Below are 144,179 nucleotides of genomic sequence, written 5' to 3'. Positions count from 1 at the left end.
TGTATTGTTGTGCCCTTGCTAATTCTATGACCAACTGTGCATCTGCGTGTGAACAAGATTAATGAGGTTTTGAAACAAACCTGTTTCATGTTTCATCTAGCCACTAAGTGGATTCATCAATCAAAACTTTTTTAGATGAAGATTTATGGTTAAGTCTATTAAAACTGAAAGATTATAAATTTATGGGATTTTCTTTCACTGGCTGGGAATAATTCCTCAATTTGACATATATTCAAAAATATCCATCCAATTCTTTAAGAAGAGATAACAGCAAACACAGTACTGTCAATGCACTTAAAGTATCATTTCCAATATTTGAAGTAAAATTTAAATTCCACAGACTGGAAGGACTGGATATTTGTCTTTTGGAAGTCAGTTTTCAGGCAATTCACTGTCTGTTTAATATGAAATCAACTCATACCTTAAAGACTAACTTTGAAGCATGTAATTTTTAATCCACCTGCAAAATTTTACAGGTAGTACTTTTACGTGGATTTTCATTTTCATTGTCAAACTTGTGAAAAATTGTGTGAGAGATAAATCTTTTATTTCAATATTTAGTGTCCAATTTCAGGACTTCCCTCCAACATCATACTTCTTTCTTATCTACCACATGCACATGACTTAGTGTAGCTTTATTTGAATACTTTAATCCCCTGTTCATATTTTGTTTTGTTATATATAACTCCATACATGAAGTTTATTCCTTTAGGTAGGTAGGATATCAAAATGGCCCTATAACTTTTTTCCCCAGTCTTAAATCCTAATGATAGCTTGTGAGTCCAGCTCCTGATAGTACTACCAGCATTCAAGTCAGAAACTATAACACAGTGAAAAGGACGTAAAAATTTCTAGTCTGAGTAATTGTGGAAGAACTCATGCATGTGTTGTTCAAGTCCTGTTCTTTATTCTGCCTATTTTTGTCCTCCAATTTTTGTCTATGTTCTAGTTCTTTCTTTTTCTCCCTTGCTTCAGTCATCTATTTTTCTATGTTCATCTAGATTAAAAAACATTTGTTAACAGTCAGTTTAAGACAATAAAAATGTTACAGGAAGCCGGGCGGTGGTGGCGCACGCCTTTAATCCCAGCACTCGGGAGGCAGAGGCAGGCGGATCTCTGTGAGTTCGAGGCCAGCCTGGTCTACAAGAGCTAGTTCCAGGACAGGCTTTAAAAAAGCTACAGAGAAACCCTGTCTCGAAAAACCAAAAAAAGAAAAAAAAAAGAAAAAAAAATGTTACAGGAGTCACATCTCTTTGGTCATAAGACATTCCTTGGGGAAGTGACAAAGACCAAGCCATTTACCATGGTCACACAAAGTTCCCATGTTTTTGTTGTAAGATTGTGATCAAAGGCAAGTGGCACTGAGCCCAGATGAGACAAGCTGCAAGACATAGTTCTTTATTATAGAAACTTGGCAAGCTAGAAATTGGCATGGTTTTTTGACTGCTTTGGGACCATGCTTAGACGCCTGCAACTCGGACCTTGTGCATAACTAAAGCTTTTGATTTAAGATCCATTTACAGACATTTTGTCTAATTTGAATTTATTTTGAGGTTAAAAATTAGATAATTATGTATAGTTTGTTTTAGACTGAGGAGAAATTGTAGTTTTCTGTTATAGTCTGAATAAAAGGAACAATGCAGTCTTTTAAGTGTCTTACAATCTGCAAGAGAAAATAGTGACACAAGCAGAATTATACAGTAATTGCTCAGCCATCTTTTCATGGGTGACTTATCAGAACCAAGCAAAATTCAAGGCATTTTAGTGTTATTGCTTTGTAAATACAGTAGCTGTTTTTTGCTATAGATTTTTATTATAACTGACTCCCTTTCTGCTCCATATTTGGGAATTAGTTTCCACCATTCAGATCTGTTTCCTATGCATTTGGATCTTACTGATCGCATTCCCCTAGCTATGTGTGAAAACTCTCTCCCACTGCCAGGCCTCTGTGCTTCTCTCCTAGGTCAACGCAGAGATCTGCCTTCCTGCAATTATCTTTATTGGCAGGCATTTGGTCAGTGCTTAGATTCCAGGAAAAAGCATCCCATTTAACATATTCCCAATATCCAAGGACACAGAATTACTACTTGCCCAAAGCAGTTGATTCGTAGGTTCTCAGATAGAAGAATATGTACGCTATGGTTTCACCTCACTTATAGATAATGAATACAATGATGCAAATCTAGTCTTCAGTAAAAGATTCCTAACTCCTTACACTCGCCTTCAGCTCAGCTTACTAATGACTTTAGTTCAGTAAACTTACTACTTGTGTTTTACTGTGAAGGACAGCGGAAGAGAAAATTAACTGCAACCTAGAAAAACATTTCCTGCTGGCACCACAGACCCACAATCCCACAATCAGAACAGCTAAGAGCATTCCGCAGAACTGACAATTTAGAGGCCTGGGCCTCCTCGTTATTCCTACTGCTTAGAGCAAGTAAGTGTAAACTCCAGACCTAAGCCAGTAGAAACTGAAGCATCCAGTGAATGTGCTAATCAGATCAGGAGTCATTAGCTTCCCCTTGACTGTTTACATAGTTGCCTGGTTATCTAATATTATCTATGCATGCTGGGAGAAAAAAGGGTCGCACTGATTACAAAGAAAACAATCCGTGCCCTATTCATAATTTTACTGAAAATAAATCTTTTAATTTCTTTGTCTAACCACCTAAAAATGTAGCATAGTGTGTTACTCTTCTCTAGAATTCCCTGATGATTTAATTCCTTTCTTATCTATCTTCCTTCATTGAGGAGTTCAGCAAGTGTGCACTAACCACTCCCACCTTTGAGCTGACAGCCACAGATTTCTCTCTCTCTCTCTCTCTCTCTCTCTCTCTCTCTCTCTCTCTCTCTGTGTGTGTGTGTGTGTGTGTGTGTGTGTGTGTGTGTGTGTGTGTATGAAACCGCTTATCTGATTTTTATGGTGCAAAAGAATTCCAGCCCTAGAATCTGCTAGGGTTGGGGAATTGATGGTTATAAGGGCATATATTATTGGAAACATTTGGAACAAAAAGAATAACTAATAAGAAAGAGAGAAGAAAATAAAGAAATGTGGATAGACATATCCTGTTATGAGTAATCTTAACCATCAGCTTTTAGGTCCCTTCACTTGTTGTGGTGTCTTTAATTGAACCCTGAGAGGGATTCTTTTTTTTAGATTATTATTATTATTTTTATTACAAATTTTCACCTCCTCCCCTCCTACTATTTCTCTCCCCCTTCCCCAATTCCCCCTCCCCTCCCCCTCCCTCTCCAGTCCAAAGAGCAGTCAGGGTTCCCTGTCCTGTGAGAAGTCCAAGGTCCTCCCCCATCCATCCAGGTCTAGGAAGGTGAGGATGAAAACAGACTAGGTTCCCACAAAGCCAGTACATGCAGTAGAATCAAAACCCAGTGCCATTGTCCTTGGCTTCTCAGTCAGCCCTCCTTGTCAGCCACGTTCAGAGAGTCCGGTTTGATCACATGCTCCATCAGTCCCAGTCCAGCTGGCCTCGGTGAGTTCCCATCAGTCCCATCGTCTCCTTGAATGGGCGCACCCCTCACGGTCCTGACTTTCTTGCTCATGTTCTTTCTCCTTCTGCTCCTCATTTGGACCTTGGGAGCTCAGTCCAGTGCTCCAATGTAGGTTTCTGTCTCTATCTCTATCCAGCACCAGATGAAGGTTCTATGGTGATATGCAAGATAATCATCAGTGTGGTTATAGTAAAGGGCCAGTTCAGGTCCCTTCTCCTCAGCTGCTCAAGGAGCAAACTGGGGACATCTCCTTGGACACCTGGGAACCCCTCTAGAGTCCAATGTCTTGCCTATGTTCAAATGGCTCCCATAACTAAGATACATACTTCCCTGATTCCATATCCACTCTTCCTCCATCCCAACTGTCCCACACCCCAAGTTCTCCCATCCTCCCTTTCTTACTTTTCCCTCCCCATCTCCCTTTACTCCCATCCTACCCCTACCCCCAAGCTCTCAATTTTTGCCTGGCAATCTTGTCTACTTCCAATATCCAGGAGGATAACTAGATGTTTTTCTTTGGGTTCACCTTCCTATCTAACTTCTCTAGGATCCTGAAATATAGACTCAATTCTATGGCTATAATCCACTTATGAGTGAGTACATACCATATTCATCTTTTTGGGTCTGGGTTACCTCACTCAGAATGGTGTTTTCTATTTCTATCCATTTGCATGCAAAATTCAAGATGTCATTGTTTTTTACCGCTGAGTAGTACTCTAATGCCTATATATTCCACACTTTATCCATTCTTCCATTGAGGGGCATCAAGGTTGTTTCCAGGTTCTGGCTATTACAAATAATGCTGCTATGAACATAGTTGAAAAAATGCTTTTGTAGTATGATAGGGCATCTCTTGGGTATATTCCCAGTAGTGGTATTACTGGGTCCTGGGGTAGGTTGATCCCGAATTTCCTGAGAAACCACCACACTGATTTCCAAAGTGGTTTCACAAGTTTGCATTCCCACCAGCAATGGATGAGAGTATCCCTTACTCCACATCCTCTCCAGCATAGGCTATCATTGGTGTTTTTCATTTTAGCCATTCTGACAGGTGTAAGATGGTATCTCAAAGTTGTTTTGATTTGCATTTCCCTGATAGCTAAGGAGGCTGAGCATGACCTCAAGTGTCTTTTGGCCATTTGAACTTCTTCAGTTGAGAATTCTCTGTTCAGATCAATACCCCATTTTTAATTGGGTTAATAAGCATTTTAAAGTCTAGTTTCTTGAGTTCTTTATATATTTTAGAGATCAGGCCTTTGTCTGTTGCGGGGTTGGTGAAGATCTTCTCCCAATCAGTAGGTTGCCTTTTTGTCTTATTGACAGTGTCCCTTGCTTTACAGAAGCTTCTCAGTTTTAGGAGGTCCCATTTATTCAATGTTGCCCTTAATGTCTGTGCTACTGGGGTTCTACATAGGAAATGGTCTCCTGTTCCTATATGTTGTAGACTCTTTCCCACTTTCTCTTCTATCAGGTTCAGAATGTTCAGATTGATATTGAGATATTTAATCCATCTGGACTTGAGTTTTTTGCATGGTGATAGACAAGGATCTATTTTCATTCTTCTACAGGTTGACATCAAGTTCTGCCAGCACCATTTATTGAAGATGCTTTCTTTCTTCCATTGTATACTTTTAGCTCCTTTGTCAAAAATGAGGTGTTCATAGGTTTGTGGGTTAATATCCGGGTCTTCTATTCAATTCCACTGGTCAACTTCTCTGTTTTCATGCCAGTACCAGGCTGTTTTCATTACTGTAGCTCTGTAATAGAGTTTGAAGTCAGGGATGGTAATGCCTCCAGAAGTACCTTTATTGTATAAGATTGTTTTGGCTATTCTGGGTTTTTTGTTTTTCCATATTAAGTTGATTATTGTCCTCTCAAGATCTGTGAAGAATTTTGTGGGGATTTTAATGGGGATTGCATTGAATTTATAGATTGCCTTTGGTAGAATTTCCATTTTTACTATGTTGATCCTACCCATCCAAGAGCATAGGAGGTCTTTCCATTTTCTGGTGTCCTCTTCAGTTTCTTTCTTCAAAGACTTAAAGTTCTTGTCAAATAGGTCTTTCACTTCCTTGGTTAGAGTAACCCTAAGATATTTTATGCTATTTGTGGCTATCATAAAAGGTGAAGTTTCTCTGCATTTACTCTCTGCTTTTCTGTCCTTTGTATATAGGAGGGCTCCTGATTTTTTTGAGTTGATCTTGTAACCTGCCACTTCACTGAAGGTATTTATCAGCTCTAGGAGTTCTTTGGCAGAGGTTTGGGGGTCACTAATGTACACTATCATATCATCTGCAAATAACGAAAGTTTGACTTCTTCCTTTCCGATTCAAATCCCCTTGATCTCCTGGTGTTGTCTTATTGCTATTGCTAGAACTTCAAGAACTATGTTGAAGAGATATGGTGAGAGTGGACACTGATTTTAGTGGAATGGCTTTGAGTTTCTCTCCATTTAATTTGATATTAGCTGTTGGCTTGCTATATATTGCTTTTATTATATTTAGGTATGATCCTTGTATTCCTAATCTCTCCAAAACCTTTACCATAAAGAGGTGTTGAACTTTGTCAAATGCTTTTTCCGCATATAATGAAATGATCATATGGTATTTTTTCTTTCAGTTTATTTATATGATGGATTACATTGATTGATTTTTTTATGTTGAACCAGTCCTGCATCTCTGGGAAGAAGCCTACTTGATCGTAATGGATAATTTTTTTAATGTATTCTTGGATTCTGTTTCCCAGTATTTTATTGAGAATTTTTGCATCGATGTTCATGAGTGAGATTGGTCTGTAATTCTCTTTCTTGGTTGGGTCTTTGTGTGGTTTTGGAATCAGGGTGACTGTAGCTTCGTGAAAGGAATTTGGCAATGACTCTTCTGTTTCTATTATGTGAAACACATTAAGGAGAATAGGTATCAGCTCTTCTTGGAAGTTCTGATAAAATTTTGCATTAAAACCATCAGGTCCTGGGCTTTTCTAGGTTGGGAGGTTTTTTATGACAGCTTCTATTTCCTCATGACTTATAGGTCTGTTTAAATTGTTCACCAGGTCTTGATTTAATTTTGGTAAGTGGTACTTATCTAGAAACAAGTCCATTTCTTTTACATTTTCCAACTTTGTGGCATACAGGCTTTTGTAGTAAGATCTAATGATTCTCTGAATTTCCTCAGTGTCTGTTGTTATGTCCTCCTTTTCATTACTGATCTTGTTAATTTGCATGTTTTCTCTTGGCCTTTTGATTAATTTGGATAAAGATTTGTCAATCTTGTTGACTTTCTCAAAGAACCAGATCTTTGTTTCATTGATTCTTTGGATTGTTTTCTGTGTTTCTATTTTGTTGATTTCAGCCCTCAGTTTGATTATTTCCAGTCTTCTACTCCTCTTAGGTGATTCTGCTTCTTTTTTTTCTAGAACTTTCAGCTGTGCTGTTGATTCTCTAATGTGAGCTTTATCCATTTTTTTAATGTGGGCACTTAGAGCAATGAACTTTCCTCTTAGCACTGCTTTCATAGTGTCCCATAGGTTTGGGTATGTTGTGTCTTTATTTTCGTTGAATTCAAGGAAGACTTTAATTTCTTTTTTATTTCTTCTCTGACCCAGGTGTGGTTCAGTAGTTCTCTGTTCAATTTCCAAGAGTTTGTAGGCTTTCTGGGGGTAGAATTATTGTTAAATTCTAACTTTATCCCATGGTGATCCGATAGTACACAGGTGGTTACTAATATTTTTTGTATTTGTGGAAGTTTGCTTTATTACCGAGTATGTGGTCAATTTTTGAGAAAGTTCCATGAGATGCTGAGAAGAAGGTATATTCTTTCCTATGTGGGTGGAATATATTATAGATGTCTGTTAAGTCCACTTGATTCATAACCTCCATTAAGTCTCTTATTTCTGTGTTAGCTTTTTGTCTGGTTGACCTGTCCATTGGTGAGAGAGGAGTGTTGAAGTCTCCTACTATTAGTGTGTGTGGTTTGATGGCTGCCTTGAGTTCTAGTAATGTTTCTTTTACATAAGTGGGTGCTTTTATATAAGGGGCATAAATATTCCGGATTGAGACTTTATTCTGATGAATTTTTTCCTGTTGTGAGTATAAAATGTCCCTTTCCATCTCTTCTGATTGAATTTAGTTTGAAGTCAACTTTATTAGATATTAGTATGGCCACACCCGCTTGCCATTTGATTGATAAACCTTTTCCCAACTCTTTACTCTGAGTAGATGTCTGTCTTTGTGGTTGAGGTGTGTTTCTTGTAAACAGCAGAATTTTGGATTGTGTTTTCGTATCCAATCTCTTAGCTTGTGTCTTTTTATAGGTGAATTGAGTCCATTGATATTCAGTGATATTAATGACCAGTGGTTGTTAACTCTGGTCATCATCTTTTTTTGGTAGTAGAGATTGTGTGTTTCCCTTCTTTGAGTTTTGCTGGTGAAGGGTCACTAGATGACTGAGTTGTTGTGGGTATTGTTGGCTTCCTTGGTTTGTGATTTTCCTTCTTTTACTTTCTGTAAGGCTGGATTTGTGGCTACATATTGTTTAAATTTGTTTTTATCCTGGAATATTTTGTTCTCTCCATTTATAGTGAATGAAAGCTTGGCTGGGTATAGTAGTCTGGGCTTGCATCCATGGTCTCTTAGTTTCTGTAATACATCTCTCCAGGACCTTCTGGCTTTCATGGTTTCCATAGAGAAGTGTGGTGTAAGTCTGATAGGTTTACCTTCATAAGTTACTTGACCTTTTTCTTTGCACCTCTTAATATTCTTTCTTTATTCTGTATGTTTTGTGTTTTGATTATAATATGGTAAGGGGATGTTTATTTTTGATCCAGTCTATTTGGTGTTCTGTAAGCTTCTTGAACCTTCATAGGAATATCTTTCTTTAGGTTTGGGAAGTTTTCTTCTATAATTTTATTAAATATATTTTCTGGACCATTGAGCTGTAATTCTTCTCCTTCTTCTACCCCTATTATTCTTAGGTTTGGTCTTTTAATGTGTCCCAGATTTCCTGAATGTTTTGTGATGAGAATTTGTTGGATTTGCTGTTTTCTTTGATCAGTGCGTTTATTTTCTCTATGGTATCTTCAGAATCTGTGATTCTTTCTTCTATCTCTTGTATTCTATTGGTTATGCTTGTTTCTGTAGTCTCTATTTGTTTACGTAGATTTTCCATATCCAGCTGGCCCTCGGTTTGTGTTTTCTTCCTTGCCTCCATTTCAGTTTTCAAGTCTTGCACTGTTTCCATTATCTGTTTGATTGTTTTTCCTTGGTTTCCTAGGATATCATTATGGATTTACTAAATTCTTCAAACTTTTTGTTATTCTTCTCATCCATTTCTTTAAGGGAGTTTTTTACCTCCTTTTAAGGGACTCTATCACTTTCATAAATTTAATTTTTTTCTACTTCTTCTTGATTAAGGTGTTCAAGTCCTCCTGTTGTAAGTTTGCTGGGTTCTGGTGCTTTCATGTTGTTTTTCAAATTGTTGGAGGAATTCTTGCATTGGTGCCTGCCCATCTCTTCCTCTGACTAATCCCTTATGGATCTTCTTTTACAGATTCAATTCTCCTTGCTGGCCAGGGAGCTCACAGGCAAAAGGCCTAACTTGCTGCAGGCAGATTATTGAAACAAAGGAACTCTGGGCCTGCCTGGTTGCACTCACTACTCAGTCCCAGCACCCAAACAGGCTGAGCTGGGGGATTTTATGGCCCTGAAGAGGGAAGAAGGGAGGGGTTTTCTGGGTGCAATCTGTGATGGGATAGGAAGAGAGAGGCAGTAGCCAGTGAGAGTAGCCCCTGCACAGAATGACCAGGAAGTATAGGGGGTTGAGGAATGTCTGTGCTCTGTCTCCTGGTGGCTGCCATGGGTCAGGCACTCACTCACCCCAATGATGGATCTTCTGGTAGAGAATCAGGTCTCCTTGCTGGGCAGGCAGCTTACAGACAAAGGGCCTACCTTGCTGCAGGCAGGCTATTGAAACAAAGGAACTCCCATCCGCCTGGTTGTACTCATTACCGGGTCCCAGCGCCCAAACAGGCTGAGCTGGGAGATTTTATGGCCCCGAAGAGGGGAGGATGAAGGGGGGGTTCTGGGTACAATCTGGGATGGGACAAGAAGAGAGAGGCAGTATCCAGGGAGAATAGCCCCTACAGGAAGACCAGGAAGTGTAGGGGGTTGAGAAATGTCTGTGCTCAGTCTCCGGGTGTCTGCCGTGGGTCAGGCACTCACTCACCCCAATGATAACACCATTCTTGATAGTCACAAATGTTAACTCTAGAACTCTACCCAAGCAAATAAAAGACTTTTATGGCAAAATCCTTAAAGATTTGAAGAAAGCCATTAAAGGCAAATTCCAATAGAAAAACCTCTAATGCTCATAGATAAGTAGGATTTACATAGTAAAAATGGCCATCCTATGAAAAATATTCCACAGATTCAACAAAATATCCATGAAAATTCCAAAACAACACTTTACAGACTTTCAAAGGACCATACTCAACTTCATACAGAAAACCAAAACAAACATAAAGACAAAATAACCAAGGATACTTATCAAAATCCTGAACAATAATAGAATATCTTGAAAAATCACCATCTCTCATATCATGCTGTACTACAGAGTGACAATAACAAAAACCACATGGCCTTGACATAAACACAGATATGTTTATCAATGAAATTAAATTGATGACCTGTGATTAATCTTTTTTTTGTACTGATAGCTTCCCAATAATGACACAGATAATTGTATTAACATTATCAATTTGTTAATATAATTTATTAGGAAATAAGTAGATTATCGCACTATTATTCTTTAATGCTTGGTCCTTCATTTAGGCTTGTTCCAAACTAGTAGTTATAAGTTAAATCGACCTGTTTCTATTAATCTACCTTTTTCCATGAGGCTTTTTATATCTCCTGCGTTCTGTGCATCCAACTTCTTCAGTTGTCTTTTTTTCTGCTGTGTTCTGCAGGCATATACTCTAACTCTGAGTTACTTTATCTCTTTATTCTCTATTGGTGAACTATTGGCCATTCAGCTCTTTCTCAAACTAATCAGAAAGTGCCATAGGCAGAGTCACATCCTTACAGTGTATGTAAAGATTATCCCACAACAATGACCCAGACATAAATTCACACACCTTTACATACCTAATATTTGATAAAGAAATGATAAATACTCAACAAAAAATAAAGCATTTTCAACAAATATTTTTGGTCTAACTGGATGTCAGCATGTAAGAATGCAAAGAGATCCATATTTATCATCTTAAACAAAACTCAAGTTGAAGTGGATCAAGGAATCTCATCATGAAAACAGACACACTGAACCTGACAGGAGATGAAGGGAGATTAAGTGGGGAATAGGTTTGAATTCCATCCTACAGGAGACAACTTAATTAATGAATTTCTTTTCAGTTACTAGGATCAAAAATTTATACATAGGACCTCACAAACCTTAGAAACTTCTAAATGTAAAGGACACCCTACATCATCAGACCAAATAATCCAAAGCATTGTCTAGCCATCATCAGATAGCCTGTCTCCAGCTGTTGATGGTTGGAGATGCAGAGACCCACAGAAAAACATGAGACAGAAAGAGAGAGAGAGAGAGAGTAGAGAAAGAGAGAGAGAGAGAGAGAGAGAGAGAGAGAGAGAGAGAGTCCATTTTGAAGGTTGTAATTAGGTCCCTCCTCTCATAGTTCAGAGAATCCCCTGGAAGAGAGGAAGTAGAAATTTTGGGAGAAAGGTCAACAAAAGTAAAAAAAAAAAGTAATAATTCGTCTTTCATTCAATATATCCTGCCTTTAGCTTCTCCTCTCTCCAGTCTTTACTGTTCCCAATCTGACTGGAGTCTCACCCAGATACACTCCCTACCATGCCTTCCCCCAGAAAGTAACAGGCCTTCCAGGGACACCAACTAACCTGGCAGAAGATGATCTGAAACCAAGTATAAACGTTCATATGTGGGCTCAGTGTTAAGAGAATATGGCTATCCTAGCAATCCTGGGAATGCTGTGTAGTAATATTGAGATCTATGTGTCACATTTTGTACACAATGGGGGAAAATGTAGATGAATGATGATGTTCTTCTCATTACCTCCTTCACACTCAACCCTAATACACAGAATGATAATCTCTACCATCAAGGTGGCACTTCAAAAATTATTTGGATTTCTGTGAAAATACCCTTATTGACCCACATAGTGGGGAGGGAGAACTCAGCGATTCTCATCAAGTATACCATCAGGATTGGCCAACACGCATTTACCCTGAGCACCTGACTGTTATGAAAAGTGCTCTCTTGACAGAGACTGCTTGTTGATTCCTGGATGCCCAGATAATGAAATAAACACTCAGAAACTATATTATTTAAATCACTGCTGGTCAATCACTTAAGGTAGGTAGCTTTTATATTTTTGGCTAATCCATTTCTATTAATCTGTGTATCACCACATGGCTGTGGCTTACCAGCCAGGTTCCATCCGGTGTCTGTCTCCAGTGGGGTTACATGGCTTCTCACTGACTCCACCTTCTTTCTCTCCACATTCAGTTTAGTTTTCCTGCCTAGCTCTAATCTACTAAGCCACTGACCAAAACAGCATTATTCATTAACCAATAAAAGCAAAACATAGACAAAAAGATTTTCCACACCATTTCACTTTTCTGTTTAAATAAAAAGGAAGATTTCAACTTTAACATAGTAAAATTACATATAACAAAACAGGATCAAACAAGATTCAGCTACAATATTTATTTATATCTACTTTGTCTTTTATCATAACTAAGGAAAACTATAAATATAACTATCTATTCTTCAATTCCATCAAAGACCTAAGTTAACAGGAAGTACATTGTAAAGCAAGTTCCAAAACTCTAGAATTGACAGAAACATCTCACTGCCTGGACAGTCACCCAAAGTTCTTCTGTAACATTGGAGCATCCATCTTCATCCTACAAGCCCATAGTATCTGGCAGACTTTCCATGAAGCAGGAAATTTCAAAGACAGTTCTGCCTATATTGGTAGTGTGTCAGCCACTTTCTTCTGTGTCCAACAGAAGGTCTGGCAGACTTTTTCATGAAGCAGGAACCCTGAAGTATTGTCACACCTTTTTAGGCAAGTTCAGCTGTCATTTTTCTGTGGGTCCTGCAAGTCCAGTCAAACAGTTCAGGCAAGAGCAGTTTCTCTCCCAAATGGCTAACAAACTCCATAAGAAGCCTCTTCAATGCCCATCTTCTCTTGAAGTAATTGGTGTTGTCAGGAGCAGATGTATCTCATTGTCATTAAAAGTCCTAAGTTTTTAAAACATTTTAAATGCCATATTCTACAGGTCTTTGAAAGGTTTAAAGAATCCCCATCCATCTGAAACATATCTCTGTATATCTAGAAAATCTCACTAACCTGACTACAAGCTTGACTATTATAGATATTTATCTATTAACCTATAATTCTTAATTATACATTATATTTTAATAAACTGTACAAACACAATACCTCAGTCAAGAGGAGAAATATACATATAACAAAATTGACCTTAAAATTGTATCAATAGACCAAGATCCGTATCCCCCTTTAAATGTAAACAAACATTTATAAACAATATTTAGGGAATTTGGGTGTAATTCTCTCCAAACTGTTTTCTGAAGTCATTTCAAGGCTTTGTTTAAGCTACAATACACACCAAAACCTGTAATGAGTTCCAACACAGATGTGTACATATTAAGAGCTGAAAAGGTCTGACACATAGACAGATATACTACTAGATGTCAATCTGTTGTTCATTCACTCGTAATTGTGTACTAGAAGTTTGGAAATCTGAATAAAACAATTTCTTTGTACTGTAAAAAAGATCACTTTTAACAGAGCATAGGCTCTCATTAAGTACTTCCCTTTCCAGAGTCTTATCATTTATCAGATCATGTGTAGGCAGAGGCTGTTCATTCATTCCCTGGGCACCCAGACCTGAAATAATCACACAGAAGCTATAGTAGTTGCAACACTGCTTAGCCAATGAATCTAGTGTATTCCTAGCTAGCTCTTACATCTTGAATTAACCCATTCCGATTATTTTGTATTCCAACTATTTTGTATTTTATCATGAGGCTTGTGGTTTATTGGTAAGGTTCTGGTCAGCATCTGCCTCTTTTGGCAGCTACATAGCATCTCTCTGACCCTGTCTTCTTTCCCCCAGCATTCAGTTTAATTTTTCCACTTAGCTCTCTTCTGCCCTGTCACAGGCCAAAGCAGTTTCTTTATTAACCAATGATAATAACACATATTCACAGCATATGGGGGAATCCCACAACAATCATGGGGAAACACACATGTTTTATCCAAATGTATATTTGACACAATCAAAAGATGGTTAAATGAAAATGGTCAATAATAACATTTATTTCCATATTTTCCTTATATTATATTATAATATTATATTATATTATAATATATTATATTATATTATATTATCCTTATAAGTATCAGACATGGTAGATTTAATTCTAGTACTCAAAAGTCATAAACATATAGAGTTGTGTGAGTTTGATGCCAGTCTGATTTACTCAGAGAAATCTAGCACTGGAGAGTTACAAAGTGAGACCTTGTAACTTCAAAACAAAATATGAAAACAAAATATACAAATCAGGAAATATCAGACCAAGGGTATGGGTATTTCTGTAGACATGTAAGGCTGGCATAGGTTTTTGTTATTTCAGCTGTACTTGTGGTAGGCATGGGCCAAAGTAGGGGTGTTTTGTCCCTTTTCCTTATGAAAATTTTAGTGCCTTGTGGGGCTCTATGTTCTCTGCCAGAGGCATACTACAGACAAAAAAGTAGGAGGGGCTGGAGAGATAGCTCAGTGGTTAAGAGCATTGCCTGCTCTTCTAAAGGTCCTGAGTTCAATTCCCAGCAACCACATGATGGCTCACAGCCATCTGTAATGAGATCTGGTGCCCTCTTCTGGCCTGCAGGCATACACACAGACAGAATATTGTATACATAATATATACAGTAGGAGAGGTTTGTAGAACTAAACCTTTGGTATAGACAGATGATTCTGTCCCAAAACCTGCTCCAAATAAACACACAAACTTAGATTAATTTCAAATTCTTAGCCAATAACTCAGGCTCATTACTTACTAGCTCTTATAACTTAAAATAACCCATCACTATTAATCTATGCATTGCCATATGACTCATGGATTTACCTGTCCTCCAGCGTATCTTACTTCCTCTGTATATCCTGGAAAGTTTACTAACTCTGTTCTTCTTCCTCCAGTCATTCTCAGTTTGGTACCTTGCCCTATGCTATTTTGGCAGAAGGCATGTGAATGATGCTGGAGTCTCCTGTTTGACAGATATTTACTAACCAACTTGTTCCTGTGTATGTGTTCTGTCCCTCAAGTATTCTAGGAAATCATACAATACTCTAGGCTAGAGAATTGGAAGATGTGACAATTCCTAATGTAGAACTGGCAGGAATGGAGCTGGCCTTTTGCTTCTGAGCCTCCTTCAGCCTCTAGCCATGGTGTATATGACCAATGGTATACCATTGACCACTGATGTTTCACCTCTTCTCTAGAGACAGAGACAAGTCTTAGAACTAGACATTCACTTGAAAATACCTGACAGCACCGTAAACAAAAATTTCCACAAGTGCCTACATTTTAATATAGAAGCTGTGCAGAAAACTTGAGTGTGTGTTAGTGTGTGTGCAATACTTGTCCACAGGCCATGATAATTTTCTGTGTATCATTCCAAATTTAATATATATGCTTCTGAAGTAAACACCGAAGAAACTATTTAAAATGAGTGAATAAATGAAACAGGACACAGAACTAGGAAAATGACTTGAGGGATTCATGGAACTGATAAAGGAAACAAAAAGAAAGGGATTTGTGAATGAATGGAAGACTTGGAAAAGCAATCAATGCAATAATGAGTTAAGACTCACCAGTATCCAAGGTGATTCCAAAGGGTTAGGGCTCTACACTGAAGTGAAATTGACAAGGACATGACTGTGGGCAGGGCTAAGGGCAGGCTCCCACTTCACAGGCCTGTGGGTGAGGGGAGATGAATGATTAGACTAGGGATAGGTAGTTCAGGTGCCTGAAAACCTGCCACGGGATTTCTCTCACTTGTTGGCCCCCTCTTCTTCTTCATAGCCTGGTAAGAATAATGCTCAGAGAGAGATACCTGTTCAGCTATGATGATTCACAAATGCAGAAAAGCATATATTATATCTCAGAGTGTGTACCTGATCTACCCCATGCCCACAGGGTGCCTGCATACATTTCAGAGGAGTGGAATGGGCACAGGGATTGGCAACAGCCAGTATGAGTCCAACATAAAGTCACTGAGTTATTTGCCTATGCATACAGGGATCCCCACCTACAATCCTGGATCCGTTTCTTTGCTGACCTTTAAGGAACCTAAGGATAAGGAAGATGCAGAAGGGAGGTGAGTGGTTTGCCTGCTCCTCTGTTGCTGAGTCTTTGCTGTTTCTCGGGAGACATTAGTTGATTTTGTTTCCTCAGCCTAGCACCTTCTCAGTGAAGGTGGCAAGCTCCCAGCAGCTCTATAAACATCTGTAAAATGTGTAAGACTTGTCTGATGGTGATAAGATCCTCAGTTCAAGCCTCCCGAGGAGCTACAGCAGGTTGGGTACACACCACCATCATCATCCTAATGAACAGACTCTCGATGCACCTGTCTTGGAATCTCCAGTGCCCTTCTCCAAATTCCAGCCTTAACACACAGGCAACATTTAAACTGTAGGCAGGTCCACACTAAAAGACCAGATATCACCTCTCTTTTGCACGTGGGTCAATCTAGTAGGACCCTTAAGTCAGCACTTGGATCTCTAGCTATAATTTTAAAAATTCACCAATGACATACCCACGGGAAGAGAAATTACACAATCAATACAGTTTTAATTTTCCTATGGCTGCCATGAGGACCAGCCTCCAGGAGTGCAGGGCTCAAAGAGGATCCATAGAGTTGACATACTGTTTTTTTTTTTTAATCTGAGGGGGTAAGGGGAAAAAACACACTCTCTTGATGGTTTCCTTCTTCTATATTCTCTTCATTCTTCTTCTGGCTTTATTTTTCCTCTACATATTGTATATCCCAAGAAAAGTTTTCAGGCAAAATAAAAATACAATGTAGTTACATTCCATTTTCCAAGTGGTTGATTATAATAAATGCAGGTTAAAGAACACATTTTCATTATCCTTACAAAGTCAACCCAAGAGCCCACATACATTTCTGTCTAAGTAACTTGTTACGAATTAAAAGAGTGTGAGCAAGAAGGGTATTTTTCTCAGCCATTTCTGGCAGGTTGCATATCATGATTACAAAGAGTCAATCACTTTGTAACATACCTTGAAAAGTAATCTTATAAGGAATCTTTCTTTGATTAAAGATTTCCATCTCCTCCCCTCCTCTTCCTCCTTCCCTCCCCTCCCTTCCACCCATATCCCCACACCACCCCTCTCCAAAGAAAAAGAGCCATCAGGGTTCCCTTCACTATGTTAAGACCAAGGTCCTCCCAGCTCCCCTAAGTCCAGGAAGGTGAGCAACCAAACTGACAAGGCTCACAATGAGCCCATCCAAGCTGTAGAGTTCATGTTCATTGCCGTTGTCCTTGGTTTCTCAGTCCTCCTCCATCATCAGCCACATTCAGAGAGTCCGGTTTGGTTCTCTGTTCCATCAGTCCCATTCCAACTGGACTTGGTGGACACCCGTTAAATCTGTCCCACTGTCTCAATGGGTGAACGCACTTCTCACAGTCCTAACTTCCTTGCTCATGATCTCCCTCCTTTTGCTCCTCATCAGGACCTTGAGAGCTCAGTCCGGTTCTCCTATGTGGGGCTCTGTCATTTTCTCCATCCAATGCCAGGTGAAGGTTCTATGGTGATATGCAAGATATTCATGAGTATGGCAATAGGATCTGGACATTTCTGGCCCCCTCTCCTCAGCTGCCTAAGGAACTAGCTGGGGGCATCTTCCTGGACACCTGGTAACCCCTCCAGAGTCAAGTCTCTGCCAACCCTAGAATGGCTCCCTTAACTTTGATATATAATTCCTTGTTCCCATATCCACCCTTCCTATATCCCAACCATCCTATTCCCCCAAGCTCTTCCCATCCTCCACTTCACACTTTTCTCTCCCCATCCTCCCAACCCCCCATCCCACCCCAATCCCATGTTCCCATTTTTTGTCCGGCAAACTTGGCTACTTCCAATATCCAGGAGGATAACTATATGTTTTTCTTTGGGTTCACCTTCTTATATAGCTTCTCTAGGATTTTTGACGAACTGTAGGCTTGATGACCTTTATTTATGGCTAGAAACCAATTATGAGTGAGTACATCCCATGTTCATCTTTGTGGGCCTGGGTTACCTCACTCAGGATGGTGTTTCCTATTTCCATCAATTTGCATGCAAAATTCAAGATGTCATTGTTTTTTAACACCGAGTAGTACTCTAATATGTATATATTCCACACTTTCTTCATCCATTCTTCCACTGAAGGGCATCTAGGTTGTTTCCAGGATCTGGCTATTACAAATAATGCTGCTATGAACATAGATGAGCATATGCTTTTGTTGTATGATTGGGCATCTCTTGGGTAGATTCCCAATAGTGGAATTGCTGAGTCCTGGGGTAGGTTGATCCCGTTCCTGAGATACCGCCACACTGCTTTCCAAAGTGGTTGCACAAGTATGCATGTCCACCAGCAATGGATGAGTGTGCCCCTTACCCCACAACCTCTCCAGCAAAAGTTATTATTGGTGTTTTGGATTTTAGCCAATCTGACAGGTGTAAGATGATATCTGAATAATGTCTGTGTTGCTGGGGCTATACGTAGGAAGCGGTCTCCTGTGCCCAAATGTTGTAGAGTACTTCCCACTTTCTCCTCTAACAGGTTCAGTGTGTTCAGATTGATATTGAGGTCTTTAATCCATTTGGACTTGAGTTTTGTGCATGGTGATAAACACGGATCTACTTTCATTCTTCTACAGGTTGACATCCAGTTATGCCAGCACCATTTGTTGAAGATGCTTTCTTTCTTCCATTGTGTGCTTTTAGCTCCTTTATCAAAAACCAGGTGTTCATAGATTTGTGGGTTAAGATCTGGGTCTTCTATTCGATTCCAGTGGTCAACTTCTCTATTTTTATGCCAATACCAAGCTGTTTTCAATACTGTAGCTCTGTAATAGAGTTTGAAGTCAGGGATGGTAATGCCTCCAGAAGTTCCTTTATTGTATAAGATTGTTTTGGCTATCCTGGGTTTCTTGTTCTTCCATATACAGTTGATTATTGTCCTCTCAAGATCTGTGAAGAATTTTGATGGGATCTTTAAGGGGATTGCATTAAATCTATAGATTGCCTTTGGTAGAATTGCCATTTTTACTATGTTGATCCTCCCAATCCATGAGCAAGGGAGATCCTTCCATTTTCTGGTATCCTCTTCAATTTCTTTCTTCAAAGACTTAAAGTTGTTGTCAAATAGGTCTTTCACTTCCTTGGTTAGAGTTACCCCAAGATATTTTATGCTACTTGTGGCTATCATGAAAGGTGATGCTTCTCTGATTTCTTTCTCTGATTCTTTATCCTTTGTATATAGGAGGGCGACTAATTTTTTGGAGTTGATCTTGTATCCTGCCACGATACTAAAGGAGTTTATCAGCTGTAGGAGTTCTTTGGTGGAGTTTTTCGGGTCGCTTATGTACACTATCATATCATCAGCAAATAACGAAAGTTTAACTTCCTTTCCAATTCGAATCCCCTTGATCCCTTTGTGCTGTCTTATTGCTACTGCTAAAACTTCAAGCACTATATTGAAGAGAGAGTGGACAGCCTTGTCGCATTCCTGAATTTAGTGGGATGGTCTTGAGTTTCTCTCCATTTAATTTGATGTTAGCTGTCGGCTTGCTGTAAATAGCCTTTATTATATTTAGGAATCACCCTTGTATCCCTAATCTCTCCAAGACCTTTATTATAAAGGGGTGCTGAATTTTGTCAAATGCTTTTTCTGCATCTAATGAGATGACCATATGGTTTTTATCCTTCAGTTTGTTTATATGATGGATTACATTGATAGATTTTTTTCTTTTTATTTTTTTTCTCATGGTTTATTTTTTTTATATTTAAAAATTTCCATCTCCTTCTCTCCTCCTCCCTCCTCCCTCCCCTCCTCCTCCCGCTTCCCTCCTCTCCTTTTTCCCCTTCCCTCCCCTTCCCTCCACCCATACCTCCCCTCCCTCCCTCTCACGGCCAAGGAGCCATCAGGGTTCCCCACTCTATGCTAAGACCAAGGTCCTCCCAACTCCCCCCAGGTCCAGGAAGGTGATCGACCAAGCTGAGAAGGCTCCCACAGAGCCCGTCCATGCAGAAGAATCAGAGCCCAGAGCCATTGTCCTTTGCTTCTCAGTCAGCCCCCGCTGTTGGGCCACATTCAGAGAGACGGGTTTGGTCGCATGCTCCATCAGTCCCATTCCATCTGGAATTGGTGATCTCCCTTTAGTTCTGTCCCACCGTCTCCATGAGTGAACGCACCCCTCTCATTCCTGACTTTCTCCATCATGTTCGCTCCTTCTGCTCCTCATCAGGACCTTGGGAGCTCAGTCCAGTGCTCCAATGTGGGGCTCAGTCACCTTCCCCATCTGTCGCCAGCTGGAGGTTCCCTCACGGTCCTGACTTTCTTTCTCATGTTCTCTCTCCTTCTGCTCCTCATCAGTACCTTGGGAGCTCAGTCCTGTGCTCCAATGTGGGGCTCTGTCATTTTCTTCATCTGTCGTCAGGTGGAGGTTCTATGGTGATATGCAAGAAATTCATCAGTATGGATATAGGAACTGGCCTTTTCAGGCTCCCTCTCCTCAGCTGCCCAAGGAACTAACTGGGGGTGTCTCCCTGGAAACCTGGGAACCCCTCTAGGGTCAAGTCTCTTGACAACCCTCAGGTAGCTCCTTAAATTAAGATATATGCTTCCCTGCTCCTATATCCACCCTTCCTATATCCCAAGCACCCCATTCCTCCGAGCTCCCCCCATTCCCCTTCACACTTTTCTCTCCGCATCTTCCCTTGGCCCAGTCTCGCCCATCCCTCAAGTTCCCAATTTTGCCTGGCAATCGTGTCTACTTCAATATCCAGGAGGATTACTATATCTTTTTTTGGGAGTTCACCTTCTTATTATTTTCTCAAGGATCCCGAATTTATAGGCTCGATGTCCTTTAATTATGGCTAGAAACCGAATATGAGTGAGTACATCCCATGTTCATCTTTTTGGGTCTGGGTTACCTCACTCAGAATAGTGTTTTCTATTTCCATCCATTTGCCTGCAAAATTCAAGATGTCATTGTTTTTTACCACTGAGTAGTATTCTAGCATGTATATATTCCACAGTTTCACACAGTTTCTTCATCCATTCTTCCACTGAAGGGCATCTAGGTTGTTTCCAGGATCTGGCTATTACAAATAATTCTGCTATGAACATAGATGAGCATATGCTTTTGTTGTATGATTGGGCATCTCTTGGGTAGATTCCCAATAGTGGAATTGCTGGGTCCTGGGGTAGGTTGATCCCGAATTTCTTGAGATACCGCCACACTGCTTTCCAAAGTGGTTGCACAAGTGTGCATTCCCACCAGCAATGGATGAGTGTACCCCTTACCCCACAACCTCTCCAGCAAAGGTTATTATTGGTGTTTTGGATTTTAGCCAATCTGACAGGTGTAAGATGATATCTCAAAGTTGTTTTGATTTGCATTTCCCTGATAGTTAGGGAGGTTGAGCATGACCTTAAGTGTCTTTTGGCCATTCGAACTTCTTCTGTTGAGAATTCTCTGTTCAGTTCAGTGCCCCATTATTTAATTGGGTTAATTGGCATTTTACCGTCTAGTCTCTTGAGTTCCTTATATATTTTAGAGATCAGACCTTTGTCAGTTGCAGGGTTGGTGAAGATGGTTTCCCAGTCAGTTGGCTGCCTTTGTGTCTTAGTACCAATGTCCTTTGCTTTACAGAAGCTGCTAAACTTCAGGAGGTCCCATTTATTCAATGTTGCCCTTAATGTCTGTGCAGCTGGGGTTATGCGCAGAAAACGGTTCCCTGTGCCCATTTGTTGTAGAGTACTTCCCACTTTCTCCTCTATCAAGCTCAATGTGTTCAGATTAATATTGAGGTCTTTAATCCATTTGGACTTGAGTTTTGTGCATGGTGATAGATATGGATCTACTTTCATTCTTCTACAGGTTGACATCCAGTTATGCCAGCACCATTTGTTGAAGATGCCCTCTTTCTTCCATGTGTACTTTTGGCTCCTTTATCAAAAATCAGGTGTTCGAAGGTTTGTGGTTTAAGATCCAGGTCTTCTATACGATTCCATTGGTCAACTTCTCTGTTTTTTTTTTTCCTCATGGTTTATTATTTTTTTTTAATAATTAAAATTTCCATCTCCTTCCCTCCTCCTCCCCCCTCCCTCCCCTCCTCCTCCCTCTTCCCTCCCCTCCTTTTCCCCCTTCCCTACCCTCCCCTCCACCCATACCTCCATCCCTCCCTCTCACGGCCAAGGAGCCATCAGGGTTCCCCACTCTATGCTAAGACCAAGGTCCTCCCAACTCCCCCCTGGTCCAGGAAGGTGATCGACCAAGCTGAGAAGGCTCCCACAGAGCCCGTCCATGAAGAAGAATCAGAGCCCAGAGCCACTGTCCTTTGCTTCTCAGTCAGCCCCCGCTGTTGGCCACATTCAGAGAGACGGGTTTGGTCGTGATCCATCAGTCCCATTCCATCTGGAGGTGGTGATCTCCCATTAGTTCTGTCCCACCGTCTCCATGAGTGAACGCACCCCTCTCGTTCCTGACTTTCTCCCTCATGTTCTCGCTCCTTCTGCTCCTCATCAGGACCTTGGGAGCTCAGTCCAGTGCTCCAATGTGGGGCTCAGTCACCTTCCCCATCTGTCGCCAGCTGGAGGTTCCCTCACGGTCCTGACTTTCTTTCTCATGTTCTCTCTCCTTCTGCTCCTTATCAGGACCTTGGGAGCTCAGTCCGGTGCTCCAATGTGGGGCTCTGTCATTTTCTTCATCTATCGTCAGGTGGAGGTTCTCACTCAGAATAGTGTTTTCTATTTCCATCCATTTGCCTGCAAAATTCAAGATGTCATTGTTTTTTACCACTGAGTAGTATTCTAGCATGTATATATTCCACAGTTTCACACAGTTTCTTCATCCATTCTTCCACTGAAGGGCATCTAGGTTGTTTCCAGGATCTGGCTATTACAAATAATGCTGCTATGAACATAGATGAGCATATGCTTTTGTTGTATGATTGGGCATTTCTTGGGTAGATTCCCAATAGTGGAATTGCTGGGTCCTGGGGTAGGTTGATCCCGAATTTCCTGAGAAACCGCCACACTGCTTTCCAAAGTGGTTGCACAAGTGTGCATTCCCACCAGCAATGGATGAGTGTACCCCTTACCCCACAACCTCTCCAGCAAAGGTTATTATTGGTGTTTTGGATTTTAGCCAATCTGACAGGTGTAAGATGATATCTCAAAGTTGTTTTGATTTGCATTTCCCTGATAGTTAGGGAGGTTGAGCATGACCTTAAGTGTCTTTTGGCCATTCGAACTTCTTCTGTTGAGAATTCTCTGTTCAGTTCAGTGCCCCATTTTTTAATTGGGTTAATTGGCATTTTACCGTCTAGTCTCTTGAGTTCCTTATATATTTTAGAGATCAGACCTTTGTCTGTTGCAGGGTTGGTGAAGATCTTTTCCCAGTCAGTAGGCTGCCTTTGTGTCTTAGTGACAATGTCCTTTGCTTTACAGAAGCTGCTCAACTTCAGGAGGTCCCATTTATTCAATGTTGCCCTTAAAGTCTGTGCAGCTGGGGTTATGCGTAGGAAACGGTTCCCTGTGCCCATTTGTTGTAGAGTACTTCCCACTTTCTCCTCTATCAAGCTCAATGTGTTCAAATTAATATTGAGGTCTTTAATCCATTTGGACTTGAGTTTTGTGCATGGTGATAGATATGGATCTACTTTCATTCTTCTACAGGTTGACATCCAGTTAAGCCAGCACCATTTGTTGAAGATGCCCTCTTTCTTCCATTGTGTACTTTTGGCTCCTTTATCAAAAATCAGGTGTTCATAGGTTTGTGGGTTAAGATCCGGGTCTTCTATACGATTCCATTGGTCAACTTCTCTGTTTTTATGCCAATACCAAGCTGTTTTCAATACTGTAGCTTTGTAATAGAGTTTGAAGTCAGGGATGGTAATGCCTCCTGAAGTTCCTTTATTGTATAAGATTTTTTTGGCTATCCTGGGTTTCTTGTTTTTCCATATAAAGTTGATTATTGTCCTCTCAATCTCTGTGAAGAATTTTAATGGGACCTTGATTGGGATTGCATTGAATCTATAGATTGCTTTTGGTAGAATTGCCATTTTTACTATGTTGATCCTCCCAATCCACGAGCAGGGGAGATGCTTCCATTTTCTGGTATCCTCTTCAATTTCTTTCTTCAAAGACTTAAAGTTCTTGTCAAATAAATCCTTCACTTCCTTGGTTAGAGATACTCCCAGATATCTTATGCTATTTGCGGCTATTGTGAAAGGTGATACTTCTCTGATTTCCCTCTCTGCTTCCTTATCCTTTGTGTATAGGAGGGCGACTGATTTTTTGGAGTTGATCTTGTAACCTGTCACGTTACTGAAGGAGTTTATCAGCTGTAGGAGTTCTTTGGTGGAGTTTTTGGGGTCGCTTATGTATACTATCATATCATCTGCAAATAATGAAAGTTTAACTTCTTCCTTTCCAAATTGAATCCCCTTGATTCCCTTATGTTGTCTTATTGCTATTGCTAGAACTTCAAGCACTATATTGAAGAGATAAGGCGAGAGTGGACAGCCTTGTCATGTTCCTGAATTTAGTGGGATAGCCTTGAGTTTCTCTCCGTTTAATTTTATGTTAGCTGTTGGCTTGCTGTAAATAACTTTTATTATATTTAGGAATGACCCTTGTATCCCTAATCTCTCCAAAACCTTTATCATAAAAGGGTGCTGAATTTTGTCAAATGCTTTTTCAGCATCTAATGAGATGACCATATGGTTTTTTCTTCAGTTTATTTATATGATGGATTACATTGATAGATTTTGATATGTTGAACCAGCCCTGCATCTCTGGGATGAAGCCTACTTGATCGTAATGGATAATTTTTCTAATGTGTTCTTGGATTCGGTTTGCCAGTATTTTATTGAGAATTTTTGCGTCAATGTTCATGAGTGAGATTGGCCTGTAATTCTCTTTCTTGGTTGAGTCTTTGTGTGGTTTAGGTATCAGGGTAATTGTAGCTTCATAGAAGGAATTTGGCAGTGACTCTTGTGTTTCTATATTATGAAATACCTTAAGGAGTATAGGTATTAGGTCTTCTTGGAAGTTCTTGTAGAATTCCGCATTGAAACCATCTGGTCCTGGCCTCTTTTTGGTAGGGAGGTTTCTGATAACAGTTTCTAATTCTTTGCAACTAACAGGACAATTTAGAGCATTTATCTGGTCCTGGTTTAACTTTGGTATATGGTATTTATCTAAAAAACTGTCCATTTCTTTTACATTTTCCAATTTTGTGGCATACAGGCTTTTGTAGTAAGATCTAATGATTTTCTGAATTTCCTCTGTGTCTGTGGTTATGTCCCCCTTTTCATTTCTGATCTTATTAATTTCTGTGTTCTCCCTCTGCCGTTTGATTAGTTTGGCTAAGGGTTTGTCAATCTTGTTGATTTTCTCCAAGAACCAGCTTCTTTTTTCATTGATTCTTTGGATTGTTTTCTGTGTTTCTATTTTGTTGATTTCTGCCCTCAGTTTGATTATTTCCAGTCTTCTACTTCTCCTAGGTGAGTCTGCTTCTTTTTTTTCCAGAGCTTTCAGGTGTGCTGTTAAGTCACCAATGAGTGCTTTCTCCATTTTCTTTAAGTGGGCACTTAGTGCTATGAACTTTCCTCTTAGCACTGCTTTCATTGTGTCCCATAGGTTTGAGTATGTTGTGTCTTTGTTTTCATTAAATTCAAGAAAGACTTTAATTTCTTTCTTTATTTCTTCCTTGACCCAGGTGTGGGTCAGTAGTTGACTGTTCAGTTTCCATGAGTTTGTGGGCTTTCTGGGGGTAGCATTGTTGTTGAATTCTAATTTTAATCCATGGTGATCCGATAAGACACAGGTGGTTACTAATATTTTTTTGTAACTCTGGAAGTTTGCTTTGTTACCAAGTATATGGTCAATTTTCGAAAAGGTTCCATGAGCCGCAGAGAAGAAGGTATATTCTTTCCTATTTGGGTGGAATGTTCTATAGATGTCTGTTAAGTCCATTTGGTTCATTACCTCCATTAAGTCTTTCAATTCTCTGTTAGGTTTCTGTCTGATTGACCTGTCCATTGGTGAGAGAGGAGTGTTGAAGTCTCCAACTATTAGTGTGTGTGGTTTGATGGCTGCCTTGAGTTCTAGAAGTGTTTCTTTTACATAAGTGGGAGCTTTTATATTAGGGGCATAGATATTCAGGATTGAGACTTCATTCTGATGGATTTTTCCTGTTATGAGTATAAAGTGTCCTTTTCCATCTCTTCTGATTGATTTTAGTTTGAAGTCAACTTTGTTCAAAATTAGTATGGCCACACCCACTTGTTTCTTAGGGCCATTTGCTTGATAAACCTTTTCCCAACCCTTTACTCTGAGTAGGTGTCTGTCTTTGTGGTTGAGGTGTGTTTCTTGTAAACAGCAAAATGTTGGATTCTGTTTTCATATCCAGTCTCTTAGCCTGTGCCTTTTTATAGGTGAATTGAGTCCATTGATATTAAGTGATATTAATGACCAGTGGTTGTTAACTTCAGTCATTTTTAGTAGTAGAGTTTGTGTGTTTCCCTTCTTCTAGTTGTGCTGGTGAAGGGTCGCTATATGCCTGAGTTATTTTTTTTTCTCATGGTTTATTTTTTTTTATATTTAAAAATTTCCATCTCCTTCCCTCCTCCTCCCCCCTCCCTCCCCTCCTCCTCTCCCTTTCCTCCCCTCCTTCTCCCCCTTCCCTCCCCTCCCCTCCACCCATACCTCCCCTCCCTCCCTCTCAAGGCCAAGGAGCCATCAGTGTTCCCCACTCTATGCTAAGACCAAGGTCCTCCCAACTCCCCCAGGTCCAGGAAGGTGATCGACCAAGCTGAGAAGGCTCCCACAGAGCCCGTCCATGAAGAACAATCAGAGCCCAGCGCCATTGTCATTTGCTTCTCAGTCAGCCTCCGCTGTTGGCCACAGTCAGAGAGCCGGGTTTGGTCGCATGATCCATCAGTCCCATTCCAACTGGAGTTGGTGATCTCCCAGGAGGGCGACTGATTTTTTGGAGTTGATCTTGTATCCTGCCACGTTACTGAAGGTGTTTATCAGCTCTAGGAGTTCTTTGGTGGAGTTTTTGGGGTCGCTTATGTATACTATCATATCATCTGCAAATAATGAAAGTTTAACTTCTTCCTTTCCAAATTGAATCCCCTTGATTCCCTTATGTTGTCTTATTGCTATTGCTAGAACTTCAAGCACTATATTGAAGAGATAAGGAGAGAGTGGACAGCCTTGTCGTGTTCCTGAATTTAGTGGGATAGCCTTGAGTTTCTCTCCGTTTAATTTGATGTTAGCTGTCGGCTTGCTGTAAATAGCTTTTATTATATTTAGGAATGACCCTTGTATCCCTAATCTCTCCAAGACCTTTATCATAAAAGGGTGCTGAATTTTGTCAAATGCTTTTTCAGCATCTAATGAGATGACCATATGGTTTTTTTCCTTCAGTTTGTTTATATGATGGATTACATTAATAGATTTTCGTATGTTGAACCAGCCCTGCATCTCTGGGATGAAGCCTACCTGATCGTAATGGATAATTTTTCTAATGTGTTCTTGGATTCGGTTTGCCAGTATTTTATTGAGAATTTTTGCGTCAATGTTCATGAGTGAGATTGGCCTGTAATTCTCTTTCTTGGTTGAGTCTTTGTGTGGTTTAGGTATCAGGGTAACTGTAGCTTCATAGAAGGAATTTGGCAGTGACTCTTGTGTTTCTATATTATGAAATACCTTAAGGAGTATAGGTATTAGGTCTTCTTGGAAGTTCTGGTAGAATTCCGCATTGAAACCATCTGGTCCTGGGCTCTTTTTGGTAGGGAGGTTTCTGATAACAGTATCTAATTCTTCGCGACTAACAGGACGATTTAGAGCATTTACCTGGTCCTGGTTTAACTTTGGTATATGGTATTTATCTAAAAAACTGTCCATTTCTTTTACATTTTCCAATTTTGTGGCATACAGGCTTTTGTAGTAAAATCTAATGATTTTCTGAATTTCCTCTGTGTCTGTGGTTATGTCCCCCTTTTCATTTCTGATCTTGTTAATTTGCGTGTTCTCCCTCTGCCGTTTGATTAGTTTGGCTAAGGGTTTGTCAATCTTGTTGATTTTCTCCAAGAACCAGCTTCTTGTTTCATTGATTCTTTGGATTGTTTTCTGTGTTTCTATTTTGTTGATTTCTGCCCTCAATTTGATTATTTCCAGTCTTCTACTTCTCCTAGGTGAGTCTGCTTCTTTTTTTTCCAGGGCTTTCAGGTGTGCTGTTAAGTCACCAATGAGCGCTTTCTCCGTTTTCTTTAAGTGGGCACCTAGTGCTATGAACTTTCCTCTTAGCACTGCTTTCATTGTGTCCCATAGGTTTGAGTATGTTGTGTCTTTGTTTTCATTAAATTCAAGAAAGACTTTAATTTCTTTCTTTATTTCTTCCTTGACCCACGTGTGGGTCAGTAGTTGACTGTTCAGTTTCCATGAGTTTGTGGGTTTTCTGGGGGTAGCATTGTTGTTGAATTCTAATTTTAATCCATGGTGATCCGATAAGACACAGGTGGTTACTAATATTTTTTTGTAACTCTGGAAGTTTGCTTTGTTACCAAGTATATGGTCAATTTTCGAAAAGGTTCCATGAGCCGCAGAGAAGAAGGTATATTCTTTCCTATTTGGGTGGAATGTTCTATAGATGTCTGTTAAGTCCATTTGGTTCATTACCTCCATTAAGTCTTTCAATTCTCTGTTAGGTTTCTGTCTGATTGACCTGTCCATTGGTGAGAGAGGAGTGTTGAAGTCTCCAACTATTAGTGTGTGTGGTTTGATGGCTGCCATGAGTTCTAGAAGTGTTTCTTTTACATAAGTGGGAGCTTTTATATTAGGGGCATAGATATTCAGGATTGAGACTTCATTCTGATGGATTTTTCCTGTTATGAGTATAAAGTGTCCCTTTCCATCTCTTCTGATTGATTTTAGTTTGAAGTCAACTTTGTTGGAAATTAGTATGGCCACACCCGCATGTTTCTTAGGGCCATTTGCTTGATAAACCTTTTCCCAACCCTTTACTCTGAGTAGGTGTCTGTCTTTGTGGTTGAGGTGTGTTTCTTGTAAACAGCAAAATGTTGGATTCTGTTTTCGTATCCAGTCTTTTAGCCTGTGCCATTTTATACGTGAATTGAGTCCATTGATATTAAGTGATATTAATGACCAGTGGTTGTTAACTTCAGTCATTTTTAGTAGTAGAGTTTGTGGATTTTCCTTCTTCTAGTTGTGCTGGTGAAGGGTCGCTAGATGCCTGAGTTATTGTGGGCATTGTTGGACTCCTTGGTTTGTGCTTTTCCTTCTATTACTTTCTGTAAGGCTGGATTTGTGGCTGCGTATTGTTTAAATCTGTTTTTGTCCTGGAATATATTGTTTTCTCCATCGATGGTGAATGCAAGCTTTGCTGGGTATAGTAGTCTAGGCTTGCATCCATGTTCCCTTAGTGTCTGTAGCACATCTCTCCAAGACCTTCTGGCTTTCATGGTTTCCAGTGAGAAGTCAGGTGTAATTCTGATAGGTTTCCCTTTATATGTTACTTGACCTTTTTCCTTTGCAGCTCTTAATATCTGTTCTTTATTCTGTATGTTTTGTGTTTTGATTAATATATGGCGTGGGGATGCTTTCTTTTGATCCAGTCTATTTGGTATTCTGTAGGCTTCTTGTACCTTCATAGGAACATCCTTCTTTAGGTTGGGGAAGTTTTCTTCTATAATTTTGTTGAAAATGTTTTCTGGGCCTTTGAGTTGTAATTCTTCTCCTTCTTCTACCCCAATTATTCTTAGGTTTGGTCTTTTCATGGTGTCCCAGACTTCCTGAATGTTTTGTGTTAAGAATTTGTTAGATTTGTTTAGTTCTTTAATCTGTGAATTTATTTCCTCTATAGTATCTTCAGAGTCTGAGATTCTTTCTTCCATCTCTTGTATTCGGTTGGAAATACTTGTCTCTGAAGTTTCTGTTCGTTTACTCAGAGTTTCCATTTCCACTCTTCCCTCAGATTGTGTTTTCTTCAATACCTCCATTTCATTTATCAGGTCTTGTACTGTTTCCCTTACCTGTTTGATTGCTTTTTCTTGTTTTTCTTGTTTTTCTTGGGTATCTTTGAGAGATTTATTTATTTCGTCTACCTTTTTGTTTGTCATCTCCATTTCTTTATGGCAGTTTTTTACCTCCTGTTTAAGGTCCTCTATTATTTTCATAAAGTACTGTTTAAGGTCGGTTTCTTCTATATCTTCTGGGGTAGGGTGTTCAATTCTTGTTGTTTCGGGATGTCTGGCTTGTGGTGATGTCATGTTGCCTTTCATGTTGTTGGAGGAGCTCCTGCATTGGCGCCTGCCCATCTCTTCCTTCAAAAGGAGCCCGGAGGCGTTTGGTGTCCTAGACCAATCTTTGCTGTGACTGAAACTGGTTGGATCTCCCCAGTGCCAGAGGAGGACATATTCCTTGCGTCACAATCTGAAGAAGCCTGCACTCCCTTGCAGGAATCCTCAGACCTGCCTGGAGGCCAGAGTCTGACTCCTCTGGGTGGATGGCCTTAGAACAGGAGCAGGACACCTGAGAACACTAGGGAATGCTTGGGAGACACAGGGACGGGAGAAACAGACACAAGCCTGCAGAGGGAAGTGGGGGTAGGGGGTCTGTGCTCTCTTCCAGGGCAGGTTGCCCCAGGGTCCGCATTCACTCACCAGTTCAGATGGAATGTCAGTGCACAGGATCAGGGATTCCAGGCAGCCCAGGGTCGCAGCCCAGACAAAAGGGCCAAGGTGGGGGCAGGGCGGGATGGAATACCACACAGCGAACCTGCCAGCACCATCTGAAGGAGCCCGCACCCAACCGCAGGAATCCTCAGACCTGCCTGGAGGCCAGAGTCTGACCCCTTTGGGTGGATGGCCTTAGAACAGGAGCAGGACACCTAGAACACTAGGGAAAGCTTGGGAGACACAGGGACGAGAGAAACAGACACAAGCCTGCAGAGGGAAGTGGGGGCAGGGGGACATTGATAGATTTTTGTATGTTGAACCAGCCCTGCATCTCTGCGATGAAGCCTACTTGATCATAGTGGATAATTTTGCTAATGTGGTCTTGGATTCTGTTTGCCAGTATTTTATTGAGAATTTTTGCATCAATGTTCATGAGTGAGATTGGCCTGTAATTCTCTTTCTTGGTTGAGTGTTTGTGTGGTTTAGGTATCAGGGTAATTATAGCTTCATAAAAGGAATTTGGCAATGACTGTTCTGTTTCTATATTATGAAATACCTTAAGGAGTATAGGTATTAGGTCTTCTTAGAAGTTCTGGTAGAATTCTGCATTGAACCCATCAGGTCCTGGGCTCTTTTTGGTAGGGAGGTTTCTGATAACAGTTTCTAATTCTTCGCGACTAACAGGACTTTTTAGAGCATTTACCTTGTCCTGGTTTAACTTTGGTATATGGTACTTATCTAAAAAACTGTCCATTTCTTTTACATTTTCCAATTTTGTGGCATACAGGCTTTTGTAGTAAGATCTAATGATTCTCTGAATTTCCTCTGTGTCTGTGGTTTTGTCCCCTTTTTCATTTCTGATCTTATTAATTTGTGTGTTATCTCTCTGCCGTTTGATTAGTTTGGCTAAGGGTTTGTCAATCTTGTTGATTTTCTCCAAGAACCAGCTTCTTGTTTCATTGATTCTTTGGATTGTTTTCTGTGTTTCTATTTTGTTGATTTCTGCCCTCAGTTTGATAATTTCCAGTCTTCTACTCCTCCTAGGTGAGTCTGCTTCTTTCTTTTCTAAAGCTTTCAGGTGTGCTGTTAAGTCTCCAATGTGTGCTTTCTCCGTTTTTTTTAAAGTGGGCACTTAGTGCTATGAATTTTTCTCTTATCACTGCTTTCATAGTGTCCCATAAGTTTGAGTATGTTGTGTCTTTATTTTCATTACATTCAAGAAAGACTTTAATTTCTTTCTTTATTTCTTCCTTGACCCAGGTGTGGGTCAGTAGTTGACTGTTCAGTTTCCATGAGTTTGTAGGCTTTCTGAGGGTAGCATTGTTGTTGAATTCTAATTTTAATTCATGGTGATCTGATAAGATGCATGTGGTTACTAATATTTTTTTGTAACTGTGGAAGTTTGCTTTGTTACCGAGTATGTGGTCAATTTTCAAAAAGGTTCCATGAGCTGCAGAGAAGAATGTATATTTTTTCCTGTTTAGGTGAAATGTTCTATAGATGTCTGTTAAGTCCATTTGGTTCATTACCTCTATTAAATCTCTTAATTCTCTGTTAGGTTTCTGTCCAATTGACCTGTCCATTGGTGAAAGAGGAGTGTTGAAGTCTCCAACTATTAGTGTGTGGTTTGATGGCTGCCTTGAGTTCTAGAAGTGTTTCTTTTACATAAGTGGGAGCTTTTATATTAGGGGCATAGATATTCAGGATTGAGACTTCGTTCTGATAGATTTTTCCTGTAATGAGTATAAACTGTCCCTTTCCATCTCTTCTGATTGATTTTAGTTTGAAGTCAACTTTGTTCAAAATTAGTATGGCCACACCTGCTTGTTTCTTAGGTGCATTTGCTTAATAAACCTTTTCCCAACCCTTTACTCTGAGTAGATGTCTGTCTTTGTGTTTGAGGTGTGTTTCTTGTAATCAACAGAATGTTGGATCCTGTTTTCGTATCCAATCTCTTAGCCTGTGCCTTTTTATAGGTGAATTGAGTCCATTGATATTAAGTGATATTAATGACCAGTGGATGTTAACTCCGGTTGTCATTTTTTATTTGGTAGTAGAGATTGTGTGTTTCCTTTCTTTGAGATATGCTGGTGAAGGGTCACTAGATGTCTGAGTTTTTTTGGGCAATGCTGGACTCATTTGTTTGTTAATTTCCTTCTATTACTTTCTGTAAGGCTGGATTTGTGGCTATGTATTGTTTAAATTTGTTTCTATCCTGGAATATTTATTTTCTCCATTTATAGTGAATGAAAGCTTGGCTGGGTATAGTAATCTGGGCTTGCATCCGTGGTCTCTTAGTTTATGCAAAACATCTATCCAGGACCTTCTGGCTTTCATGGTTTCCATAGAGAAGTCAGGTGTTAGTCTGATAGGTTTACCTTTATATGTTACTTGACCTTTTTCCTTTGCAGCTCTTAATATTCTTTCTTACTTCTGTATGTTTTCTGTTTTGATTATAATATGGTGAGGGGATGTTTTTTTTTTTTTTTGATCCAGTCTATTTGGTGTTCTGTAAGCTTCTTGAACCTTCATAGGAATATCTTTCTTTAGGTTTGGGAAGTTTTCTTCTATAAATTTATTAAATATATTTTCTGGACCATTGAGCTGTAATTCTTCTCCTTCTTCTACCCCTATTATTCTTAGGTTTGGTCTTTTTATTGTGTCCCAGATTTCCTGAATGTTTTGTGATGAGAATTTGTTGGATTTGCTGTTTTCTTTGATCAGTGTGTTTATTTTCTCTATGGTATCTTCAGAATCTGAGATTCTTTCTTCTATCTCTTGTATTCTGTTGGTTATGCTTGTTTCTGTAGTCTCTGTTCGTTTACATAGATTTTCCATATCCTGCTGGCCCTCGGGTTGTGTTTTCTTCCTTGCCTCCATTTCAGTTTTCAAGTCTTGCATTATTTCCATTATCTGTTTGATTGTTTTTTCTTGGTTTCCTAGGATATCATTTACGGATTTACTCAATTCTACAAACTTTTTGTTATTCTTCTTGTCCATTTCCTTAAGGGAGTTTTTCACCTCCTGTTTAAGGGACTCTATTACTTTTATAAAGTCAATTTTTTTCTACTTCTTCTGAATTACGGTGTTCAAGTCCTCCTGTTATAAGTTTTCTGGGTTCTGGTGCTTTCATGTTGTTTTTCAAATTGTTGGAGGAATTCTTGCATTGGCGCCTGCCCATTTCTTCCTCTGAATAATCTCCTTTGGGTCTTCTTTTAGAAGTTCAATTCTCCCCAATGAATTCAATTCACTTACCCCAATGAATGATTCATCCTCTGGCAGACTGTCAGGTCTCCTTGCAGGCCAAGCAGCTCGCTGACAAAGGGCCTGCCTTGCTTTAGGCAGACTAATGAAGGAGGGGACCTTCCACTGGCCTGGGTGCACTCAATTCCAGGTCCCCGGTGCCCAAACAGGCTGAGCTGTGAGATTTTGTGGCCCCAAAGATGGGAGGATGAGGCGGGGTAGGGGGTTCTGGGTGCAAGCTGGGAAGGGACAGGAAGAGAGAGGCAGTATCCTGGGAGAATAACCCCTGCAGGAAGAGCAGGAAGTGTGCGGGTGGGGAGGGGGTAGAGTTGGGGAATGTCGGTGGTCCCTCTCAGGGCAGCTGCCAGCGGTTCAGGCACTCACTCCTCACTCACCCCAATGAATGATAGATCCTCTGGCAGACTGTAACGTCTTCTTCCAGGCCAAGCAGCTTGCTGACAAAGGGCCTGCCTTGCTGCAGGCAGGCTAATGAAGCTCTTATAAGGAATCTTAAAGGAATCACAAACCTAAACTTTTTTATTTTGTTTTATATTTATTTATTTATTAAAAGTTTCTGCCTCCTCCCATCCCCCCAGTTTCCTCCTACTCTCCAATTCCCTGTCCCCCTTTCTCTCCAGTCCTAAGAGAAGTCAGGGTGCCCTGCCCTGTGGGAAGTCCAAGGACCTCCCCCCTCCAGCCAGGTGTAGGAAGGTGTGCATTCAAACAGCCTAGGCTCCCAAAAAGCCAGTTTATGCAGTAGAATCAAAACCCGGTGTCATTATTATTTGGCTTCTCAGTCTGCCCTCATTGTCAGCCACATTCAGAGAGTCAAGTCTTATCACATGTTCATCAGTCCCAGTCCAGCTGGCCTTGGTGAGGTCCCATTAGATCAATCACACCGTCTCAGTGCCGTTTGATTAGTTTGGATAGGGGTTTGTCAATCTTGTTGATTTTCTCCAAGAACCAGCTTTTTGTTTCATTGATTCTTTGGATTGTTTTCTGTGTTTCTATTTTGTTAATTTCAGCCCTCAGTTTGATTATTTCCAGTCGTCTACTCCTCCTGGGTGAGCCTGCTTCTTTTTTCTAAAGCTTTTAGGTGTGTTGTTAAGTCTCCAATGTGAGCTTTCTTGGTTTTCTTTATATGGGCACTTAGTCCTATGAACTTTCCCTTTAGCACTGCTTTCATAGTGTCCCATAGGATTGGGTGAGTATGTTGTGCCTTTATTTTCATTGAATTCAAGGAAGACTTTAATTTCTTTCTTTATTTCTTCCTTGACCCGGGGGTGGTTCAGTAGTTGACTGTTCGGCTTCCAAGAGTTTGTAGGATTTCTGGGTTTAGAATTGTTGTTGAATTCTAACTTTATTCCATGGTGATCCGATAGTACACAGGTGGTTACTACAATTTCTTTGTATCTACGGATGTTTGCTTTGTTACCGAATATGTGATCAATTTTTTAGAAGGTTCCATGAGATGTTGAGAAGAAGGTATATTCTTTTCTGTTTGGGTGGAATGTTCTATAGATGTCTGTTAAGTCCATTTGGTTCATTACATCTGTTAGTTCTCTTATTTCTCTGTTAAGTTTTTGTCTGGTTGACATGTCCATTGGTGAAAGAGGAATGTTGAAATCTCCTATTAGAGTGTGAGGTTTGATGTATGCTTTGAGTTCAAGTAATGTTTCTTTTACATAAGTGGGTGCTTTTATATTAGGGGCATAAAGACTTCCTCCTGATAAAATGTTTCTGTTATGAGTATAAAGTGTCCTTCTCCATCTCTTCTGATTGATTTTAGTTTGAAATCAATTTTGTTATATATTAGTACAGCCACACATGCTTGTTTCTTTGGTCCATTTGATTGGAAAACCTTTTCCCAACCCTTTACTCTAAGGTAGTGTCTGTCTTTGAGTTTGAGGTGTGTTTCTTGTAAACAGCAGAATGTTGGATCCTGTTTTCATATCCATTCTCTTAACCTGTGCCTTTTTATAGGTGAGTTGAGTCCATTGATATTAAGTGATATTAATGATCAGTGGTTGTTAACTCTGGTTATTTTTTCTGGTAGTAGTATTTGTGTGTTTCCCTTCTTTGAGTTGTGCTGGTGGAGTGTTGTCAGATAATTGTGTTATTATGGGTGTTGTTGGCTTCCTTTGTTTGTGATTTTCCTTCTAGTATTTTCTGTAAGGCTGGGTTTGTGGCTACGTATTGTTTAAATCTGTTTTTGACATGGAATATCTTCTTTTCTCCATCGATGGTGAATGCAGGCTTTGTCGAGGGGATGCTTTTTTTGATCCAGTCTATTTGGTGTTCTGTATGCTCCTTATAGTGTCCCAGATTTCCTGGACGTTTTGTGTTAAGAATTTGTTGGATTTGTTGTGTTCTTTAATCAATGAGTTTATTTCCTCTATAGTATCTTCAGTGTCTGAGATTCTTTCTTCTATCTCTTGTATTCTGTAGGTTATAATTGTGTCTGTAGTTCCTGTTCATTTACCCAGGTTTTCCATATCCAGTCTTCCCTGGTTTGTGCTTTGTTCATTACCCCTGTTTCATTTTTCAAGTCTTGAACTGTTTCCATTACCTGTTTGATTGCTTTTTCTTCATTTTCTTGGGTATCTTTGAGAGATTTATTCATTTCTTCTACCTTTTGGGTTGTCTTCTCCATTTCTTTTTTTTCTTTTTTTTCTCATTTTTTTTATTAAAAATTTCCATCTCCTCCCCTCCTCCTCCCCCTTCCCTCCCCTCCCTTCCACCCATACCCCTACTCCGCTCCTCTCCAAGCCAAAGAGCTATTTCTTTAAAGCAGTTTTTCACATCCTGTTTAAGGTCCTCTATTATTTTCATAAAGGTACGTTTAAAATTGATTTCTTTTACTTCTTCTGGAATAGGGTGTTCAAGTCTTCTTGTTGCGTGATCCCTGGATTCTGGTGTTGTCATATTGCCTTTCAGGTTGTTAGAGGAATTCTTGCATTGGTGCCTGCCCAACTCTTCCTTCAAATGAAGCCAGGAGAGTCTTGGTGTCTTGTCCCAATCTATGCTGTGACTGACACTCTGGGTGGATATCCTCAGTGCAGGAGCAGGAACTGTTCCTGGGCCAAGGACCTCGCAGACAATACGGCAGGCTTGGGGGAGGCAGTGTCAGTCTGGATTGATCTCCTCAGCACAGGAACAGGGACACCTGGTAGTATAAGCACCCCCCAGACAAAAGGGCAAACTTGGGGAGAGGGCAGGGTTGTGTGCTTTATTTTGTTTTTGTTTTGTTTTGTTTTTCAAGACAGAGTTTCTCTGTGTAACTTTGGTGCCTGTCCTGAAACTAGCAGTTCTTGCAGACCAGATTGGCATCAAATTCATAGAAATCTGCCTGCCTCTGCCTTCCCAGTGCTGGGATTAGGAGCTTGCACCACCACCCCAGCAAAACAATCATTCAGGTTTACTTTAATTCATCAGGGTGCATACCCACTCACCAGAAATTTTTGTATCAGGAAACTGAGGGCAGCAATTAGTACAATAATTAATCATCATCTTTGATCACTAACTAACCCTAGCACAAAAGTAGGTAAGGTAATAATAATGGGGTTGTTTTGATTTTGATTCCTAAGCTAATTAATATGTCTCTCAGCTATGCATTCCTGTAAACTTTAGATTATTTTCTAGGGTTTTTCATTTCAAATCTATCATCAAAGTCTTAATCTAACCTGAAGCCATTTCAAGGCTTTGTTATAATGTCTATTTTACTATCAAGGATAAAAGGATTTAATCCTATCTGACTCTTGAGACTCTACTGTTTTCTTTAATCATTAATTTGAATTGTGATCTACATAGCTTCTGAAGTGAAACTCCCAGGCCCTCATTGTGCAAAACTTTCTTGTATTTTTTTAAGTATCCAAACTTTACTTAAACTAACATTATTATTATAAAACAGACAATATAGCTTAGGAAGAAAGCTCTTCATAATAATCCACAGGTAAAACTGCCAAGTTCAAAGGGGGTATTTCCAAGAGATGATCATAGTGCATTAAGTGAAGTGGGGATCTCACAGTGCCCATTAACACAAAGCCAGATAGCACACATAGACGGCAGCAGCAAACACGCAAGAACTCATTTTCTGGGGCCAATGCTCTAGGGTCCTTGCCTATCTTAGATTCATCCATCAGGGTTTTTTTTTCCCTGGTATCCTGATCTTCCAAAGTTAATTGCCATCTGCTGCTACTCTGACATGGTCACCAGCTCTTACCTTTGTAGAAGGAAGAGTCCCAGTTCATAAGATCTCAGTGTTTGACATCAAAATACCCTATCCCAAGGAACATGAAACCCCAGGTTGCAGGTTGCCATTTGAGTCCAGGAAGCTAGAGTTAAGGGTTCTGCTGGAGTGCCTGTTTGTGATTGGCTCCAGCAGAAGGGATGCTAGACTACACAATCTTGCCCCAGAAAACATCACAAGTACTTATCTGCCCCAGTTTTCTTCTTCCTCTGCTAAGAAAAGTGAAGTGATGTGTGTTTTCAGCCTCCCCAAAACCCTGAACCTCCTGAATTCTCTAAGTAATTCCCATGATCATGTCTCTCTATTTTCTCTTTCTCTCTCTAGGATCAGTAGGAGTCAGGGGCGAATGGAATGAGTAGCAGTTGATTTGTTCAATTGAATGTCCAGTAGAAGACCTGGCCTTAGGTAAAAAAAACTCAGCAGTGGAAATGACTGGGCACTGGAGTTGATGGACAAAGTAAGAGTGAGTTAGAATCTTCAGGTCTCCCCATGGCATCTGCTTACCATTTCTCTCGGGGTATCTGATGTTGATGTATTTTCAACTATCTTTAGACATTTCATTTCTCTGGTGGTCTCTGGAATGCTGTTCTTGTCAATTGGTAAAGTGGGTGAGTCCTATGATTTGGTTCAATTTCTGCAAAGACACAAGCATAAAGTCTTCTGGATGTTAGCAGTAAATTATCTCTTACCATCCATTAATTTCTAGGTCTTTAACATATACTTATGTTCTGTCTCTTTTGGGAAAAAATTTATTTGCAGCATATGCAGCATTATTTTTTCAAGTGAAAAGTGAAATGTAGCATAACTAAATGTAGCACATTGATTGGCAATTTAGGTATGTGTATGTTTCTGATTTTGTAATTAAAAAGTTTCAATTAAGTGTAGTCTATAATGGCTTTTTCCTAAGAATAGTAAGAGATTTTAGGAATATTAATAATATTTTCAAAATAAATTGCTAGCTTAAGTAGGATCATTTTTGCTTTCAGTTGTAATGGGTCCTAGAGAGGACATGCCTAAAGAGCTATATGACAAAGTCAAATTCCAAATAAGACATAATGATGTGGGATTTCTCTCTGTATGCTGTGAATATCATTGGTTAATAAAGGAACTGTTTGGGGTCTATAGCAGAGTTGTAGGGTAACAGAGCTAGGTAGGGTAAACTAGGCTGAATGCTCAGAGAAAGGAGGTGGAGTCAGGGAGAAGCCATGGAACTGCCACTAAAACTTTAGCCGGTAAGCCACAGCAACATGGTGATATACAGATTAATAGAAACGGGTTAAATTAAGATATAAGTGTTAGCCAATTAGAAGCTAGAGCTAATGGACCAAGCAGTGATTTAAATTATATAGTTTCTGTGTGTGTGTGTGTGTGTGTGTGTGTGTGTGTGTGTGTGTGTGTGTTTTGGTGGAGGGCTGAGCAGCTGGGAACTAACAAGGGGCCTCCTCCAACAAATTGGTGCACCAACATGGTAGACTAAATCCATGTAAAACCTGAGGAAGCTTAAAAATCCTAGACACAAATGAGCAGAGTTAAGCATGGTTTGGTAGTGACATTTTCTTGGATGGGCTCTGTTTGCAAGAAGCAAGCAGAGTCATGGCTCCTCTAAGAAAGGTCTTCTTGATTTAGCAATAGCAGGAAAAAAAGCCACACCATTTGAAATACTGGCTTTCTGGGTTGTGATGCCAGTGTGTACTCTGACAAGGTCTGGCTATGGAATGTTTTTTGTGACCAGACTGCTACAACTCGCTTAATGGCAGACTGGCTGTGTGCCTAAAAATAGGCCTGTGAGCATGGTTCTCAGAGGTAGCAAACAGTTCCACCATGTCGGACTTGGCAGAGCAAGCAGGAAGTACCTTATTTCTCCTAGCAATGGTGCAGTTTAAGTGCTTAGCATTTTAAGAATTGCCCTTGGTCAGTAAATAATTACAGATACACAATAGGACAGATTCAGACATAAAAAACCTCTAAATGGGTCTCAATGTTGGATAAATGTATGTAGGTTTGGGAGAGAGAGAAGAAAAAGAATATAGACAGTTATAAAAAGAAGTACCTGGTCTATTAAAAAAAAGTCTTTAAAAAGACAGAGTACAGCCAGGCGGCGGTGGCGCACGCCTTTAATCCCAGCACTCGGGAGGCAGAGGCAGGTGGATCTCTGTGAATTCGAGACCAGCCTGGTCTACATGAGCTAGTTCCAGGACAGGCTCCAAAGCTACAGAGAAACCCTGTCTCGAAAAACAACAACAACAAAAAAAGACAGAGTACAGACAGTCATAGATTAAGGGAGTAAAGATAATAAAATAAATACTAAAAAGTAATAGATTTAAAACAAATAAGCTACACAAAGACAGAAAATTCACAAAGAGTCTGGGTTATGTATATTATTGTGTTTTCTTTGAATTTTTTGACTATGAAGGAGCTAAATAACCAACATATATACTTTAAAGGTATCTTGACTTCAGAATTTGAGTCTAAGGATATGTTGCTTTGTAAAGAGGTTCTTCTTTTGTTTTCCATAAAGAATGAGGACCTATGAATTCCAGACTAATGTGGTTTGATGGACCAAGAGCCCCTGAAAGGTCACTAAAAACATCCCCCAAAATTACTTCATGCAACAAAAAGCAGGAAGCAGTTTGGATAGAACTATGCCCATATTCCCAAATATTGTTTATAAATATTTCTTTACATTTAAAAGGGGATATGATATAGATATGAATAATTTGCATTAGTATGGATCTTGGTTTATTGATACAAATTTAAGATCAATTTTGTTATATGTATATTTCTGCTCTTGATTAAGGTATTGTGTTTATACAGCTCATTTAAAAATTTAATGTATAATTAAGAAATATAGGTTAATAGATAATAATCTATAATAGACAAGCTTGTAGTAATGTTAGATTTTCTAGATATATAGAGATATATTTCAGTTAGATAGGCATCCTTTAAATCTTTCAAAGACCTATGGAATATGGCATTTAAATATTTTAAGAAAGTTAGGATTTTTCATAACTATGAGACACATCTGCTTCTGTCAGCACCAAGCTACTTCAAGAGTAAGATGGGCACCAAAGAGGCCCCTCATGGAGTCTGTTACCCATTTGGGAAAGAAACTGCTCTTGCCTAGACTGCTTCATGAACTGGACATGCAGGATCCACAGAGAAATGACGCTGAACTTGCTTAAGGGTGAGGTGAATCTTCGTGGTTCCTGTTTTATGAAAGAGTCATGCAGGATACAGAAGAAAGTGACTGACAAACTGCCAATATACATGAAATTGTCTTTGAAATTTCCTGCTTAATGGAAAAGTCTAATGGATATTATCAGCCTGTAGGTTGAAGATGAATGCCCCAACAGTACAGAAGAACTTTGTGTGACTGTCCAGGCAGTGAGATGTTTCTGTCAATTCTAGAGTTTTGGAAGTTACTTACAATGAATTTATTGTTTACTTTGGTAATATTATATCCTTCTGGAGTCTTTGATGGAGTTGAAGAATTGATAGTTATAGTTTTCCTTAGTTATGATAAAAGATAAAGTAGACATAAATATTGTAACTATAATTATTGCTTGATACTTGTTTGGTTATATGCAATTTTATTATGTTAAAGATTAAGCCTTCCTTTTTATTTAAACAGAAAAGGATAGGTGATGTGTGATTCCCCTCTGTATGCTATGAATATCACTGGTTAATAAAGGAACTGCTTTAGGCCTTCAGCAAAGCTATATGAGGACAGAGCTAGGTGGGGAAAACTAGACTGAATCCTGGGATAAAGGAGGCAGAGTCAGGGAGAAGCCATGGGACTGACACCAGAAACAGATGCTGAAACTTTAGCTGGTAAGCCACAGCCATGTGATGATACACAGATTAATAGAAATGGGTTAAATTAAAATTTAAGTGTTAGCCAACAAGAAGCTAGAGTTAATGGGCCAAGCAGTTATTTAAATAATACAGTTTCTGTGTTTTTTTGGGGGGGGGGGACTGAACAGCCAGGAACCAACAGGTGGCCTCCTTCCAACAACATAATGATGTTTTTCTAGAGTTCCTGGAACATCATCCCTTGTCTAGGGCTGTTCTCTTTAGATGAAAGTAGGGATTAACATTACATGTGTGTGTGTGTGTGTGTGTGTGTGTGTGTGTGTATGTGTGTGTGTGTGTGTGTGTGTGTGTGTAATGAATTCCAACACAGATCTCTGCATACGTGAGAACAGAAAAGGTCCCAGACATAGACAGATGTATTTCTAGATGTCAGTCTGATAATCATTCACTACTAATTATGTCTAGAAGCTTAGAAGTCTGTATAAAACAGTTCCTTTATTCTATATAAAATATCAGTTTTAATAGAGGATGGGCTATTTTTATGTACTTCCCTTGACAGAGTCTTATCATTTATCAGATCATGGGGAGGCACACATGCATGTATCAATATGTTTATTTGATGCAATCAAAATTTGGTTAAATAAAAATGGTCAACTGTGATCATCTGATCTGATATTATGATATAATTGATTTCAGTGTTTTCCTTCTTAGTTTTATCAAGTCAGGAATAGTAGATTTCTTTTAATCCTACTACTCAGAAGACATTAACAAGCAGAGCTGTGTGAGTTTGATGCCAGCCTGGTTTACTTGGGGAATTCTAGTGCAGGGAATCTTCAAAATTAGTCCTTGTTTCTAAACAAAATAAAAGCCAAATGTACAATCCAGGAGCCATCAGACCAAGTATAGACATTTCTGTAGACATGGAAGGCTGGCATGGGCTCTTATTATTTAGCTGTACTTGTGGTCATTATGGAGAAGGTATGAATGCTTTACCCCTTTTCCTTAGACAGCTTGTTAGAGTCTTGTGTGGCTCTATGGCTTCTACCAGAGGCAGACTACAGGCAAACAGAAGGAAATGTATCCAGAATTAGACCTTAGGTGTAGGTAAAAGTTTCTGGCCCAGCATCAGGCTTGAAATATACATTCTAAAACTTATATTAATTACAAATGCCTACCTTGTCTTGGCAAAGTTTTGCAGTCACCTTATTTTGCATCCCGCTGGTCCAGTTTGGATAGTAAAGTGTCAGTAATTGAGGCAGTAATTTGCCAAAATGGCTAGCTTTGCCAAAAGGAAGCAAACTCCATAAGGAGTTTATTTGGTGTCCATCTTTTCTGAATTAGATTGGTGCTGCCAAAAGCAACTATATCTCAATGTCATAAAATGACAGGTTATTAAATATATTAAATACAACATTCTGAAGGTTTTGAAGAAGTGTTTGAAGACCATCTATCTATTGAAATATATGTTTATAACCTTGAAAATATACCTAACATAATTATAAGTTTGACTTTTGTATATGGCTTTTAATATGCATTTCTTAATTCTATATTTAATTTTAAATGAGCTGTATAAACTTAATGCCATTAAAAGAGTAGAACTATACACAAAGTATAATTAAAATTTGTATCAATCTACCAAAATCCATACTAATGTGAAATATTTAAGACTGAGAGTTGGGTGTTTTGGTAATATAAAAAATAGTTTTAATAATCTACCCATTTATTCTATCATTTTTGCATTCCCTCTTCTTCTTCCCAGAGTGAGATTCCTAAGATCTAATCTCTTTTGTTCAGCTTTATTTGCCAATTATCAAGAACAACATGTAACCAATCTCCCTTAAATGATAACAAACATTTATAACCAATACTTTGGAAATGTGGGCATCATTCTCTAGACTACTTCCTGTTGCTTTGGGGCACTAGCAAACTTTGGGATAACATTGAGAAAATCAAGACAATTATTAAGTCTTCCTTGGAATAGTTTATGAGGCTGGACCATCTTAGTCAAAAGTATTGAAAGTCATTTAAATGCTGCATCACATGGCTCATCCTCCATTTTCATTGATGGTTGCTCCCCTTTCTTTGAAAAATACATAAACCTTTAAAGGTAACATACATGCCTGCATTAATACAAGTATAGACTGTGCATTGTATACATGTCAGCCAAAGATGATTTTTTTGTTATGGGTTTGAGCAGGTAAAATATACATTATGAGTCTGGTAGTTTTCTAGCATTATTTCATTATGTCTGTAGTCAGGATTTCAAGGGGTCTTCCTGAATAAAACCTGATCATCTTTAACTTTGAAAGAATCAACAGTCTCTTATTTCCTGTGGAAATACAAGCATAACCTCTTCTCCAAAGTAAACTATTTTTTGACTTCCATTTTGAAAGTCAAGACATATTTTAGAAAATATAGGTTGGTTTAATTCATGGATTTCATACTGCAAAGTGTCTTAGCCACTGTTATTCATATATTAGCAATCAGAAAATCTAAGGACAACAAAAAAACATACAAAATTCAGATTCTGTGTGTTTTCCATCTTCACATGGCTTATATTTTTGTTTTTAAGGACTTTATTATTTTAAACTATATTTTTGTCTAAGACTATCTTTTTGTAAGCTACATATATTTTTAATACACTGTAATACATTTAGATATTTTTCTCTTGCCTGAATTTGTTTTCACTACATATCTGTCTTTTTTTTCTGAGTGCATGAGCCTTAAAACTGTTAAGCATCATGGCTAGGACCAATGCCATGGTTTTGGGTGCTGTTTCTACCCTGCTTCTTAGACTGCACAAGATGAGCTCTAGGCAGGCTTGTCTTTGTTTCTCATGTCCCTGCCTCTCCCAAGCCTTCCCTAGTGTTTTAAGGTGTCCTGCTCCCTTACTAAGGCCATCCACCCAAAGGGGTCAGACTCTGGCCTCCAGGCAGGTCTGAGGATTCCTGCAAGGGAGTGCAGGCTCCTTCAGATTGTGCTGCCAGGTTCGCTATGTGATATTCCATCCCACCCTGGCCCCACCTTGGCCCTTTTGTCTGGGCTGTGACCCTGGGCTGCCTGGAATCCCTGATCCTGTGCAGTGGAGTTCCATCTGGACTGGTGAGTGAGTACGACCCTGGGGCAACCTGCCCTGGAAGAGAGCACAGAACCACTCCCCCAGATCCCTCTGCAGGCTTGTCTTTGTTTCTCACATCCCTGCCTCTCCCAAGCCTTCCCTAGTGTTTTCAGGTGTCCTGCTCCCATACTAAAGCCATCCACGCAAAGGGCGGGGTCAGACTCTGGCCTCCAGGCAAGTCTGAGGATTCCTGCAAGGGAGTGCGGGCTCCTTCAGACTGTGCCGCAAGGAATAGCTCCTGAACTGGCACTAAAGAGTTCCAACCAGATTCAGTCACAGCAAAGATTGGACAAAGACACCAAGCACCTTCTGGCTCCATTTGAAGGAAGAGATGGGCAGGTGCCAATGCAAGAACTCCTCCAACAACATGAAAGGCAACATGACATCACCAGAATCCAGACATCCCGAAACAACAAGAATTGAACACCGTACTCCAGAAGATATAGAAGAAACCGACCTTAAACAGTACTTTATGAAAATAATAGAGGACCTTAAACAGGAGGTAAAAAACTGCCATAAAGAAATGGAATGACAAACAAAAAGGTAGACGAAATAAATAAATCTCTCAAAGATACCCAAGAAAAACAAGAAAAACAAAAAGAAGCAATCAAACAGGTAAGGGAAACAATATAAGACCTGATAAGTAAAACGGAGGTAATGAAGAAAACACAATCTGAGGGAAGAGTGGAAATGGAAACTCTGAGTAAACGAACAGAAACTTCAGAGACAAGTATTTCCAACCGAATACAAGAGATGGAAGAAAGAATCTCAGACTCTGAAGATACTATAGAGGAAATAAATTCACAGATTAAAGAACTAAACAAATCTAACAAATTCTTAACACAGAAGATCCAGGAAATCTGGGACACCATGAAAAGACCAAACCTAAGAATAATTGGGGTAGAAGAAGGAGAAGAATTACAACTCAAAGGCCCAGAAAACATATTCAACAAAATTATAGAAGAAAACTTCCCCAACCTAAAGAACTATGTTCCTATGAAGGTACAAGAAGCCTACAGAATGCCAAATAGACTGGATCAAAAGAAAGCATCACCATGCCATATAATAATCAGAACACAAAACATAAAAAGGTCAAGTAACATATAAAGGGAAACCTATCAGAATTACACCTGATTTTTCAATGGAAACTATGAAAGCCAGAAGGTCTTGGTTAGCTGTGCTACAGACACTAAGGGAAAATGGATGCAAGCCTAGACTACTATACCCAGCAAAGCTTGCAATCAGCATTGATGGAGAAAACAAGATATTCCAGGACAAAAACAGATTTAAACAATACTTAGCCAAAAACCCAGCCTTACAGAAAGTAATAGAAGGAAAAGCACAAACCAAGGAGTCCAACAATGCCCACAATAACTCAGGCATCTAGCAACGCTTCACCAGCACAACTAGAAGAAGGGAAACACACAAACTCAACTACAAAAAAAATGACCTGAGTTAACAACCACTGGTCATTAATATCAATGGACTCAATTCACCTATAAAAAGGCACAGGCTAAGAGATTGGATACGAAAACAGGATCCAACATTCTGCTGTTTACAAGAAACACGCCTCAAACACAAAGACAGACACCTACTCAGAGTAAAGGGTTGGGAAAAGGTTTATCAAGCAAATGGACCTAAGAAACATGCCAGTGTGGCAATACTAATTTCTAACAAAGTTGACTTCAAACTAAAATCAATCAGAAGAGATGGAAAGGGACACTTTATACTCATTACAAGAAAAATCCTTCAGAATGAAATCTCAATCCTGAATATCAATGTCTCTAATATAAAAGCTCCCACTTATGTAAAAGAAACACTTCTAGAACTCAAGGCAGCCATTAAACCAAACACACTAATAGTTGGAGACTTCAACACTCCTCTCTCACCAATGGACAGGTCAATTAGACAGAAACCTAACAGAGACTTGAAAGACTTAATGAAGGTAATGAACCAAAGGGACTTAACAGACATCTATAGAACATTCCACCCAAATAGGAAAGAATATACCTTCTTCTCTGCGGCTCATGGAACCTTTTCGATAATTGACCACATACTCGGTAACAAAACAAACTTCGACAGTTATAAAAACATATTAGTAACCACCTGTATCTTATCGAAACACCATGGATCAAAATTAGAACTTAACAACAATGCTACCCCCAGAAAGCCTACAAACTCATGGAAACTGAACAGTCAACTACTGAACCACACCTGGGTCAAGGAAGAAATAAAGAAAGAAATTAAAGTCTTTCTTGAATTTAATGAAAATAAAGACACAACATACTCAAACCTATGGGACACAATGAAAGCAGTGCTAAGAGGAAAGTTCATAGCACTAAGTGCCCACTTAAAGAAAATGGAGAAAGCACTCATTGGTGACTTAACAGCACACCTGAAAGCTCTGGAAAAAAAGAAGCAGACTCACCTAGGAGAAGTAGAAGACTGGAAATTATCAAACTGAGGGCAGAAATCAACAAAATAGAAACACAGAAAACAATCCAAAGAATCAATGATTCCAAAAGCTGGTTCTTGGAGAAAATCAACAAGATTGACAAACCCTTAGCCAAACTAATCAAATGGCAGAGGGAGAACACACAAATTAATAAGATCAGAAATGAAAATGGGGAAAGAACCACAGACACAGAGGAAATTCAGAGAATCATTAGATCTTACTACAAAAGCCTGTATGTCACAAAATTGGAAAATGTAAAAGAAATGGACACTTTTTTAGATAAGTACCATATACCAAAGTTAAACCAGGACCAGGTAAATGCTCTAAAAAGTCCTGTTAGTCGCGAAGAATTAGAAACTGTTATCAGAAACCTCCCTACCAAAAAGAGCCCAGGACCAGATGGTTTCAATGTGGAATTCTACCAGAACTTCCAAGAAGACCGAATACCTATACTCCTTAAGGTATTTCATAATATAGAAACACAAGAGTCACTGCCAAATTCCTTTTATGAAGCTACAATTACCCTGATACCTAAACCACATGAAGACTCAACCAAGAAAGAGAATTACAGGCCAATCTCACTCATGAACATTGATGCAAAAATTCTCAATAAAATACTGGCAAACAGAATCCAAGAACACATTAGAAAAATTATCCACTATGATCAAGTAGGCTTCATCCCAGAGATGCAGGGCTGGTTCAACATAAGAAAATCTATCAATGTAATCCATCATATGAATAAACTGAAGGAAAAAAACCATATGGTCATCTCATTAGATGCTGAAAAAGCATTTGACAAAATTCACCACCCCTTTATGATAAAGGTCTTGGAAAGATTAGGGATACAAGGGTGATTCCTAAATATAATAAAGGCTATTTACAGCAAGCCGACAGCTAACATCAAATTAAATGGAGAGAAACTCAAGGCCATCCCACTAAATTAAGGAACACGACAAGGCTTTCCACTCTCTCCTTATCTCTTCAATATAGTGTTTGAAGATCTAGCAATAGCAATAAGACAACATAAGGGAATCAAGGTAATTTGATTTGGAAAGGAGGAAGTTAAACTTTCATTATTTGCAGATGATATGATAGTGTACATAAGCGACCCGAAAAACTCCACCAAAGAACTCCTACAGCTTATAAACTCCTTCAGTAAAGTGGCAGGATACAAGATCAACTCCAAAAAATCAGTTGCCCTCCTATATACAAAGGATAAGGAAGCAGAGAAAGAAATCAGAGAAGCATCACCATTCACGATAGCCACAAATAGCATAAAATATCTTGGGGTAACTCTAACCAAGGAAGTGAAAGACCTATTTGACAAGAACTTTAAGTCTTTGAAGAAAGAAATTGAAGAGGACACCAGAAAATGGAAGGATCTCCCTTGCTCTTGGATTGGGAGGATCAACATAGTAAAAATGGCAATACTACCAAAGGCAATCTATATATTTAATGCAATCCCCTTAAAGATCCCATCAAAATTCTTCACAGATCTTGAGAGGACTATAATCACCTTTATATGGAAGAACAAGAAAGCCAGGATAGCCAAAACAATCTTATACAATAAAGGAATTTCTGGAGGCATTACCATCCCTGACTTCAAACTCTATTACAGAGCTACAGTATTGAAAACAGCTTGGTATTGGCATAAAAATAGAGAAGTCGACCAATGGAATCGAATAGAAGACCCAGATCTTAACCCACAAACCTATAAACACCTGATTTTTGATAAAGGAGCTAAAAGCACACAATGGAAGAAAGAAGGCATCTTCAACAAATTGTGCTGGCATAACTGGATGTCAACCTGTAGAAGAATGAAAGTAGATCCGTGTCTATCACCATGCACAAAACTCAGGTCCAAATGGATTAAAGACCTCAATATCAATCTGAACACACTGAACCTGATAGAGGAGAAAGTGGGAAGTACTCTACAACATTTGGGCACAGGAGACCACTTCCTACGTATAGCCCCAGCAACACAGACATTAAGGGCAACATTGAATAAATGGGACCTCCTGAAGCTGAGCAGCTTCTGTAAGGCAAAGGACACTGTCACTAAGACACAAAGGCAGCCTACTGACTGGGAAAAGATCTTCACCAACCCCGCAACAGACAAAGGCCTGATCTCTAAAATATATAAGCAACTCAAGAGACTAGACTTTAAAATGCTAATTAACCCAATTAAAAAATGGGGCACTGAACTGAACAGAGAATTCTCAACAGAAGAAGTTCGAATGGCCAAAAGACACTTAAGGGCATGCTCAACCTCCTTAGCAATCAGAAAAATGCAAATCAAAACAACATTGAGATACCATCTTACACCTGTCAGAATGGCTAAAATCAAAAACACCAATGATAGCCTTTGCTGGAGAGGTTGCGGAGTAAGGGGTACACTCATCCATTGCTGGTGGGAATGCAAACTTGTGCAACCGCTTTGGAAAGCAGTGTGGCAGTTTCTCAGGAAATTTGGGATCAACCTACCCCAGGACCCAGGAATCCCACTCTTGGGAATTTACCCAAGAGATATCCAATCATATTACAAAAACATTTGTTCAACTATGTTTATAGCAGCATTATTTGTAATAGCCAGAACCTGGAAACAACCTAGATGCCCTTCAATGGAAGAATGGATGAAGAAAGTGTGGAATATATACATATTAGAGTACTACTCGGCGGTAAAAAACAATGACATCTTGAATTATGCATGCAAATTGATGGAAATAGAAAACACCATCCTGAGCGAGGTAACCCAGGCCCAAAAAGATGAACATGGGATGTACTCACTCATAATTGGTTTCTACCCATAAATAAAGGACATCGAGCCTATAATTCGTAAAAAATCCTAGAGAAGATAGGTGAACCCAAAGAAAATCTTATAGTTATCCTCCTGGATACTGGAAGTAGACAAGATTGCCGGACAAAAAATGGGAACATGGGTATGGGGTGGGATGGGCGGATGGGGGAACGGGGAGAGAAAAGTGTGAAGTGGAGGATGGGAAGGGCTTGGGGGAATAGGATGGTTGGGATATAGGAAGGGTGGATATGGGAACAAGGAATTTTATATCTTAGTTAAGGGAGCCATTCTAGGGTTGGCAGAGACTTGACTCTAGAGGGGTTCCCATGTGTCCAGGAAGACGCCCCCAGCTAGGTCCTTGGGCAGCTGAGGAGAGGGTGCCAGAAATGTCCAGATCCTATTGCCACACTCATGAATATCTTGCATATCACCATAGAACCTTCACCTGGCATTGGATGGAGAAAATGACACAGCCCCCACATAGGAGCTCTAGACTGAGCTCCCAAGGTCCTGATGAGGAGCAAAAGGAGGGAGATCATGAACAAGGAAGTCCGGACCGTGAGGAATGCGTTTACCCATTGAGACGGTAGGACAGATCTAACGGGAGACCACCAAGTCCAGTCGGAATGGGACTGATGGAACAGGGGACCAAACCGGACTCTCTGAATGTGGCTGACGGTGGAGGAGGACTGAGAAACCAAGGACAACGGCAATGAACATCAACTCTACAGCATGGATGGGCTCACTATGAGCCTTGTCAGTTTGGTTGCTCACCTTCCTGGACTTAGGGGGAGCTGGGAGGACCTTGGACTTAACATAGTGAAGGGAACCCTGATGGCTCTTTGTCTTGGAGAGGGGTGGAATGGGTGTATGGGTGGAAGGGAAGGGAGGGAAGGGGGAGGAGGAGGGGAGGAGATGGAAATCTTTAATAAAAAAAGAAATGAAATAAATTCCTTATCCAAACTTCTCATAATACTCTGGTATGAGAAATATTGAAATTATAATGTGATAGTCACTTACTGGTAAACTGAATCACAATAAATGAGCATTAAAGATACTTTAAGTACTAAAAAAAAGACTTGGTTGACTGAGATTTTTTGGAAAAGGTAAAGACTAATAGTAATTTATTTAAAGAGAGATCCAGCACTCTGGGGAAGGAAACAGCTGATTTGGCACATAAAACACAGTCCATGACAGTGGGTGCTGGAACATTATTTGAGAGAATTTACACTGTTGAATGTATTAATTTGACTCTGTCAATGGGGTATGACAGATTGACTGATAGAATGTCTCTCCAAGAAGGTAATGTGCACACCATGATGATTATGCCCAAGGATGAGACATTATCTCTACTGGACAGACTTCGTACCTTGGAATCCTCAATGAGGGCTTTAGAGCAGAACACTGGACATGAGGTCCAGATATTACAAAAGGCAGTGGTAAACAGATTTGAAAAGATTGAGGAAATTATCGAATTTGATGACCAGGAGCAAAAGGTAAAAAGGCAAAATTTAATCTCATCAGTACATAAAAAATCTCTGGGATAGCTTTCCAAAAGTTCTAACTGCTTTTCCAGTAATAACATCAGAAAAGGTATCTGGCTCCAAATACTCTAAGGTTGTCAAGAAATATACATGATCTAAAAGATCATGTATATTTCTGATCTAAAAGAAATTCAACAAGCAATTGTGGCTTATGGACTACATTTGTCCTTTGTTAGGGAAATGGTCAAAATGTAGGCTTTCAGTAACAAAGCCACACCTCACGATTGGGTTTAATATCTGCAGTCCTAGAAAGTGGGCCACAAGTCCACTGGAGATCATTTCTTAAAGAAGAAGCAAGAATTTTAGAACAATAAGAAAAAGCAAAAGGAATTGAGTTTCCCTGGATCAAATTATAGGTGAAGGACTTTACTCTGATCCTCAGGATCAAGCTCTTTATGATGATCACACCCTGTCCCTATGTACCCCAGCAGCTTTAAAGCCTTGGGACAGGATTCAGGAACTAAGAAAGAGAGTTGAATCATATCTTAGGGTTAAACACGGTCTTTTACAAAGACTAACTAGGGATGTACAAATAAGGGTAACTGACCCGGAAGCTAGACATATAATAATTAAATCTTTGGCTTATGAGAATGCCAACATAGGATGCAAAAGGATCTTTGGACCTCTAAAGATCAGATCAGCACCCATGGATAAATGGGTCTTGCATACAATGAATGTCAAGACACTTGACTATGGTACTGAAGCTTGGGTAGGAGAAGCAATTTCCAATGGTAAGAGAAGACATCAAAATACCAAGTGTTTTAATTGTGGTAGAATGGGACACCTGAGAAGGAATTGTAGGCAATGGATTTCCAGGAATAATGCCTCCTCTGGGAATGACAGAAATAGGAGGACTCAGCCTTCAGGCATATGTAAGAGATGTAGCAAAGGCCAACATTGGACCAATGGGTGTAGGTCAACAAAAGACAGACAAGGCAACCTGATACCACAGGGAAACACTATGGGGGGGGTACTCTCACAGGCACTCATGATAAATGTGGTCCAGTCATTCCCAGTTACTGTGGAAAACATGTCTCACCAGGAAAATTAAGAAATCCAATGCCTGCTGTCAAAAGCAATAATGGTCTGAATGGTGAGATAAATGTGGAGAATGATGAGTCAAGAACTATGGTAGGACAGAGGAAATGTATATTTTGGCAGACTTCTATAAATGAACAAAGACCAAAACTAAGAGTATATGTAAATGGCATTTTTATTGAAGGCTTATTAGACATGAGTGTGGATGTAAGTATCGTTACTCCAGAATCTTGGCATCTGAATTAGCCTCTTCAGTAAGTAGATGTTAAGTTCATGGGAATTGGAACCCTATCTCAGGTAAGACAAAGCACAAGATGGGTTGAATGCATAGGGACAGTAGGGCAAATAGGAATATTAAGGCCATATATAGCCAATATTATAGTGAATTTGTGGGGTCGTGACCTATTGCAGCAATGGAATACCCAGATTAACATTCCTGCAGCCCCCAAAACTTATGTTTCTGAGGAAAATATTAGAAGATGTTACAGACGTACAAGAATACAAAGCAATTGATAACACTTCAGATGTACCAACAGCCCTACCTTTTTTATTATTTAAGTTTTTATTTTTTTCCTCATTTTTTTATTAAAAATTTCCATCTCCTCCCCAGCCCTACCTTTAAAACAGTTGACTGAGAAATCAATATGGGTTAAGCAATGGTCCCTACCTGAGGAAAAGTTGCAGGCTTTAAAAAAAGCTGGTACAAGAGCAACTAGATGCTCAACATATAGAAGAGTCTACCAGCCCTTGGATTTCTCCTGTATTTGTTGTTAAGAAAAAAATCTGGAAAATGGAGAATGGTGACAGATCTAAGGACTATCAACAAGGTTATTCAACTTATGGGCCCTTCACAACCTGGAATTCCTCTGTCCTCTCTGTTACCAAAGGGATGGCCTCTCATAGTTATTGATTTAAAGGATTATTTCTTCAATATACCTTTACAAGAAAAAGATAGAGAAAAGTTTGCCTTCACAGTGCCTACTTATAATAATTCTCAGTCTACTAGGAGATATCAATGGACTATCCTCCCACAGAGAATGTTCAATATCCCCACCTGCAGGAAGCCGATTTGTCAGCCGCCATTACAAGATGGCGATGAACCCCTGCACCACCGAGTAAACAACTCCATATTAGGCAAGGCTGTAAACAGAACCTCTCACATGCACAGTAGTGCGCAGTAATCATGGCCAATCCCGTGGCCGGGGGCATCGAAAGATGAGCGAGTAGCCAATCCAGGCATGACCCCTATCCGCTCTCCCTATATAAGCGGCTGCCGTTTAGTCCTCAGGGCCCCTCACTTCCTGCTCTCCCTTTAACCAAGAGGCTCCAATAAAGCGTGATTTGAGAAGAATCCTCGACTGGTGGTCGTTCTTCCCTGCTGGTCAGGGAGTTTGCCGCAACTGGTGCCAAAACCCCGGGATGCTGGGACACCTTTAGGTCTCCGGGCGAGGGGCTGTAGAGGATTCAGAACTTGACACGCGGAGCGGTGATGTCGGTAAGCAAGTCTCCCAGATATAATGATTGCTGGAGTTGAGCCCTGGAGTGTTCTGCCTCGCTTTTGTGGATATTGTGATCTGTGTGTTCCTGTGTTGTTTTTGGTTGCGCTGCCATAAGCCTGGTCAAGAGTGCCTTTGTTGTTGCGACCGCGCCTAGTTAGAATCAAAAGTAAGTCCGTTGTAGGTAAAGCGGCTTTTCTCTAAGAGGGGGATAAGACCGCCGTAAATTAAGCGGCTCCCCAGTAGGGCGCCCGTGCATAAGTGCGCATTATGGACAACACTCATGGGGCCGGTCCTGGTACCATCGACCTGATTAGCCCCTTTCAGGCACTGCTTAACAACATGGCCTGAAGGTCTCTCGGAGCACGATTGATACGGTCATGAAGGACATTGACCAAAACGCACCATGGTTCGTGGTCTCTGGGGATTTCACCTTGCCCTCATGGGAAAAATTAGGATGGGACTTGGAAAGAGCTGAACATGAGGACAAAATAGGCCGCAGCACTATGCTGCTATGGCGACTAGTGAGGAACTGCTTACGAGGGGGTAATAATGCAGATCTTGTTAGAAAAGGTAGAGAGGCATTAAGGGCACACCAGGACAGCTTATCAGAATCAGAATCAAAAGGGGGAGACTTGGATAGGCCTAAAAGAAAAAAGGAAAAGGAAAAGGATCCAAAAGTTAAGCCCAGGGAAAGGGGCCAAAGAGAGCCCTTGGGCACAAAAATGGAGGAGAGGAATCGGCTTTATCTGGTTCTTGAGGAGTTCACCAACCTAGACTTGTCGGACGATGAGCTGAGTCCTCAGGAAGAGGAGGACTTAGAGGAGGAAGTTGCTAGATATGAGGAGGAGCGGTATGGGCGGAGACGCCTGCCGCGGGTTTCTGCAGTTGGAGGTGGGGCCAGAGGAGGGCCTGGGCGGCTGCTGGGTGAGTCTCGACCCACAGCGCCCCCATCATATGCACAGGCAGCACAGCCTGACGAGGGCTATCATTTCATTAGCAATAATACTTGGGCTCGTTTGGCCTCAGCCTTTCCAGTGTTTGAGGACGCTGATACACATCATAGATGGTATGAGCCGGTGCCCTATAAACAGCTGAAAGACATAGTGGCCGTGGCTAGGGACTTTGGGCCCACCGCAGACTATACCATTTCGTTATTGTGCAGGCTCTGTACCCAGGTTTTAACACCCACAGACTGGACAGAGATTGCTAGGGCATGCCTGTCCCGAGGACAATTTCTGGAATTCAAATCCCTGGCCGCTGACAAGGAATAGGTTCAGGCTTGGCTTAATGCACAAAATGGCCACCCAGATTGGACTGCCAAGATGCTTTTGGGACAAGGGCAGTTTGCTGGAAACTAAGTTAATCACCCTCTTGAGGTGTACCAGCAAATTAGTGATATTTACTTCCGTGCTTGGAAGGTCCTACCCAATAAAGGGGAAGTGACAGGCAATTTGACCAAGATCGTCCAAGGACCCACGGAGCCATTCACGGATTTTGTGGCCAGGATGATTGAGGTCGCTGAAAAGATCTTTTATAAAAACAAAAATGGGGAATAGCAGAAACAACATCCCCCAGGGATAGAATTGCCTTGGCACTTTTTACATTTAATTTTCTAATTTTTGACGGTCAGGGCCGAACAGCGGCTGATAGACATGCTAACATGACCCCCGAAGATAAGGGAGTGTCTATTATGTGGAAAGATATGTTGGATAACAAATGATATGGACCGGATCCAGTCATTGCGAGATCCAGGAGGGCTGTTTGTGTTTTCCCACAGAGTCAAGAAATCCCTCATTGGGTACCGACAGAGCTGACAAGGAGCCTGAGACCAACAGCTGAAGATGAGGGCTGCAACAACATGGATGCTGATCCTGGCAATGAAGACAGCCCTGCTGAACGCGAGTCCAATGACGTTATGGGCGGTAACAAAGGCCTGGCCCATGCCAATGCCTGTTCATGCTAACTCCTCCATATTGCCCACATTGTTTTCCACTTCCTGCGATCTGGAGGCACCCTGTCTGCCTAACTCAGATGCTAAACAGGAGTTGTTTAATGCTACAAAGATAGTCCTAAATGGGACTATGTGTTTCTCCCTTGAGGGGAAGGGACCCTGCATAAGGCTTTTACACAAAAACTTGACCAATTGGATGGATCCCCTGATGCAGAGTAAAGTTGGGATAGGGTTCCTGGGCTCAGTATTAGCCCAGATGACTCAGGGTGCCACCTCAGGGTCAGGAGAGCCCAGTAATGCTACATCCATTAATGCTACCACCTTGGCCATGAGAGTGGAGTCCATGGTACCGTTGGGAGGTGCATCCACCCCTAAAAATGCCACTCGTTTTAGGGCGTCACCACACTGTGTTCCAGATTTTTCATTTCCACCCACATTTACGGCCTGCCAAGCTAAGACTTGGGAAAAGGCACAGGTTGCCTATGGGTTCTCCCTATCCCCATTTATGAGGAGATACTTTTATAACCAGTCTAATCAAAATTCTACTATCGGGTCAGGATGGTCCTGGTATCAATGGCTGCTCTCTAATGAGATGGGAGCCACTGCAGATATCTCAGCCCTGACGACGCTACAATTAACTAGGACTTGGCTCCTTAATGTTTCTGGTAGCATATCAGAGTCATCGGGCTGGAGAGATGGCTCAGCCATTAAAGGCTAGGCTCACAACCAAGAATATCAGAGTTCATAGCCATGGCTAATCAGGTGCAAACGGCGACCACAATTAACGACGTGGTTTCAAGAACAGCTGATGCATTAGAAACCCAGAATAAAATCAACAATCATATCCTTTCTGGCATAATAGCTGCCAATCAGAGCATAGATTATGTGCAGACCCAGGTGGATGAATTGACCCGTCTGGTCCAGATCGGATGTGTCTCCTATCAAAAACATGTGTGCATTACTTCTCTTGTCTTTAACAATTCCAGGAATGAGTCACGAAGAATTGGGGAGTATCTGGTGGGGAACTGGTCATGGGAAACGGAGCTGTTACTCCAGAATCAATTGTTCCAGATCACTATCCTGAATAATACTCATGTCCAGCCCATCACCCTTGAACAGTTTTTTGATTGTCTATATTCTGCTTTCTCCTTTTTTAAAGAATGGGTGGGGGTTAGGATATTTCTGGCATGCTGTCTGGGAGGATGCATGGTCTGCTTGTGGCTGATTTACCGTCTTCGAGCCCAAACAAATAGAGATAAGGTTGCTGTCCTACAGGCCCTAGCCACTTTGGAGTGTGGTGACTCTCCCCAAATATGGTTATTGGTTCTTAAGAACCAGTAGGCATTTGTCCTGCATAGCCTTTGCACCCCTGTAGGGCTAGTTCCCATTGCACCAGGGAAGGTATGCTGAGACTACGCTTGAGATACTGCCTTTGCACCTCCTAGGGTTTGGCCCATTGCACAGGAGAAGGAGTACCACAAGCCTGGGCCTCCCTTGATTGGCTCCCACATCATGAAGTGGGAGCCAGAACAGGAATAAGACCCCTTGTTGCCTATCATACTATAAAAACAAAAAGGGGGAACTGCAGGAAGCCAATTTGTCAGCCGCCATTACAAGATGGTGCCGAACCCCTGCACCACTGAGTAAACAACTCCATATTAGGCAAGGCTGTAAACAGAACCTCTCGCATGCACAGTAGTGTGCAGTAATCATGGCCAATCCCGTGGCCAGGGGCATCGAAAGACGAGCGAGTAGCCAATGCAGGCATGACCCCTGTCTGCTCTCCCTATATAAGCGGCTGCCATTTGGTCTTCGGGGCCCCTCGCTTCCTGTTCTCCCTTTAACCAAGAAGCTCCAATAAAGTGTGATTTGAGAAGAATCCTCGACTGGTGGTCGTTCTTCCCTGCTGGTCAGGGAGTTCGCCGCACCCACCCTCTGCCAATACTTCATCAGTCAGCCATTGGAAATAATATGTAAGCAATTTCTTAAGTCTATAATTTATCATTACATGGATGACATTTTGTTATCTGATTCAAATAAATTTACTTTAGAAAGGATGTTTGAAGAAGTGAAGAAAGTCTTGCCTAAATGGAGACTACAAATTGCTCCCGCAAAGACCCAAAGATGAGATTCTGTTAATTACCTAGGTTACAGAATAGGTTTACAGAAAATTAGAGCAGAAAAGGCGCAAATTAGGAGAGACTGGTTACGGACTCTTAATGACTTTCAAAGATTGTTAGGAGACATTTCCAGTCTACGACTGACTATTGGGATAATACCTGATCAAATAATTCATTTAAACAAAACCTTAGATGGTGATAAAGACTTGAATAGTCCCAGAGAATTAACAGCTGAAGCAGAAAAAGAACTAACAATGGTTGAGGAAAAATTACATGAGGCACATGTGGATAGGATGAATCCAAATCTTAGTTGTATTCTAGTCGTCTTGCCTTCCAGAATTTCTCCTACAGAAATTTTAATGCAGAGGGATGATATTATTTTAGAATGGATCTTTTTACTAATAAACCAGGTTAAAAAAAATAAACACTTATGTGGAAAAAGTCTCTGAATTAATTATAAAAGGTAATTGTGACTTCGTCAACTAGCAGGTATAGACCCAGCAGAAATTATAGTGCCTTTCACTACTGATGAAAGAAAAAAGTTATGGGAAGACAATGAACCATGGCAAAGAGCTTTGCTATGTTTTGGGAGAAATTAATAGCAACTGACTCAAAAGCGATAGACTTAACCTTATAAAGAGAAGTTCTTAAATTCTTCCTTGAATTGTATGTGATCCTCCAATAACTGGAGCCCATACATTTTATACTGATGTTAATAAATCAGGGAAGACAGGCTACAAATCAGAAGAATTGAGTAAGGTGGAACAAAGTTCTTATAATTCTGTCTAAAAGAATCTTTTAGACAGAATTATAAGCCATTCTTATGGTGCTAAGGGATTTTAAAGAACCTCTTAATATAGTTATGGATTCACAATATGCAGAAAGAGTTGTCTTGCATATTGAAACTGCTGAATTTATACAAGATAATACAGAATTGACTTCATTGTTTATCCAGGTAAAAGACATGATCAGGAATAGCCTTTGTCTTATGTACATAACATACATCCAATCCCATACAGGTCTGCCAGGTACTCTAGCACAAGGCAATGCAGAAATTAATCAATTACTGATTGGAAGCATGTTGCAGGCCTCTGAATCTCATAAAAAGCTACATCAATAGCAAAGGTTTAAAGAAGGAGCTTTCTATTACACGGCAACAAGCTAAGGAGATTATAAAGAGATGCCCTACTTGCTCTTTAAATAGCCAAACACCACTACCTGCAGGGACTAACTTGAAGGGTATTCAAAGGAATAAAATCTGGTAGATGAATGTGTTCCACGTTGAAGAATTTGGAAAATTAAAATATGTACATCACACCATTGACACTTATTCAGGTTTCAATGGTCAACTGCTTTAAGCTCAGCAAAAGCTGATTCAGTGATCACACATTTATTAGAAGTTATGGCTATCATGGGTATACCTGCACAAATAAAAGCAGATAATGGCCCAGCTTATGTCTCTAGGGAAATGAAACTGTTTTATGCTTATTATAATATTAAGCATGTTACAGGTATACCACACAATCCTACAGATCAAGCAGTTATGGAAAGATCAAATTGAACTATATGGGATATGTTAAACAAACAGAAAGGGGTGGAAAATGCCCTCAGAAATAGATTGCATAATGCTTTATTAATTTGGATTTTCTTAATGCTAATGAGAAAGGGACAACAGCAGCAGAAAGACATTGGATAATGGAAAAGTCTGCTGAATTAAATCAACTGGTTTATTTCAATGATGTGCTGACCTCGCAATGGAAGCCAGGAGATGTGCTGCATTGCAGAAGGGGTTTTGCTCTTATTTCCACAGGAGAAGAAAAACTATGTATACCATCAAAATTGATGAAGATTCAGTTTGAAAAGGAGAAACCTCTTGAAAAGGAGAAATGACAGCTCACCCACAATGGTGATAATTATACAGGTGGTAAGAAAAGCATATAGGATGGGGGCAGGGTTCTGTTCTTATCTTTGAAGGAAAACACTCATCTTCAAAGAATTCAAGGGACCCTGGATGTTTGACTACTGACAGTTGGAACAATAGCTACCCAATAAGGATCATCAAGAAAACCAAATATGTTCTGTAAGCATAAATATTGAGAATATGTGTGTGTATTTATGTTTATAAATATATAGAGCTGGTTTTGGAGTTAAACACTGACTCAGTCCCTATGTAATTCCAAGACTGTTGTTAAGAGAAAAGCCCAGAATTTCTGTCTCATGTCAGGAGCCATGATATGGGACAGAAGAAAAAAGAATTTAGAAAAAAATCTTTACTTTTTTCATGTCTATTTCTGTCTTTATCATACCCTTCATTGAATATATATGTCTGTATATGCCTATATAAATAATGCTTAAGTTTTCCACAATGAACAATGAATTTTCCTGCAGTAATCTTTGAAGTTTCCAGGAAGAAGATGGGGCCCCACAACAACTCCACATAGTGATATGATGTCATATGCTGATAGTGATACTACAAGCCTGTTTTGGGTATCAGCTGCACAAGATGGTTCTAACTTGGTTAGCTGAAATGGTGCACATCTTTTACAACATTCTGGCCAGGCCTCCACAAAATACTCAGAGACTATTTGCAATCTTACCACACATTAATCTTAAAACTTAGCCTTCATTTAACTTTCACAGGATCCCATAGAAAGAATATTGCCCCCATGAAAGCTGGAAGTAATTTTAGAAGATGACATCCCCTCTCCCAGCAAAGATTGTCCTCAGGGTTAGGGACATCATTTAGGGGTTGATTATAATTGGCATATGGTTGAGGGTTGGGGAAAATTTTATAAGCTCAGGGATCTTTTTGTAAAAAAAAGGAAAATTGAATGTTGGGATAGTAGATTGGTTTGTGAGTTATTATTTATAGATATTACATTGGTATAGATTCTTATATATTGCTACAAAGTTAAATAATATTGAATATTGTATGCATGCATACTTCTACCTCTGTTTAAAACATTTTATATGTTGATATATATTTACAATATTGCAGTGTGCATTTCTACCTCTCATCAAGATACTTATACATTGTTTACATTTGGAGGTCATTGTCTTCATTTATTGCACAGTTGTTTATTGTCTTAGTTTTTAAGTTATATAGGTTTTAAGAATTATAGATCAATACTCATCTATGTTTGTCATACTTATAGTATACTAATCAACTAATCAGGTTCTTTAGATACATAGAGATTATATTCTGCATGGATAGATAATCTTCAACCACTTCAAAGAACTGCAAAAAATGGCATTTAAATAACTTAGAGTTCTGTTGAAGTGAGACATAATTGCTCCTCTTTTTCCAAGAGAATGTTGAACACCAAAGATACTCCATGTGGAGCTTGTTTTCTTCTTGGCAGAACTGGCCTTTGGGCAAAGAAATGCCCATACCTCAACACTGATAAAGATACATAATATCCATAAATGGATAAAACAGGACTGTCAAATCCTGCAAAGACAGGCTAAGATAGTTTTGAAAAGTTTTTTGCCTTTGAAAATGGTCTGTCAGTCATTTTAGGCCTTAGCCAAAGTTGGTTGCTTCAGCGTTGCAAAGGAGACTTGGGGTGATTGCCCATGTAGCCAGTTGTCTCTGTCATTTGTTGCACATTTTGGAAGTTGCTTGATTGCACTTCCTGCTTACTCAAGTAATATTGTTTCCCTTCTCAGAGCTTCAATGGGGTTGAAGATTAGATAGTCATAGTTACCTTCCTCATGATTTAGCCAAGTTTAATTCCGATGTAAGATTTAGACTCCTTGAAATAGAATGCTTAGTAAAACTTTTGTTCTGTGTTCTTTGCTTAATATTGCTTATATTGTTTGTAATTTTATATTTGGTATCTGTTCCTATTGTATTGGGTTTGGATTGATCTTGTTCAGACAAAAGGGGGAGGTGATGAGGGAAACTCTGTTAAGCAATCACCTCTAAGAAGTGGAACCTAGTTAAGGCGTGGCTACCTGGAGCTCAGGAAGAAAAACTGGGATGGACCAGGTGCGTGCTCTCTCTTGGAAATTCCCACGGGAGACAGCAGAACTTGGACTTCCCATTCTTGTTCCCATTCTTGTGAGTTTCCCCTTATAACAATTAAAAATATGTTTATCTTTAAGCTGGCCTGGTTATTTCCTAAATCGATTGACCAGCTACAATCATCCATAGTCCAGATAGAATTTTTAGCCAAGTTGTTCCAAGGCAGCTAGCCAGGTCTAGTCCATTTAACCCTGGCTGTTTTTTGTCCAACCTGATGTGGGAAAATGGCAAGACTAGAATTTCTCGTCACAACAGACTGGTTGTTCCTAGTTTGCAAGTCTTGTCACCCTAAATCCCATCAAACATATTTATGCACTACACAAAATTCCCCTTGGTGCTGTACCTAGGAGATCACTTCTTATCAGGAGCCACTAGGCCTGTGCAGGCTGAGGAATGGCCCTCTTGACTCTTGGGTGGGGCAGCAGGTCAATATGCCATAATGTCTGCTTTTTTTCTTCCCTCCCTTGAAATGGGTGACTTATAGTTGCTGGAAGAATGCCAGAACCTGATTCCTCCAGTCCTTCTTTTCAGGTGATTTGGGAAGCTTAGCCTTAGACACCTGCTCCCTATCATTCTAGCAGCTTTCACTTTATATTTGAGATAGAGATTGCCTGGAAATAAATTGGGAGCATAAGGTAGTGGGGTGTAAGCAAGCTGTACATCATCGCTGTGCCCAATGACTACCCAGCCAAGACCTTCCATAGGCCAGCCATGGTACTCCCACCTCCAGAATCCTGGCTTCCCCTGCCAACCTCTCATTTCCTGGACCAAAGTCCTTCTTACTGTATCTATTATGTAGAGTAGGTGGCCAGAAGTTTGTGCATTCATTCAAACCATGACACTCCACCATACCTTCTCTGTCCTGAGCTGTGATGCATGATTTCTCTTATTCAAGGCTGTGATATATGAAAGTAATTGACGATATACCCATTCTATTCTGCTAGTTTCCTCCTTGTTTTTTGCCTCAGGAAATTATGTACATTTAGCTCAAACTTTGAGAAGATTATAGAGAAAAAAAGCTATGTTTAGATACCTGTTTGTGACTGGTCTGTAATCCATAATAGAGTGAAAACCAAGACAATAAAATAAATACTAAAAAGTAAATAGAGAAAAAATAATAAGCTATGTAAAGATGGAAAATACACAGAGAGTCTGGATTATGTATATTATTGTGTGTTCCTTGAATTTTTTGACTGTGAAGGAGCTAAATAACCAACATATATACTTTTTAATTAATTAATTTATTATTAAAAAATTTCCGCCTCCTCCCTGCCTCCCATTTCCCTCTCCCTTCCCCACTCCCCTCCCCCTCCCTCTCCAGTCCAAAGAGCAGCCAGGGTTCCCTGCCCTGTGGGAAGTCCAAGGTCGCCCCCCTTCATCCAGGTCTAGGAATGTGAGCATCCAAACAGGCGAGGCTCCCACAAAGCCAGTACATGCAGTAGGATCAAAACCCAGTGCCATTGTCCTTAGCTTATCAGCAGCCCTCATTGTTTGCCATGTTCAGAGAGTCCGGTTTTATCCCATGCTTCTTCAGTCCCAGTCCAGCTGGCCTTGGTGAGCTCCCATTAGATCAGCCCCACCGTCTCAGTGGGTGATTGCACCCCTCGCGGTCCTGACTTCCTTGCTCATGTTCTCTCTCCTTCTGCTCCTCATTTGCAGCTTCGGAACTCAGTCCAATGTAGGTCGCTATCTCTATCTCCATCCATTGCCAGATGAAGGTTCAATTGCTATAGGATCGGGCCATTTCAGGCTTCCTCTCCTCAGCTGTTCAAGGAATTATCTGGGGACATCTCCTTGGACACCTGGGAATCCCTATAGAGTCAAGTCTCTTGCCAACCCTAAAATGGCTTCCTTAATTAAGATATTTTCCCTGCTCCCATATCCACCCTTTCTTTATGCCAACCACCCCATTCCCCAAAGCTCTCCCCATCATCCCCTTCTCACTTTTATCTCCCCATCTCCCTTTATCCCCATGCCACCCCACCCCCAAGTTCCCGATTTTTGCTCGGCAACCTTGTCTACGTCTAATATCCAGGAGGATAACTCTATGTTTTTCTTTGGATTCACATTCTTATTTAGCATCTCTAGGATCACGAATTATAGGCTCAATGTCCTTTATTAATGACTAGAAACCAATTATGAGTGAGTACATCCTATGTTTGTATTTTTGGGTCTGGGTTACCTAACTCAGGATAGTGTTTTCTATTTCCATCCATTTGCCTGCAAAATTCAAAATGTCATTGTATTTTTACTGCTGAGTAGTACTCTAATATGTATATATTCCACACTTTCTTCATCCATTCTTCCATTGAGGGGCATCTAGGTTGTTTCCAGGTTCTGGCTATTACAAATAATGCTGCTATGAACATAGTTGAACAAATGCTTTTGTAGTATGATTGGGCATCTCTTGGGTAAATTCCCAAGATTGGTATTGCTGGGTCCTGGGGTAGGTTGATCCTGAATTTCCTGAGAAACTGCCACACTGCATTCCAAAGCGGTTTCACAAGTTTGCATTCCCACCAGCAATTGATGAGGCTATCATTGGTGTTTTTGATTTTAGCCATTCTGACAGGTGTAAGATGGTATCTGAAAGTTGTTTTGATTTGCATTTCCCTGATCACTACGGAGGTTGAGCATGACCTTAAGTGTCTTTTGGCCATTTGAATTTCTTCTGTTGAGAATTCACTGTTCAGTTCAGAGCCCCATTTTTTTAATTGGGTTAATTAGAATTTTAATGTCTAATTTCTTGAGTTCTTTATATATTTTAGAGATCAGACCTTTGTCTGTTGCGGGGTTGGTGAAGATCTTTTCCCAGTCAGTAGGTTGCTTTTTGTCTTATTGACAGTGTCCTTTGCTTTACAGAAGCTTCTCAGCTTCAGGAGGTCCCATTTATTCAATGTTGCCCTTAATGTCTGTGCTGCTGGGGTTATACGTAGGAAGTGGTCTCCTGTGCCCAAATGTTGTAGAGTACTTCCCACTTTCTCCTCTATCAGGTTCAGTGTGTTCAGATTGATATTGAGGTCTTTAATCCATTTGGAGTTGAGTTTTGTGCATGGTGATAGATATGGATCTACTTTCATTCTTCTACAGGTTGACATCCAGTTATGCCAGCACCATTTGTTGAAGATGCCCTCTTTCTTCCATTGTATACTTTTAGCTCCTTTGTCAAAAATCAGGTGTTCATAGGTTTGTGGGTTAATATCCATGTCTTCTATTAGATTCCATTGGTCAACTTCTCTGTTTTTATGCCAATACTAAGTTGCTTTCAATACTGTAGCTCTGTAATAGAGTTTGAAGTCAGGGATGGTAATGCCTCCAGAAGTACCTTTATTGTATAAGATTGTTTTGGCTATCATGGGTTTTTTTTTCTCCTTATAAAGTTGATTATTGTCCTCTCAAGGTCTGTGAAGAATATTGATGGGATTTGATGGGGATTGCATTGAATCTATAGATTGCTTTTGGTAGAATTGCCATTTTTACTATGTTGAACCTCCCAATCCAAGAGCAAGGGAGATCCTCCCATTTTCTGGTATCCTCTTCAATTTCTTTCTTCAAAGACTTAAAGTTCTTGTCAAATAGGTCTTTCATTTTCTTGGTTAGATTTACCCCAAGATATTTTATGCTATTTGTGGCTATCATGAAAGGTGATACTTCTCTGATTTCCCTCTCTACTTCCTTATTCTTTGTGTATAAGAGGGCAACTGATTTTTTGGAGTTGATCTTGTATCCTGCCACATTACTAAAGGTGTTTATCAGCTGTAGGAAATCTTTGGTAGAGTTTTGGGGTTGCTTATGTACACTATCATATCATCTGCAAATAACAAAAGTTTGACTTCTTCCTTTCCAATTCAAATCCCCTTGATTCCCTTATGTTGTCTTATTGCTATTGTTAGAACTTCAAGCACTATATTGAAAAGACGTGGAGAGAGTGGACAGCCTTGTGTTCATGAATTTAGTGGGATGGCCTTGAGTTTCTCTCCATTTAATTTGATGTTAGCTGTCAGCTGGCTGTAAATAGCTTTTATTATATTTAGGTATGACCCTTGTATCCCTAATCTCTCTAAGACCTTTATCATAAAGGGGTGCTGAATTTTGTCAAATGCTTTTTCAGCAGCTAATGAGATGATCATATGGTTTTTTTCCTTCAGTTTATTTATATGATGGATTACCTTGATAGATATTTTATGTTGAACCAGCCCTGCATCTCTGGGATGAAGCCCACTTGATCATAATGGATATTTTTTTGGATGTGTCCTTGGATTCAATTTGCCAGTATTTTATTGAGAATTTTTGTGTAGATGTTCATGAGTGAGATTGGCCTGTAATTCTCTTTTTTGGTTGGGTCTTTGTGTGGTTTTGGTATCAGGGTAACTGTAGCTTCATAAAAGGAATTTGGCAATGACTCTTCTGTTTCTATATTGTGAAATACCTTAAGGAGTATAGGTTTTGGGTCTTCTGGGAAGTGTTGGTAGAATTCTGCAATGAAACCATCTGGTCCTGGGCTTTTTTGTGGTAGGGAGGTTTTGTGAGTCGGCACCCTTATTTGACACAGACTTTGAAATGATGGAGTTTTATTTTATTTTATAAAAGAAAACAAAATATCACTTTTCATTTTATATACCAAACCCAGTTCCCACTCCCTCCCCTCCTCCCATTCCCTCCACCTACCTCCCTACCCCACCTTTCATCCACTCCTCAGAGAGGGTAAGGCACATTTCTTTGGGTAAGGTTCAAGACCCTCCCTACAATATCTAGGCTGAGAACGTTATCCATCCAAAGAGAATAGATTCCCAAAAAGCCAGTGCAAGCAGTAGGGATAAATCCTGGTGCCACTTCCAGCAGCTCTGCAGTCTGTCCCAGCCATCCAATTGTCTACTATCACCACATTCAGAGGGACTAGTTTAGACCTATGCTATTTCATTCCCTATCCAGCTGGAGTTGGTTAGCTCCAATTAGCTCAGGGAAATTGTTTCAGTGGATGTCCCCATAAAGATCTTGACGTCTTTGCTCATATTATCATTCCTCCACACTTCAACTGGCTTAGGGAGCTCATCCCAGTGCTCCATTGCAGGTCTCTGCTTCTGTTTCCATCAGTTACTGGATGAAGGTTCGATGGTGACATTTAAGATATTCATCAATCTGATCTCAGGGAAATGCAAATCAAAATGACTCTGAGACACCACCTTAGACCAGTCAGAATGGCTAAAATAAAAAAAACCACCAATGATAGCTTCTGCTGGAGAGGACTAAGGTGAACACTCATCCATTTCTGGTGGGAGTGCAAATTTGTACAACCACTCTGGAATCAGTATGGCAGTTTCTCAGAAAAGTTAGGAATCAACATACCTCAGGACCCAGCAATACCTCTCTTGGGCTCAATCACACTACAAGGACATATGTTCAACTATGTTCATTGTAGCATTATTTGTAATAGCTGTTACCTAAAACAACCTAGATGCTCCTCAACAGAAGAAAAGATAAAGAAAATGAAAATGTGGCACATTTACACAATGGAGTACTATTCACCAGAAACAAAAAACTATGACATCTTGAAATTTGCATGCAAATGGATGGAACTAGAAATCACCATCCTGAGTGAGGTAACCCAGATTCAGAAAGATGAACATGGTATGTAGTATCTCATAAGTGGATACTAACTAAAAAAGAAAAGGATATTGAGCCTATAGTTCATGATCCTAGAGAAGTTAAGTAACAAGGTGAACCCTAAGAAAAAACATACATAGATCTACCTGGAAAGGGCAAATAGACAGGATCACCTGACAAAATTGGAAACATGGGGGAGGGGAGAAGGGAGGGTGAAAGGGGAAGAGGCAAGGAGAAGAGGAGGGGTGAGGAGAACTTGATGGAATGGGGTAGTCAAGATGGAGGAAGAATAGAGATGAGAGCAAGGAAAAGGATATTTTGATTGAGGGAGCCATTAAGGGGCTAGCAAGAAACTTGGCACTAGAGAAATTCCCAGGAATCCACAAGGATGACCCCAGCTAAGACCCCAAGCAATAGAGGAGAGTGGCTTGAAATGGCCTTGCCCTGTAGTCAGATTGACAGAGCTTTTTGAAACTTTGTCACTTTTTTAGTGCTGTTACAACAGACCATTTTCAAGGGAAGTTATAAAATAATGACTTTAAATTTGAGTTCTTGGTTCTGGAGGGTAGTAGAGTTCATGAACCCATGGCAGGAAGCCTTGCAGCATTGCAGCTGGTGTAGTGCTGGAGACATGGCCGAAACTGGCATCTGACTTCTAGCCATGAGGGAGAAAGAGAAACAGATACAGAGAGATGGAGAGATAAGGGTACATGGGGTAGTTTTTTGAAAATGCAAAGACCACCCATAGTAACATACCTCTTCCTTCAGTGTGCCATCTCCTAAACCCAAATAATTTCACCAGCTGCAGAAGGAACATCTAGGCGTATGGAGGCCATTCTCACTCAAACCACCATAAGTCATAGGTTCTCCTATAAGTAATTATTCCTAAGAGTGACCTCAGTAAAGTTCATGGTTCAACAATTTAAGATTTTGGTTGTTTTACTTTGTTTTGCTGTAAGTTCTCTACCTGGGATGAGTAGACATTGGTTCATGTCTCCCTAGGAACAGTGTTGCATAATGCTCACCTGTCTTTGAGCCCTTTGAGCTAAAATAATGCCTGGCACTGATATCTGAATGATACAGGAGCAACTAACCACTTTCTTATTGCATTTAAAGCCTACTCTCCAAGAAACAAATTATGTCTGGTATCATTAAAAGTACCCCAAACTCATCGTTGGCTAGGCTCTAGGACCTAGGGAGGAATACAATAACATCATTTTGTTACATGGACAGATAAATGATGTTCTTGTTAAATTGTTATCTTTATACCCAAAGATTTGTATAACTCTCAACCCTCATTGGACTACTAATATAAGTAAGGACTACTAACATAAAATTCTGACAAAGATATGAAAGTAATGCCCAATTAACACTATGAACAGGTATTTGCATTCATATAGTTATTGAGAGGAGCATAAAGTCTCTGCAAACTGAAAGTGTGGTTACCTTATCACAGCACAAGTATTTTTTTCCTTGGGAGACAAAACAGTCTACCTCCTCCTCACAAGGTAACAATAATAAATCAAAGTAAGACTTAACCCAAGTTCACCATGAGAATCAATAAATTTATTGGGTGAAGGTTATTTACAAACACGTAGGTGACCTCAGAATAGCAGCACTGGAGACACTTCACCCAGAATGGATGGTTGCTTCCCCATACTTGCATCAGTGAGTCTTTCTCAACCTTCATGCAGACTATATACTATAGCACCTCTGGAGACACCAAGGCCAGAATATTAGGGCTGAACTCTGAGCAAATGCTTGAGAATTATGGCTTCTTTCTCAGGTGAGTATCCCATCCCATCTCTGCTGTGTGACAATCAAGAAGCTTGCAAGCAGTCCTGGTTGATCTTAGGAAGACGACACTTTTTTTTCTCAGAGAACTGTGTCCTACAATAGCATAGTTGAATTTTTTGAGGTGCTATTCACTCCATGATGTGGAGTCAGCCTCAGTGTCTCTCAAAGAATAAAGGAACTGTGCTTTATATAACCCATAGCATATTTTTCTATTTTAAAATAGAATAAAATCCTATTGTTTGCAAGGATATAGATGGAATTAAGAGAAGATATGTTATAATAATTAAGTGAGATGTAACAAGAGAAATATTAGAATTTCCCATTGTGTTGAAAATTAATAGGAAGAGGAATTATTGTGTACAGGAAAAATGACTGAGCAAAGAGGGAAAGAGGTGGACATGGTCAAAGCTGTATGTCTATATGTATGTATAAAAAATTCCCAGTAAAATGCATCACATGTACAATTACTATGCATTAGCAACCATAGCAAGATTATTTTCAAAATGTCAATTCACATGGAAGAATGGTGAGATGAACCTAGTCCATGTGTGGCCACATGGCAGTGATGGTCCTTGGTTACGAAATAGGAACACAAGTTGTGAGCACTCTCTGTGAGTCAGTTCTGCTGATTTCCAACTTCCTCCTATAATAGATAGACATTTAGAGGTAAACAGAAATTCATTCCTCAAAGCTCTAGATCATGTTGGGGTGACAAGCTAAGACTTTTGGTAAGGTCTAAAGCTTAGAGAACACATCTGAGTATCTGACTCTAGAATCTCTTGTCACTCTCACATCTGCAATATTTATCTTACTTTATCTTTTCACATGACAGTAGGTTTACTGTGGTCCCTCACATCTTACTAAGTATTATCATATGTGTCATCCTTTAATCTTTATGGTGAGATTGATATTATCTTTGCTTTACAGATAGGGACTGTGAAACAAAGAGGCATTACATGCTTTGACCAGACCACATAGGCTAAAAGTGGGTGTTTGAACTTGTGTTTTTGACTCCATTTAAATATAACAATGGCAGGTCATTTAGATGCAACAGAAAATTTACTGGCATTATAAGGGTTGATATGGACCTTTTAAACCGAAACATAATATCTAACATAAAGGTTTCTGACTAGTTTTTTGGATCATTTTTTATGTGGTTGGTTCTTGAAATTTGATATTAAAATATGTAGCAGTGACAGCATATTACAACAGAGCACAATGTTCCCATGAATATTATTCTGATTCTCATTTAATTACATTTTTATGATGAATTGTTCAACATTCAGACAGACTAACCAGTGTCTTGTCTTGAATGAGAATGGTACCCATATGTTCACATATTTGAATTATTGGGCCTAAACTAGTAGTAGTATTGAGAAGAATTAGGAAATGTGACCTTGTTGAGGGAGATTTGTAACTGGCAGGAGGGCTGTGAGGTTTCAAAAGCTTATGCCATCTCCAGTGTCTCACTCTTGCTACCTTGTACTTGTGGAACAGGATGCAATTTCTCAGCTACTTCTCTGGTGCTATGCCTGCTCACCTGTCTGCATTCCTATGGCCATGCTCAATTCCAGAATAAGCATGGATTCCTCCTGTGAAACTGCAAGCTTCCAAACAAGCTCTTTCTTCTATCAGTTGCCTTGGTCATGATGTCTTATCACAACAACAGAAAACTATTTTAGATACCTAATAGCCACAGGGCCACAAATGTGGTCTTAGCAGATTCATCACTGAAGCATCACAGATATATCTGTCTGAGCATGCATGCTCAGTGTTCCGTTATTCACTATACCTATAATATAGAATCTACAGAAATGCTTACTGTCAGATGAACAATGAAAATATGGTTGGCATGCACATGGAGTATTATACAGTCACAAACATTTCTCCCATATTTAAATTAAAAAAAGAGAGGATGGAGAGATGATTCAGCAGTTAAGAACAATAGATTCAGAAAACCAGAGTTTGATTTATTACACCACATGGTGGTGTCTGTAACTCCAGTTCCAAGGTATATGATTCCATTTTCTTACCTCTGGAACCTGGTACATAGACAAAACCACCAATTTACATAAAATAAATTGTGATTTTTCTTTCTTTTTTGAGAGAGAGTTTCCCTGTGTAAGTCCTGGCTGTCCTGAAACACACTCTGTAGAACAGACTAGCCTTCAACTCACAGAGATCCATGAGCCTCTGCTTTCCAAATTCTGGGATTAAAAGAATGCAACACCACTGCCTGATTATAAATAACTCAGTGAAATAAAACATGAATGAAGACGGAGGACATTAATTTCAGTGAAACATATTATATACAGAGAAATTAACACAAGATAAAGAAAAGGTGTGTATTTGAATGTTGAATGCTACTTAAACCATTAATATAGAATAGAAACAGCTGGGGCAAGAGACACATTAAATAGATGTTGTATTTTATTTTAAAATGTTACCTGTATGATAGAAATATAACAATGAAACTTACCATTATTAATAATTGATCTGTTCATCAAGAAGAAAACAAAGTGGAAGTTGGGAAAGTAACTGAGCAGTAACTAGAGAGAGGAAGGTTTGTTTTGGTTCATGATTTAGGGCATAGTGTATTATGGAATGAAAGGTATAGTGGTAGGGCCGTTTCCATGTATGGCAATGTGAAGCTGACTCTCTCATCTAGGAAGATCAGGAACAGAGAAAGGGGATTGTTCACTCTCAGATAGTTCTCTTCTTTCATTTTTATTTGATCTAATACCCTGTTCTATCAGTAGGTGTCACCTATGTTCAGTAGGTCTTCCCTATCCAGTGATAACTCTTTGGAAACACACATAGAATAACCAGGTGTAAATCATTTGGGTGATCCTAAATTCAGGTAAGTTGACGATTATTAACCAGAAAATGAGAAAGGAAAGAAAAGCAAGGAGAGGTGAGAAGAGAGAAGGGTAGGAAGGCAAGAAAATGGAGGGAAGGGAAAAGAAAGGCAGGAGAAGTAATCTCTGCAGAACAGTGAATGTTTTTCTGACCTGACTGTTCTGATGGATCTCACTAGCCTTTTGAATAAATTTGGGCTCCTTTTTACCCCTTCTTTAATAGAGGATTGAGACCATGCCCGTTGGCTTTTATTGTCATTTGCCATTTGCCAATGCTGCACATTGTTCTCCGCCTTCAAGAGGACCATTACCCTCATTAGTCTTTTGTACACGCTGTATGGATTGTGTGTGTATGTGTTCATGTGTGTGAGTACAAGTGAATACACCTCTGTCTTCCACATGGATGTCAGTGAAGAGCCTCAGGCCTTCTACCTTGTTTGAGACAAGGTCTCTTATTTGCTACTCTGTTTATCAAATAGTGCCTCTGAACATTTGGATATTCTCCTGACTCTGTGTTCCATCTTGATGTATTAGCAATGGGATTAAAAATCAAATTACTGTATTAACTTTACATGGGCCTTTGAGACGTGAACCCAAGCTCCCACTTGTGCATAACAGATGCTTTATTTACTCACGAAGCTGTTTCCCCAGCCTTCTACCCTCAAATAGATTATTATCCGCACTAAGAGATCCAGTCCTCTCCCCTCAAATAAACTATCATGTATATTAACAGATCCATGAACACAGCATCTCACCACGACCACACTGAAAGATGAGCCCAGCAGCAAGACTCTCATCACTCAAGAGTCTATGGTTTCTCAATAAATTGCTCTGTATGATCAGTTCACTTAATACACAAATGCCAATAGATAATTTTATCACATAGCACCTTGAAGTCTTTATATATGTATACCTCTTATGGAGACTCATTGAGGTACTTTAGAAGTAAATTTTATGGGAACTAGATGGTACAAACATAAGGCAAATTAGAGGATGTGGTGAAATCTGACAACTATTTAGCAGTAGTTAAAGTGATTTAAATTTCATGTGTGTACACCAAGCGTTTGCATAGGTATATATTCATGGATCGACACACAAATGGAGGTCACAGGATATCTACAGGTGTATATTCCATTCATTTTTAAGAGGGTCTGTAACAAGTCAAGGGCTCACCTATTCACCTAGACATGTACCACCATGCCTTATTTTTTCTGTAGATACCAGGGATAGAAATTGATCCTCATGTTGGCAGGGCAAACACTATACTGAATGTACTATCTCCCAAATTTTACAGATCTTAGTGCTTTTGGGTATCATAGAGATCTGGGTCTGAGTATGATTCTTCCTGTACATAAAGTTAACACAAGATAAGAACTCAATTCTATGGCTCATAAGAGCCCTATCAAGCCAGAAAGAAGAAGAACCATCTTGAGAAGTGCCCTATTTTTTATTGGCCAGATTTTTCAGAGGATCATAATACTTGGAAAAATCTTGATTCACAGAGTCTATGGACAAACTCTCTCAGATACAGAGACTGAGATAATTACATAAGAAACTAATATATACAGTGGCATGTGAACACAGAAAGTCCGTGTTCTGATACAGAATGAAGGGTATAGCAGAGGGTGGTTTGGGCCTTACTAAAAAGAAGGAAACTTATTTATATGTCTTTTCTCAAAGGAAAAAGGTTGGAAAGTGTCAAGAAAAAGGGTGACAAATCTCTCAATTCTCAATTCCACCAGCTTCGGCAGCACATATTCTGAATTTGGAAGGGAAGAGGGAAGAGTAGCTTGGCCCCTGTGCAAGGATGACGTGCAAAGACACAAGGTGTCACTGATGGTACCAGAGGCTGAGGCATCCTGTGCTGCTTACAGACCTTTCATTGGCTATGTCTAATGAGTATTGGGATGAGTCTTCTGAGGTGAATATTTACCTACTCATGATAATTAACAGAAAAGATAGATAGAAGAGATGAGGAGAGGGAGGAGGAATAGAAGAAGAAATATTGAAGAGTAAAGACATGTGAGTGGGGTAGAGAGAGAAGATAGGATCAAGAAAAGAAGTAATGAATTGAGAAAGGCAAGAAGAAATTAGAGAATGAAAGAAGGAATTTAGGTACCAAATCCAGAAACTGTGGCTGTATACAGTATGTCATATTTTTTATTTCTTTTTCAAGGAACAGAGAGGAAATCTGTTTGCATGACAAACTAGATCAGGTCACATAAAGCCTTTATGGGGAGCTGAGCTTACCATTTTAGTGTGGGTAGTAGAATAAGACATCTCAGTGCTTTCAATCTCCACCCCTTTGTGCATCTTACGAAACCACTTCTTATATTCCATTCGCACCTGAAAGTTTGAAAGAATAATTAAAAGGATGGCTCATATCCAGAAATTGGTGCAAGGTAAGGGAATCTACTTTACATGGGATACAAAAGACACAAATTCAAATCCTACTGTCTATGACTTATTGTTTTTCTGTATATATTTGACCCTAATTGAACTTATTAATTTTATTTAAATCGAATTTCTTCCATTATAAATAGGAACTTATAGAAAAAGAATTGATAATGTTGATAGTGGTGATAGTAATGGTGATGATGATAATGAAATGCCGATGATTAGTGTAATTGTATGATTGTGACACTGCTGAATGGGATAGCAGTGATGGTTATAATGAAGATAAGGAGAGTCGTGATGCCCATAATGCTAATTATTAGAACGCTGATGATAATAAAGGTAATCCAATGATCAGAGTAGTCCCAGTAGGGTTGGAAATTATGAATATGATGAATATGTGATATGGTCACAGTGACCAAAGTGGTAATGATAATGATTATGGTAGTGATATTGATGTGATGGTAGTCAATATAGTGGTGACCATCATGATAATAATGGTGGTGTTAATACTGAAAAATAAGATGATTGTTGGCAATGGTGGTTGGAATGGAATGAGAGATACAATGATGATTGTGATATTTATGGTGGTAATAAGTACGATGAAGGATGTCTTAGTGATAGAAGTGACAAGAGTGGCAATGTTAATGGTAATGGTAATGATGGTAGTGAGGATGCTGAGAGTGAAGATGGTGATTATGATAATTATAGTGGGGATAAGATGACTATGATGATGATATGATAATGATGATAATAAGAAGGACAATGACAGGATGACGGTGGTGGTGATGATGAAGATGAAAAAGCAGAGGAAGACAAAAGTGTGATGATTGTGGCCAAAATTTACTCAACAGTAGAAATATGTAAGGACCTTGAAAAGCAGCATAACATTTAACCTTCACATAAACCGAAAATAAAACATTTGTTTCTAATCTCTAATTCAGGTGACAGAATCTAAATACTAAGAAAGTAACATTTAGATAACATCTCCAGCTCAGCCCAAGCAGGGTGCTGGGACTGCTTAGGGAGTGCAACCGGCAGGCGGGAGTTTCTTTGTTTCAATAGTCAGCATGCAGCAAGTTAGGCCCTCTCTGGAACTCCCTGGCCAACAAAGACACTGGATATTAGGACCAGAAGACACATTTGGGAGGTGAGTGACTTCCTGACTGCTCGGCAGCAGCCTGGGAGACAGATCACAACCACTCCCTGACCCCCGACACTTTCTAGTCTTCTGGCTGGGGCTAGTCTCACTAGAACTGCCTCCATCTTCCGACCCCACCCAACTTGCATCCAGAAAAACTGTCCCTTCTACCTCCTGTTTCGGGTTTATAACATCTCCAGCTCAGCCCAAGCAGAGCGCTGGGACTGCTTAGGGAGTGCAACCGGCTGGCGGGAGCTTCTTTGTTTCATTAGCTTACTTGCAGCAAGGTAGGCCCTCTCCGGAACTCCCTGGCCAGCAAAGACACTGGAAATAAAGACCAGAAGACACATCTGGGAGGACCAGAAGACACATCTAGGAGGACCAGAAGACAGATCTGGGAGCAAAGACACCGGATACTAGCACCAGAAGACTCATCTGGGAGCAAAGACATCACATCTTAAAACCGGAAGACATCTGGGAGGCGTCCCTCAGCTACAAGGAATCCCTGATTCAGTGCTGTGGAGTCCCATCTGGAAGGCCTTCCCTAGTGTATTCAAGTGCCCTGACCCTGTACCGAGGCCACCTAACCAGAGGGGGGAGAGGCTGCCCTCCAGGCAGGTCTGAGGAGCCCTGCAAGGGAATGCAGGCTCCTTCAGATTGTGCTGCAAGGAATAGCTCCTGCCCTGGCACTGAGGAGATCCACCCAGATACAGTCAGAGCAAGGATTGGAACAAGTCACCAAGTCTATCCTAGCTCCATTTGAAGGAAGAGATGGGCAGGTACTAATGCAAGAACTCCTCCAAAAACCCGAAAGGCAACATGTCACCACCAGAATCCAGTCATCCTGAAACAACAAGAATTGAACACCCTACTCCAGAAGAAATCGACCTTAAACAGTACTTCATGAAAATAATACAGGACCTTAAACAGGAGGTAAAAACTGTCATAAAGGAATCGAGATGACAAACAAAAAAGTAGATGAAATGAATAAATCTCTCAAAGATAACCAAGAAAAACAAGAAAAAGCAATCAAACAGGTAAGGGAAACAGTACAAGACCTGAAAAATGAAATGGAGATAATGAGGAAAACACAATCCGAGGGAAGACTGGAAATGGAAACTCTGAGAAAATAAAGAGAAACTTCAGAGACAAGAATTTCCAACCGAATACAAGAGATGGAAGAAATAATCTCAGACTCTGAAGATACTATAGAGGAAATAAAACCATAGATTAAAGAACAAATCAAATCCAACAAATTCTTAACACAAAACATCCAGGAAAACTGGGACACCATGAAAAGACCAAACCTAAGAATAATAGGGGTAGAAGAAGGAGAAGAATTACAACTCAAAGGCCCAGAACATATATTACACAAAATTATAGAAGAAAATTTCCCCAACCTAAAGAAGGATATTCCTATGAAGCTACAAGAAGCCTATAGAACACCAAATAGACTGGATCAAAAGAAAGCATCCCCACGACATATAATAATCAAAACACAAAACATACAGAATAAAGAAGAGATATTAAGAGCTGCAAAGGTAAAAGGTCAAGTAACATACAAAGGGAAACCTATCAGAATTACACCTGACTTCTCACTGGAAACCATGAAACCCAGAAGGTCTTGGATAGCTGTGCTACAGACATGAAGGGAACATGGATGCAAGCCCAGACTACTATACCTGGCAAAGCTAGCATTCACCATCAATGGAGAAAACAAGATATTCCAGGACAAAAACAAATTTAAACGATATGTAGCCACAAATCCAGCCTTGCAGAAAGTAATAGAAGGAAAATCACAAACCAAGGAGTCCAACAACGCCCACAATAACTCAGGCATCTAGCGACCCTTCACCAGTACAACTAGAAAAAGGGAAACACACAAACTCTACTACAAAAAAAAAATGACCAGAGTTAACAATCACTGGTCATTAATATCACTTAATATCAATGGACTCAATTCATCTATAAAAAGGCACAGGCTAAGAGATTGGATACGAAAACAGGACCCAACATTCTGCTGTTTACAAGAAACACACCTCAACCACAAAGACAGACACCTACTCAGAGTAAAGGGTTGGGAAAAGGTTTATCAAGCAAAAGGACCTAAGAAACAAGACGGTGTGGCAATACTAATTTCTAACAAAGTTGACTTCAAACTAAAATCAATCAGAAGAGATCGAAAGGGATACCTTATACTCATAACAGGAAAAAATCCTTCAAAGTGAAGTCTCAATCCTGAATATCCATGCCCCTAATATAAAGCTTCCACTTATGTAAAAGAAACACTTCTAGAACTCAAGGCAGCCATCAAACCACACACACTAATAGTTGGAGACTTCAACACTCCTCTCTCACCAATGGACAGGTCAATCAGACAGAAACCTAACAGAGAATTGAAAGACTTAATGGAGGTAATGAACCAAATGGACTTAACAGACATCTATAGAACATTCCACCCAAACAGGAAAGAATATACCTTCTTCTCTGCGGCTCATGGAACCTTTTCGAAGATTGACTATATACTTGGTAACAAAGCAAACTTCAACAGTTACAAAAAATATTAGTAACCACCTGTGTCTTATCGGATCACCATGGATTAAAATTAGAAATCAACAACAATGCTAACCCCAGAAAGCCCACAAACTCATGGAAACTGAACAGTCAACTACTGAACCAACCTGGGTCAAAGAAGAAATAAAGAAAGAAATTAAAGTCTTTCTTGAATTTAATGAAAACAAAGACACAACATACTCAAACCTATGGGACACAATGAAAGCAGTGCTAAGAGGAAAGTTCATAGCACTAAGTGCCCACTTAAAGAAAATGGAGAAAGCACTCATTGGTGACTTAACAGCACACCTGAAAGCTCTGGAAAAAAAGAAGCAGACTCACCTAGGAGGAGTAGAGACTGGAAATAATCAAAATGAGGGCTGAAATCAACAAAATAGAAACACAGAAAACAATCCAAAGAATCAATGAAACAAAAAGCTGGTTCTTGGAGAAAATCAGCAAGATTGACAAACCCTTAGCCAGACTAATCAAACGGCAGAGAGAGAACACGCAAATTAATAAGATCAGAACTGAAAAGGGGAACATAACCACTGACCCAGAGGAAATTCAGAGAATCATTAGATCTTACTACAAAAGCCTGTATGCCACAAAATTGGAAAATGTAAAAGAAATGGACAGTTTTTAGATAAATACCATATACCAAAGTTAAACCAGGACCAGGCAAACGCTCTAAATAGTCCTGTTAGTCGTGAAGAATTAGAAACTGTGATCAAAAACCTCCCTACCAAAAAGAGCCCAGGACCAGATGGTTTCAATGCGGAATTCTACCAGAACTTCCAAGAAGACCTAATACCTATCCTCCTTAAGATATTTCATAATATAGAAACAGAAGAGTCATTGCCAAGTTCCTTTTATGAATCTACAGTTACCCTGATACCTAAACCACACAAAGACTCAACAAAGAAAGAGAATTACAGGCCAATCTCACTCATGAACATTGACACAAAAATTCTCAATAAAATACTGGCAAACTGAATCCAAGAACACATTAGAAATATTATCCACTACGATCAAGTAGGCTTCATCCCAGAGATGCAGGGCTGGTTCAACATACGAAAATCTATCAATGTAATCCATCATATAGATAAACTGAAGGGAAAAACCATATGATCATCTCATTAGATGCTGAAAAAGCATTTGACAAAATTCAGCACCCCTTTATGATAAAGGTCTTGGAGAGATTAGGAATACAAGGTTCATTCCTAAATATAATAAAGGCTATTTACAGCAAGCCGACAGCTAACATCAAATTAAATGGAGAGAAACTCAAGGTCATCCCACTAAATTCAGGAACATGACAAGGCTCTCCACTCTCTCCTTATCTCTTCTATATAATGCTTGAAGTTCTAACAATAGCAATAAGACAACATAAGGGAATCAAGGGGATTCGATTTGGAAAGGAAGAAGTTAAACTTTCGTTATTTACAGATATTATGATAGTGTACATAAGCGACCTCAAAAACGCCACCAAAAAACTCCTACAGCTTATAAACTAGTTCAGTAAAGTGGCAGGATACAAGATCAACTCCAAAAAATCAGTTGCCCTCCTATACACAAAGGATAAGGAAGCAGAGAGGGAAATCAGAGAAGTATCACCTTTCACAATAGCCACAAATAGCATAAGATATCTGGGAATAACTCTAACCAAGGAAGTGAAGGATTTATTTGACAAGAGCTTTAAGTCTTTGAAGAAAGAAATTGAAGAGGATACCAGAAAATGGAAGGATCTCCCCTGCTCGTGGATTGGGAGGATCAACATAGTAAAAATGGCAATTCTACCAAAAGCAATCTATAGATTCAATGCAATCCCCATCAAGGTCCCATCAAAATTCTTCACAGATATTGAGAGGACAATAATCAACTTTATATGGAAAAACAAGAAACCCAGGATAGCCAAAACAATCTTATACAATGAAGGTACTTCTGGAGGCATTACCATCCCTGACTTCAAACTCTATTACAGAGCTACAGTATTGAAAACAGCTTGGTATTGGCATAAAAACAGAGAAGTCGACCAATGGAATCATATAGAAGACCTGGATATTAACCCACAAATATATGAACACCTGATTTTTGATAAAGGAGCCAAAAGTGCACAGTGGAAGAAAGAGTGCATCTTCAACAAATGGTGCTGGCATAACTGGATGTCAACCTGTAGAAGAATGAAAGTAGATCCATACCTATCACCATGCACAAAACTCAAGTCCAAATGGATTAAAGACCTTAATATTAATCTGAACACACTGAGCTTGATAGAGGAGAAAGTGGGAAGTACTCTACAATAAATGGGCACAGGAGACTGTTTCCTACGTATAACCACAGCTGCACAGACATTAAGGGCAACATTGAATAAATTGGACCTTCTAAAGCTGAGCAGCTTCTGTAAAGCAAAGAACACCATCACTAAGACAAACAGGCAGCCTACTAACTGGGAAAAGATCTTCACCAACCCTGCAACTGACAAAGATCTGATCTCTAAAATATATAAGGAACTCAAGAGACTAGACTTTAAAATGCTAATTAACCCAATTAAAAAATGGGGCACTCAACTGAACAGAGAATTCTTACAGTAGAAGTTCAAATGGCCAAATGACACTTAAGGTCATACTCAACCTCCTTAGCAATCAGCGAAATGCAAATCCAAACAACGTTGAGATACCATCTTATACCTGTCAGATTGGCTAAAATCCAAAACACCAATGACAGCCTTTGCTGGAGAGGTTGTGGGGTAAGGTGTACACTCATCCATTGCTGGTGGGAATGCATACTTGTGCAACCACTTTGGAAAGTAGTGTGGCAGTTTCTCAGGAAATTCGGGATCAACCTACCCCAGGACCCAGTAATTCCACTCTTGGGAATTTACCCAAGAGATGCCCAATTATACTACTAAAGCATCTGCTCAACTATGTTCATAGCAGCATTATTTGTAATAGCCAGATCCTGGAAACAACCTAGATGCCCTTCAGTGGAAGAATGGATGAAGAGACTGTGGAATATATACATGTTTGAATACTACTCAGCGGTAAAAAACAATGACATCTTGAATTTTGCAGGCAAATAGATGGAAATAGAAAACACTATTCTGAGTGAGGTAACCCAGACCCAAAAAGATGAACATGGGATGTACTCACTCATAATCATTTTCTAGCCATAATTAAAGGACATTGAGCCTATAATTCGGGATCCTTGAGAAGATAATAAGAAGGTCAACCCAGAGAAAAACATATAGTAATCCTCCTGGATATTGGAAGTAGACACGATCTCCGGTCAAAAATTGGGAACTTGAGGGTGGGGTGAGACGGGGCCAAGGGAAGATGGGGAGAGAAAAGCGTGAACGGGAGAATGGGGAATCTCAGCCGCATGGGATGCCTGGGATACAGGAAGGGTGGATATGGGAGCAGGGAAGCATATATCTTAATTAAGGGAGCCATCTGAGGGTTGTCAAGAGACTTGACTCTAGAGGAGTTCCTGGGCTTCCAGGGACATGCCCCCAGCTAGTTCCTTGGGCAGCTGAGGAGAAGGAGCCCGAAAAGTCCAGTTCCTATAGCCATACTGATGAATTTCTTGCATATCACCATAGAATCTCCACCTGGCGATAGATGAAGAAAATGACTGAGCCCCACATTGGAGTACTGGACTGAGCTCCCAAGGTCCTAATGAGGAGCAGAAGGAGAGAGAACATGAGAAAGAAAGTCAGGACCATGAGGGTTGCGTTCACCCATGGAGACGGTGGGACAGAACTAACGGGAGATCACCAACTCCAGTTGGAACGGGACTGATGGAACATGCGACCAAACCAGACTCTCTGAATGTGGCCGATGGTGGGGGCTGACTGATAAGCCAAGGACAATGGCACTGGGCTTTGATTCCTCTGCATGGATGGGCTCTGTGGGAGCCTTCTCAGCTTGGTTGATCACCTTCCTGGACCTGGGGGGAGTTGGGAGTACCTTGGACTTAACATAGAGTAGGGAACCCTGTGGGCTCCTTGGCCTGGAGAGGGAGAAGAGGAGGGGAGGGAAGGGGGAGGAGGAGGGAAGGAGATGGAAATTTTTAAATATAAAAAAATAAACCATGAAAAAAAAGGAAAGTAACATTTAACAGTGCACATGACAATTCAGCATATAATTCCATGGTCTGCCTTTTTAAAAATCATTGTCGTATTAAAAATAAAATTTGAGTTTTTACTCCTCACATGACTTTATAAAGACACCCATGTTTCATTTTAATTCTGCTGAAATAATTAACTCAAAAAAGTTACAGATCTTCTTCCCTTCCGCTATTCAGTGTGACTAATGGCCACATAGTGGGCTAAACAGGTCCTTGGATTTCTTGACAATGTAACTGAAAATCAATTTCTATTCTCTATAAGAAATTAAATGGAAATACAGTAATCATTTGTTCTATAGCAGGAGGCAGACAGAAATGAGTTACAAATAACTAAGTTAATAAAAGGCTCAGGGGGAAACATGAGCCCCATTTGTTCATGCAAGAGTTTTGCGGTTTTATTTTCTTGAAGGCTTTTTTGTAAAAAAAAAAATTACTGTATTTATTGTTGCTGTTGATGATGATTTTTCCCTTGTAGTATGTATTATTTTATTTTGTTGTTGTTGTTGTTGTTGTTGTTGTTGCAGGTGGTAGTTAATTTAGCCACTAATTCATCATTGGAAGGAGGCTATAAGCTTGCAAATGAAACTATTTTGTGAGGTACAGGAAAAAAAGTTACAGATCACCATGCACACTAGATCTATTATGGATACAGTGAGTCCTTTATTATTAGAAAGCTTACCAGGAGCAGACTAGCTCTTCAGAAAAAAAACCTCTTGGAAGTAAATATAGGCAAGGTAAGACTTTTTAAAGTTAAAAGGTGTAATCATACCACACCAGTGGCAGGGTGAGGTGTGATTTTACAGCAAAAGGAAAGAAGAACCTTTTGGTCTATAAAACATCACACAAGCCTCATGTTACCAGAGAAAACTTTTATTTACCTATGATCATCTCCCAGCAGGGAAGAAGGAATCATTTGATCTTTAAAACACCTGATAAGTATCCTTCATCAAAAGAAGGGAGAAACTGTTTAATAACAAGGCTTCAGAGGGGAGGAGGTATGTGGTCAAAGTAACCTAACTTTTCCTAAGCCATTTTACTGCGAGGATGAAGTACCAAACATAGAGGAGGCACACAATTAGGGAAGAGGAATTAATGAACTATTATAATGATGGTTCATTTGTATAAGCAATTTAAATGCTGGTATTTACATTCAACAGCAAACAAACAGACAAAAAGTTCACCAAAGATTGACATAAATACAGATTAAAGTATAATTACAGTGACATGCACAAAAAAGCATGTGCACCAAGCAGTGGTGCATACCTTTAATCCCAGCACTCAGAAGGCAGAGGCAGATGGATCTCTGTGAGTTCGAAGCCAGCATGGTCTACAGGGTGAGTTCCAGGACAGGCTCCAAACCTTGTCACAAAGAAACCTTGTCTCTCTCTCTCTCTCTCTCTCTCTCTCTCTCTCTCTCTCTCTCTCTCTCTCTCTCTCTCTCTCTCTCTCTCTCTCACACACACACACACACACACACACACACAATGTGTGCTACTAGATTATATTGTACTGTCTTATAAAACCCTAACTCTTCAAAATAAGACACTGTAACACTTCCATATGATAAAGTAGACTCAGAGAGAATTGGCATCCTCTTTGAGGTCTCAAAACAAACTAATAAATGGAAGAACAGAGTGAGGTAGATTGTACCAAGTATCCTAGTGTTATCCTGTTCATTATGAATCACAACAACCAATCATATCTCTGGTGAACTCAAATTTGATCATGAAGTTTGTTTTGAATAATCAAAAGAGTGCAGAAATAATGTTATTTGTAACAGTTATGCATAAGCTTTAAGATCTAATATGGGATTTACATAAAATATCTCTCCTATTTGATACAAGACAAATAATATCCCACATTGTGTCCATGATGCCAGGCCTATTTACTGCCAAGTGAAGACTTTTTCATTTCATAAAGGCTAATTCAATCAAGTGACAATTATACGTCATCAACAAGAAAGAAATTCTGTTTTAAGCCACCGTGGTTGAAAAATTAGAAAGAAAGTATCATTTGTTAATGCAGTATAATCCATCTTATCTTGTATTCCCTTAAGAGGTACACTTAGATGCTGAATAGATACAAAACACAATGTGTGAAATAACTAGGAAAACTTCAAAATATCTTAAACAAATGAACATTTGAAAATTGAAATGTGAAACTCCAAGAATATGAACAACTGGTCTAAGAGAATTTTGGTGTTAGGTTGGTAAGAAATGAGACAGCCTTACCTGATGATTAAGCAGACAGTGAACCACAAATATCAAAACCCCCTGTAGGACATTGATGATGGTGAATAGATAGGCAATGATCAATTTCACTGTCTTCCCAAATTCAATGACCATAAATAAGCCAATGCCCCAAGAACATCCCAATACAAATAGTTGAGCAATGGCTTTCAGTGTCATGACCCTGGATAGAAACAATGACAACAAAGTTATGTACTGTTCCTCGGGCTCTCACTATGTTAGCATTAGTATAAGCAACATTTTATGTGTTATGTTACTGCATTTAAAAATATTTTTAATTAAAAAATGTATATGTTCTGTCCACAAGATGCATTGGGGTAATGTGAGTGCAGATCTTGTGGGAGTGGCCAATAAATGACTAGTACAACTTAAAGCCCACACTACAAGAGTGAGCCCACATGGAACCTTGCCTGAATGTTCAGGAGCTAGAGGCAAGATAGCCCAGAACCCCCTGATAAAAACAAATACAACTAGCAAAAAATTAGTCAATGAAATGATTCCTAATAATATCCTGCTGTACTCATAGACTGGTGCCTAGCTCAATTGTCATCGAAGGGGTATCATGCAGCAACTAATGGGAGCAGATATAGAAGTCCACATCCACAAGGTAGAGCCAGGGAAACCGTGCAGAAATGGGGAGGGAAGTTTGTAGGAGCCAGAGGGGTAGAGGATCCCATGAGAATATGACACAAAGAATCAACTATGTGGAGCTCATTGGGGTCTGAAGACTGAAGCAGCAACCACGGACCCTGCATGGGTCTGAGCTAGGTTCTCTGCAGACACCTTACGGTTGCATAGCTTGGTGTTCTTGCAGCAGTCCCACCAGTGGGAGTGGCACGTCTCTGACTCTTTCAATTGCTCTTGGGACCCACTTTCTCTTAGTGAGTTGCCTCACCTAACTTTAATATGAGGTTTTGTGCCTAGTCTTATTGTAGCTTGTTAGCCGTGTACGGTGGAAAGCCCTTGGAGGCCTACTCTTTTTTTTCTGGAAGGGAAAGGAAGAGGAATGAATCTGAGAAAACAGGGAAGGGGAGGGACTGGGAAGACTGGCAAGAGGGAAAAATTCAGTAAATATATGAAATAAGAATAAAAGAGAAAAATTACAGCAGTTCACGCTTGAGGGAATTTTAAGATGTTGAAAGTGTTAATGTCCCCGGGGGCCTTTGATTTAGACTACATGGATTTTCCATTATGAGATGGCTGTGAGCTTGTAAAAACAGGAATATAATGTAATGGTTAAAAAGTGAAGTGTTTTGGTATCAAGTTAATAAGGGATGGAGTTGTGATACATTTATTTTCTCATTAGTAGGAGGTAAAGTCACCCATAACCTGATTCTGAACACATCTGTGAGGGAGTATTAAAATTAAGGTTGACCTCTGGGAATTTCTGTGCAGGATTGTTTTGATTACAGTAATTGAAGAAGGAAGTCGTTCCCACCATGGGCAGTAGCATTCCCTGAGTTGGGATTCTGGATTATATAAAGGGATCTGTATAATCGCAAGCATTCACCATCTTCTTTCCATTTGTGAATGAAGTAGGGCCAGGTACCTCTAGATCTATTTGCCTTGACCTTCCTATGACTGTGACTATACACAGTTCAAGACCTGTAAAGTAAAATAGATTCTTCCTCTCTTAATATGGATTGGTCAAAAACTAATTAATAAAAATTTCTTTAGTATGTAATTGAAGAAGTATATTTGTTTATCAGAAATAGAGAATTTTCTTACTTCTATTTAATGTTCCTGATTATAACCAGGTGGTAGATATGGAGAATTTTATTTTCTACACTTGTATGTTTTTATATTTTTGCTGTTGGTCTTGGTATGGGAGCCAGGTCTTCAAACATTCTAACCAAGAATTCTATCTATGAACCACAGTCAGACCCATTACCATATTTTTCATCAAGTGTTTCTCCCCTAGAAAATGTTGCAATGGAAAAAGCTAATTCTGTTACGTTCTTACTTGGTGTCCTGAAGTGTAGAAACTTCTTTATTGAGGGAAGAAAGTTTGCTTCTCAAAATCCACATAGTTTGAAAGTAGAACACCAGGTTGATCTGTGGGGGTGCCATGAAAAAAATGAGTTGGAGTTTTCTTTCATGATCCTTTCTTCATAAAATACTTTGATTGGCTCCGAGACTAATTCCACAAACAGTTCAGGCCCGACTGAACCTATTGTATACAGTAAACAATATATGTGCAGTTGCCCCCACTTGTTATTTAGTTTCCTATGCCTTTTATTCAAAATAGGACATTTTGAAAGTAGAAAGCTTTCATTCCTGACCTAGGCAAAAGGTATTACTTATGAAGTTTCTAGAAAATAGGAAAACATCTTGTACAGAGTAGCTGAATGTTCACTCAATGTTTCTGAATGTACAAATCAACTAATGAACCAACTAATCTAGAACTTTAAAAATAACCCAGGTGGACTGCTATATTATATGACTTAAATTGCAATAAAGAAACCAGAAAGTATATAGGAGATGAAGGATGGGGTGGTGCTGGGAATGCCGTTATCTGTGTATGACTTCCTCATCGTATTCACGGACTCATGGCCGTGGTTATTCACACAAAACCAAGCCAGCAAAAACTCTAGTATGGGTGAGGAAGGAACTGTGGCAGCTTCACTGCAGCTAAGGAACGAGTGGCCTTGATAGCTAGAATAGGAAAGAAACCCAATACTCCTTTTTGTATATAGCCACTGATAGGCTAGGCCCTACAACCATGCACATATGGGCTGTATTAGTTAGACTTAGTTGGATATGTAAATAAAAGAAGAGGATGTAAACTTGGGAAGAGAATTGGATGAGAATAGGGGACAAATAGAACCATAGTTACTTGTATACTTGCATAAAATCCTCAACAATAAATTTGAAAAATCAGCTAAAGGGAGATGAGCAAATGAGTGATGACCACGCATTCAGGACAAGGGCCTCTCAGCCTGCACACTGGGTTCACATCTTCACCCCAGTTCCACTTCAATAGAAAGGAATGCATTCTATTTTTGACCGAGTCCAGGCTCACCCACTAATAACAGTCACCTACCAAGATAATGGCTGCTACTGGCCCCAAGAAGCTCCAGATGAATGCTTTATGAAGGCTGAGCCAGCAGCTGTGAATAGGAAATGAGAATTAGCTGTCTCTCTCGCTACAGGAGTTGAACACACGGCCTGGAAGTCTGATCTAGCACTATGCAAAAGCATTGTTTCCAACCAGGATTTCAGATGTTCTTGTCTGACGTGAACTGGGTGCAATAAGCATGAGCTTTCTCAAGTCTGAAGTAGGAAGTGATTAAATCTTTGGAAAGATTAGATTACTGGAGAAACAGCAGGGTGCTTAAAACTCAGTAGCTGTCGTTTCTTCATAGTTTTGGGTTATTAATTCAAGATCTTATTTCTTCTCCATTAGACTTTTGGTAATTTCTCCAGTATATACAAGATAACTCTCTAGGAATTCTGAATGTCAAATATTTAAAACAATTTTTGCAAATCATTTCTCCTAGTAAGACTGACTCTCTCTGTAAACATCTCTCTACAGCTTTCCATTTGATCTAAACTTTTTTCCTGGGCATTAATGAATTTTCTCATCTACAAACCATATAGTAAGGGTTAAGTGGGATGATACACATGGAAATTTGGGGGTGAAAGTCAAGACTCTAGGTGTAGATTTTATAATGACACTGGTAGCTATATTGAGGCAGTCAAATAAATAGTTAACTCTAGGCTAAATCAACTAGACAAAATTAAATATATTTCATATACAAAATACTCTATTTCTTGAAGATTGTCACAACTTTCCATGAAAAACATCAAAAAAAATCTAAGAGAAAGTGTTCTAAATTGGTTCCTGGCGTGTCACTATGAATCTGATAATTATAATGTCCCACAGCCAACGTGTAGGATATAGTAAACATTTACTCTTAAGATGTCTTCTTGGGTTGAAAACTATAACTATGTAGCAAATGCAGCCACAAACTACTCATATTTTGTATGTAGAATCTTACCGGGACTCAGTTGCACTCCTTCACATACCGTCAATGACTGCTTTCACACAGCCGTGTAATATGAAGTGATTTCTACAGAGACAGTTTGGTCTATAGACCTAAGGTATTTAGCATTTTGCCGTTTATGCAAACAGTTTGACTGCTCCAAATCTTGCACACCATTTAGTTGCCAAGATTATTCTGATTGTAGGGTTCTTCATGGAGTTATGTGAGAGACACAGAAGTAGTAAACCAGCCTTTAGTACTTGGCATTTTTCTTGTCATTGTTATGGTTATTTGGGGGACTTCTGTTAATATCTACCTACTGTTTAAAGTTCTTGGAGAATATAATCCATGTGTGAGACTGTGGAATTGCTTTAACCATTCCTTAATTTCTTGAAGTTGGGTTCATTTTTTTATGTCGGTAGATTCATTTGTTAAAGGAGCTCTCATTTTACCAAAATTCCCAATGTGATCAAACACCAAGCTGCTGAGGATTTTCATTAGATTATGTTTTTAAGTATTAGAAAATATGGGACAAAAGATACGGACCAGTTATGAAAGTGCTCTTGTTGCATACACAAAGAACCCAGGTCTTTGCAGATACTTGGTGTGGGGCTGAAAACCTGTGATTTTATCATCCAGGAGATGGAGCCAGGAAGATGGGGAGCTCAAAGACATCCTTGACTACATAGTGAGTTCCAGACCAACCTGGAATGCATGAGACCATGTTTCAAACAAGCCAACCAAAAATAAGTAAATAAAACAGTATCTATTATCTATTTTGTCATATATGCTAGAATATATGTATATATATATATATATATATATATATATATTATGGGCAAAAATTGTATCTATGAATGAACAACTTTCTATGTTATAGCTAGGATAAATGTGAACTCAACCACCAACAACAAAACAAGACACTCAAAACCAACACTGCTGATATTTACAAACGACAGTAATATGCAGACAGGCTGGTTTGAAGAAAAGGGTTAGTTAGAATACTACTCAGCGGTAAAAAAACAATGACATCCTGAATTTTGCAGGCAAATGGATGGAAATAGAAAACACTATTCTGAGTGAGGTAACCCAGACCCAAAAAGATGAACATGGGATGTACTCACTCATAATCGGTTTCTAGCCATAATTAAAGGACATCGAGCCTATAAATTTGGGATCCTTGAGAAGATAACAAGAAGGTGAACTCCCAAAAAAAGATATAGTAATCCTCCTGGATATTGGAAGTAGACACGATCGCCAGGCAAAATTGGGAACTTGAGGGTTGGGCAAGACTGGGCCAAGGGAAGATGGGGAGAGAAAAGTGTGAAGGGGAGAACGGGGGGAGCTCGGAGGAATGGGGTGCTTGGGATATAGGAAGGGTGGATATGGGAGCAGGGAAGCATATATCTTAATTTAAGGAGCTACCTGAGGTTTGTCAAGAGACTTGACCCTAGAGGGGTTCCCAGGTTTCCAGGGAGACGCCCCCAGTTAGTTCCTTGGGCAGCTGAGGAGAGGGAGCCTGAAAAGGCCAGTTCCTATAGCCATACTGATGAATTTCTTGCATATCACCATAGAATCTCCACCTGACGATAGATGAAGAAAATGACAGAGCCCCACATTGGAGCACTGGACTGAGCTCCCAAGGTCCTGATGAGGAGCAGAAGGAGCGAGAACATGAGGGAGAAAGTCAGGAACGAGAGGGGTGCGTTCACTCATGGAGACGGTGGGACAGAACTAATGGGAGATCACCAACTCCAGTTGGAATGGGACTGATGGAGCATGCGACCAAACCCGTCTCTCTGAATGTGGCCAACAGCAGGGGCTGACTGAGAAGCAAAGGACAATGGCTCTGGGCTCTGATTCTTCTGCATGGACGGGCTCTGTGGGAGCCTTCTCAGCTTGGTCGATCACCTTCCTGGACCTGGGGGGGAGTTGGGAGGACCTTGGTCTTAGCATAGAGTGGGGAACCCTGATGGCTCCTTGGCCTTGAGAGGGAGGGAGGGGAGGTATGGGTGGAGGGGAGGGGAGGGAAGGGGGAGAAGGAGGGGAGGGAAGGGGGAGAAGGAGGGGAGGAAGGGGAGAGAAGGAGGGGAGGGAGGGGGGAGGAGGAGGGAAGGAGATGGAAATTTTTCAATATAAAAAAATAAACCATGAGAAGAAAAAAAAAAAAGAAAAAAAAAGTTTGATGTTTAAGTTACATTTATACATTTCCACACTTTGCACACACACTATGCTTACTGGGTATGTGTTCCATAATTCTTGTGTCTGGCTATTGCAGACACAGCAACAATAAAGGCAGGAATTCCATAGCCTACAGGATACATGAACCTCTTCTTGAATCTTCCTGAGCTGCTGTAGTTGGCTACTTTGAGATTCCTCACAGTGAGAAAAAGGTGTAGCCCTTCCAAAAGCATCCACATGAAGGAAGCCAAGTAGAGGTAGTGCAACATTCCTGTAATGAGGGAGCACAGCACCTAAGAGGAAAAAATGAGAGTGTGGGACACATGCAGGCTGTACCGGATCCAATTCTCAGTACCTACTATTCACTGCATGTTGACCTGAGATCTCAACAGGATTCTGTAACACTTTTCTTGAAGGCAATGCACATTGAGACAGCCCTTTCTGTTCACTGAAATTTACTTTCCACATAAATCAATTATCAGGTCAGAAAATGCCAAGGAATAGATACTGTCAGAAAATGCATTAAATCGGCAATGCACAAGGGTTTGTAGATCCATATTTCATTGCCCTGGAACTTTGAACAGAACTCCATGGCATGTGCTCTGTGCTGCTTCCTGGAGGTCTTCAGGGGAATATACCTGCAATTGTTTATGCTGGGCACTTTCTTGAAAATAGACACAAAGCAAAGAAAATCAGCCTACATATCACAATCCCAGAGAACTTAGAAAACAATGAGGACACTAAGAAAGACATACATAGATCTAATTTACATGGGAAGTAGAAAAAGACAAGATCTCCTGAGTAAATTGGGAGCATGGGGACCTTGGGGGAGGGTTGAAGAGGAGGGGGAAGGCAGAGAGGAGAGGAGAGAAAAATGTAGAGCTCAATAAAAATCAATTAAAAAAAGAAAATAGCCATTCATTGACCCTTTGCCCATCTTTGTATTATTTTCCTTGCTAGCTGAATATGTTGTACATAAAAGGGAAAAAAAAAGCGTGTTCATCAACTCTTTGTTGCGGGATCTGTATTTAGGGAAAATGATAATGAGCCCTCAGAGAACAACATTTACTGTTTATTAGTGCTACATAATAGAATAAATGTTCTCTCGGGATGATATTTAATCATTTTCAATGATGAATACCCAAGCTTACACATCATAACTAAGTTAATAATAGAAATAAATATTAGGAAATTGAGTTTTAAAATATATACCTGTTTGTGGTTCATAAGTATCACAAATACTTTGCAGTTGGTACTGTAACATTATTCCCCTAATCACTGTATGAATTCAGATCCTAACATCAAAAACTGTCAAATACTATTTACAAAAGGAAACATGAAATCTTCATCCTTATGGGAAAACATTAACAAGATATATAAGGATAATAAATAAAAGCAAATACATATAAGAAACAAAATATCTTTACCAAGAAATTTTCATCATTACCATGCAAGTGGAGACAGAATTTTTACCTATTTTGTTTTATTTTATCTCATGTTTTGCTTTCTGGGTTTTCTTGTTGTTTGTATATGTTTGCTTTGGGATGAGGTAACTTCTCTATCAGTTTGTGTCATACCCAGCATTCAGAAACTGCTAAGGGTAGATTTCAAGTGTTCTTGCCACACAAGATGATAACCTTTAGAAAAAAGAATATGCTAATTAGCTTGATCTGGCCTCTGTTTATTCAGTGATGCAAAGCGCCTTACTGAACACCAAATATTTACTAATAGACAGATGTTTCTAGCTTCTTTAACAGGAAGGAAGTCAAAGTTCAAAGGGCCACTTCTGGGAAGACTTTGTTTTTTTATATCAGCCTATGACAGAAAAGCACATACAATGAGAATGAAATCCTTGTCCTTCTATACAGAAACAATATCAAAAATGAACAGTTGATGAGGGATGAGCCCAGTGTAGCAATCTCTTCTTAATTGGACCACCACTTTTCTGTATTATTATTTATTTTAAGCTAGAGTCTCACTATGTTGCCAGGGCTGGCCTCCGACTCACAATCTTCCTGTAGCTTCCAAAGTAGCTGATTACATGAACGAGTCCTTGCATGATTATTTTAATGGATGCCTATTAATTGAATATGTTTCTGTGGCATGTTACAGCACTTTAATATGTGTATACACATGGAATGATCAAGTTAAGGTTATTAATATATTTATCACCAAGACATTTATCATTTCATTGTGCTGATGCTTGAAATAGTAAAATGCATTGTTTCTGACTACTTTGAAGTATCCACTTAATATTGTGTCCTTCTATATTTTTGGGACCAACCCTTATCATTATTATATTTGAGGTTGTCATTAACAAGTGGGTTTTGTGCTGCACATTCAAATACATGACCCATAACATAACTACCTTAAAGTGTATATTTTTATTACAGAATTTTCTAAAAAACATTGTATATACAATCAATTTGAACAAAATTTGTCCATGAAAACAATGCAATAATTATATTTTCCTGCATTATAAAAGTGAGAAGCCACTTCAACAAGTTCAAACAGCAACTAGGATGAAAAATTTAGAATCACCTGCAAAGCAGTGTAAAAACTCAACTGTCAGTCTGTTTACCTGTATTCACAAATATTATGAAACTTAGCTGTGGCTTGGGGAATGACTCAGTGAGTAGGAGCAGTTGCTTTGCAAACATGAGGACATGAATTCAAATTTCCAACAACCACATAAAAGTTGAACATAACCATAGATGCCAACAATCCCAACATAATGGGGATGGGGAGGCAGATACATCCCCAAAACTCTTTGGTCAGCCACCCCTGTCAAAATGGCAAGCTCCTGATTTAGTGAGAGGCTGTATCTCAAGGTAATAAGGAGGATACAATAGAGATACGTATCTGACAACTTGCTCTGGCTACATTCATACAAATAGCTGCTCACACCTGTGCACTCGGGTCCATGCATTACACAAGTCTATGGTATTTTGGGTGGACTGGTAGAGAAGAAAGGTGACAGACACCAGAAAAAAGAACCACAGACACCAAGAACATTGTCAGGTAACATTGATGTTTGGAATGCTTTCAGTTCCAAAAATGATCAAATATCCAAACTCCTTCAATTCTACGCAGATAGAGAGCTGAAATTTTCATTGTTCATTGGTATGGGAAGTCCTTCTGTATATATGTTGCTTTTGTTGGTTAATGAATAAAGAAGCTGCTTTCAGCCGATGGCTTAAAAGAATATAGCCAGGCAGGAATATATATATATATTATATATAATATAATATATATTTAAATATATATTTACACACACACACAGAGAGAGAGAGAGATTACACACACACACACAGAGAGAGAGAGAGAGAGAGAGAGAGAGAGAGAGAGAGAGAGAGAGAGAGAGAGAGAGAGAGAGAGAAAGAGAGAGAGAGAGAGCAGAGTCAGGAGAAGCCATGGAGCCGCCAGAGGAGAAAGACACAACCTACCAGCCAGAACCTTGCCAGTAGGCCACAAACCTTATGATAAAATATAAAATCATAGAAATGGGTTAACCAAAGATATAAGAGCTAAATAGCAATGTGCTTAAGTGATTGGCAAAGTGGTGATTTAAATAATATAGTTTCTGTGTGATTATTTGGAGTCAGCCAACCGGGAATGAACAAGCAGCCTCCCTCAACAGTGTGTTTCTTCCCAAGATCTCTACTGGTGAATCCCTCTTTCTCTGTGTTTGCCCAGGACAAGACAGCTAAAGCTCATAGGACAATGAAGTAACTTAATTCAGTCACCAACCTTAGGCTCAGTTCTGTTGATGCCTGTGAGAAAGAGGAGATCGGCCAGGAACAGGCAGATGGAGAGCTGCAGGTGGAGTGCCGTACTGGTATTCTGGATGGGCTGGCACAGGAGAAAGGTCACAGCCGCCAGGAACAGGCACAAGAGGGAGAGACTCAGTCCCACGTAGGTTATCACAGACAGTGCAGAAAGCACAGAGTCCTCCTGCAAGCCACAGAAGAATACATCAGACTCTCCATGTCTACATGACAGTCAGCATGAACATCATGATGCACTCAGAAGCCTGGGTCTTGCCTTGCCTTGTTATCTCTTGTACCATCAAGGCTGAGATTAATGCTTTGCACATGTTATTCACTTAATAAATATTAACTAAATGAAACAAGCATGTGCAAGGACATGGCATTATGGTCATTGAATAGTAAAATAGCTAATAAACACGGCCTAAAGTAAAACAGGATAGTGGAAACTTAAATTATACATTAAAAGCCATAAGTTTTAAACATTTTACAAGGCTGACTTACTGACTGAAACCTGTGACTATGGAGACTTGGAACATTGCAGAATGGCTGTAACATTATGATAGTTGTCTTTAGCCTGTGTGTTGCTTAGCATCCTTATGTATCTTCTGTACATCCTTTAGAAACACACAAGCAGACCCCTAACTTCCACTAACCTAAAATTCAAGATGTCATCAGCATCTCAGGTTGTAGCAGATTTCCACCTGTCTGATGTTCCACAATTGTGTTTGAATTGACTTTATCTATTATTTCCTTTGTTCTCTTACTATAAAAACATGGTATTTAGAGTAATTTGAATTTGTTTTCCTGAGTCATTGTCAGCCCCAAAATAAGTATTTTTATATCTTATGAAGTAGAAGCTTTGGTAGTTTTGTTATTTCATGTTGATAGGAAGCAATTAGGTGAGTTTCCTTCACCTGACACTTAGTTTACATCTAAAAATCCTAGCGGCCATGAGGAGCCTTTGATGATAACCAATTGCCTTAGTTTGGTTCAACCAGGGACATTTGGATATAACTTTCTTGCAACTGAAATAATGCTTCCAGTTCCAGATCCCCTAGGCCCCTACTATTTTGGGGTATGCAAACTTCACTTCCCAACCTTTGGTGGCTTTCCTTGATGGGACGTACTTACTCCAGACACACTTATGGAAGAGTCAGGATTTCCCCAGGTTTGCTTAACCCATCTACCTGATGTTTCCACTACTGTATTTCTTAAACTGACGTGAGTCATGATTTTGCTTTCCTGTTACTATGAAATCTTCAGGAAATGTTATGACTGCACACAGCTGAAGTAAAATCACTGAAAAAAGGCCGTGTGTCATACCCAAGCTCCACCATCCTTTAGTTATAATAACTCTGAACTGTGGGTTCTGCAGTGATTCCAAGCATTTTCCACGGGTGCTATAAGCCCCATATGCCCAAAATAGTAATTAACTTGCAAATACTGCTACCCAGACTGTCCCCATTTAATCTTCAAAATCCAATACTGAGCCTGGCGGTGGTGGCACACGCCTTTAATCCCAGCACTCGGGAGGCAGAGGCAGGCGGATCTCTGAGTTCGAGGCCAGCCTGGTCTACAAGAGCTAGATCCAGGACAGGCTCTAGAAACTACAGGGAAACCCTGTCTCGAAAAACCAAAAAAAAAAAAATCCAATACTGGTATTTATTGAGAATTTTTTTTGGCAATTCTATCAGGGGAGTGGAGCTACCCATGTACCTTTGTGAAGGGTCAGAAGTAAAATGACCCCATTGGCTTGTGTGCTTCAATATTCATTCCCCAGTTGATGGTGTACTTTGGGGATATTACAGAGCTTTTAGGAGGTACAGTCTTTCCAGTTGATATGTCACTCTGTAAAGGCACTGAGGGTTTATAACTGTACTCCATCTCCCCTCTTTTTTTCTTTCTCTACTTCTTGTGTGTGAACAAAATGTGAACTCCCAGCTTCCTGATTCTGCTGTGATGCCACACACTCTGTGCCATGATGGACACCATCCCTTCGGACCCAGATGGCCAAATGAACTCCATCTCTAGATTGCTTTCAGCCACAGTATCTGATGACAGCCAATAAAGTAACTAACAAAACATTTGACAAATCCTCTTTCATGGATGGACAGCATCTCAGACCAAGCACATAGTTTCAGAATGGATGTACATGGAAGAGTGTGGGACAAGGAGGGTGGAGGACACATTCCTAGACAGTTCAGCTGACAAAACAGTGGAATCAATCTTCCAACAGGATATCAATGAGGTAACAGGGGTGCACAAAATCACACTCATTCTCTTGATATGGGTGTTTCTTGGAATCGTCTCTCACCAAACCTACAGCCAATTAACTCCTTTTTCTGGATATCTTTTATAGACATATATTTAAGTGAAAATCACTTTTATGGTCAAGTTCTGTATGACTTCATACCTCAAGGGATAGAGCCATGAGCACAGCAAAACTGGACAGGTGGAAGCACTTGCAGGTGGTGTAGGAGTCATTGGTGTGCATGTGAGAACAGCCTTTAGTAGACCAGCTGCCCCCATCCTCTGATCCTTCCCAGTAGACACAAAGATGCTCTGCTCTTGGGTCAATGGGCTGCAAAGAAAACAGAATGAAGAAACATGGTTTTTGTTTCACAATTCAAACTTTTATTTATCTTTAATCAGGATATGTAACATTGACTTGCACATGTGATTTAATAGTTTCCCTTCTAATCTTTTTCTATAATCTTTCTCACCCCTCCTTTCCTGTACCCTCTGTCTTTGCTGCACCTCCAAATTATAACTACTCCACATAGATTAATGTGACACACACCAGAATGAGAAAACACAACTGGGGACATTTCACATAGATTTTTGTTTCATCATTCATTTTCTGTCTCTATCTCAGTGCCCCATGCATTGACTTAGAACTGATTTGTCCGTTTCTTGTCAGTGACAAAATGAATGAGGGGCAAAAGTGAGGGATCACTGCTTGAAGAGAGATGTCAGGTGTCTTTTTTCAGTCCCTCTTTCTGCTCCAGGCTCCTCCTGGAAAAGGCATGTCCCTCTTTCCTATCTCTGACTCTCAGTATTCACAATTCCCATGACTCCATTGCCTATATGGGTTTCGGCATGATAACAGTTTCCCTTTATTGAAGTACCCAGGCAGCTTAAAACTTTATTCCCCACTTTCTTGAGGTAGCATTCACAAAACATGAATACCTTTAAGTTGTAGGATGTACTCATAGATGCAGACAGTATGAAAGGAATATTAGAGCTAGTGATACTGACTGGTTTTGTGTGTTCACTTGACACAGCTAGAGTCAGCCGAGAAGAAGGAGCTCCGGTTGAGGAACTGCCTCCATGAGATCCAGGGGTAATGAACTGGGGAGGGCCCATCCCAGAATAGGTGGTGCTACCTCTGGTTCTGGATTCTATAAGAAAGCAAGCTGAGCAAGCCATATGGAAGCAAGTCAGTAAGCAACACTCATCCATGGTCTCTGCATCAGTTCCTGACTCCAGGATCCTGGCCTGACTTCTTTCAGTGATGGGCAGTACTGTGGAACTGTAAGCCAAATTTTATCACAGCAATTGAACCCTTATCTAAAATAAGAACCAAGCTATTAAGCATATCCCTTACATCCTACTTTAAATTTAGTGGCAATCTTGGAAATCTATTGTGTTTGAAATTAAAGAAAAAGAGACCAGGAATGTGAGAAAGAGCAAAGATGGGATGTTTGACGGGGTGTTCAAGTTAGGAAATAAGGAGGGAAATGAGGTAATTATATTTTAATTGAATAAAATGACATAGAGTGAGAATATTTTATGCTAATATCTTCTGAGTTGAAGCATTCATCCTTGAGATTCAGGAAGTATACAACTCAGAAGTCTCAGGAAATTCCTGAATCACAAGGCTCCATCCTTCCTTAAGGTTATAAAAATTGTGAGGACTGTTGAGTAAAGGAGACTTCACCTTTAGAACTGCCTAGAAGACATGTGGAGATCTCAGAGCTTCCAGGTTTCATGAATCCTCATCCATGCCCAGTTGGTCCTTTAGGTGAGGAACTTGTCTTTTAGACATCTATGCTCTTATGCGAAGCCACTCACCCTTACCCTAACAATTCATTGCTTCACTAAATTAGAATTTGGTGGTATAGTTACTTTGCTCTGCTGTGTGTTCCCTATATAGGGTGAATAGATGTTTATATTCATCTCTCTAGGAAATGTGTCACACAACAGAAGAATCAAAATACATTAATGTTGGGCATGATTGTAATCTTAATACATTATATAAATGCAAGAAATGTCATTATTTAACCCATTATCTTATATAGTTAATTTATCTTAATAAAAACATTTAATAATCTCAAGATTCACTCCTATTATGCTAAGTCACATTAAGTATTCAAAATGTTATAACTTAAATTTTATTTTTTGTGGTCCATGTTTTCCCATTTTCCATAAAACACATCTCCTAGTAGGCTCTACTGAACAGAAACCATGATTTCTACTGTTTAGGTTTCTAGTGTGAGTGAGATCATAAAGGGTTTATTGGATCAGCCTTCAGGTTGTGGCACTGAAAGGCAAGGTTATTTTCTTTTCTGTTTTTATGACTACTTTTAGAAGAATATTATAATCACACCATTTCTCCTGTATTGACTGCACTCATTATTGACTAAAACCCAAGCACTTGGGCATATATATGAAGGGTTTTTCTTGATTGCATTATTTAAAGTTTGAGGTAACACCCTACTTCAAGTTTATCTGATGTCAGAAGACTTCCTCCTGAATCTGAACCACACCTTTTTGTGGCAGCCGACATCAAAAGGACATAGAAAAAGGAAGACACTGCTTTCTGCTTGTTTACCCTCACTCTTGCTCACAATGTCATCTATCCTGATGCTGAAGCATTTCCCTCACTGGTGTTCTACAACTTCTTTATGATTCTAATGTGGACTGAAGACCACCAGCTTTTCAGGAAATCCCTGGGACTCTATCACAAAACTGGGACTGCTGAGGCATCCAGTCTCATGGACTGAACAAATTTCTATCATTCTATATTTCTGTTCTGTTAAAGAACTCTGACTATGTGTGCCCTTTTCTTTTTCTCCCTCCAAACACTCCTGCCTAACCTTCCTTGCTACTTTCTAAATTCCTTTCCTTTATTAATATTGTCATCTCACATATGTATATATGTTTTACTAAATACAACCTGTCAGTTTACATAATGCTACTTGTTTGCTTATTTTCAAATCTGACCATTTGATACTATATAACCCAAAGTAACTTCATATTTTATTAAATTTTAAAACTTTATTTATGTATCCTTCCCTGAGGGGATGTAAGAACTTTTACCCCCAGTTGGCTACTGTGGGTAAGGTTGCTGGAATCATTGAAGTACAGTTGCTTTCTGAAACATTGGTTTACATCCTTTGAATGCATGGAATAGGGGGAGTGATGGATTCCATTGCCATTTCATTTCTTGTTTTTTCATGGCTTCAATACTGTTGTCCTAAATAGTTATATATTCCCAACTACATTATGCAATGATTCTCTTTTTTCTACATTCCTGTCAATACACACACTTGAAATCATAAAAATGTGTAACACATCAAATGTCCTTTTCACAGTTCCATATGTGTGTAAAGTATATTCTAATTACTGTGTCCCCTCACACTCTTTAATCTCACTCACAGCCCCACTGACCCTAGTGTTCAATAATTCCTTTTCCAACTTTAATGTCTCTTGTTTTGTTTCAATTGCCACTGAAATTAAACAAGATCATCTGTGTGACCAAAGGCTTTGAAGTACCCATTTGAACCTAGGAGCTAGTGAAAACACTGTCTTCTTTAATCGAGTCCTTCCAAATTGGAAGATGGGGCCTTATGGACCTTTTCTGAACAATGACTGATTAACTGTTGTTATGAAAATACAGATAACAGATAACAGCAGTGAAGTTTCTCAACATTTTGCAATTTCTCTTAGTTTCCAAAGATCACAGTTAGATTCCATCCCTTTCCAGACATTTCCTGTCATTTTGTATACTTCATAGAGAGGATGATCTCTTAGAATTTCAGAGAATTAATTGCTGTTACAGAGGACCCAGGTTTCATTCTCAGCCCCCACATTGTGTCCCACAACTGTCTCAAAGTCTAGTTATAGGAGAACTGATAATAATCTGTCTTCTGAGGGAAACTTATGGTCTTGTGCACAGATGTTCATGCAGGCAAAACACTCACATACATGCAATAAAAATAAACTTTTAAATTGTTTTTAAAGGATACTTTGAGAGTACGCTCACCTGAGTATTTTGTAAAGTCAGGATTACAGGTTCAGATAGGACAGGTTTGACTTCTGAACGAATGGCACCACTCACAATAAGAGAGTTCAATTTTACTTCTGCAACCCCTTCTTTGTTATTAAAATATGATCCATTTAGAAACTTCCCGAGCGATTGATATGCAATAAGAGCAACTGCGGTCTCATCTGAGGGAAAAATCATATTAGAGATTTTTTTTACTATATACAGAAAAAGGCATTTATTTTGTTTTCTGATTCTGTAAGGGAAAGACTTAGAAGAAGACTGTGGTGATGATTTCCTTGCTGTAGAGTTCTGAGAGTAAGAAGGGCTTGCATGTTAAAGATTTTTACACAAATGTCTTACATACGAACCATGAAGTAAACACATGTTTAGTAAAATTACCCATGGGCATCCATTAAATTGCACATATAACACATTCTAAATAGTTTTAGGCATGGAATTTCACACAGACACACACACAAATGTATATATGCACATATATGTACACCCAGAGTAAGAGGGATTGTGGGAGATGATACCATGTCTTGGCTAGTGTTATGCCAACTTGACACAAGCTACAGTAACTGAAGAGGAGGGAGCCTCAAATGAGAAAATGCCTCCAAAGATGGACTGTAGGAAAGCCTGTGGGGCATTTTCTTAATGGTTGCTGTGGGAGGACCCAGCCCTTGTTGGATGGTGGCTACTTGGGATGATAATTCTGGGTTCTAAATCAAAGCAGGCTGAACAAGCTGTGGGGAAGAAGCCAGTAAGCATCACCCTCCTTGGCCTCTGCATTAGCCCTTGCCTCTATGTTTCTTCCCTGTTTGAGTTTCTGCTCTGACTTCTCTCGGTAACAAATGGGCTGTTAACTGAAGTGTAAGTGAAATAAATCCTTTCCTCCCCAAGTTTCCTTTGGTCATGGTGGTTCATCACAGCATTAGAGACTTAGCTAAGACAATATATGTGCATATAAAATCATTGTATGATAGACACATATATAGATATATATATACACACACATATATGCACAGGGGTGTGTGTGTGAGTGTGTGTGTGTGTGTGAGTGTGTGTGTGTGTGTTTAGATCATGGTTAGCAATTGCTTGTGCTCTAAAGGACAATAAGACTAAAGAAAAATGAATTAGCACCTTATACCTCAAGGTTCTTCAAGGTTATGTAATTATTAATTCTCACTCCCTCTCCACTATTCTTTATATATACATTCCTTTTCTCTTTATATCTCCTTCCTTCCCTCATTTTTTTCTCCTCTATCTTTTATACCTCATTTGTTGTTCCTTCTACTTTCCTCTCTCTTATTCCTATGTTTTCATGGAATTAGAAGTTAATTTCTGTAAGCCAAATACATAAACTCCAATGGTCCATACATTATTGTTATTTTACAGTGTGTAGATTTTACCGTACTATATAGGAAGGGTGGATATGGGAGCAGGGAAGCATATATCTTAATTAAGGGAGCCATCTGAGGGTTGTCAAGAGACTTGACTCTAGAGGGGTTCCCAGGTATCCAGAGAGATGCCCCCAGCTAGTTCCTTGGGCAGCTGAGGAGAGAGAGCCCGAAAAGGCCAGATCCAATAACCATACTGATGAATTTCTTGCATATCACCATAGAATCTCCACCTGGCGATAGATGAAAAAATGACTGAGCCCCACATTGGAGTACTGGACTGAGCTCCCAAGGTCCTAATGAGGAGCAGAAGGAGAGAGAACATGAGAAAGAAAGTCAGGACCATGAGGGTTGCGTTCACCCATGGAGACGGTGGGACAGAACTAACGGGAGATCACCAACTCCAGTTGGAACGGGACTGATGGAACATGAGACCAAACCAGACTCTCTGAATGTGGCCGAAGGTGGAGGCTGACTGAGAAACCAAGGACAATGGCGATGGGCTTGTATTCTACGGCATGGACGGGCTCTGTGTGGGACTTGTCAGCTTGGTTGCTCACTTTCCTGGACCTGGGGGAGTTGGGAGGACCTTGGACTTAACATAGAGTAGGGAACCCTGATGGCTCCTTGGCCTGGAGAGGGAGGGAGTGAGGGTATGGGTGAAGGGGAGGGGAGGGAAGGGAGAGGAGGAGGGGAGGAGATGGAAATTTTCAATAAAAAAGAAATAAAAAAGAAATCTACATTACCAATAATTAAAGCTCTCTTGAGAATTAAAAAAATATAGTCTCCATTTTTATGCCAATACCAAGCTGTTTTCAATACTGTAGCTCTGTAATACAGCTTGAAGTCAGGGATGGTAATGCCTCCAGAAGTTCCTTTATTGTATAAGATTGTTTTGGCTATCCTGGGTTTCTTGTTCTTCCATATAAAGTTGATTATTGTCCTCTCAAGATCTGTGAAGAATTTTGATGGGATCTTTAAGGGGATTGCATTAAATCTACAGATTGCCTTTGGTAGTATTGCCATTTTTACTATGTTGATCCTCCCAATCCAAGAGCAAGGGAGATCCTTCCATTTTCTGGTATCCTCTTCAATTTCTTTCTTCAAAGACATAAAGTTCTTGTCAAATAGGTCTTTCACTTCCTTGGTTAGAGTTACCCCAAGATATTTTATGCTATTTGTGGCTATCGTGAAAGGTGAAGCTTCTCTGATTTCTTTCTCTGCTTCCTTATCCTTTGTATATAGGAGGGCAACTGATTTTTTGGAGTTGATCTTGTATCCCGCCACGATACTAAAGGAGTTTATCAGCTGTAGGAGTTCTTTGGTGGAGTTTTTGGGGTCGCTTATGTACACTATCATACCATCTGCAAATAACGAAAGTTTAACTTCTTCCTTTCCAATTCGAATCCCCTTGATCCCCTTATGTTGTCTTATTGCTATTGCTAGAACTTCAAGCACTATATTGAAGAGATAAGGAGAGAGTGGACAGCCTTGTCGTGTTCCTGAATTTAGCGGGATGGCCTTGAGTTTCTCTCCATTTAATTTGATGTTAGCTGTCGGCTTGCTGTAAATAGCCTTTATTATGTTTAGGAATGACCCCTGTGTCCCTAATCTCTCCAAGACCTTTACATAAAGGGGTGGTGAATTTTGTCAAATGCTTTTTCTGCATCTAATGAGAAGTCGACCAATGGAATCGAATAGAAGACCCAGATCTTAACCCACAAACCTATAAACACCTGATTTTTGATAAAGGAGCTAAAAGCACAGAATGGAAGAAAGAAAGCATCTTCAACAAATGGTGCTGGCATAACTGGATGTCAACATGTAGAAGAATGAAAGTAGATCCGTGTCTATCACCATGCACAAAACTCAACTCCAAATGGATTAAAGACCTCAATATCAATCTGAACACACTGAACCTGTTAGAGGAGAAAGTGGGAAGTACTCTACAACATTTGGGCACAGGAGACCACTTCCTACGTATAGGCCCAGCAGCACAGACATTAAGGGCAACATTGAATAAATGGGACCTCCTGAAGCTGAGCAGCTTCTGTAAAGCAAAGGACACTGTCACTAAGACACAAAGGCAGCCTACTGACTGGGAAAAGATCTTCACCAACCCTGCAACTGACAAAGATCTGATCTCTAAAATATATAAGGAACTCAAGAGACTAGACTTTAAAATGCTAATGAACCCAATTAAAAAATGGGGCACTGAACTAAACAGAGAATTCTCAACTGAAGAAGTTCAAATGGCCAAAAGACACTTAAGGTCATGCTCAACCTCCTTAGCAATCAGGGAAATGCAAATCAAAACAACATTGAGATACCATCTTACACCTGTCAGATTGGCTAAAATCAAAAACACCAATGACAGCCTTTGCTGGAGAGGATGTGGAGTAAGGGGTACACTCATCCATTGCTGGTGGGAATGCAAACTTGTGCAACCGCTTTGGAATGCAGTGTGGAGGTTTCTCAGGAAATTTGGGATCAACCTACCCCAGTACCCAGCAATCCCACTATTGGGAATTTACCCAAGAGATACCCAATCATATTACAAAAGCGTTTGTTCAACTATGTTGATAGCAGCATTATTTGTAATAGCCAGAACCTGGAAACAACCTAGATGCCCTTCAGTGGAGGAATGGATGAAGAAAGTGTGGAATATATACATATTAGAGTACTACTCAGCGGTAAAAAACAATGACATCTTGAATTTTGCATGCAAATGGATGGAAATAGAAAACACCATCCTGAGTGAGGTAACCCAGGCCCAAAAAGATGAAAAAAGTACATGGGATGTACTCACTCATAATTGGTTTCTAGCCATAAATAAAGGACATCGAGCCTATAATTCGTAAAAAAAAAGTCCTAGAGAAGATATATAAGAAGGTGAATCCAATGAAAAACATATAGTTATCCTCCTGGATATTGGAAGTAGATAAGATTGCCGGACAAAAAAAAATGGGAACTTGGGGGTGGGGTGGGATGCGGGGAGGAGGGATGGGGAGAGAAAAGTGTGAAGTGGAGGATGGGAAGAGCTTGGGGGAATAGGATGGTTGGGATATAGGAAGGGTGGATATGGGAACAAGGAATTATATATCTTAATTAAGTTAGCCATTCTAGGGTTGGCAGAGACTTGACTCTAGAGGGGTTCCCAGGTGTCCAGGAAGACGCCCCAGCTAGTTCCTTGGGCAACTGAGGAGAGGGTGCCAGAAATGTCCAGATCCTATTACCATACTCATGAATATCTTACAAAAAAAATTAAAAAAAGAAAAAAAATTAAAAAAATAAAAAGAATTAAAAAAATGGTAAAAAAAAATAGTCTCAAAATCTCAAAAGCAATAATGGTCAGGGCAATGATTGCCTGGCACCATTGAATTTTAGGATGACAGACTATCGTACTGACATGTGACAAGTCTGTCTTTTGTCGGGACGCACAACAGTGCCGATCTGCTCTCACGCTAGTGTGTGTTGAACTTCACTGTCCTTGAGAGAGCCCTCAGCATTGGTCCAGATGAGCCTAGTGAGTAGTCCAGGAAGATCTTTTCTACCTATTGCTGGGGTCCCTCTCCCTTAGGAAATGTGACTGTGTGCCCTCTGGCCCAGTTACTAAAAAAGAGAAGTTCTCTATTAAACATACCACCTCCACTCTTGGTTTCTTTAAGAACACTAGTGCAGTCAATCTTCATTGTATTATTTCCAGCTTCCAGAAGAGTCATACTTTTGCACCTCTTGGTTTCATACACTGAAAGTAATAAAAAAGTCTGTTGTTCCACATGTATAGCAATAATAATAATAATAATAATTAATAATAATAATAAAATACTTGCTGGAAATTTTCTGGTTTATATACTTTTCAACATTTAGGGAAAGTTGAAATCACTAAGATGGTGATTTATTTGCTAATTATTAATCCTTTGTAAAATGTCTCCTGATAAATTCCACATGATGAAGACTTTGTCATTAGTTGATGGTTATTGAAAGGTGATTGATTGGATCTTGAGAGCTAAGTTAATCAGTTGATTTATGTGACAGGAGAATATGGGCTGGAGAGAGCTACATCAATACCAGCATATGTAAGAAGCCAGATTGCAAAAAGGATTGGACATCTTTCCCCTTCTGGGCATTTTCCAAAAAAGCATGCACTATGCACCCTTTGCATAGATAGGGGTTATGCAAACATTCTACACTATGGTATGGGCCTCATTACTCAGGACTTTGGGGATTCTTTTTGAGGCCTCATTAGTTTTTTTATAGCTGTATTCACAGATTAATAGTATTTTTATAAGATTCTAGAAACTAGTGGGTAAGTTGGAGGAGATAAGCCACTGTGAATTTGCATTTTAAAAGAACATCTTGCTGGGTGGTGGTGGCCCATGCCTTTAATCCTAGCACTTGGGAAACAGGGGCAGGCAGATCTCTGTGAGTTTAAGGCCAGCCTGGTCTATAAAAGCTAGTTCCAGGACAGCTGCAGCTGTTACACAGAGAAACTTTGTCTTGAAAAAAAGAACAAAAATGAAAAATAAAAAAATTAAAATTAGAAAAGAGTATCTTGTCCCTTGTTTTTTCTGTCTTCTGCTCAGCACATGGTAGAGCCATGACATTCTGTCTCACTGCACATGGACCCATGTCATGTTGGCTTTGTCAACAAAGCCAAATTGAAAACTAGGACCCAACCACACCCACTCCCTGTCAGGTAAATCTTTCATACTTGAAGTGGATTTGCTCAGGTATTCTCTCATAATGTTGAAACATGATTAATTCATCCTTAAACTTCCCATGTGTGTGGAGAGTGCTATTCATGTAGTTGGTTCACATATTAAGTATTCATTTCTGGGAAATACCAGATTTTACTCTTCATAGCCAATGAGTATACCAGAACCCAATTCTCTTTATGGTGCTGTAATAAGTCAACTTGATCTTCTTACCTATACCAAATTTAGAATTTTCACCCTTTGTTGGTGCAGCTGCATTTTCATTCAGTACTTGGAGTTCCACTTGATGAAGTACTTCGGTAGCCGCTTTTGCAATGTTCTTTTTAGATTCACGTCCAATCAGTTCTCCCTTTCAAGAAATATAGCCAATTATATTGATTCTTATCAGAACTTAAGGAAGAAGGAATTTAAGTTTTGCTGACTGGTGCCAAAGCCCAACCACATTCACTACTGTGCTGTGGGAGGAGTGATACATTTTTGACACTTGATGCCAGTCCTTGACTGCAAGCTGAAGTGCTGTAAATCTACTGCAAACATTTTTCATTTCCATGGGCATCCTGCTGCAGCTAAACCTCAGTGGTGGAAGGTTGTCTTGGACATGTTAGAAGGGTGAGGCATTTCACATTTACATGTTGTTAATGAATTGGTTGCAGGTATGACTCCTCCCCAGATCACAACAGCAAAATTTACTATGTATGTATTTCCAACTTTTACCTGGGACAGAGACCAAGGTAGACTGTGGATGAGAAGCAGTTTATAATAAAACTCATAGTGAGTGAGTGGTAGGCTTAAACAAGAGAAAGACAAAGCAAAGCAGACTAGATCATTTCCACACTCAGACATTGCTTCACTCACCCATACATCTGGTGGGTTTTCTATGTTCTTTGGTTTTTTCACTGAAAAAATAAATCACATTTAAATCAGATATGGGGAACACCACATCTTGTTCACATTTATTTCCCAATCATCATCAAGTTGGTGATTTTTATGGTAGCTCTGCAGCCCATCTGTGTTCTTATTGTTGTTTTTGTTACAGTTTATTCATTTGGCTTTGGTATTTTTTCAAGTATGAGAGAGCATATAGTTGCATGGGTAAGGAGAGGAGAGGATCTAAGAGAAGTTGTAGTAGGGGAAAGAACATGATAAAATGTATTCTCAAAATAAATTCTCAAAAAATGTATTTTTGAAATAAATTCTCAAAACTAAATAAAACAATTCAAAAGAAGTTGAAAATGTACTCTACAGTTGAATTTTTGTCTTTTCTTTCATAACATATATGTAAATCGTCTTTGCTTATATTCCATGCTGTTCTCCTTTCATATAACTTCCTACCTTTAACCAAACCATTTATTATCCCCAAGCCCTTGTTACTATTGTGATGTATTTTTATGTCTGGCCTTAGATGAGTTTTTACTATGTTAGGACTTTAGAAGGGGAAGAGTACTTTTGTTCTGCAGCTATCCCTTCTGAATTGAAACACTCTGTTCTGGAGAAGGCCCATTAAAACTGAGTAAGTAAACAAAATTTAAAAGCCTCAAGAAGTTTATGAAACTTAGAAGATCCCAAGCCTCCATCCCCATGGTTATATAAGCAGTACCACTTGCTGAGGGAAGAATATTCTCCGATTAGATCAAATGAACTGCCTTAAAAATGTGTTAAGGGAGCTCCATGTCTGTAGTGAGTTATAATCCCTGCTGTGTGGAGTTTTGATATAGCTCCAATGAGTACCACTTGACAACACTCTTGTAAGTAACTCTAGTAAACTCACTGGCTCAGTCAGTTAGATGTGCACAGAATCATTTCCTTGATTGTTCTGTATCGGTGTTATATATAGGTATTCTATACAGGATGAATAGATAACTTGTCCCTATCATCCAGAACACGTTATATGACACCAACAAAACCAGAAATGACATGGAAAGCAACAGTTGTGTGTCGCCTGTGTTGGACTGTAGGATATGTAACAGTGTCTCCTTTTTGTGAAGATGGATATCTGCAGAGGCAATTCCAATATGGCTACCTTTCCTTACATAGTGAGGCATGCTGTGCCTTTTTGCTGTAGTAGTGGTAGTATGCTCTCTGTGATGGAAGGTAGGGTATGCAGCTGAGGGTAAGCTGATTGACAGTGGAGTGCCCGTGGGAGGAATCACAGAGTGGACATCTTCTACTTGGTGTGTGGTGGCAGGCATTATTGATGATTGGAGTCCATCAAGCCATTTTAGGAAAGCCCACCAATCTGCTGATGGAGTAGAAAATATATTACAGTCCTTGAAATTAGCATATGTTGGAGGGGTCATAAGAAAACTGTGGCATCCATTGCTTGGCCTTTGTTGTGTGTATAAAGACATGCAACTGTGTTGAGATTTTTTCACAAAAAGAGCTTTGCAGATAGGAGAAAAACCACACTGATAAAGAGTATTGCATCAGTCTCATGATTTGTCAGAGAAATCAAAAAAAGGAGTGGAAATATAAATTGCAGGTAATTGGCTGGATATTCCCTAGGCCTGGCTGGATTAAAAATTAAGAGAATCTAAATTAAATATGTAAATTTAAAGAGTAAAGAACTCTTCCTGGGATCCAAAACTTTGGACTCATGGAAAGAATAAAGTAATGAGTGGAAGATAGCAAGATAAAGTTAGGAAAGACAGTGTCAGGTCTGACTTCCAACAGAAAGTAAGAGAAATACACAGTTAACAGTCAGACAACACTTTTATTAATAGCTGAGCATGAAAAACAAAGATAATCATCTGACATGGATTAAGGAAGTCTTTTAAACAAACAAAATACAAAAGACATTTTATACACTTGGTAATGAGGCTGTGGGACAGACTTGTGGATATGATCAGTCTTCGTGCTGTGAAGGCTACAAATCTATTATTACTACTTCATGTCTACCCTCAAAACAAAGAATGCATAGTCTTAAAGTCCAAAAGAGTGTCTAATATGCTGTCATATAAAAGCTGAAGGGTGACATCTGTTCCTCAGCAGGTAAGATTTCATTAATACTATTGATTAAAACACACTAAAAGAAAGCCTGACATTTTTGAGGAAACTGAGCATTAGAGAGGTGTCATTTGATGTCCAATTATTTTTTTTTTTTCGAGACAGGGTTTCCCTGTAGTTTCTAGAGTCTGTCCTGGAACTAACTCTTGTAGACCAGGCTGGCCTCGAACTCAGAGATTCACCTGTCTCTGCCTCCCGAGTGCTGGGATTAAAGGCGTGCGCCACCACCGCCGGGCCCAATTAATTTACTCTTTTAGCAGGTGATGCAGGCCTGACAAGGACCTTTAAAGGCTTTGCGGAACCACATAAGCTGAAGCATTTATGAGATAAAGAGGTTTTAAAGAATGTGAGTGATTTTTTTATTTTTCTTCTCTCACATATTACATCCAAACCACAGCTTCCACAGCCCTATACTCCTCCCAATCCACCTCCTTTATCTCCATTTTCCTTCAGAAAAAAAGCAGGCCTCCCATTAACTGTGACTTATAAATCAGGTTCTAAGGTTGTTAAAGTAACCAAAAGACAAAAAGAGAAAAGATAAGCAGCCAGAGAGGTGTGTTAGTGTCACTGGATGAAAACTGTGGCAGGATTGGTGTCATGCTAGAGTTCCTACAGAAGAAATTACCAGAAGGCCAACTGTTGTGCTAGTAAGGTTCTAGATGCCTTACAAACCCAAGTGAAAGCTCAAGGAAGAAAAGATGAAGATAGATTTGTGGTGGTGTTCTTCCCCCCAGCCTGGGGCTGTTTGACAGGTCAGGGTAGCCAGCGGACAGATAAGAACCAAAGTTGTGGTTCAGAGGATGTTGAACTGAGAAGTCATTGACATCGCCAGCACCAGACACAGCTGACTAAATAGAGCTGAGCATCACAAGGCAGCTGAGTCAAGACTGTTGGAGGAGGGTCATCTGTCTATTTGTTACTTTCATTGGTTAATAAACTGCCTTGGCCCTTTAATAAGACAGAAAATTAGGTAGGTGGAGTAGACAGAACAAAATTGTGGGAGAAAGAAAGCAGAGTCAGGCAGACACCTCAGGCAGTTGCCATCCCTCTCCTCTCTAAGTCGGACACAGGTTAAGATCTCTCCTGGTAAGCCACCACCTTGTGGTGCTACATAGATTACTAAATATGGGTTAGTCAAGATGTGAGAGTTAGCCAATAAGAGGCTGAAACTAATGGGCCAAGCAGTGTTTAAAAGAATACAGTTTCCGTGTAGTTATTTCGGGTAAAGCTAGCCGGGTGGTGGGAAGCAGCCTGCCACTCACAACACAAGATGTACACCAGTTCAGCAGTTGACCGATGAGGACCAGGGACTCAGAAGATTTCTGTGTGTAATAGAGGACAACATGTCTCCTTCCATGCCACTGCACTGACATTGTCTTTTTGATAAAATAATTTATAGAACTGATGAAATCACTTCATATTGTGCTGGTTCTTGCTAATGGTTCCTTTTAGTGACCAACTGATGCATACTTGGAGTTAATGGTGGTGGAATATGAGGTCCTGTGCACCATTATTAAAATAAGTTTTATAATGTATCACTAACCCTTGAGTAGCTTACAAGTTTGTAAAGCATCTGGAAGAACAGAGCTATTGTGAGTAGGAAATGTCACCCCAGAGGACATAACACTGAGTGAAAATCCTTGTGGCTGAGATGGGCTGACTCCCTATGAATTAATTATTAGCTATAAAGGTACACAAAGCCCCACAAACCATAAAGCCTATTACCAGTACTTGTGGGCTGCATGGCAGGACTTTGTGGCAAAGCCCTATTGATAAATACACCAAAATCTTTGGCTGAAGAACATAGATAAATAAGTTTGTGCCATATTTGATGTCCCTTCCTTGTAGACTAACTTTCAAAGTGGTGGAAAGTACAATGGGGACTGTGGCAGTGAAAACATCACCAACAGTTTTAGTTGACTATGAAGCCTGCATGCTATGCTACGAAACTAGGCAAGATACGCTCACTGGCGCAATCATGGCATGGCTGTTCTGAGTATAACTGACTGCTTGTCTCCTACATAAGCTAGAACTCGTGTGGTACCATGAGCCAGTGACAGGAGTCAAAGTCCCCAAGGAGACCACTGTGCTCGTTCTGTTTAATGAATTTATAACATTAGCAAATTGTCTCTAAAATGCTAGTCATTAAGGAAAACTTCTTTATTGTAGAAATATAGTACGGAGAGTTGTAACTGAGAAATATCCACAGAGTAAATCTTCTTGCTGCGGCACAGTCATTTAATTGTCAGACATGGAGGAAGGAAGATAACCAATATCAATGTTGCTACACTCTGTGCCTATAGAACATTGTGGAAGCGCTGGCAGAAATAGTATGAGAGCTGGAGGAAGGAGGGGAGAGTTTGTGGCTACTTCCTCAGAAATGAAATGTTACATTTTAGAGGAGGTAAACAACTCCAGTCTCAGGAAGCAATGGAACTTAGAAAACTTATAAGGCCCCTCGCATGGGTTACATAGGCAGTAGTAACTTCCAGGGAGAGGAAACTCTCCAGACACCCTAGTGCTTAAGCCTCCTGAAGGATCTCTCTAGGAACGGAGCTTTCTGGAGTGGGGCTTTTAGTGCCGTAACTGGCTTTTTGTGATCTCTGACCCAAAGGATAACTTCAGTAAACTTGTCCATTCTCCAAGCTACGTGGGTGATGTCATTTCTCTCATCTGCCCTTGGTACCCTATCTTGGGCAAACAGACGTTTGCTCATTTCCACAGTGAAAGTCACACTATAAAGAGTTTGTCAGTTCAGCAATTCAATCAGAAGGACCCTTTGAGTAACTGCTCAAAACTAAGCAGAGTATAAAGACACCTGAATATATGTTAGTGAAAAGCCAAGCTTACTAGTTTACTATATTTCCAGCCTGGAAGGAAAGCCTTGGGAAAATAACTTACAAGTCTAGGCATGTTGAGCATGCTTGAATCTCAACTGGGGTGGTGGTAGAGGAGAGTCTTAAGTTTTCTGGAATACTGGGTTACCTATCAATATCATCCCTAGCCACAAAAACATTAAACACAAATCAAACATGAAACTATCTTGTCAGTAACCATGTGAGTATAGTCATAGGTCCTGCTTCAGTTCAGTGGACAGATGAAACTGTGTCTTTGAGAATCATCTTGACTGAGCACTAGAAACAGATGCAGACAGCTCAGTTAGCTCACATCTAGCTGTAATCATAGAAAATGTGCAAAAGTAGGAATATTTACTATTTTATTGTACTAAATTCTGGAATAACTTGCTATTTAGCAAGTAGGTAGCATAGTAAACTTTGTTGCTATTCCTATTTATAGATGATGCATTTTAGTTCATACTGTGGTCAAAATTCAATTGCTAAAGAAAATATACCAGCACTACGAAGGGGAAATACACATAATGTCGCAATCCTAACCAAGAAGTTACATGCAATTGAAACTTGCTAGGGAAGGGAAAATCAGTTTTCTGTTTTCTCCAATGGAGTATCACATTCTAGTGTAAGACCCATATGTAGATATAGTTGTCAACACAAAACAGACTACATAATTTGTGTGTGTGTGTGAAAGAGAGAGAGAGACAGAGAAACACAGAGAGAGACAAAGAGAGATTTGTTTCATTCCATGTTGCTTATGTCATGATATATTTTTCTCTTTTCTTTTTTTTAAAGGGAGGGTTTCTCTATAGCTTTAGAGTCTGTCCTGGAATTAGCTCTTGTAGCCCAGGCTGGCCTCAAACTCACAGAGATCTGCCTGCCTCTGCCTCCCGAGGGCTGGGATTAAAGGCATGTGCCACCACTGACTGGCATGATAGAAGTTTTTGTTCTGATTTATTACTGTTTTTGGAAAGACAAATGGGGGGAGACCTGCAGTTAGGAAAGTAGGAAAGAGAGGAGAACCTAGAAAATTTGGGGGAGGGCAAACATAAAAATTTATTGTATGAAAAAATTTAAATAAAAACTTTTTAAATTGTTCACTAACACCAATCTGTAAAAGGAAGCACTACCTCTTCGTGCAGCATCATTTAAAGCATGATATTCCATGTAACCTGAGCAGTTAAACATATTGTGAATTGGAGACGCTGATTGGCCATTAAGGAGTTGCACATGGAGGAAAGTTTGGGAACACTAGTGTGAACTCAAGGGGTTTACTATGCATACAGAATGGCATGTGAAGTGCAGTTGGTATTAGTGCAAGATAAAGAAGCTGTGGAGTTCTGAAGAAAATCAGAGATATCCAATTTTAGAACTAGGAAAGAGACCTGTACTGGAGAAGAATTTGGAATGTTTCAATTTGGAAGTGGTTATTTGATCACGTGGATTAGTTGGCATTGCATTGCAAAAGATCATATACAGCAAAGGAAAGATGGAAGAAAGTACACAAATAACTCTCGTATTCCAGTCAATGGAGGCATAGCTGTCACAAGCTCTACCCACCCACCTTCTTTAGCATAATGCAAAAGATATATGTATAGACTTACCATAACACTCAGGACTATCAATATTTATAATGCCAGCTACCCAGTTGAAGATAGGATATTTTACTATACAGCTGCATATGTAAGTACCAATTTTATTTTTACAGTATGACACTTCTTTGCAAACCAGTGGCTCCAACTGACACTCATCAATATCTGTAAATGAAGAAAAGTTATTTGCTTTTATTTTTATATGATGTACCAGTTTCTCTTGCCTCTAAAGTATCTACAGCTAGATTTTATTTGTAAATTTACCAATATCCTTTGTTCTTTGTTACAATAAGTCAATATGATAAAGGTGACAGTTCTCCTTGAATTAATTTATAAACAACACAATTCTCCTTCAGAAACTATAATATAATATAATAATAGCAATTTAAGGAAGGAATGTCTTATTTTGACTTGTGATTAAGTGTGGGAAACAGTTGACCACAAAAAGGCACAGCCACAAATATGTACATTGCAGAAGTAACCAGGCTGCAGAGAGAAATGAATACTGGTTCGAAGATGCTTTTCCCTTAGTTGCTTTTCTACTTAGTCTGTAATTTAAGTCTATGGCATCCTATCATTCACATTCATGGCTCATTGTCCTTCCTCATTTAAGACTCACTCTAAGGATCGTCACAGGCATGCCCACAGGTGTTATTACAAATCCAGTCAAGTTGACAGTGAGGAATAATTATCATAAATATCAATAAAAACATGCATGTGTTTTGTGGAGTAACACCCCCAAATAATAATATCCAGAAGGACTATGAGGTGGGCAGCAGCAACCTTCTAGACATGGAAGTATCCTATATAATGCTTAGAATGACGTTGAGGTACTACTGAAAGAATAAACAATGAGTAGTGGAATAGATTATAATATGAGAAATATATTCTAGGGCAAGGAAATGGTGACAGCAATTTCTCTAATATAATATCACAACTCCAAAGGGAGAATTCAGTAGCTTCTTTAATCCTGATTCGAGTAGTTTGTTAAATTGATTTAAAACATACAACTCAGCAACAAGGTAATGGTAGTGGTTTAAATAATAAATGATGCCTACAGGTTCAAATATTTGAATAATCATCTTTGTTGATATCATTCTTTAAGAAGAATATTGGAGGAAAAATATCACTGGCGTCTGCCTTTGGGTGTTTTTAGCCTTGTCACACTTCCTCCTTAGATCCTTGTGATTCTTGTGTGTACTGAGATGTGATATAAGATCTCTGACTGCCTCGTTGATTTCTACCATTATGTACTTTGTGCCTGAAACTATAAGCCATAACAAACACTTCATTCCACATGTTACTTTTCGTTGTGTCATTTATAACAACAACAAACTATGATAAAAGTTGTGGGGCTAAAGACATGTATCAGTGTTTAAGAGCACTGGAGACTCTTGCAGAAGACTCAAGTACAAGTCCCAGACTCCAAATTGCAGCTTAGAAACATCTGTAACTATAGTCCCAATGGAGTGAATCTATCACCCTCTTCCAACTTCCATGGGCACTATATGAATATGGTACAAAGAAATACATGCTGAAAAACACTCCCATACAAAATATAAAACAGTAAATGAAGCTGAAACTAGGAAGTGGAGTTATTGTTGTGATTGACCTGACCATTCTTTCCTTCTGAGAAAGATGGAAAACCTAGTTGACTCTGTACATGGAGTTTTATTAGCTATTATTGAAGAATCTCAAAATGCAATAATTCAGGGAGTGATGAGGACATTAGAAGCCTGAGATACAGGAGACCTCAGAAGGAAATAAGTTGTCCATTAGTACCTGGGTTAAAGGACATTTGTGTTATGCTTCAGTGAAGAATATGGATGTTTTCTGCTCTTGTTCTCATAATTGGCACAGAGTTGAACAATTTACTAATTTACTTATGAGAGGACATTGCAAGGCAACACAATGCTGAATCCATACCTGGTTATTACTTATTATCTCACTCACTTCTATAAGGAGAACCAGAAAGTGGGGCAGAAAAAAACTTAAAGTGTATATTATGGAGAGATAAGTGATGGAGGAGGGTCATCTGTTTATATGTTACTTTCATTGGTTAATAAAGAAACTGCCTTGGCCCTTCAATAGGACAGAAAATTAGGTAGGCGGAGTAGACAGAACAGAATTGTGGGAGAAAGAAAGCAGAGTCAGGCAGACGCCTCAGACAGTTGCCATGCCTCTCCTCTCAGGTTAAGATCTTTCCTGGTAAGCCACCACCTCTTGGTGCTACATAAGTTACTAAATATGGGTTAGTCAAGATGTGACAATTAGCCAATAAGAGGCTGAAACTAATGGGCCAAGCAATGTTTAAATGAATACAGTTTCTGTGTAATTATTTTGGGTGTAAAGCTAGCCGGGTGGCTGGACGCAGCCCCACTGCTCCATCAACAGATTGGCACGCAACATGGTGGTGACTAAATCCACTTAAAAACCTGAGAGGGCTTTAAAAAAAGGGAGAGAGAGTTTAACACAGATTTCCTGTTTCAGCAATAGCGGCAGAAAAAAAGCTAAGTCATTTCAAAACACGGCTTCCTGGGCCCTGCCACCAGTGGAAACTCTGGCTATGGAGCATTTCTGGGTCCACTCGGGGTCGGGAACAAAGTAGCTGAGACCATGCCTGTGGCTCAGCTCTTCCTGTCTGGGTTGGCCGTGGGATCAGGTCTAAAAAGTGGCGGTTTTGAAATACCAGTTTCTGGGGCTGTGCCGCCATCATGATCTCTGTGTGGCCCCTGCAGGAGACAGAGTCTTTGAATGGAGCATTTGGAGTAAAGTGCTATGATTTGTTTGATGGCAACTAGACTCACTGTGTGCCTAAAAGGGGGTCATTGCTTGCTATGGCTCAGAGGCCCAAGCAGCTCTGCCATGTTAGCTGTGCCATGCGCATGACTCAGAGGCACAAGCAGAGAGGCTCCGCCAGGCTAAACTGTGCTGGTCTCAGGCAGGAACTATGGTAATTACCATAATAACAGCTCAGTTAAGGTTTAGACTGGGCAGGATACAGGCGGTACCATATTACCTCTACATGGCACAACTTAAGTTTTAAAGAAGTGCTTGGCATTTTAAGAAATGCTCCTGGATAGTAAAGAATTACACATTCACAATAGGACAGATTCAGACATAAAAGACCAATAAATGGGACACAATGTTGGATGAATGTACGTAGGCTTGGGAGAGAGAAGAAAAAGAATATAGAGAATAAAGTTAATGCCTTAAAAAAGGATAAAGTCTTTAAAGAGACAGAATAAAGTAAAATGATAGAGTAAAAATAAGCCACATAAAAATGAAAAATTCACAGAGACTCTGGATTCTTTATATTTTTGTGTTTTCTTTGAATTTTTTGACTGTAAAGGAGCTAAGTACAGAGAGACATTTCATTACATGGGCTGCCAGGCTAGACCAGAATGGATATCATAAAGGTATGACTTCAGAATTTGGATCTAAAAACATGATGCTTTGGAAAGGAGGTTCTTCTTTTGTTTTCACAGAGGATGAGACCCTGTGGATTGCTTCTATCCCAATATGGTATGATAGACCATGCCCTCCTAAAAGGTTGCTGTGAACACCCTCAAAAAATTACTTCACTCAACTGCAGACTGAGATAAACCTGGCACACAGGTTACACCTTGAAAGATCTGATTAACAGCACCCCCATTCAGCAGGAAGCAGTTTGGAGAGAAAAAACTGCGCACATATTCCCAAATATTGTTTATAAATGTTCTTTTACATTTAAAGGGGGATATGAATAATTTGCATTAATATAAATTTTGCCTTATTGATAGAAATTCAAGGTCAATTTTGTTATATGTATATCTATTTCTGATATTAAGGTATTGTGATTGTGTAGTTCATTTAAAAATGTAATGTATATAGGTTGTAAATGGATAATCATCAATAATAGTCAAGCTTGTAGTCATGTTAGTTAGATTTTCTAGATGTGCATAGATATATTTCAGATAGGCATTCTTCATATCTTTCTAAGACTACAAAATATGGCATTTTAAATGTTTTAATAATTTAGAGCTTTTCATGACAATGAGACACGTCTGCTCCTGGCAGTACCAGCTACTTCAAGAGGAGGATGGGCATCAAAGAGGCTCCTTGTGGAGTTGGTTAGCCATTTGGGCAAGAAACTGCTCTTGTCTGGACTGTTGCATAAACTGGACACAAAGAACCCACAGAGAGAGGACTCCTGAACTTGCCTAAAGGTGAGATGATCTTTTGGGGTTTCTGATTCATGAAAGAGTCTGTGAGACATTCTGCAGGACACAGCAGATACTGACTGAACTGCCTTTGAATTTTCCTGCTTCATGGAAATGTCTACTGGATACTATGGCCCTGTAGGCCAAAGATGGATACCCCAATGGTACAGATGAACTTTGGGTGACTGTCCAGGCAGTGAGATGTCTCTGTCATTTCTAGAGTTTTAAAAGTTGCTTATTTCTTGTTTACTTAGGCAATATTATATCCTTCTGGAGTCTTTGATGGAGTTGAAGAATGGTTAGTTGTAGTTATAGAACCCTTAGTTATAATAAAAGATAAAATAGATATAAATATTGTAACTGTAATTCTTGCTTGATAACTGTTTTGTTATATGTAATTTTGCTATGTTAAAGTTAATGCCTTCTTTTTGTTTAAACAGAAAAAGGGGAAATGATGGAGGAAGGTCATCTGTCTATGTGTTACTTTCATTGGTTAATAAAGAAACATGCCTCTCCTCTCTGAGTCAGATGCAGGTTAAGATCTCTCCCAGTAAGCCACCACCTCGTGGTGCTACATAAATTACTAAATATGGGTTAGTCAAGATGTGAAAATTAGCCAATAAGAGGCTGAAACTAATGGGCCAAGCAGTGTTTAAATAAATACAGTTTCCGTGTAATTATTTTGGGTGTAAAGCTAGCCGGGTGGCGGGACGCAGCCCCGCCGCTCCATCTAAAGATAAGAACCCTAGAAAATAAAATAAAACCCCTTTAACCCAGAGACTAATAGACAACTTATTTCCTGCAGAGGTCTTCTGTGCCTCAAGACTCTAATGTCCTTATCACTTCCTGCATTATTGACACTCCCAATGTACACCAGAAAAGAAACTGTGAATATTGATGCTTAAGAGCATCCAGGTTAGACCTCTTGCTCTACACTGGAGCAATGGAAAGGAGTCCTGAGGACAAGAGTACAACCAGCTACCAAAATGAGGGGAAAAAAAGGCCCAAGGAGCTTCTTCTCCTAGAAAGCATATCAACTAAATTGCAACTGTGATCCATGGAGGAAGAGGTCTATCCTAAGCTGGCAGCCAAACTTGGCATTGTTGCCATGAAGGTAGCAACTTTGGAGTCATGAATAGTGCAAGAATGAGGGTGTTTTGCACTCTTTTTCTGTGGTTTCAGGAATCTCTTGGGGACAGGCAAAGTGTGTCAGGACTTTCATTTATGAGAGAAGGCTTTGGAAGCCTACTGTGTGCATTTGTAAAGGTGAAACCTGTATTGTGGTGGAGGTCTCAAGGTGTTGGAGTAAGCAGAGCTATGAGATACCTACCAAGAAGAGCTTCACACAAGGAGTGAAAACAGCTTAAGAAAGAGAGAGATTTATGTTCAGGCAACAAACCCAGAGGAGAAGAATCATCTAAGTCCTTAGTAACTAATGGCCCAGATACCAGGCATGGAGCTGCAGCATTTGAGGCTTACCTCATTGTGTTTCATTAGCTTTGGTGTGATCTTTCCTCATTAAGCCCCCATTACCCCCTTGGGGAAGGTAATGTATGCTTTGTGCCATCATATGCATGAAGCATATAATTTGTGTTTTCCTTTTACAAGGACAACACTTGAGTCAAGAGACACTTGAGTCTCAGAGTAGAATTTTAACTTTGGTTTTGAATACTGTCAAGACTGTGAGAGACTAGGGAGATATTTAAAGTTGGTCTAAATGCATTTTTTCACATGAAATAGCTATGAACCTATGGTAGCCAAGGTAACAAATATAACAGTTTAAGTAAAATACTGTTCCCCATAGGCTAAGGATTTTGAACAATTTATCCCCTATTGTTAATACTGATCCTATAAGTTATATTAAATGTATAATGTACAGCTTTGCTGGAAGTAGTGCACCACTGAGAAAGGTCTCTGAAGATTTGCCTTGCCCTACTTCTTGTTCATTTGCTTTTTCCTATTTGTGGGTGAGATGTGAATCTTCAGGATATGCTAAGATACTGTTAGGTCCAAAGGAAACTCCAGTCTCCCAAACTCCAAAAGGAAATCTAGTGATTACAACCATGATTATAGGAGGACTTCTGGCAATTAGATAAAAGCTAGCATTCTTCAGGAACTTGTGAACTTGTTGCCATTTATCTTACCTCTGGCAAAAGGGATGTATATATGATGGCTACTTGTAGTTCTTATTATCATATCAAAACACATGCTGTCCTCTAGGCTCCCTAAGTATCACAAAAACCTGTTACACATTTCAAAGTTCATGCCAGCGTCCTTCTCATCTCCATTACCCTAAGTGCCCTCCAGTTTGTGGGTTACCCCAACAGCTACTCATTCTCCTTACAGCCCTGCCTCTCTCTGTGTTTTGCTCTGACTTCTCTCACCATGTTTTCTTGATTCTCCTTCTACTGTTATTCTCCCCTCTCCAGGACATAGCCCTTGCTATGTTGAGTCTGCTGGCCATGTTAAGTCTACATTCTCTTCCTGATCTCAAATATTCCAGATGTCTCTGGCTATTTTCTCATATCTATAATAAAACTTCCCTCTCAACAATAAAATGAAGCAGTCATGTTGTCTGTTTATGCAGAGTCCTGATGTCTATTTGCATTATTGTAGACTCCTTTCCTGGAACCATAAACTGAAGCAAACTATTTCTTATATAAGTTACTTTTAGTCATTGTGTTTATCCCATTAACAAAATATACCTAATAGAAGAATAAAATTAGAATAAGTGAGCTCATTATTAGAAATTGGTAAGGGTGAGATTGAAAGAGACTACTCCTTCCTGACACAACACTCATACTTTCTCAAGAGATAGGTAGAAGAGAGAGGCATCAATATTTATATCTCGAAGAATACATTATATATCAAAGAATTCTTTTTCTAGCAGGGATATACTTAAGAAAAAATAGTGTGGTAGCCAAGAAAAGCTTAAGGAATTCACCGAGAAAGTATATATTGTATAAATGACCTACAAACGACCAGAACTGATGCTTAGAAAAAGAAGTGTGAACTTCTGTCTTTGCTAAGTTTACAAGTCTACTTATACCTTTAGGAGCACTATGGACTTTTTCTCTTTATAAACTAACTCTCTTTCTCACATTGTCCATATGTTGCTGCTCCAATTCACTGTTCCTGGATATAAGAACCTAAGAATCACAGCAGATTTCCCCAGGATTGTGATTTCTTCCCATAAAACATGACCAGTCCTTCTTCATGTCCATTTTCATTGCTGGCAGGTCAGAGTTGTCTTTAAGAGAGGGACTGTATAATGATCAGTTTTAATTGTCGAACTGATGCATTTAGAACCAGAGTTGTGACTATGAGTTTTGTCAATATGACAGAAGGTAATAGAACAGCCTGGGAAGGGCGTCTTAATGAGAGAAATATTGTATTGTGGATTCGGTTGGCCTGTGGGCATGCTTGTAAGGGATGCCTTCTATTGAGTTAACTGAGGTTGTAAGACTTCCTACCCTGTATGTGAACAGAACTCTTTCTTGATCTGGGTGCAAGACTGAAAGAAAAGGAGATAGCTGCTTCATATGGGGCATGTACCCATTCCCTCTGCCTCTGTTCATGACTGTGGTTGTGAATAGCTGTTTAATATTTCTTCCCCTTTATTTCCTACAGTGATGGACTATAATCTGGTATATAGAGCTAAGATAAGAAAAATGAAACTAATAAAGACGACTACAGACCAAAGATTCTTTTATCCAAAAAGCCACATGAGTCCTGTGTGTCCAAAGAGTATAATGTGAGTATACTTTTTTAATACCTTTCTTTTGTCAATAACTCTTCCAAATATCTCTGAAATCTACATGACATATCAATGTTTGATCAAAGAGCATAAGAATTTTCAATAACTATTAAACTAGCCGGGCGGTGGTGGCGCACGCCTTTAATCCCAGCACTCGGGAGGCAGAGGCAGGCGGATCTCTGTGAGTTCGAGGCCAGCCTGGTCTACAAGAGCTAGTTCCAGGACAGGCTCTAAAAAAGCTGCAGAGAAACCCTGTCTCGAAAAACCAAAAAAAAAAAGAAAAAAAAATAACTATTAAACTAAAATTTTATGTTCTTTAGGTTTTTATCAATGTGGAAAAACAAAGGGTTTTTTTTGAAAGAGGTACCTCAATTGCAAAAAAAAAATGCTTCCATAGATTTTTCTATTGGTGTGAAAAGAAATTATTACAAAGGCAACTTAAAAAAGAAAGCAATTGATTGGGGACTTATTATGACATGGAGCATGGCAGCATATTAGCACACATGGTGCCAGAACAGGAGCTGGGAGATTACAGCTCATTTATCTACAGGCAGGAGGCACAGAGAGGACTAACTGGGAGTATCATGAGCTTTAAAACCCCAAAGCCTGACCCTAGTGTCATACCTCCTTCAACAAGCCACACCTCCTAATCCTTCTCAAACTGTTCCACCAATGGGGAACCAAGCAGGTAAATATATGAGCCTATGGAGACAGTACTCATTCAAATCACTATATTGAGTAAGCCATGAAGAACAATACAGTAAGCAGCACTACTCCATGGTTTCTGCTTTAATATCTATGTCCAGTTTCTTGCCTTGAGTTCCTGTCCTGACTAGCCTCTGTATCAGAATGTTACCTAAAAGTGTAGGCTGAAAGAAGCCATTTCTTCCCCAGGTAACTTAAAGTGTCAATCACAACAATAGAAAGCAAATGAAGACAGGCTTCTTTACCTTCACATCTCACATGGGGCTCAATTATCTTTCTGTTATCAGGTTCTGACCAGAATCCATCTTTGCAAATACAGTGGGAGCTGTTGTAGCAAGCGGCATTTTCATTGCATTGAGGGCAGGATGCTGCAGGGAACACAGAGTACATTTATGAATTGCCTCATGTCCTTAGGGAGATCTCTTTTGTATCCATTCCACTTATTAATATAAATGCTCACAATGCCTTCCCATATCCATATTCTTACATAGATTTCTATTTTCCAAACTGTCACATTTCAATAAGGAGAACTTATGTTTCCTTTCCTGGGAGCTTTCTTTGGTCATCATGTCTTCATTGACCAGCAGAGGACAAGCTGGTAATGCCTTCCCATTAGGAGTAGCTCCTTATATCAGTGACTGACAGGAAGGAGTCTACAAAACACTTGTCTTCAAGAGGTGTAGAGGGGCCTCAGTTGCTGATTTAAATAGGATTTCAAGTAATATTTATGTGTAAGTATGATGACCTGAGTTCAAAACATGTTTCACAATGCCAGCAATGAAAAACTTTAGGTAAAAATTGTAGACTAGCATCTTTCAGTTCTGTAACTTTGAGTCAGGTCCTCCTCTAGAGAACTAATTATCATGTGTGGATTTCATCTTCTTCATAATTATGGAAACTTATCATAGTGATGTCATGAACATCAAATGCAATTACATGTATAATTGTTTAACTAAGTGATGGAAACAAAATGGTGAAGATGGAGATATTAGAAATATGGCAATGGTGTTTAAAATAAAATCATAAAATATTTCACACTTAACAGTGACCCATTCACTTCCAGGAAATAAGATTCCATACCCCCTTATCTTTTCCCCAGGCTTTATCCATGAATAGATTCACCTGAAATATTCTGCAGTTGTAAGACTGACCAGACCAGCAGGATACCAAGAGCTGAAAAAGAAAGAACAGGAAATAATCTGATTGGGTCCCTTTGGGGCTCTGGCTCTGCTTGAGAGTGTTATGGGCTCTGCTAGTCCCATAGAGAAGACTCTTATACTTAGGCACATCAGTTCACTAGAGTAGTCACAGTGAATTGTGATGAGCATGAAAATGCTGAAGGAGAAAAGTACATCCTGATGTAGCTGTAAACCCACCAGTGGACTCAGATGTTCCTTCAAGACTTGCACACAGATATCATACAATCTTTGTTCTATGATTATGGGGTCTCTCTTTCCAGCACAAGCCTCTAAACCCACATTTTGTATGAATCTAAATCTAATCGCCGTATGAAGAAAAACACAATGCGAAAAGAATTCATATGTTTGGTGACTTTTCTGTTTGAGTCTGTTTTTATTATTCTCAGAAAGAGAAGTATACCATCTGATTTTTGTCGACTCAATGCAAACCTGACATAGCTTGGAAGAGGGGATCTTTACTGAAGTACTATTCCATCTGTAGACAAAAGCAAAAAAAAAAAAAAAATTAAATAAATTTTATTTATTTAAAATTTCCACCTCCTTCCATCCTCCCATTTCCCTCCCACTTCCCCTCCCCCTCCCCCTCTCTCTCCATTCCTAAGAGAAGTCAGGGTGCTCTGCCTTGTGGGAAGTCCAAGACCCCCCTCCATCCTAGGAAGGTGTGCATCCAAACAGACTAGGCTCCCAAAAAGCCAGTACATGCAGTAGAATCAAAATCCAGTGTCATTATCATTGGCTTCTCAGTCAGCCCTCATTGTCAGCCACATTCAGAGAGTCCAGTTTGATCACTTTCTCATTCAGACCCAGTCCAACTGGCCTTGGTGAGCTCCCATTAGATCAGTCCCACCATCTCTGTGGGTGGTCGCACCCCTCGCGGTCCTGACTTCCTTGCTCATGTTCTCCCTCCTTCTGCTCTTCATCTGGGCTTTGGGAGCTCAGTCCAGTACTCCAAGGTGGGTCTCTGTCTCTATCAGTATTTTCTCTATTAGTATTTTCTTGATGTGGAAAGGCCCAGAACACTGTGGGCACTGTCACCTCTGAGAGGGTGGTCCAGGGCTGTATAAGAAAGCCAGCTGACTAAGCCATGGGAAAAAGGCAATAAGCAACGCTCCTCTTTAATCTCTTCATCATTTCATTATTTGTGTTCTTGCCTTCTTTATAAGACTTGCAATTGTAAGCTAACATAAATCCTTTCTTCCCCAAGTTGTTTATTTTTATGTCAGCATCAGAAAGCAAACTAGGACAAGAATCTAATAAAAATCCAAAGAAATGACTACCTAAGTCTACCTTGGTTATCCAGTTAGTTTAATTGAAATTATTTCCAGGAGCATGTGTGAGGTCTTACTTATAGGCACATAGTCAACTGAGGGACAAGTGTGCTGCCAAAGTTTCTTTCCCAGTGCAGCATCCACTACTGTTCATTTGCATCTTGGAAAACAGGTAACAAATAAGCCACATCAAACCTATCTCTATAAGGAATGTTAGTGATCTAATGTTGTGGAAGTATTCTATGAGCATCCACATGGGCTCTGATTCAAATGTTCCAGATGTGTGTCATGAAAAGAGCACAAGAAGGTGAAGTTGATTTCAATGCTATATTTTACATCATCCAAGAGCACTGAGATGTTAGCGTTCTACCATGTGTAAAATTAGAAAAACAGAGTGGTATACAGATAATTTAAAATGCTCCACATTTTGTATGTATTGAGTCTTTATTCTAGTTTGTTTCAGAAATGTGGTACATCTTCACTCACACTGAACATATTCCTTATGCTCATGTGATGCATATGGTGGATGGGGATAGTGTAGACAGGACACATGTAACTTGCAGTGGTGTTGCTGTTCTCAGGGAGATAAATGAAAAATTGAAAAGCATAGACTACGTGCGTTGGACCTTATACTTTCTAACTGATACAAAAGCCTCACACACCATTTCACAGACGTCATAAGAGCTAAGTCTCCTCCTTCCTGGGACCAGACTTTTCCAGATAGCAGACCCCCAAGTAGAGAATGACTAAAGACAGAAACATTTCATTGTGCACTAAATAAGCCTGAGCTATTCCATATGCCCCTTATACAGGAGTGTACTCAGGACCTTTCCTTCACCCACACAAGCAAAAACTAAGCCTCTAAATCTAACTGAAGTGTCCTGATCCTGGATCTATTCCCCTGGGCACAACATTTTCTTCCCCCCACGCTCACATTGGATACCTTACATTCATTAATTCTGTATTCTGTGAAGTAAGTGAAACCCCTATTTCACATTTCCACTCATCTGGATCCTTAACAAACCCTTTGCTAAAGGCTGCTCTTTCTGTGTCTCTCTCAAACCCCATTTCTCCTCCCTCCCTAAATCCTACCAAGTTGGACCCTGAAAATCAAAGGCCAGTAGCATATAGGGACTGAATAGTCATATTTTGTAGATATCTGATTTTGCTGACATGTTTTTGAACAGACATTTGTACTGTTCATGAAAGCAAATGTCAGAGTTAAAAGGAAAGTTATGGTTAAGAATGTGATGTTGTAAACTTTGAAGAAGATAAATAAGAGGGATTGCAGCTAAGTATGAGATAAGCAAGCTGGCCAGATAAGAGGAAGTAGAGTGCTCTGGGAAACAAAAAACCAGCCCTACAGGACCCAAATGACTCTGGTGGAATTCCACTGATTCACTTCCCTTTCTGAAGAACATAAAGCTCTGTGGCCATCTAATCTATAATTGCATCCAATTGCAGCAGACTAAATTCTGGATAAGGACAGCTTCTAAAATGTCTCCAGCTATTCTAAGAAGAATACCACTCCAGCCAAGCTCACAGAGAAGGAGCTAAGCCTTGGGTAAACAAGAGAACCCACAACTACTCTTGGTGCCTCTGATGAGAGGTAGCCACCCATGTTCAGTCAAGACAATAGTCCATTGAAACTACAAGCCAATCACATAAGTATGAAAATAAATAGAGGGCCGATTAATTGATGGATAGTTTAATTGACAAAGAGCCATGCCAAGATCAAGAGTTAGCTGATTAAGCAAAACCCAATGGATGATACGATGGCTGATCATGGTTATCAAATAGGGAAAGGGAACCTGAATTAAAGAATTTTCTATATTACATTGACCTGAGGACATGAATGCAAGGCATTTTTTGATTGGTAATTTGCACTGCATGGCAAATAGGATATACATATTCATCTTCAAGGTGAAGCATGCCTCCACCATCTTAGGGCATGTAATGATGATTTTAATATTCATACTCACCTTCCTGTCTGTTATGACCCTTCCTATAAGACAGAAAAATCAGGAACAGGGGACCAAACCGGACTCTCTGAATGTGGCTGACGGCGGAGGAGGACTGAGAAACCAAGGACAACGGCAATGAACATGACCTCTACAGCATGGACGGGCTCACTGTGAGCCTTGTCAGTTTGGTTGCTCACCTTCCTGGACTTAGGGGGAGCTGGGAGGACCTTGGACTTAACATAGTGAAGGGAACCCTGATGGCTCTTTGTCTTGGAGAGGGGTGGAGTGGGGGTATGGGTGGAAGGGAGGGGAGGGAAGGGGGAAGAGATGGAAATCTTTAATAAAAAAAAAAGAAAAAATGCTATTTGTATCAAACTTCTGTGAGAGGGAAAAAAAAGAAAAGGGGTGGTATCAGGGGGAGGTTTGGGCACAGAACTTGATAGAGAAGGAGACAAAATGATGATTCCAAAATGAGCAAGAGAATGCCCAGAGTGTGGTGTCCACTGGGAAGCAGGAGATGGCTTATCACCCACTATAGAGCAGCTAGCCTTGAATAAAATGAAGGGGTTATTTCTGACAGTTTCAAGGTCAATCAGCAAGTAAGAAAGAAGGAAAGGAAGGAAGGAAGGAAGGAAGGAAGGAAGGAAGGAAGGAAGGAAGGAAGGAAGGCAATACCCCAGTAACAATGGTGCGGGTGGGCGGTCCTGGTGTCCCAGATCAAGATGGTGATAATGGCGAATAAAAAGCATCTACGTTAGTGTCCCATATGTGCAGCAATACCCATGAACTTTCATCATGGATGTTGAATGTATGTCTTGGAATAGTTATGAAGTAAGTTTTGTTTCTATCATATATGTAACTAGAAAATAGCTTTTATATTCTTCGGGGTTTGTCAACTTAATGCATTTCAAAACAATATTCTGAGATCATAAGAAAATACAGTGTATGGGACACGAAAAAAAGACAGAAAAATCAAAAGTGGGGCAATTACAGAGAAGGAAGAGAGCCAAACTGAGTAGACAAGGGAGATACAAACAAAATACAAAACTATTTGTTAAACTGTGATGTACAATTAATCATTTTATCTCATTTTTAGGTCAGGTACTTTGCACAGTTTTGGACACTGAATGTTTATGATGAACATTTTATGGATTTATATTTACACTTAAATCTGTGAGCTTATCTGACAGTTTACTTTTCTGTGTAAAACGTCAGCTTTTGCTGAAAGGTTAAGTTTGTTCGCTGTGGGTTTCATTTTCTTGGGTACAATGCCTGAGGAATCTCAAACCAAAAACTGCAGAACAGAGATTAAATAGCACACACACATAACACTGTTGAGGGAGAAATTGACAATGATACAAGTAAGCAAAGCCACAAGAAGATGAGAAAATCCTTTCCCACTTACCTGTGGCATGCGGCAGGCAGCTGATTCCCATATCTCCTGTTGCCACCATCAAAGACCTGAGAATCTATTCAACAGGGCTGGGTGAGAGTTCCTAGAATGAATGGATGAATCTATAAACAGCAATCTCTTGGTGATCAGAAAAACTTAGAAGGCAAGCAATGTACATCAAACCCATTGACTCTTGCCTCTTTACATCAACCTATATTGAGGAAAATACCAGTAAAGGATGACCAGAGTAGCATTGACTGGGGCACAAATGCTTACTACAAGAATCAGAATTCCATGTAGCACAGTTCTGTTGAGGTTTAAAACCCAGTTCACACAGTGATGACTCCAAAGTAAGGTCGTTCTTACACTAACTGTTGCTATTGCTTTTCAGGTTTTCACAACAATTACATTCATTTTGTGGTGGGCAATATTACATTTACAGATGACACTGCGTAGTGAAATAATGTGAAACACAGAGCATCATTTTATATGATTTCACTTAAGGCCTATTTCTGTAGCTGGGAATATACTATGCATGGGGTTTTTCTGTGTGGCTTTGGAACTTGTCCTGGAAATCCCTTTGTAGATCAGGCTGGTCTCAAACTCACACAGGTCCTCCTGCCTCTGACTTCCAAGTGCTGGAATTAAAAGTGTGCGCCACCATTGCCTGGCTCAAGATTCTATTTTTAAATTATGACTTTTACATTTTCTTTATTTCAAAAAGTGTACAGCCCAGGCATGAGAACGTGGCACTCTATTAAAGAGTGCTTTATGTGCAAGCAAAAGGAGCTAAGTTGGAATTCCTAACATCTATGTAAAATATGGGGACAGCTACACACGCCTGTAACTCCAGCAGTGGAAGGTGAAGAAAGCTGGATCTTTTTGATCAGTAACCCTAGACAAAATGTCAAGTTCCCACTTTCTATAGGAATAAATAGGAATAAAGTGGAGAGTGAGTGAAGTCAGCTGACACTCTCTTCTGGTTTCTGTGTGGGCATGCATAACTATACACATTAATGCACTCAAAAGCATGTAACACATATGTTTACAGACACACACACACACACACTGGTACACAGACCCAAGTGCAAGGAAGGAATAAAAACAAATAATAGACAACAAAGGCCCATAAACTTCATCAGTAGTGCATTCTTTTTGAAATTTGGGGCGTTCTTTGCAGTTCATGACTGTTAAGTGAAGAAGAGTCACTTTCTTCAGGAAAGTTGGCACTGGCAGATTGCCTATGCTTCAGTATATAACTTTATATACAAGGACATTTATGTATAATTGATTCTAGGCTCTGTGAGTTATTAAACACAGAAGAAGAGGATATAAGTTGGAGGAGTACATGAGAGGGAAACTCTGGAAGGGGTGATTGGAAGGTGGGTATGATCAAGACATTTTGTGTGTACCTGTATAAACTCTGAAGTAATAAATCCAAAATTAAAAAGCATGCTCTCTTCAAAAAGGAGTTACAAATATTTACATTCATTTTACATTCATGGGGTAATTCATTAAGATTCTTTATATTGTGGTTTATTTGATTATTCTAAAGACTGTATTAATATGTATCTGTGATTAAAAGGGGCCTTGTGCTTTTGATGATATATACTTTCTTTCAGGTGATCTTACCAAGATTTGCTTCAAATACCTCTGTAGTGGTGTGTTTTCTAAAGCAACAAGAAATAAAGAGGAAACAAAATTGTACAGGACTTACTCACTTTTAAAGTTATCTTGAAAGATACATTATACTATTATCTTTACAACACATATATTTGAAATTTTACAGGATAAAAATGGTGTGGGAGGGTATAGATGAGAGAACAAATTCATACCGGCAAGTTAGTATTTAATAATACAAAGGGGAAGAAGTTTGCATGCTAACATATATATGAAGCAGAGAGAATGATCAGAAAATGTCAACATGGTATACAAAATCAGAAACTGTTAGATGGATCAAAGATATTATGAGTGGTTTGATATAAAGGAAGCTAAGGCAAATTGTATTTTAGAGGATTGCTTCATTAGAATTATAGTCATAATGCACAGCATGGCCTGGGTCCTAAAGGGAGTAGGGCTTCTCAGTTATGAATGACAAAGGGATTTTTTTGTTCTTACATGATTTGCAGGCTAAAGGATGCTAAAGGAGAGGAGTCACATATATATGAGCTAGTCAATATACCAGGAGTAACCAAGTAAGTAGGCCTATTTGAAAATTAATTCCTGGTTTGAAATTGTTTGGGGTCTGGCTAATGGAGTGGTGCTTGCTTTAGAGCTTCAAGGGCTGGGTGAGAAGGAGAATGCAAGGATCAGTATTGGTTTAGCAACTGCGCAGAAAGAGCTACTGAGGGAAATGGCCTGATTTCTATGGGAAAATCAATCAGCTAGAAGATCTGTAACATAACAGAAATATGCACACATGCATTCAAAACATGTTTATATAAGAGAGAATTTCACAAATAAATTGTCATCATGTGCACAGTTACATGCATTGTATGTGGACACAAAGTTATCCATGTAAAATAATGCAAAGCTCTCAAATACAGGATGATGTGAATTTCTGAGATAGAAAGCTTATGTTTTCCTGTGGCATGGGCAGTGATTGATCACTATAAAATACTAAGAAGTACTGTTAAATGACATTAGAATAGTTAGTTTTCTGTCAAGTTATTGCTTGATTTTATAGTTAACATCATTTCAACGTTCAGTGCTTTCTGTGAGTGAGTATTACAGACAGCAGACAGATTCTTACTCCATATCTGGAAATCTTGTGAGGGAGATTCCCCTTTGTTGGCAAATGGTTAGGTTGTCCTCAATTCTTGGATAATTCACAATCACTCTGATGTGAATTATCCACTGGACCCAAACTGTGGTAGTTTGAATGTAATAGACAGTGGCATTATTAGAAGGTGTAGCTTTGGTGGATTGGGTACGGCCTTGTTGGAGGAAGTGTGCCACTGCGGGGTGGGCTTTGAGTTTTCCTGTGCTCAGGATACTTCCCAGTGTCTCAGTTGGCTTCCTGTTGCCTGCAAGATGTAGCACTCCCAGCTCTAGCACCACATCTGCCCGCATACTGCTGTGACCCTTGTCATGATGATCATGGACCAAACCTCTGAAATTGTAAGTGAGCCACCTCAAATAAATTTTACTTTATAAGAGTTGCCATGCTCATGGTATTTCTTCATAGCAATAGAAACCCCAACTAAGACACACTGACCACTAAGGATGACGTGACAGTTTCATCAACTTGAGACATCACTGAGAAGTGTTCAGTTTGGAGAAAAACCTACCATAGCTGTGCTTTCGATATATAAAGTTCACAGTAAGCAGGCATAAAATAGCATGAAATGAAACATACTTGAGACGAGGCCAGAAATCAATAGAAATGGGCAAGAGAAGCTTAAACAGCAGAGGTTCCCATGAAGAACATCTTCTCCTGGGTGATGCTGGCCAGTTTCACCACAGCTATCTTTATATAACAAGGCAAACAATAATTAAATTTTTCGCCTTAGACATTGCCTGGGAATGCTTCATCTGCCAGACATACTCAATATATGTTTTCTTCTTTCAAAGACATGGTGCTTTTACTCTTGGGTTGTTTTGATTGCTATTTCCCCTTTTCACAGGACAGGGAGTCCATTTCATTCTTGGACAAGGGCCTTAGAGGGCACTGTAAGGCAAACATGCTTGGGTCTAAAGTCAGGATTATGTATGGCAAGGACACCTCTACAGCCACCTTCTTAGTGATCACAGTACAATATACTATATAATACTTACTATAGGAAATGATACCTAACCCTTTATGAGCAATAGATAACACTGAAAATATTTCACCAAGGCTAAAGTGGGAAAATACCCTAGTAGTTCTGCAGAAAACCTGTGACTGGTATAAGTACAGTGCATTTGTTGCATCAAAGCCTGTGTCATGATTTGTACAGACACCATTGTCACACTGTTCCTTTGGCCATGAATTGGGTTCTTCAATTAACTTTCTGACCCAGATTGGTGACACCTCCTGTATCATCTGCTGGTATTGCAAAATTAAACCCATCAAACGCTTTTATAACTTGTCTTTTCCTGCCTACATAAGTGTTTTTCTGTGTATATGAATCTGCACTTACGTGCATTCAAGTGCATGTGGGTGTACATGGGTGTACAATTAAGCTTGACTTTCCCCTGGTTGACTACTTTTGCTCCTTACCATTGTCAGAATTGGGTGAAGTGGCAATGAACAGAAGAGAGGGCGGAGGCAGCACTATAGTAATGAAAGGACCACTGAAGGAAATTAGAGAAAGAAAGCAGAGGCAGCAAAGATGATGAAAGCCATGAGAGATAAAGACATGTGGCTGCAGTTCTTGGCCACTAGATGAGCTTCAGAGACTTGCCAAATTCTGGGTGTCTGGAGAGCCTAAAGCAGAAGGCGTCTGCCCCATGACAGCAACAGATCAGCAGGTTTTGTGTGGCTCACAGGTGCTGTCCACTTTTGTCTATTGCTATAGCTCATGAGTGTTGGAAGCAGTGGGCTGCTATTAGTGACACTAGTGGGGGTTAAAGTTCAGAACACTAGTCTACCATCTGAGTGCCCAGGGTCATATTCCACTGCATTTTCAACCCTGGAGCAATGTAGTAATAGCTCACAGAGCCTGGTGCTATAAGCCTTCATATCTCTCGGTCTAATAATCAGACCTGAAGTGTTCCACAGCTCTAGACTACAAATGCTGGAAGAGTTTCTCTTTGTCTACTTGTGATTTCTGTGTGGATAGAACAAAAGACTCTAGAATGCCATAAATAATATCATGAAGTCATTCATGAAACAATCTCTCCTATGTCCTCATGCAATGTGTCAGCAAACACATTGTGAGTCTGCATTTTCATAAAATATTCTTGGAAATTATCTATAAAACTTACAGGATCGACTGCTTTTGCAAATATGGGGCTGGGAATCTGATGTAACTGAAACTTCCATGACACCAGTTGTTTTACATTCTAACCAAATGCAGCCTCATATGTAAAAACCCACTTCTGGAGGAGAAAATATAGGAAATGCTTAATGTCAGAGTAAATGAGTCATTGAAGCAATGGGCTGCAGTATTGAGACAATCACTTAAAATTGAGAAGAGAATCATCTGGAGGAAAATGACAGTGCATGTCTGGTATCTAAGACAGAACATCAAGTGCATAGTATCATCAAAAACACTGTTCTTTGTAAACCTGTGAAATAATAAAACCTCAAAAAATGCTAGGGCCCTCAATAGAGATGTAACTCACTAGGTGTATAAGTGAGAAAAAACAGCATGAGCATATTGCTAATGTTCATAAATAAAGCAATATTTCATAACTATATTAAATAGCCTAGGAAATATTTTGTACATCATAATAAAAATAAAAGATTATAGAGCAATATAGAATAATATGTTCAAAAGTTATAGATATTAGTAGGAGAATCTGAGTGATTTTATATTTTAACTATAACTTTAAATTTTATATATTAATTTCAAAGTTAAATTTATTATAAAAAAATTTAAAATTAAAAATAAAATTTTTCCATGAGAACCTCACAGAAGAGGTGGCAGAATACTATGTAAGAGCCAGAATACCACAAAGTCAAACATGAAACAGTCTCTCCTAGAAATGGGCACATAAACAAGAGCAGAAGAATAGCAATATCAATGAACATATTAATGTGCAAGGGAAAAAATTATTGAGTCCATCATGACAAATAACTACAGGCAATGACTGACTGACTGATAAACTACTAAAAGAAGAATTAGCCTGTTCCAGAGATGAGCCCCTTATTGGTTAACCAATGTAGAATGGTAAGCCGTGAACCCCCTTATACACAAACAACTGAAACATACTCAGCAGGGTGTGTGTGTGTGTGTGTGTGTGTGTGTGTGTGTGTGTGTGTAGAAGGGGGATGTAACAATCATAATAAATGAAGATGAGCATGGGATGGATTTGTGGGAGGGTAAGCTGGAAGGGTCTATTAGAAGGAAAGAGAGGGGAAAGTGACATAATTTTCTTTCAATTAAAAACACATTTTAAAATATAACTCTCGCCTTGACAGTAAAAATAATAATACTAATAGGGTCAGGAATAAATATAAACTGTAAATCTATTACTTCGAGAGAAGAAGGCCCTGCATATGCAGTAAACAGCAAAACTTTTTATAAAGGGGGAAGAAATGAAGGAGGATGGGGAAAGGCAGAAATAATGATAATCACAAGGTATTTTAATATTTTATTATTGGGAAAATAATATGATTTAAAAACTCGGTTGTTTCTGCTGTGGCCCCATCTCCACATTTCTGCTTTGATGCTGCACTGAGTGGAAACCTGAGCATGGAACTCTCAAGCTTGCCTCCACATTTACTAGGAACTTTCTCTGTGTGTCAGAACCAGTTAGGTGCTAATTGCAGCATCCTAAGCCAGTGCATTGACTGCCTGCATTTAGACAGAACACATTGACTATAAGATGAGTGGTTCTTTTCTAATGGATAAAAGCTGTCTCTCCCCAAAAGCTATAGCATTCTTACTAGGGAAAAACTCTATCAGGTACTACTTTAAATATTTTAACCACTGAAAGTGTGCTAGTGTAATGTATATATTTTGCATATCTATTTATGTATATACTATATATGTATCTGTACATATATATGCAATTGTGTATGCACATTTTACATTGCAGATAATTCAGCTCATGTAAAACTATAAAGAACGAGCCATTTATGCAATAAATCTTAAAATATAAATGGTTAAATTTTTTTAAAGAAATGGTATTGAGGTTGTGACTTTATCTCTTCACTTTTAATGTCTCATCTTTTGAAAATTATTTTGATGTATGTTTTATATTTGTAATTATATTATATTCATCTTTGTTTTTTCTCCCTCAAATTTTTCCCATGTAACCCTTTGCTCTCTCAAATTAGTGGCCTGTTTCTTTAGTTGTTGTTACACACAGAACACTCATGAGTATATGAATAGATGTTTTTTCTTTTCTTCCCTTTTTTATTGAACTCTACATTTTTCTCTGTTCCCCTTCCTGCCTTTTCTCTCCCCCCATTCTACCCACCCCCAAGGTTCCCATGCTCCCAGTTTAGTCAGGAGATCGTCTTTTACTGATTTGCATGTAGATTAGATCTATGTAAGTCTCTCTTAGTGTTCTCATTGTCTAAGTTCTTTGGGGTTGTGATTTGTAGGCTGGTTTTCTTTGCTTTATGTTTAAAAACCACTTATGAGTGAGAACATGTGATAATTGTCTTTCTGTGTCTGGGTTACCTCACTCAAAATAATGTTTTCTAGCTCTATCCATTTTCCTGCAAAATTCAAGATGTTATTTTTTTCTTCTGTGTAGTACTCCATTGTATAAATATACCACATTTTCCTTATCCATTCTTTGGATGAGTGGCATTTAGGTTGTTTCTAGATTCTGGATATGACAAACAAGGCTTCTATGAACATAGTTGAACACATGTCCTTGTGACACAATTGAGCATCCTTTGGATATATACCCAAAAGTGGTATTACTGGGTCTTGTGGAAGGGTGTTTCCTAATTATCTGAGAAATCACCACACTGACATCCAAAGGGGCTGTACCAGCTTGCATTCCCACCAGCAATGTATAAATGTTCCCTTTTCCCCACCACCTCTCCAGCATAAGTTGTTATCAGTGTTTTTGATCTTGGCCATTCTTACAGGTGTAAGATGGAATCTCAGAGTTGTTTTGATTTGCATTTCTCTGATGACTAAGGATGTTGAACATTTCCTTAAGTATCTTTCAGCCATTTTAGAGTCCTCTGTTGAGAGTTCTATGTTTAGGTCTGTACTCCATTTGTTTTATTGGATTGTTTGTTCTTTTGATGACCAATTTATTGAGTTCTTTATATATTTTGGATATCACACGTCTATCTGATGTGGGCTTAGAGAAGATCTTTTCCCATTCTGTAAGCTGTCATTTGGTCTTGGTGACTGTGTCCTTTGCTTTACAGAAGCTTTTCAGTTTCAGGAGGTCCCATTTATTAATTGTTTCTCTCAGTGTCTGTGCTGCTGGGGTTATATTTAGACGTGGTCTCCTGTGCCAATGGGTTCAAGTGTAACTCCTCACTTTCTCTTCTATAAGGTTCAGTGTGGCTGGCTTTATGCTGAGGACTTTGATTCATTCGGACTTGAGTTTTGTGCATCATGACAGATATGGGTCCATTTTCATTCTCCTATATGTTGACATCCAGTTATGCCAGCACCATTTGTCAAAAACACTTTCTTTTTTCCATTTAATATTTTTTGCTTCTTTGTCAAAAATCAGGTATTCGATGGTGTGTGGGCTAATATCTGGATCTTCGATTTGGTTCTATTGGTCCTCCTGTCTGTTCTTATGCCAATACCAGGCTGTTTTCAGTACTGTAGCTCTTAGTAGAGTTTGAAGTAAGGGATTGTGTTGTGATGCCTCCAGAAGTTTTTTATTGTACAGGATTGTTTTGGATATCCTGGGTTTTTTTTTTCTTCTTCATATGAAGTTGAGTATGGTTCTTTTGAAGTCTCTGAAGAATTTTGATGGGATTTTGATGGGCATTTCATTGAATCTGTAGATTGCTTTTGGTAAGATTGCCATTTTTACTATGTTAACTCTGCCTACCCAAGAGCATGGGAGATCTTTCCACTTTCTGGTGTCTTCTTCAGTTTCTTTCTTCAAAGATTTGAAGTTCTTATCATAGAAGTCTTCCATTTGTTTGGTTAGAGTTACTCCAGGATAGTTTATGCTGTTTGTGGCTATTGTGAAGGGTGTTGATTCTCTGATTTCCTCCACAACCCTTTTATCATCTGTGTACAGAAGGGCTACTGATTTTTTGAGTTAATCTTGTATCCTGCTACATTAGTGAAAATGATTATGAATTATAGAAGTTTCTTGGTAGAATTTCTGGGATCACTTATGTAAACTATCATATCATCAGCAAACAGTGAGTGTTTGACTTCTTATTTTCCAATTTGTATCCCCTTGATCTCCTTTTGGTGTCTTATTGCTCTAGATAGGACCCACAAGAACTATATTGAATAGATATGGAGAGAGTGGACAACCTTGTCTTGTTCCTGATTTCAATGGAATCGCTGGGAGTTTCTCTCCATTTATTTTGATGTTGGCTGTTGTCTTGCTGTATATTGCCTTTATTGTGTTTAGGTATGTTCCTTGTATCCCTGCTCTCTCCAAGACCTTTATCATGAAGGAATGTTGTATTTTGTCAAAATAGCTTTTTCGTCCTGTAATGACATGATCATGTGGTTTTATTTTTCAGTTTGTTTATATGGTAGATTACGTTGACAGATTTTCATCTCTGGGATGAAGCCAACTTGATCATGGTGAATAATGATTATGGTGTGTTCTTGGATTTGATTTTCCAGTATTTTATTGAGTTTTTTTGCATCAATATATATGAGTGAGATTGATCTATAATTCTCCTTCTTAGTAATTTCTTTCTGTGGTTTAAGTATCAGGGTAATTATAGCCTTATAAGAAGAGTTTGGCAATGTTACTGCTGTTTCTATTGTGCAAAATAATTTGAGAAATATTGGTACTAGTTCTTCTTTAAAGTCTTGTAGAATTCTGAGCTGAAACCATCCATTCCTGGGCTATTTTGGTTGGGAGACTTTTGATGACTATTTCTATTTCTTCAGCAGTTATAGATCTGTTTAATTTGCTTATCTGGTCTTGATTTAATTTTGGTAAGTGATATTTATCCGGAAAGTTGTTCATTTTGTTTAAATTTTCCAATTTTGTGGAGTCCAAGTTTTCGAAATATGACCTGATGATTCTCTATATTTCCTCCATGTCTGTTGTTATGCCCCCCTTTTCAGTTCTGATTTTGTTAATTTGGATATTTTTCTCTCTGCCTTTTGATTAGTTTGGATAAAGGTTTGTCTATTTTGATGATTAATAGAGATGGGTTAAACTAATATGTAAGAGTTATCCAATGAAAAGTTAGAGCTAATGGCCAAGCAGTGTTTTAATGAATACAGTTTCTTTGTGGTTGTTTCAGGTGTAAGCTAGCCAGGCAGCCGGGACAAACAAGGGACCATCTTCTTTTAACATTTCTTCTATGATTTTGTTAAATATATTTTCTGTGCTTTTGAGTTGAACTTCTCTTTCTTCTGTACTTATTCTTAGATTTGGCATTTTCATGGTGTCCCATAGTTCCTGGATATTTTGGGTTAAGCTTTTGTTAGATTTAATGTTTTCTTTAACTGATGAGTCTATTTCCTCTATTATATCTTCAGTGTTTGAGATTCTCTCTTCCATGTCTTGTATTCTGCTGTTCATGCTTGCATTTGTGGTTCCTGGTTATTTTCTCATGATTTTGTTCTTTATATTATGTGTTTTGGTGATATTCACACTCCTCAAATTCTTCTATATCTGACTCCATTCCACTTATGTTCAAATTTTGTGTCCTTTTAATTTAAACCTATCAGGTACAATTTGTGTTTCCCATGTTTTCTGGATGTGTAGTATTCCACTTGATCATGGAATGTAACTACAAAAAAAAATTAGTGATATAGTCTTCCATAGCTCACAATGCCTGTTTGGTACCAAATAAGGACTAAATCAGTTAACTGAATAGGACATAGAATAATAACCACAGTAAAGAATGTGGTAGATATGTTGGCATACAAAAGAGTGCCAATAGACAAGAATGGAGTATAACAAAGGTTTATTATTTGAGCATAAACTGACAGAAAGGGTAGTAATCCACAGTCCTCTGTGTGCGCTGGGAACTGCAACCAAATCAAGCAGCCAAGAGATTCATGCTTTTCATCTACATTTATAGTACATGAGACCATGCCCAAAGTGGGTCAGTATCTTAAAGGCTCTTGACTGAAGGAGCTCCCACAACAGTCCAGTCAAAGAAATACCCCCTGACTATGAAACCAGAGTTAAACAATACAACCTGACCCTGAAACCAGAACCAAACAAACAAACCCTGACTCTGAGGTCAGTGCCATTTCACTGGCCCTGAAACCAGAGTCAAAATGTCATCAAGGGCCAGTGAATGAAGCATACCCTGGTCCTGAAACCAGAGTGAAAGAAACCCAATTTGGCCCTGAAACCAAAGACAAAAAAAATACACTCTGCCCCTGATCAACTCAGCATGAAAACCGACCAATCCCTGAGCATGGAAACCAGCCAATTTCTGGGCATGAAATCAACCAATCTATGAGCATGAAATCCAGCCAATCTCTGGGCTTATGCAAGCTCAAGGAACAAATTCTCCACAATTCCCAACCTGAAAATCTTCACACTAAAAAATCTCTTCCCTTAAGAAGCTCTATATAAGCCTGTTCAGTTTGCACCCACATTTTTTCCACCATGGCAGAGTCAGTCACACTCCTGGAATTCTCCCTCCCAATAAATCTTTCCAATGAGGTTTGTGTGATCACCTCTTCAATAGAGGGTAGGACAGAGAAGTAACAACTTTCATTGAAGTAGGAGGAGGACTGCTACATTTCCATAAGTAAGCTCCTTTAGCACAGCAGAGCAGAAGAAAACATAACTGTTAACAGCTCTCCCAGAGAAGACCAGAGCTGCTACATTCCTGAAGAAAAACCATCTCGTGACAGACAGAACTGTAGATATTGCCTGGCTTCCATCACCCAGGATACCTTTTCCTTCCAAGCTATATAACCTGCTTCTGACAGCCAGGATACCTTTCCCTCCAGGGCTATAACACATACAGATGATGATAATTAGGATATGCTGATATAATAGTAATGGTTGTGATGAGAATGGTGGTACTCATGGTACTAATAATGGTTGGATCTCTTATCCACCTATCCTTACTCAAATTATAATCATTGCTCTCATGTTAAAGACTTATCTCTTATTCACTGATAATGCAAAAGAGGAAATATCCAGAGAATTATCTATATTCACAAAGTAGTTGTCTTATAAGGCATACCAATATAACCCCACAATCTTGATGCTTTCAGCAAAGAGTTTGTATTATTTATCATAATCTTGCATATGAATATAATTGATAGTGGTATTTCTATTACAGCTTCCATTAAAGTTTCTAAAATCATCCATAGAACTTCAAAGTTGTACAAAGAACTTTGTAAAGTAAGTTTTAGTTTTCTGGGAATTAAAAGTTCACAGTAATTTGTTGTTAAACTTATAACTGTCTCATCACTCCTTAGGTGAATAAATTTAGTTACTATAGATGATATTGTTCAGGTTAATATAATGATATTTAGAAAATGCAATAGATCCTCCTGCAACCTCAGTGGAACTCTGAAACACTGCTTACTACAATATAGACAGAACCAAGAGGTGAGTGAGCAGCCACTCGGTAGGACACCCCACTCTCTAGGACCTCCATACTGAGGCAAAACCCCAGGCCCCTCCCCCAACTCTCTCAGATTCTCTAGCAGGCCAGCAGTGTAGTGATGAGGCAAGCATTCCTGCTTTTCATCCCACCCAGCTCCCACATAGCTAGCTTAGCCCCAGAAATAACAACACACAAACTGAATTCATTTAAACACTGCCTGGCCCCTTTAGTTTCAGCCTCTTATTAGCTAATTCTCACATATCTTGCTTTAACCCATATCTAATAATCTATGTAGCACCATGAGGTGGTGGCTTATTGGGAAGATTCTAGTGAATGTCCATCTTGGGCTGGAGCTTCATCGCATCTGACCCAGAGAGGAGAGGCATGGCGATTGCCCGAGGTGTCTGCCTCACTCCCAGCATCCTGTTCTGTCTACTCCACCCACGTAAATCCTGCCCTATCAAAAAGCCAAGGCAGTTTCTTTATTAACCAATGAGAGTCCTCCATCACAGCAGGAGAGTTTTCTGCAGGTAAGCTGCCCTAATACACCCCCATCCACCAGACCTTACAAGCTACTAGGCCCATCACACTCCCAAACTCACCTATCCTCCTGCAACCTTGGTGGAACTCTGAATTTTTGTTTGCTACAATACAGATAGGACCAAGAGGTGAGTGACCAACTACCCTGCAAGACACCCTCCATAGCAGCAAAACCCAGGGCCCTTCCCCCACCTGCATCAGCTTATCTAGCAAGCCACCAAGAGAGTTTCCTATTGATAGGACCAAAGAGGGGACCTAGAGCAAGGACCAAGAGAGGAACTCTAAAGAACAAGAGGTGACTGCACAGAGTGGACCAAAAGAATGAACTAGGAGAGAAGACTAAGCACACTAAGAAAGATGTCAGATGCTCCCTGAGATACAGACATTGACAGTACAAAGCAGACCAGGAACAATTTCCAAAACTCAAACAGCCACTGAAAAGATTGGACCAAGCCACAAGGACACTGCCAGCCTCATTTGAAAGAAGAGATGGGTAGGCGCCAATGCAAGAATTCATCTAACAACCTAAAAAGCAACAATGTAACACCAGAACTCAGTGTCACACAACAAGAAGACTTGATCACCCTAACCCAAAAGAAGCAGAAGAAAATGATTTTAAATGTAACTTTATGAAGATGATAAAGACTTTTAAGAAGTAATGAAAACTCCCTTAAAGAAATGGAGAAAAATACAAACAAAAAACTGGAAGAAATTAATAAATCCCTCATAGAAACCCTTGAGAACCAAGAAAAACAATCAAACAGGTAAACCAAACAGTTCAATACTTGAAGACTGAAAGAGAGTCAGTAAAGAAAACACAGACCAAAGGAATTCTGGATATGAAAAATCTGGGTAAACAAACAGGAACTACAGAGGCAAGTGTAACTAACAGAATACAAGAGATGGAAGAGAGAATCTCAGGGGATGGAGATACTATAGAGACAATCAAGCCATTGATTAAAGTAAACATTAACTCCAACATGTTCTTAACACAAAAAATCCAGGAAATCTGGGAAACCATAAAAAGACCAAACCTAAGGAAAATAAGGATAGAAGTACTGTAGCTTAAAGGCCCAGAAAATATATTCAACAAAATCATAGAAGAAAACTTTCCCAACCTAAAGAAGGATATTCCTCTGAAGGTACAAGAAGCTTATAGAACACCAACTAGACTGAATCAAAACAAATCCCCCAAGCCATATAATAATCAAGACAAAAACCATGCAGAACACAGAAAATTAAGAGCTGCAAAAGAAAAAAGTCAAGTAACATATAAATGTAGACCTATCAGAATTACACCTGACTTCTCAATGAAAGCCATGAAAGCCAAAAGGTCCTGGGCAGATGTGATGCAGACAGTGATAGACCATGTATATGAGCCCAGATTACTACAACCAGCAAAGACTTCAATCACCATTAATGGAGAAAACAAGATAATCCACAGAACCAGATTTAAACAATATGAATCCACAAACCCAGCCCTACAGAAAATATTAGAAGAAAAACCCCAACCAAAGGAAGCTAACTGTACCCACATAATTATAGGAAACAGATAATCTCCCACCAGCAAAACCCAAAGAAGGGAAACATACAACCACTACTACCAAAAACTAATAAGAATTAACAACCATAGGTCATTAATGTCTCTTAATATCAATGACTCAATTCACCTATAAAAAGACATGGGCTAAGAGAATGGATATGAAAACAGGATCCAGCCTTCTGCTGTATACAAGAAACATACCTCAACCTCAAAGGCTGATACTACCTCAGAGTAAAAGGATAGGAAAGGTTTTTCAAATCATATGGACCTAAGAAACAAACCAGTATAACTGTCCTAATATCTAATAAAATAGATTTTAAACTAAAAATAATCAGAGAAGATAGAGAAGGATACTTTATACTC

The 144,179-nt window shown here is 39.5% G+C and overlaps 1 protein-coding gene and 2 non-coding genes across 3 annotated transcripts; 1 reads left to right on the top strand and 2 right to left on the bottom strand.

Moving 5' to 3' along the window:
- Positions 1-15,182: 15,182 nt before the first annotated feature.
- On the bottom strand, positions 15,183-15,288 carry LOC119806053. Its single transcript, XR_005284098.1, has one exon. It is a non-coding gene; the product is annotated as a U6 spliceosomal RNA (small nuclear RNA).
- Positions 15,289-74,436: 59,148 nt separating this feature from the next.
- LOC119806061 lies at positions 74,437-74,539 on the top strand. Its single transcript, XR_005284101.1, has one exon. It is a non-coding gene; the product is annotated as a U6 spliceosomal RNA (small nuclear RNA).
- A 375-nt stretch (positions 74,540-74,914) lies between these two features.
- On the bottom strand, positions 74,915-129,484 carry Adgre3 (adhesion G protein-coupled receptor E3). Its single transcript, XM_038332924.1, has 15 exons — positions 129,436-129,484; positions 124,722-124,772; positions 123,845-123,967; positions 114,948-115,100; positions 108,344-108,384; positions 107,702-107,837; positions 106,417-106,518; positions 101,368-101,552; positions 97,513-97,680; positions 95,080-95,283; positions 91,387-91,622; positions 88,206-88,272; positions 87,126-87,217; positions 85,145-85,325; positions 74,915-75,043 (listed from the first exon to the last, which is right to left on the bottom strand). Exons 1-15 carry the CDS (start codon positions 129,482-129,484, stop codon positions 74,915-74,917), a joined length of 1,917 nt encoding a protein of 638 aa, XP_038188852.1.
- Positions 129,485-144,179: the final 14,695 nt, after the last annotated feature.

Source organism: Arvicola amphibius, chromosome 1 (genome assembly GCF_903992535.2).
Source record: "Arvicola amphibius chromosome 1, mArvAmp1.2, whole genome shotgun sequence".
NCBI lineage: Eukaryota > Metazoa > Chordata > Mammalia > Rodentia > Cricetidae > Arvicola > Arvicola amphibius.
Note: the sequence above shows the minus strand (reverse complement) of the source record. Positions and strands in the feature narration are given on the sequence as shown.

Coding starts and splice junctions, on each gene's coding strand:
- Adgre3 (XM_038332924.1), bottom strand. CDS start 129,484: ATGGTGGCAACAGGAGATATGGGAATCAGCTGCCTGCCGCATGCCACA. Junction 108,385..114,947: donor TGATAGTCCTGAGTGTTATG/GTAAGTCTATAC, acceptor TTATTTTTTCAG/TGAAAAAACCAAAGAACATA. Junction 95,284..97,512: donor TCATGGCTCTATCCCTTGAG/GTATGAAGTCAT, acceptor TGTGGCTTGCAG/GAGGACTCTGTGCTTTCTGC.